Raw genomic sequence first — 144,179 nt, forward strand, 5'->3', positions numbered from 1 at the left:
TTTAAGGTTGGTTTGATGCAAGAGTTCAGTGATTTTATCAAAGACTTAATTTTTCCTCTCTCAGCTTTTCCTTCTACAGTGTCAGCTTATTCCAAGGTTTACAACCTTCATGATACCACAGTGGTTACAATGGTTCCAAGCTTACAGAGACGTATAAAAGTATACAGACAAGAGAGAACATGTCTTTCAGTTGTACTCTCAGAAAAGCCAAGAAACACTTTTCCCAAAAATCCCTTTATCCATAACTCACTGGCCTGTCTGGAGACAGGAGTCCATTTCTGACAGAGAAATGCTAACTTAACTGGTTAGATTAGGCAACCCAGGCCTCAACCAATCACTGCATCAAGGGAGATGGGCTTACTGAGATTGGCTTTGGTCAATCACAGTCCATTTCTGGTGATCAACTGCTTTCAAAGCGTATCAGCAAGGGAGACCCAGATGAAAATTTAAGTACTCTTAGGCAGGGGAAAGGAAGTAATAGATGCTGGAAAGACAAACAACATTCACTATAATTTTTCTGGCCTATAAATGAAAATATATCTAGTAAAGTAGATAAAGTGAAGTAGGAGGTACAGTAACAACTTCTTTTTTTTTTTTTTCTTTTCAGCAATGGAATGTTAGAGCTAAATGAAATCCTAAAATGTACCCAGTGGCTCAGTGGCTCACGCCTATAATTCCAGCATTTTCAGAGGCCGAGGCTGGCGGATCACGAGGTCAGGAGATCGAGACCATCTTGGCCAATATGGTGAAACCCCATCTCTACTAAAAATACAAAAAATTAGCTAAGCATGGTGGCAGGCGCTTGTAGTCCCAGCTACTCAGGAGGCTGAGGCAGGAGAATGGCGTGAACCCGGGAGATGGAGATTGCAGTGAGTCAAGATCATGCCACTGCACTCCAGCTTGGGCGACAGAGTGAGACTCTGTCTCAAACAAACAAACAAACAAAAAAAAGTGCCCAATTTGAACTCCTCATTTTATAGATGAAGAATCCGAGACTGTTTAATTGATTTGGCCATATTTACAAAGTCTAAATCACCTATTTCCTAATCATTCAGTCATTTATCAGCAATTGTTTATCAAGCACTTACTATTTGCCAAGTACCTCTCTAGTCACTGGAGATACAGGAGGGAATAAAACAAAGCAAAACTGTGCCTTCATGAAGTTCACATTTTAGTGGGGGCCTTTTCTCTAAGGTCGTTACTCCCACTCACTCCTTACAACAACCCCAGGCACCCTGTTTCCTCTCTTAGTGCTAGGCATCCACAACCTGTGCTCCTTCCTTTTGCTGCTACCCAGCTCTCAGATGCAGCTGATGCCATGGGTTTCAGAGACCTGAAAAGCCCCACTGGCCTCCAGGTGCACAATGGTTACCTGGCTGACCAGAGCTGCAACAAGGGGTACGTGCCATCACAAGCAGATGTGGCAGTAATTGAAGCAGTCTCCAGTCCATTGTCTGGTAATTTGTGTCATGCTCTACATCGGTATAATTACATCAAGTCTTACGAAAAGGAAAAAGCCAGCCTAGCAGGAGTGAAGAAAGCTTTGGGCAAGTATGGTCCTGCTAATGTGGAAGATAGTAGAGGAAGTGGAGCTACAGATAGTGAAGATGACAATGACATTTGTCTATTTGGATTTGATAAGGGGGAGGAAAGTAAAGAATCGAAGAGGCAAAGGGAAGAATACCCTGCATAGTATGAATCAAAGAAAGCCAAAAAAAAACCTGCCCCTGTTGCCATCTTTCATCTCACTAGATGTGAAACCTTGTGATAATGAGACAGATATGGCAAAATTAGAAGAGTGTCATTAAAAAGTCAAAAAGCAATAGATTTTGGCATGGATGTGGTGAAAAGGAAACACACATTGCTGGTGGGAATGCAAATAAGTACAACCTCTATGGAAAACAGTACAGAGATTCTTTAAAGAACTGAAAGTAAATTTACCATTTGGTCCAGTGATTCTACCTCTTGGTATCTACCCAAAGGAAAAGAAGTCATTATATGAAAAAAAAAAAAAAACTTGCACACATATTTTTATAGTAACACAATTACAATTCACAACTGCAAAGATGTGGAACCAACCTAAGTGCCCACTGACTAATGAGTGGATAAAGAAAATGTGATATATGTATATATATATATACACACACCATGGAATACTACTCAACCATCAAAAGGAATGAATGTCTTTTGCAGCAGCTTAGATGAAGCTGGTGGCCATTATTCTAAGTAAAGTAACTCAGGAGTGAAAAACCGAAAAACCATATGTTCTCACTTATAAGTGGAAGCTAAGCTATGAGTATGCAAAGGCATACAAAGTGATATAATGTACTTTGAGACTCAGAAGGGGCAGCGCTAGGAATAAAACTACATATTAAGTACAATATATGCTACTTGAGTGATGGGTACACTAAAATCTCAAAATTCACAACTATATAATTCATGCATGCAACAAAAACCACTTGTACCCCAAAAGCTATTTTTTTTTTTTTTTGAGACGGGGTCTCACTCTGTCGCCCAGGCTGGAGTGCAGTGGTGCAATCTCGGCTCACTGCAACCTCCACCTCCCAGGTTCAAGTGATTCTCCCACCTCAGCCTACCGAGTAGCTGGGGCTACAGGCTCATGCCACCACGCCCGGCTAATTTTTTGTATTTTTTTTAGTAGAGACGGGGTTTCACTGTGTTAGCCAGGATGGTCTCGATCTCCTGACCTCATGATCAGCCCACCTCAGCCTCCCAAAGTGCTGGGATCACAGACGTGAGCCACCGCCCCCAGCCCCAAAAGCTATTAAAATAAAAATTTTTTTAAAAAATTAGAGAAATGAGTCAGAAGAATTCAAGCAGACCGCTTAGTCTGGGGCTCCTCTCAACTAGTTACAGTGGGATATGGAATTTTAAAACTTCAAAGATCATGTTGAAGATGATAAAGTTGGAACAGATATGTGAGAGGAGCAGATCACTGCTTTGAGAACTATATGCAATCCATGGATGTGGCTGAGTTCAACAAGATCTCAAATCCATCCTGGATCATTGCACTTAAATAAAAGCTTGAAAGATTAATTAGTTAATTTAGTAAAAAAACAACCTCAGGCAAAGGAAGTGAAAGTTTTCATTATCTTCTATTTCTGATTGTCTACGAAATCTTTGTCTTCTGGCATGTTTATTCTGAATAATGGTCATTTAGTTCCTATAAGATATAGTAATTCAACAGAACTCCATCCTTTAAATTCTCAGCCTTCTTTTTCTCTCATTTTGCCTATTTACACTTGACATATTATTTCTTTTTTTTTATTTAAGTGTACATTTTCTCTCCCTGTCCCACACATACATATACACATGTTGGATGTAAGCTTCATGAGAACCTGAACTTTTAGTTCAAATTTCTATCTTCCCAACAGATCATAGAACAATTCCTGGCACATGGTAGGCAGCCAAAAAATATTTATTGAATAAGCAAATCAAGTCTTCCTTCCACCTGGATCCCTTCATTAGAGTAAAATACCCACTGAGTTTAATCTAATAATCTTGTTGCCTAAGGTTGAGGAACTGTAAGTACTATCCAAAAAGGTTTATGGGCCAGGCACAGTAGCTCACGCCTATAATCCCAACACTTTGGGAGGCCAAGGCGGGTGGATTGCTTCAGGCCAGGATTTTGAGATCAGCCTGGGCAGCATAGCAAGACTCCATCTCTACTAAAAATACAAAAATTAGCCAGGCATGGTGGTGCACGCCTGTGGTCCCAGCTTCTCAGGAGAAGGCACAAGAATTGCTTCAACCCAGGAGGCAGAGGTTGCAGTGAGCCGAAATCACACCACTGCACTCTAGCCTGGGTGACAGAGAAAGACCCTGTCTCAAAAAATAATAATAATAACTAATAAATATTTTTGAAGAGCAAAACAAAAAGATTAATGGACTAGAGTAAAACAAGAATGATAAGTTGTTATTACCTAAGGTATGACCCCTAAAGAGGTCTTACAACACTGGCAGAAGGAACATAAGCAAAGTTATTCTAATCTATGGGGAACCTGCCCTGAGAGCCCCCCAAAGAAAACAAAACATGTCAGTTTTCCAGGGCTGTTGCAACCAGGTACCATAGAGTAGGTGGCTTAAACAACAAATTGATTTTCTCACAGTTCTGAAGGTATGATCCTTAGGGTCTCATCTAAAATCCATTTACTCTATTCTTTCTTTTTTTGGACACAGGATCTCACTCTGTCACCCAGGCTGCAGCGCAGTGGCATGATCTTGGCTCACTGCAACCTCCACCTTCCAGGTTCAAGCGACTCTCCTGCCTCAGCCTTCCGAGTAGCTGGGACTATAGGCGTGCGCCACCATGCGCTGCTAACTTTTGTGTTTTTAGTAGAGACAGGGTTTCGCCATGTTGGCCAGGCTGGTCTCGAACTCCTGGCCTCAAGTGATCTGCCCACGTTGGCCTCCCAAAGTGCCGGGATTACAGGCGTGAGCCACCATGCCCGACCTATTCTTTCAACAAATAATCTTTGACCACTTACTGCATGTCAGGCACTGTTCTCGGTACTAAGACTAGAGAATTAAACAAGCCAGATATGTATCTGTATTGGGAATGCTTTCAGCAGCCACTAACAGAATAGGCAATTAAAAGTAGCTAAACCATAGGGACATTCAGTGTTTACCTAGCAGAAATTTAGAGAGAGGCAACCCCTAGTTCAGCTCCTCTAAAATGTAACCAAAGGTCCAGATTCTGTCTTCTCTGTGTCTTTAACATGCTGGCTTGTGTCTTATTCTTTTCATCTCATTGTTCCATGGCTGTCATAGCTCTAAATACCTCATGGATTTCAAACTAGGGAGAAGTGGAAAAGGAAGCTCTATTTTTTTTTTTTGAGACAGAGTCTCACTTTGTCACCCAGGCTGGAGTGCAGTGGCCTGATCTGGGCTCACTGCAACCTCTGCTGCCCAGGTTCAAGCAATTCTCCTGCCTCAGCCTCCCAAGTAGCTGGGATTACAGGCATGCACCACCACACCCGGCTAATTTTTTTGTGTGTTTTTAGTACAGATGGGATTTCACCATGTGCTGGGATTACAGGCATGAGCCACTGTGCCTGGCCAGAAGCTCTTCTCTTATTGTTTTCTGCATTAATCTTCTAGAGCTGCCATGACAAAATGCCACAGACTGGGTGGCATGTCAGCAGGGTTGGTTGATTCTAATGGCTTTCCCGTGGCTTATAGATGGCCATCTTCTCCCTATGTCTTTACATGGTCTTCCTTCTGTATCTCCGTCCAAATTTTCTCTTCTTTTTTTCCTTTTTTTCTTTTCTTTTTCTTTTTTTTTTTTTTTTTTTTTTAAGACAGGGTCTCACTCTGTCATCTACTCTGAGAATCTTTAAAGAAGTATCTCCAGTAGTCACATTCTGAGGTACTAGGGGTTAGCACTAATGAATTTGAGGGAGTACAGTTCAGCCCATAACATACAATCAACTAGGTTTCTGAGTTAAAAAATAAAACATAAAAAATTAGCCAGGCGTGTGGGCAAGCACCTGTAGTCCTAGCTACTCAGGAGGCTGAGGTGGGAGGATTGCTTGAGCCCAGGAGTTCGAGGTTACAGTGAGCTATGATGGCACCACTGCACTGCAGCCTAGGCAACAGAGCAAGACTTTGTCTCAAAACAAAACAGAAAACTAATTCATGCACCACCAACCCATCCTAAAATAAATAGGCATCAGAAATCTGGGCAAGCACTATGGCTCACGCCTGTAATCCCAGCACTTTAGGAGGCCAAGAAGGGCAGATCACCTGAGGTCAGGAGTTCAAGACCAGCCTGACCAACATGGCAAAACCTGTCAAAACCTCATTTCTACTAAAAATAAAAAATAATTTAAAAATAGCCGAGTGTGGTGCCACACACATCTATAGTCCCAGCTACTCAGGAGACTGAGGCAGGAGAATCACTTGAACCCGGGAGGTGGAGGTTGCAGTGAGCCAAGATAGTGCCACTACACTCCAGCCTAAGCAACAGAGCCAGACTCCGTCTCAAAAAAAAAAGAAAGAAAAAAATCCCAGAAGACTACCCAGATGTAAAGACCAATTGACAGCATTTAAGTAAAGATGTAGCAGACAAAAACACTAGAGAGCTTTACAAGAGTGCTTTGTCTTTTGCCAGTGGACAGGTTCAATCTAGTTTCAGATTGGCACTGCAGTTCTGCATTCTAGACCAAGGTACATATTAAAAGATGATTTACCACTCAAGAGAACATACCCAAAGCATTATACTGGCTCTGAGGTAAATAACTTCTGGACCAGTTGTGTCAGTAATACCTACTGTTATTGTGAGGAATCGTAGCAAGGTCCTTAGTAAGGAAGCCCTAAATTTGTTTCAGTATGTTAGAACCGAAGAGCTAAGTTAATGTGTCAGAATGTGGACACCCTGTATCTCCCCATTTTTCTCCCCAGTGAAACCTGCAAGTTTTGAAAGAAAGATTTAGATTTATTCTATGCATTTTATCCACTTTGTCTTGTTACTTAAAGACACTATTTGTTTTTTGTAATTGTGTTTCTTTTTTTTAACTTTTAAGTTCAGGGGTACATGCAGGTTTGTTACACAGGTAAACTTGTGTCATGGGGGGTTGTACAGATTATTTCATCACCCAGGTATTAAGCCTAGTACCCATTAGTTATTGTTCCTGATCCTCTCCCTCCTCCCACCCTCTACCCTCCAATAGGCCCCAGTGTGTGTTGTTCCCCTCCATGTGTTCATGTCTTCCCATCATTTAGCTCCCCCTTACAGGTGAGAACATGAGGCATTTGGTTTTCTGTTCCTGCATTAGTTTGCTAAGGATAATGGCCTTTAGCTCCATCCATGTCCCTGCAAAGGACATGATTGCATTCTTTTATATGGCTGCATAGTGTTCCATGGTAATATGTACCACATTCTCTTTATCCAGTCTATCTTCGATGGGCATTTAGATTGATTTCATGTCTTTGCTATTGTGAATAGTGTTGCAATGAATATATGCGTACAAGTGTCTTTATAATACAGCGATTTATATTCCTTTGAGCATATAGTCAGTAATGGTATTGCTGGACCAAATGGTATTTCTGGTTCTAGATTCTTGATGAATAGCCTCACTGTCTTCCACAATAGTTGAACTAATTTACACTCCCACCAACAGTATATAAGAATTCATTTTGCTCCATGACCTCTCCAGCATCTGTTATTTTCAGAATGTGGACAGATTAAAATTGTGTTTCTTTTTCTTTTTTTGAGATGGAGTCTCACTCTGTTGCCTAGGCTGGAGTGCAGTGGCATGATCTCGGCTCACTGCAACCTCTGCCTCCCGGGTTCAAGTGATTCTCCTGCCTCAGCCTCTCGAGTAGCTGGGACTGTGGGCATGCACCACCATGCCCAGCTAATTTTTTGTATTTTTAGTAGAGATGGGGTTTCACCATGTTGGCCCAGCTGCTCTCAAACTCCTGACCTCAGGTAATCCACCTGTTTCAGCCTCCCAAATTGCTGGGATTCTAGGTGTGAGCCACCACACCGGGCTGAACATTGTTTGTAGAAGTTAATCAGGATCTCCTAATCAAAATAGTAACTTTGGTGATGGATGGGTGAGAGGGAAATGCTCCTTAAGATAGCAGGAAGGTAATTATTGACAAAACTAATAAATTTGTACCTAAGACATTTATGAGTTTTAAAGTACTCATACACACATTAACCTAAATATCATTAATACTTTTACTAATATCTCTCACATGACTATGGACTCTCCTACAAAGTTGAAAGCATAGATAAGAATGGGAATTTGCCTTTCAGGTAAGGAACTCGTGATCAACATTTTTTTGGAGGTGAACATCCTACCTGTCAAGCAGCCAAACAGATCCTGAACAACAGTCACATGACAGCTGCTAGGTCAGTTTGCCAAACTTCCACAGATTCAGTCAGTAGGGAGACAATGAGCCCAAATGGATTTGTTCAGTTTATTACACATATTACACATGGCACAGCCAACAGCATGAGCTTCATGTGCACATTGATTCCCTCTTGCCCCCAGGTCCCAGGGCAAAGATGCAGAGGTAGGCCCAGGCAGATGCTGCACACACAGTGGGTTTGTGTAACAGCTAACCCGATCTTTCAAAGGAGCTGCAGTAATATCCACTCATCCACCTCTATAGCTAGAGACATTGCCTTTATTTTCTTCTTATTTTTTTTTCTGAGAGGGAGTCTCACTCCATTGCCGCAGCTGCAGTGCAGTGGTGTGATTATGGCTCACTGCAGCCTCAACCTCCCCAGGCTCTGGTGATCCTCCCACCTCAGTTTTTGTATGTTTATTTTATTAGTATTATTATTATTTGAGAAACAATCTTGCTGTGTTACCCAGGCTGGAGTGCAGTGGTGCAATCTTAGCTCACTGTAACCTCCACCTCCCGGGTTCCAGTGATTCTCCTACCTCAGCTTCCTGAGTAGCTGGGACTACAGGCATGAGCCACCACACCTGGCTAATTTTTATGTTTTTAGTAGAGATGGGGTTTCACCATGTCGGCCAGCTGGTCTCAAACTCCTGACTTCAAGTGATCCACCTGTCTCGGCCTCCCCAAGTGCTGGGATTACAGGTGTGAGCCACCATACCTGGCCTGTTTTTGTATTTTTAATAGAGATGGGGTTTCACCATATTGCCCAGATTGGTCTCGAACTCCTGGGCTCAAGCAACCCATTCGCCTTGGCCTCCCAAAGTGCTGGGATTACAGGCGTGAGCTACCACACCCGGCCTGTCTTTATTATCTTGATCAGGAAACAAATCTGCCTTCTGACACAGAAAGAGATATTATCTTTATCACCTGGACTATCTCTAAGGAGGGAAGGAAACTAGATTTATTAACCTGGAGTGTAAGTCAATTGGCTCCCTGCCCTACAGCAAACTTTGCAAATATTCTCTAACAAAGTTGTCAACGCTTTTTGCTTGGAAGACATCCGAAAATGCCAAAATTATCTTTCAACACTACTCTTTAATATTTTTTGCTTTGATAACTCAAAAGCTAACCTGAATGTTAAGAGAACTCAAACTTGTCTTCTTGCATTGGCTTCAGGAGACAGATCCTTCTATCCAATCCTATATGTAATAATGAACACAGACGTCAGAGTTTTTCCGTGGTGTAAATCCTCAAAATCCTGCATGGAGTCTCACAATAAATAAAACAGGGCTGAGCATGGTTGCTCACGCCTGTAATCCCAACACTTTGGGAGGCCAAGGTGGGTGGATCACCTGAGGCCAGGAGTTTGAGACCAGCCTGTCCAACATGGTGAAACCTCATCTCTACTAAAAATGCAAATATTAGCCCAGCGTGGTAGTGGGCACCTGTAATTCCAGCTACTCGGGAGGCTGAGGCAGGAGAATTGCTTGAACCAAAGAGGTGGAGGTTGCAGTGAGCCGAGATCACGCCACTGCACTCCAGCCTGGGCAACAGTGCAAGACTCCATCTCAAAAAAAAAAAAAAAAAATCTACTAGCTTTGAAGGCATTTAATTTTATAAACTCTAAACACTTTCATAATCCTAAAATTGTGTGATCAGCTAACCAATACTGCACATAAGGGAAGCTTTTCCATATTAATAATATCCAGCTGCTTTTCTGACAAGATAAACTCACAATCACAAATATCCCAAGCAGAAACTAATTTCTCCTTAGGGAAGGGTCTGGGAGCTTGATATTGAGAATATACACCTTTTATCACAAATGATAATACCTACTACTGTGTTAAGTGCTCTAGATATATTATGTCATTTAGCTTAATTTTCATAACTGCTTTATTAGTTAAGTACTATTCTCCCTTTGCAAGTGAGAAAAGAGAAGGTCAGGCTGCTAAGTAATTTGCCCAGCATCCCACAGGTAGTAAGAAGCAGAGCTCAGGTTGATCGATCCCCTTTCCTGGACTCCTCAAAACTCTGCTCCATACCTTGATGAGCAGGAAGCCATTGTCATCACCTTTTCCTGCCTTCCTTTCAGCCTTTTTCATGAAGGGAAATTCATCTCTTCATTTTCTTTGACCAATAAGCCCCCTACAGCTTTCTTTTCCCAATAATTGTCTGGAAGAATATGAGAATATATGGAATTAGAGGTGTGAATTTTCATTGTTATTACTCAAAAACAGTGTCTTCTGCAATTAAAAAAGGCAACTGATAGCTGGGCATGGTGGCAGGTGCCTGTAATTCCAGCTACTTGGGAGGCTGAGGCACAAGAATCACTTAAACTGAGGAGGTAGAGGTTGCAGTGAGCCGAGATCACGCCACTGCACTCCAGCCTGGGCAACAAAGCAAGACTCCATCTCAGAGAAAAATAAAATAAAGTTTACCAAAAAAATAGCAAGTGAATTGGTAGAAGAAATTCCAAGAGTATTAAATCTTAACAAAATTTTGAACATACCAAATAATGTTTATCTTAAATTGATCACAGAATCTTTTCGGAAAGTCACTTGAAAATCAATTCTGTCCTCCAATTTTAAACTGGCAATCCATAACAAATAAATATAGCAGATACCAAAGCAGGTAAAATAATATTGAATTTTTGCTAAGGATCATGAAAACAATTGATATACTACTGAGCAAAAATGCTTAATTTGTATTTTTTAAAAATATAACCATTTTAGATATGGGAAATGGGTCGTAAAAATCATAGAACACTTTAACTAAGCTAAATGAGTATTTTTGCTGTACAAAATTAGCTTTTCATGTAATTTATCCAATAAATACACAATGCTAAAGAGATAAGAGTAGCATTTATTATACAATTTAAATTTCTGCTGGAAGTATATCTAAATAGCCTGGAATAAGATTTCCTTTTAATTCAAAAGCTACTTAAGTCTGTATTTTATTTTATTTATTTATTTATTCTTTGGAGACAGGATCTCACTCTGTTACGCAGGCTGGAGTGCAGTGGCGCGATCTCAGCTCACCACAACCTTCACCTCCCAGGCTCAAGCAATTCTCATGCCTCAGCCTCCCAAGTAGCTGAGATTGCAGGTGTGCACCACCACTACCTGGCTAATTTTTGTATTTTTAGAAGAGATGGGTTTTTCCCTTGTTGGTCAGTCTGGTCTCAAACTCCTGACCTCAAATGATCCACACACCTTGGCCTCCCAAAGTGCTGGGATGGCAGGCGTAAGCCGCCACACCCGGCTTGGATTTTATTTGTTCATTTATTTATTTACTTATTTATTTATTTCTTTATTATTTTGAGATGGAGTCTCACTCTGTCACCCAGGCTGTAGTGCAATGGCACAATCTTGGCTCACTGCAACCTCCGTCTCCTGGGTTCAAGTGATTCTCCTGGCTCTGCCTCCTGAGGAGTAACTGAGATTACAGATGCATGCCACCATGACCAGCTAATTTATGTATTTTTAGTAGACACAGGGTTTTACCATGTTGGCCAGGCTGGTCTCGAATTCCTGACCTCAGGTGATTTACCTGCCTCAGCCTCCCAAAGTGCTGATTACAGATGTGAGCTACTGCACCTGGGGCCTGTGTTTTATTTTAGAAATATAGAAATAATTGAGAAAATGCTATCTATTTTAAATAAAATAACATTTCATTGAATTTACTCTATTACATAGGAAAAGAAAATACTCAAACACATGTGCAAAAGATTCAGTTAAAAGTAGACTATTTGGTTTGAAGTCTTTACACTGCTGCCAGAAGGGTACACTGCCTCTGTCCTTCTTCCAGTTAGATGACAATTGTATCTCTTCCTGCCTGTTTTCAGGTCATCTGTGTAAGGTTGAGAATAGATGGGTAACAGCAGAAACATTAAGAGGATTAGTTTCTAAATAAGAATGTATGATACCTACCTCCATAAGTGAGCGGATCCTCTCTTGGAGAGACTGCCAACAGATGATGCCAACCTTATGATGACCAATCAAGCAAAAAACACAAGGAAATAAATTTCTTCCCTCCAGTCATTGAGCCTAAACTTAACCTTACCCTAACCAGAATTAGGAATTTTGCCACATGACGTGGAGTGCATTAGCCAGAGTTCTCCAAAGAAACAGATCCAAAAGGTATCTATTTTATTTTATTTTTATTTATTATTTATTATTATTATTATTTTTGAGACAGAGTCTCATTCTGTTTCCCAGGCTGGAGTGTAGTGGTGCAATTTCAGCTCACTGCAACCTCTGTCTCCCAGGCTGTAGCGATTCTCCTGCTGCCTCAATCTCCCAAGTAGCTGGGATTACAGGCATGTGCCACCACGCCCGGCTACCAAAAGTATATCATGCTTATGGAGGCTGAGAAGTCTCATGATCTGTCTACAAGCTGGATGCACAGGAAAGCTGGTGCTGAAGTCCCATTCCAAGCCCAAAGGCCTGGGACCAACGGGAGCCAATGGTTTATTTAAGTCCCAGTTCAAGTACGAAAAAGTGCAGATATCCAAGGGCAGGAAAAGACAGACAGCCCACTCAAGAAAAGACAGTGAATTCATCCTTCCTCAACCTTTTTTTTTTTTTATTAGGGCCCTCAACGGGTTGGATGATGCCTGCCCACAGTGGTGAGGGTGGGTCTTCTTTACTCAGTCTACTGATTCCAATGCTCTTCTGAAACTACCCTCATAGACACATTCAGAAATAATGTTTTACCAACCATCTGGCCCTTTCCCAGGGTAGGGTTAACCAGCACCTTTCTCTTCTCTATGGTGACCATGCTGATGGGGTGCCCCTGACTGAAACCTGAGAGGTCACCAAGACCCCAGATCTTCCAGCACTTTAACCTGGAGTGTAAGTCAGTCTGCTCCCTGCCCTACAGCAATGCTTTTTGCTTGGAAGACATCCCAAAATGCCAAAATTGGCATTAATCACCACTTCAGGGCTGGGCACTTATGAGGTCAGCCATCCACTTCTAGCAATTCCTGCATAAGCTGGGAGACCCTAGGTCTTTTCCTCAAAACTCACCAAAGCCGAATTCTAAAGGAGATCCAAAGGTGATCAGTAAAATCCTTGAGAATCCTCCCAAACCCTCCATGGAAAAACAAACTGGAGAACTGTTTATCTTTTTCAGTCAAATTTGGGCCAGTTATAATGCAATACAAATGGGCAGAAGACACAAAAGATTAAAGAGTCTTTTAACATATAATAAATAATCAATAACTTCCTGATGGTACAGGGATGTCTTTCTAGTTGCAATAGATGAGTTTCTGATAAATTGCCTATAAACTGAATTTCTGCAAGTGCTGTGTGCTAGTGTGGATTCACTATAAATTCACATATGTGGCCAGGCACGGTGGCTCACGCCTGTAATCCCAGCACTCTGGGAGGCCAAGGAGGGTGGATCACCTGAGGTGAGAAGTTCAAGACCAGCCTGGCCATGGTGAAACCCCGTCTCTACTAAAAATACAAAAAATTAGCTGGTTTTGTGGTGCGTGCCTGTAATCCCAGCTATTCAGGAGGCTGAGGCAGGAGAATTGCTTGAACCTGGGAGGCCAAGGTTGCAGTGAGCCAAGATTACGCCATTGCACTCCAGCCTGGGCAACAACAGTGAAACTCCATCTCAAAAAAAAAAAAAAATTAACGTATGTTTTACTGTCATTCTAGTTCTACTTCAAATTATACAAGCATCATTTTCACAACTTTTTCCTTCTTCTTCATTCTACTTTGCATTCTTTCTCCTAACCAAGTATGTTCAAACTTCCTAAAACATCTATTTTGTGAATGCAGGCATGTGCATAATTTCCTTAAATCAGGACACACCTATCTATGCACTGAGTAGAAAGAGGATAATAAGTTCAAAGTGATCTCAATAAATGTGTTGCCGGCCATCCTGTCCTTCCTGCAGCTGTTATATGAGCTTATACTACCTTTAATTTATTAGTCTAGGACAAGTTAATTGCATGGTTTCCACAAAATAGGACATGTTGTTCATAGTAACTATATGCTAATTCCTTTGAAAACATCCGTAATTATACAGTGACTGCAACACTTGTGCACCTAACTGTTGTTACATGTTTAAAGCTATGAGTGAATTAAACATCAAGGCAGAGTTCTGACTGGGTTCATGCATAAAAGGACGCTTTTCTATCTTAACTCTGTTTCCTAAGACCTTACCTCTTTATTAAGGCTAGTGGGTGTGCACACGGCCCTGCTGAGGTAGGAGGGTTTCCAGCAGCAGCCTTGACATTTAAGGCAACCACACAAAGACAGCAAACCTTTTCCAGGCACAGAACAGCATGTACACTCAAGGAAGACAATATCAATGGTTGCCCAGTAAATACACATCTATATAAAGTTCAGTAAACAAAGGTGTAGGTGTAATGGCTTAACTTTTACATATAAATCCAACTTTAAAATCACACTTCAGGCTGAGTACTTTTGAGAAATGATTGCACTTTTAAAGATATTCGAAGTTATATGGCTTACAGGATTCTGTCTCATAAAGCTGAGAAAGAAATGTCATTTTTGCCTGAAGTGCTGATTTGGCTTTGAACTTCACAGTTTACAGACTATTCTGCTTTGGGTTATGTTTATAGATGTGAACACCATTGGTACTCTTTGTTAACATTTCTCCAATGTCTTATTGCCCCCTCTTTCCTCTCCCCAAACCTCTTCCTCAACCCTTCCAGGTCTGATAAGACAAAATATATTTTGTCATCACATTATTTTTTCCTGAATGTCTGCTTTGCTGAGCTGGTTCAACATGAAGGACTCTATCTGTTAGGAGAATTAGGTCACAAAGACCCCAGGTGGGTTTAAAACAAAACGAAAAGTGCTTTCATTGTAAAACTACAAGGAAGTAAAGGAAATGCAAATGTGTAAAAAGCAATGAATTTGCAGAGCACAGATTTCTTAACAAAATTTAATGAAATGTAATCAGCCGTCTGACTCAGCTTATAGGTGACAAAAGTCCATTTTCTTTCCCTTTTCCCAAACTCTTCAGGTCAGATGGAAGAAATGTTCGTTAGATTTCAACTCCAACAGTTTCAGGTTGGCATCTCAGCAGGACTGTCCAGATGTTCAGTTCAAAGAATTTAATTTTCTAGAATTTAATTCAGGTGTGGAAACTTTTAGGCTATCCTAGGAAACACTGAGTTATTGTGTCCATCGGATCTTGGGTGTCTCTTGTTGACAAAAGCAAAACCTGCGTGGAGAGGAGATATTCCTCCCTTGACCTTCCCAGTACCATGACTGTAGACTCCTCAACCATCTCTTCCTGGCCTGTTTATGTTAAGCCAAATCATGAGCCTATTTGTCTGAAACTTCTAAGCCCCATGATCACTCTCTGATTCAGGTATCAGTTCTTTGATGATTCATCCTCAAGCATCCCTTGGGAATGACTTCTGAAGCTTTATAAACTATGACTTTATAAAACCAAAATTGCTTTTCAAAAGTCGATTCAATTTTCAACAATGAAGAAGGTGAATCATTGTATCTCAGGTGCCCTTGGAACAGAAAGAAAGAAGAAATCATTTCTTTTTTTTTTGAGACGGAGTCTTGCTCTGTCACCCAGGCTGGAGTGCAGTGGCTCAATCCTGGCTCACTACAACCTCTGCCTCCCGGGTTCAAGTGATTCTCCTGCCTCAGCCTCCCAAGTAGCTGGGATTACAGGCATGAGCCACCGTGTCCGGCTAATTTTTGTATATTTAGTAGAGACGAGGTTTCACCATGTTTGCCAAGCTGGTCTCGAATTCCTGACCTCAGGTGATCCACCCGCCTCAGCTTCCTAAAGTGCTGAGATTACAGGCATGAACCACCGCGCCCGGCTAGAAGAAATCATTTCTGTTGCTCCTTGGATCCCCATATTTCCTCCAAAGCAGCAGCCTATAGCAGCTTATCATTATAAGTCTTATGTGTTCACTCTTAATATAAAATATATAAGCAGAATAGACACAAATTATATGTAATGTGTAATATGTATACATACACATATGCAATAGAGGAGTAAGAGTGTCAAAGAAATAAAGATAAATAATGAAACATGAGAAGAATATGTGTCCCTATAATTTTGTGGCTCAAATTTCTGATTTTAATTACAGATTCATATTTGAAGGTCTTTGAGAATTGGCATTGTACCAATTACTGAAAGGCACATTATCTACTTTCTAAAGAAGAATAGCATTTGAAAATTTTAAAGCACTCTATTCTACTTCTTTTTATTATTTTAGACACAGGGACTTGCTCTGTTGCCCAGGCTGGATTCAAACTCTTGAGCTCACACAATCCTCCCCCATGAACCAATCCTCCCCCATGAACCCAGCTATTCTGTTTCTAAAGAAACGGTATGCCATAGGCAAAACTTTTACCTTGCTATATCTCTATTGTATTTTCACAGTCTGTAGATTTTAAGTTTTATTATTTCATTTAGAGTGTTATGACAAATACTTGAGGTTCCACTAAATTAGATAATGTCAGTAGAACAATGTTCTGAAACAAGATACTTACTGGAAAGACATTGGCTAATATTTTCAGTGTTAATTCCTATATTTATAAGTTTAAATCTCTTGCTTTAGTAAATATTAAAATACCATGCCTTTTATGCCTTTGAGGGTGAGGGTAGAAAGTTTTCATGTCTATCTACAGAACTCTCCACCCCAAATCAACAGAATATACATTTTTTTAAGCACCGCACCACACCTATTCCAAAATTGACCACATACTTGGAAGTAAAGCTCTCCTCAATAAATGTAAAAGAACAGAAATTATAACAAACTATCTCTCAGATCACAGTGCAATCAAGCTAGAACTCAGGATTAAGAATCTCACTCAAAACCACTCAACTACATGGAAACTGAACAACCTGCTCCTGAATGACTACTGGGTACATAACGAAATGAAGGCAGAAATAAAGATGTTCTTTGAAACCAACGAGAACCAAGACACAACATACAAGAATCTCCAGGATGCATTCAAAGCAGTGTGTAGAGGGAAATTTATAGCACTAAATGCCCACAAGAGAAAGCAGGAAAGATCCAAAATTGACACCTTAACATCACAATGAAAAGAACTAGAAAAGCAAGAGCAAACACATTCAAAAGCTAGCAGAAGACAAGAAATAACTAAAATCAGAGCAGAACTGAAGGAAATAGAGACACAAAAAACCTTTCAAAAAATTAATGAATCCAGGAGCTGGTTTTTTGAAAGGATCAACAAAATTGATAAGACCGCTAGCAAGATTAATAAAGAAAAAAAGAGAGAAGAATCAAATAGATGCAATAAAAAATGATAAAGGGGATATCACCACCAATCCCACAGAAATACAAACTACCATCAGAGAATACTACAAACACCTCTACGCAAATAAACTAGAAAATCTAGAAGAAATGGATAAATTCCTCAACACATACACCCTCCCAAGACTAAACCAGGAAGAAGTTGGATCTCTGAATAGACCAATAACAGGCTCTGAAATTGTGGCAATAATCAATAGCTTACCCACCAAAAAGAGTCCAGGACCAGATGGGTTCACAGCTGAATTCTACCAGAGGTACAAGGAGGAACTGGTACCATTCCTTCTGAAACTATTCCAATCAATAGAAAAAGAGGGAATCCTCCCTAACTCATTTTTTGAGGACAGCATCATCCTGATACCAAAGCCAGGCAGAGACACAACAAAAAAAGAGAATTTTAGACCAATATCCTTGATGAACATTGATGCAAAAATCCTCAATAAAATACTAGCAAACAGAATCCAGCAGCACATCAAAAAGCTTATCCACCATGATCAAGTGGGCTTCATCCCTGGGATGCAAGGCTGGTTCAATATACGCAAATCAATAAATGTAATCCAGCATATAAACAGAACCAAAGACAAAAACCACATGATTATCTCAATAGATGCAGAAAAGGCCTTTGACAAAATTCAACAACCTTCATGCTAAAAACTCTCAATAAATTAGGTATTGATGGGACGTATCTCAAAATAATAAGAGCTATCTATGACAAACCCACAGCCAATATCATACTGAATGGGCAAAAACTGGAAGCATTCCCTTTGAAAACTGGCACAAGACAGGGATGCCCTCTCTCACCATTTCTATTCAACATAGTGTTGGAAGTTCTGGCCAGGGCAATTAGGCAGGAGAAGGAAATAAAGGGTATTCAACTAGGAAAAGAGGAAGTCAAATTGTCCCTGTTTGCAGATGACATGATTGTATATCTAGAAAACCCCATTGTCTCAGCCCAAAATCTCCTTAAGCTGATAAGCAACTTCAGCAAAGTCTCAGGATACAAAATCAATGTACAAAAATCACAAGCATTCTTATACATCAATAACAGACAAACAGAGAGTCAAATCATGAGTGAACTCCCATTCACAATTGCTTCAAAGAGAATAAAATACCTAGGAATCCAACTTACAAGGGATGTGAAGGACCTCTTCAAGGAGAAATACAAACCACTGCTCAAGGAAATAAAAGAGGATACAAACAAATGGAAGAACATTCCATGCTCATGGGTAGGAAGAATCAATATCGTGAAAATGGCCATCCTTCCCAAGGTAATTTACAGATTCAATGCCATCCCCATCAAGCTACCAATGACTTTCTTCACAGAATTGGAAAAAACTACTTTAAAGTTCATATGGAACCAAAAAAGAGCCCGCATCACCAAGTCAATCCTAAGCCAAAAGAACAAAGCTGGAGGCATCACACTACCTGACTTCAAACTATACTACAAGGCTACAGTAACCAAAACAGCATGGTACTGGTACCAAAACAGAGATATAGATCAATGGAACAGAACAGAGCCCTCAGAAATAATGCTGCATATCTACAACTATCTGATCTTTGACAAACCTGAGAAAAACAAGAAATGGGGAAAGAATTCCCTATTTAATAAATGGTGCTGGGAAAACTGGCTAGCCATATGTAGAAAGCTGAAACTGGATCCCTTCCTTACACCTTATACAAAAATCAATTCAGGATGGATTAAAGACTTAAATGTTAGAACTAAAACCATAAAAACCCTAGAAGAAAACCTAGGCATTACCATTCAGGACATAGGCATGGGCAAGGACTTCATGTCTAAAACACTAAAAGCAATGGCAACAAAAGCCAAAATTGACAAATGGGATCTAATTAAACTCAAGAGCTTCTGCACAGCAAAAGAAACTACCATCAGAGTGAACAGGCAACCTACAAAATGGGAGAAAATTTTCACAACCTACTCATCTGACAAAGGGCTAATATCCAGAATCTACAATGAACTCCAACAAATTTACAAGAAAAAAACAAACAACCCCATCAAAAAGTGGGCGAAGGACATGAACAGACACTTCTCAAAAGAAGACATTTATGCAGCCAAAAAACACATGAAAAAATGCTCACCATCACTGACCATCAGAGAAATGCAAATCAAAACCACAATGAGATACCATCTCACACCAGTTAGAATGGCAATCATTAAAAAGTCAGAAACAACAGGTGCTGGAGAGGATGTGGAGAAATAGGAACACTTTTACACTGTTGGTGGGACTGTGAACTAGTTCAACCATTGTGGAAGTCAGTGTGGCAATTCCTCAGGGATCTAGAACTAGAAATTTCATTCGACCCAGCCATCCCATTACTGGATATATACCCAAAGGACTATAAATCATGCTGCTATAAAGACACATGCACACGTATGTTTATTGTGGCATTATTCACAATAGCAAAGACTTGGAACCAACCCAAATGTCCAACAATGATAGACTGCATTAAGAAAATGTGGCACATATACACCATGGAATACTATGCAGCCATAAAAAATGATGAGTTCATGTCCTTTGTAGGGACATGGATGAAATTGGAAATCATCATTCTCAGTAAACTATCGCAAGAACAAAAAACCAAACACCGCATATTCTCACTCATAGGTGGGAATTGAACAATGAGAACACATGGACACAGGAAAGGGATCATCACACTTTGGGGACTGTTGTGGGGTGCGGGGAGGGGGGAGGGATAGCATTGGGAGATATACCTAATGCTAGATGACAAGTTAGTGGGTGCAGTGCACCAGCATGGCACATGTATACATATGTCACTTACCTGCACATTGCACACATGTACCATAAAACCTAAAGTATTATAATAATAATAATAATAATAATAATAAAAGGATAAAAAGGCAAGATTGGCAGAGCAAAAAAGAAAAGAAAGTTTTCTGTCTATTAACCTATATAATAACACATTTAATTCACTGTCCACTATTGACACAGCACTGTACTAGATACTTTATAAATTATAGATTTTATAGATTATTATAGATTTTTCACATACCAGAAGTTCTATAAAACACAGTTATTTTTATAATTTATGTTTATTGAGCACTTACAAATGCCAGATTTTGCATAAGGGTTCACTTGAATTATATCATTCAATCCCACATTAACCCAAAAAAGTATTATTTTATCCTCATTTTCTAGATGAGGAAATGAGGCTGAGAGAAGCTGAGCAACTTTTCCTCTCACAGTTAGCAAGTAGCAGAGAAGAGATCCTTCTGCCCCCAGAGCCTATGCACTAACACTCTGCTGTAGATCTAGTCCCTCTTCTCAAAGATACTTAAATCTTCTTTCTTTTTTTTGAGATGGAGTCTCAGTCTGCAGCACAGGCTGGAGTGCAGTAGTGAGATCTCAGCGTTCCGCCTCCCTGGTTCAAGCGATTCTCCTGCCTCAGCCTCCCTAGTACCTGAAATTACAGGCATGCACCACCATGCCTTGCTAATTTTTGTATTTTTAGTGGAGACGGGATTTTACCATGTTGACCAAGCTGGTCTTGAACTCCTGGCCTCAAGTGATCTGCCCGTCTTGGCCTACCAAAGTGCCGGGATTATAGGCGTGAGCCACCATGCCTGGTCTCAAAGATACTTAAATCTAATGAGGGGATTAGTATAAGGATCAAGAGAAAATTTAATAAATACTGCATAAGCCTGGAAAAAATGCATACTAATTCTTATAGCAATAAAGGATGACATGCATGTTTATAAATGGAACACTCACATGTAATGTCTTAGACTCCTCTTGTATTAATTATTTAATTAATTTTTTTTTAAAAAAGACAGGGTCTCGCTCTATCACTCAGGCTGGAGTGCAGTGGTGTGATCTTGGCTTACTGCAACCTCCGCCTCCCTGGTTCAAGCGATTCTCCTGCCTCAGCCTCCCTAGTAGCTGAGATGACAGGTGACTGCCACCACACCCGGCTAATTTTGTATTTTTAGTAAAGATGGGATTTTACATGTTGGCCAGGCTGGTCTCGAACTCCTGACAGGCGATCCACCCGTGTCGGCCTCCCAAAGTGCTGGGATTACAGGCGTGAGCCACAGTGTCCGGCCCTCTTGTGTTAATTTATGAGGCTATTTAACTCATATTGTTGTGTAGCATTTTCCATGTATATTAGTCCCTTCCTCAGCTAGATTTTGACCTTACTGATGGCAGACTATATTTTCTATTTTAAGAATTTGCCATAGCCACTAGTACAATGACACATACATAATAAGTGCTTTATAAATATTTGTAGAGTGCATGAATGACAGAATTATAGGCAATTAAGACAAGGTTGCATATAGCTGTGTGGCATCGCTATACACAAGGGAGTGGCAATAACTTAAGTGAGATAGCAAAGGTCTGGATAAGATAAAAAAGAAATAGATTCAGGAAGTGGGTTATAAAATAGGCAACAGTTATAAAGTGTTTATTATTTGAAGTAACTTTAGGGGTATTAAACCTTTTGCTCCTTTTTTTTTTTTTTTTTTTTTGAGACAGTGCAGTGGTGCAATTATAGATTACTATAACCTTGAACTTCTGAGCTCAGCCATCCTCCCATCTCAGCCTCCCAAAGTGCTGAGATTACAAGCATGAGTCACCATGCCCAGCCTACTCTTTACAACAACAATCCTATGAGGTAGGTACTACTATCATCCCTACTTTATAGATGAAATGCAAATAGATACATAATTTAACATCACCCAGCCAGGAAGCGGTTGTGTCAAAAGCTCATGCAGTTTTGTTCTGCCCTTGCCTGTATAGGATCCAAAGATAGTCTGAGCAACCACATGGATGTTAAGAGTACAAGAGAACAAAGATTTGAAGGTTACAACAAAAATCCTTGATTGAAATATGTTTTTATTTTTATTTTTTAGTGATAGGGTCTCACTCCATTGTCCTCACTACTTAATCTCAAACTCCTGGGCTCAAGCAATCCTCCTGCCTCAGCCTCCCAAGCAGCTAGGACTACAGGCACACATCACCACACCTGGCTAATTTTTTTTAAACTTTTTTTGTAGAGATGGGGTATTGTTATGTTGCACAGGCTGGTCTCAAACTCCTGGCCTCAAGCGAGGCCTCAGCCTCCCAAAGTGGTGGGATTATAGGCATGATTAAAATATTAGAAAGGGCCGGGTGCAGTAGCTCACTCCTGTAATCCCAGCACTTTGGGAGGCCAAGGCGGGCAGATCACCTGAGGCCAGGAGTTCGAGACCAGCCTGACCAACATGGTGAAACCCCGTCTCTACTAAAAATACAAAAATTAGCCAGGCTTGGTGGCAGGCGCCTGTAATCCCAGCTACTCAGGAGGCTGAGGCAGAAGAATCACTTGAACCCGCGAGGTGGAGGTTGCAGTGAGCTGAGATCATGCCACTGCACTCCAGCCTGGGTGACAGAGCGAGACTCCGTCTCACATAAAATAAAAGAAAATAATATTAGAAAGTTATAATATTGCCCAACACTAAGAGAAAGTTGGCATAGGAAAGGCATAGAGGGAAAATAAGTAGTTGCGCTATTTTTTCCACATTCAGCTTGAGTGGCCACAGGAGTCATTTTAGGAAAGGAGGACTACAGAAAACTGACCTGGGGAGAGTTGAATGACAACAACAATCCTTTTATAGCCCTTTATATTTTATGGGAATTATAATTAGTGAGATAGTTGACATTAATTCTATGTTCAATGGCTGACCTAGCATAGTTAATTCTCTTCCCACATACGAAGTTATCTGAGAAATTATTTCCTTGTTCTTCATGTTTCTTTTTTTCTTTTTTTTTTTTTTTTTTTGAGACAGAGTTTTGCTCTTGTTGCCAAGGCTGGAGTGCAATGGCACAACCTCAGCTCACTGCAATCTCCGCCTCCCGGGTTCAAGCGATTCTCTTGCCTCAGCCTCCCAAGTAGCTGGGATTACAGGCATGCACCACTACACCCGGCTAATTTTGTATTTTTAGTAGAGACAGGGTTTCTCCATGCTGGCCAGGCTGGTCTCGAACTCCTGACCTCGGGTGATCCACCCGTCTCGGCCTCCCAAAGTGCTGGGATTACAGACGTGAGCCACTGCGCCCCGCCTTGTCATGCTTCTTATTTGAGGAGGAAAACACAGACTGAAAGTTTTAATGACTTGCCAAAAGTATCTCACCTGATCAGATGTTCAAACAGGTCGAAGCCTGATTTTCTGGCTCCTTCTTGTGAGGCAGATTTCAGTTTAAAAAACCCTGGTCAGAGCAACCTTGCCTGCCCCAACCCATTATTCCCTATCTCATCTCTATTGTCATTTGTAACAGAGCACTCATGCCAGGAGCTTATCTCTACCTTCCATTTTCTATTGGCTCCCATTGGAACATAAGCTTTATGAAAGCAGAATCTGGGATCAGTCTCGTTCTCCGATCTTCACCTACACAATGTCTGGCAAGTAGTAGGCAGTCAAGGTTTGCTGTAGTCATGACAGAAACCCAAAACCCAAAGCTTGTCATGTTATCAAAGATAGTGGACACAATGCTTGAACAAGGACAGGACAGTGAAGCAATGTTTTCATGTGGTTTCTCCCTGTTACATTGTTCTGTCGGTGAGACAAGTGCTCATTTACAGGAGTTCATGTGGGTAGGGAATGAAAGAGAACAGGAATTAATTGAGGAACTTTATGGGAAACTCTTCCCAACAATGAAAAGTGGTATTGGGTTGATTAACGCAGGGAAGACTATAGGGTAACCCAAGAGATGTAGAAAGCAAACCCGATGGTGGAAGTATACCAAAAGGCCATTTGGTACTTACCCGAGCTTACGTGGAATTTATTAATGTATTATTAGCACCCACCTAAAGCACGTGCTTTTTAAAACTCTACATTGAATTATCATATTGATGGTTTCCCAAATCCTACATTCTTTAGGAATTTAGAAAAATGTATACAAGTCAAGTGAATCTGCTTTGTGTATACATTGTTTATGTGATGATTTTTACCAATTCCAAAGTAAATCAGTTCTGGTTTGCTTGCTTGCTTGGTGACCTGTTTAAGACTTGTATAGCATCTACAATACACAGAATTTTTCATTAAACACTCAACCCTAATCATTTTTACATTAATGTGTGGACATACATGGCCTCCCATTGGAAGAGAACCTTGGAAATTTTGATGAAAGCTGAACAGAGTGCAAGAAAAAGTATAGTACAGTCAGGGTTTCTGTGCCAGCTCTGCTAGTTCTACTACTGAGCAGCTGTGTTACCTCAAATAAGCAACACTGTGCTCAACTCTGTAAAATGGGAAGAGTAATCCCTAATTCATAGATTGTTATATATTAGATTCCTGAAAAGTTGTCCGGTTGCTATGGGTGGGGCTTTAAGAGTTTTTCAATCCCTTTTATTTCCTTATAGTAGGTTCTTTGGATAACAGAGAAGAAAACCTCTCTTTTTGTAGCATTTGAATAAGAGATAGTTCTTTCCTGCTTCAGGTGCATAAAAATCTTCATAACTGCAGCAGCAATTTCCAGTTCAGCACAATCTCCAAATACGGGTTTTTCTCTGTACATCACCTATGGAACACCTGATAATGTCTTTCATGTCGTTAAAAGCCTTCTGCTGTAGGACAGCTTTAGGCTCTATGCAGCCTGACCAATCCAACCCCTCTGGAGCTCAAGAGGTGAACAGAGTAGAGTGCAAAGTTGTATTTGGAATTAGCAGCAAGGTGGGATTTGGTTAGGTCTATATGTCCAATTTACATTAAGTCTAGGAGTAGAAATCAAATATCAGAGATTCATGCAACCATATGTCAAATTCCCCAGCCTTCTGAGCTCCTTATTTAACAATCCAGGTAATGATAACTCAAGTTTCCATAATTCCATACATTTCTGAGGGTGCTTCAAGTTCTTAGACATCTCTCTCTCTGAAAGAGGCATATTCCTTAAGCTCACACTGCTGTTATCATCCCCCCAGGTAGACATCCTGCTCCAATCCCCGCAGCTCACTTTAATAAGCTTCTCCTGGCCAGTATGGTCTGCCCAAATTTTTCTCATAAGTGTTAACAGAGGCCCCTCCCTTAACTCACAAAGCAGAGCTAAAGCCAAGCTATAGCATTTAACAGAACTTACTGAAAACTTGAGGTTATGAAGGAGAATTATTAAAAAAAAAAAAAAAAAAAAGATTGTAATCTCATAGAGTAGCCATCACTGCTCCAAAGAAGGCAATGGTCAAGAGCACTGGCTTAAGAACTGGACAGCTGGGGTGAGAATCCTTGCTTCTCTGCTTCATGTCTAAGTGACCTCTGACAGGTTTTTTTTTTATTTTTAATTAATTTTTTTTTTGAGACGGAGTTTCACTCTTGTTGCCCAGGCTGGAGTGCAATGACGTGATCTCAGCTCACTGCAACCTCTGCCTCCTGGGTTCAACTGATTCTCCTGCCTCAGCCTCCCAAGTAGCTGGGATTGCAGGCATGCACCACCACGCCTGGCTAATTTTGTATTTTTAGTAGAGATAGGGTTGCTCCATGTTGGTCAGGCTCGTTTCAAACTCCCGACCTCAGGTGATCCACCCGCCTCGGCCTCCCAAAATGCTGGGATTACAGGCGTGAGCCATCGCACCTGGCAATTAGTTTTTTTTTTTCTTTTTTGAGACAGAGTCTCACTCTGTCACCCAGGTTGGAGTGCAGTGATGTAATCTCCACTCACTGCAACTTCTGCTTCCTGGGCTCAAGTGATTCTCCTGCCTTAGCCTATTGAGTAACTGAGATTAGAGGCACGTGCCACCAGGCCTGGCTAATTTTTGTATTTTTAGTAGAGACAGGATTTTGCCATGTTGGCCAGGCTGGTCTCAAACTCCTGACCCCAAGTGATGTGGCCGGCCTCAGCCTCCCAAAGTGTTGGGATTACAGGCATGAGCCACTGTGCACGGCTGACAGGTTATTTCAAATCTGTGAGGGCTTTGCTTTTTTAAAAAAGGAAAAAATGAGAGGAAGACCGGGCCTGGTGGCTCATGCCTATAATCCCAGCACTTTGGGAGGCTGAGGCAGGTGGATCACCTGAGATCAGGAGTTTGAGACTACCCTGGCCAAAATGGTAAAACCCCATCTCTATTAAAAATATAAAAAATTAGCCAGGCGTAGTGTAGTCCCAGCTACTGGGGAGGCTGAGGCAGGGGAATTGCTTGAACCCAGAAGGTGGAGGTTGCAGTGAGCCGGATTGTACCATTGCACTCCAGCCTGGGCGACAAGAACAAAACTTCGTCTCAAAAAAAAAAATTAGAGGAGAAGCCATTGTCACTACCCCTTGCCTTTTCTTGTCTTCACTATAGAAGTGATGCATAGAGCTATGGCATCTATTTTGAGACTATAAAGCAACAAATAAATATGCTATGTATGGCTGAATATAAAAATAAAAACAAACTGCATCCTTGATGAACTTACAGAGTCATTAGACAACAGCCCTGAAACCAGCTGCTGTCTAATGTGAAAAAAAAAAAAAGCGCTTGTTGTTTAAGTAATTGTTGGATTTTTCCATTATTTGCAGCTAAAAACACTCCTAACAAATACAGCAAAGTAGTGACATGACCATATTTTTCAAGAAAATGCTTCTTAAGGGAGATCCTGCTGTTCTTGGATCTTTTAAGAAGATCCTAGGGCAATATGTAGAATTAGATCACTAACAGAACATTACTGTAAATATTCTTTCTTTTATAGAGATGGGGTCTCATTCTGTTGCCCAGGCTAGAGTGCAGTGGCACGATCACAGGTAACTGCATCCTCAACCTCTCAGTTTAAGCAATCCTCCCATCTCAGCCTCCCAAGTCGCTGGGACTATAGGCACACACCACCACATCCAGCTATTTTCTTTTTAATTTTGTATACAAGACAGGGTCTTGCTGTGTTGCCCAGGCTGGTCTTGAACTCCTGGGCTCAAGTGATTTTCCCACTTTGGCCTCCCAAAGTGTTGGGATTACAGGCACGAATCCCTGTGCCTGGCCCAGTGTAAGTTTTCTACGATGAGTACAGTTTGGGTTGCAAATTCATAATCACACAGACATCAGATTCAGAGGGAGCATTAACCACCTCAAGATAAGAGGAAATACTTTGGAAATACTTCAGAACCTTTTCTCCTTAGATTGAGTTAACTATCTATTAGAGAAGTGTTGGCTCTTCTGAGAAAAAGCAGAGGGTGAAGTCTAGGATAATCACCACATCATAATCCATTCAGTCTTTTCCTTATGCCAACTGCTTACCTGCTAGGGCAATAATTCTCAAAGTGCTTCTGTAATAAAGGTTATGATACCTGATATACTATGACTCATTCTATTTTACATAATTTCTGTGAGAATGAACAGGGAAAAAATGGCAGGGAAAAAATGAGCCTTCATTTTCACCACCAAAAAAATGCATTAAAAAGAAAGTTAATATAATATATTAAGTCTCTTGATAGAGGATTATACCTGATGATCGTTCAGGATAATGATACAGATGGAATATGACAAGCAATTAGGTCTTCACTTTTTCTTTCATATGATTTATCAAGATACTCTTCCCACATAAAAGTCATCAATGTTGCTGAACCTTCTAAAAGAGAAAAACGAGTAAATCCTGAAATTTGGATCCTATTAAATCTCATCTGACTAAGCTCTCTATACAATTCTCACTTCTGGGAGGATTCGAGTCAAACCGAGTTTTGTAGCTTTGAAATTTCATCCCTCTACATGCAATACTACAGACTTAGCCAGAAAAGTTCTGTGAGATCTGAATAATAAGGAGCAAGTAGTAATTAGAAAATAATTCCAGCTAGAAGACGATCTATGCTCTACTCTCAGTAAGAATCCATGAATTAATTAATCAATCAATGTCAGATTTTTTTTAAATACCTATCACCTAATTTATATTTTTTGCCATAAGAAAATTCTCAAAAATATATTTTCTAATTTTTTTGTTCAGTGTTATCTTCTTTTTTCCAGTTTCCATTTTTCTTCTCTATAAAATTGTTGTATTCATCATGAGTAAATTTTTTTCTGCAGGCTTTAAAAAAATGTTTAAATAATCAACTATGATGTTACTTCTAGCTATGGTCTCATACTGTTTACCTTGTAGCTATAAAGTCCATTTTTCTTTAAACTGCCTAATTTTTTTTTATTATTATACTTAAAGTTTTAGGGTACATGTGCACAATGTGCAGGTTTGTTACATATGTATACATGTGCCATGCTGGTGTGCTGCACCCATTAACTCGTCATTTAGCATTAGGTATATCTCCTAATGCTATCCCTCCCCCCTCCCCCCACCCCACAACAGTCGCCAGAGTGTGATTGATGTTCCCCTTCCTGTGTCCATGTGTTCTCATTGTTCAATTCCCACCTGTGAGTGAGAACATGCGTTGTTTGGTTTTTTGTTCTTGCGATAGTTTACTGAGAATGATGATTTCCAATTTCATCCATGTCCCTACAAAGGACATGAACTCATCATTTTTTATGGCTGCATAGTATTCCATGGTGTATATGTGCCACATTTTCTTAATCCAGTCTATCATTGTTGGACATTTGGGTTGGTTCCACGTCTTTGCTACTGTGAATAGTGCCGCAATAAACATATGTTAAACTGCCTAATTTGTAACATACAACTTATGAATGAGTCAGAGTTCTATAGATACAGACAACAGAAAGAGGCTCTAGTTCATTTATGGAAAGGAAACTTACTGAAATATATCAGACTTCATCGCCTGGAAGTAAGGCTAGAGAACCAGACTTTGAAATGTGCTAATCCAAGGTATTCACAGTGGTCCAGGATCTGGAGATCGCAAGAATGGCTTCATGTTGGCAAAATCCAGGACTCGCCCCTGGAATAGATTAATCCTCTCTTTAATCCTCTACCCAAGATTTAAATTCCAGAGAGTAGGTGTCTGATTGGCCTGGTTTCAACCATATATTCAAACTTTGGCTAAGAAAGTATAGGTCTGCTGAGTAAAAGTCCACCAGGCTGAATCCAAAATGGTAACAAGGCCAGGCAGAGCGGCTCATGCCTGTAATCCCAGAACTCTGGGAGGGCGAGGCTGGTGGATTGCTTGAGCCCAGGAGTTTGAGACCAGCCTGGGCAACATGGTGAAACCCCGCCTCTACTAAAAATACAAAAAGTTAGCCGGGGACAGTGGCACCTGCCTCTAGTCTCAGCTACTCAGGAGGCTGAGGTGGGAGAATCACCAGAGCCTGAGGAGTCAAGGCTGCAGTGAGCCGAGATCACCCCACTGCACTCCAGCCTGGAAAACCAGAGTGAGACCCTGTCTCAAAAAAACCAAAACAACAACAACGACAAACATATAAAAATATATATGCAAATAGCAACAACAATAATAATACAATTATAATTCCCTCTAAAAGAAATGTGGTGTTATTAGGAAAGAGAAATGAATGCTGAACAGTCACACATTAAAGATGCTCAATACACCATCCTTAACCATTTTTTTATAAATACCTCACCTATTTTCAACCCATATTTAATAAAAATAAAAATCTTTTTTTTTTTTTGAAACAGAGTTTTGCTCTTGTCACTCAGGCTGGAGTACAGTAGCGATCTCGTCTCACTGAAGCCTCTTCCTCCCTGGTTCAAGCGATTCTTTTTTTTTTTTTTTTTTTGAGACAGAGCCTCGCTCTGTTGCCCAGGCTGGAGTGCAGTGGTGCAATCTCGGCTCACTGCAAGCTCCGCCTCCCAGGTTCATGCCATTCTCCTGCCTCAGCCTCCCGAGTAACTGGGACTACAGGTGCCCACCACCATACCCAGCTAATTTTTTGTATTTTTAGTAGAGACAGGATTTCACCATGTTAGCCAGGTTGGTCTCAAACTCCTGACCTCGTGATCCACCAGCATTGGCCTCCCAAAGTGCTGGGATTACAGGCGTGAGCCACCGCACCCGGCCTCAAGTGATTCTTGTGCCTCAGCCTCCCGAGTAGCTGGGATTACAGGCGTGCACCACCGTGCCCATCTAATTTTTTGAATTTTTAGTAGAGACAGAGTTTTGCCACGTTGCTGAGGCTGAGCTCAAATTCCTGGCCTCAAGTGATCCACCCACCTCGGTGTCCCAAAGTGCTGGGATTACAGGTGTGAGCCACCACACTCAGCTGAAAATCATTTTTTATGACCATTCTGAAAACCCAAGAAGCTCCTTATCAATGCTTGATAATTGCAGTCACTGAAATACAGAAAGGACTAAGTGGATTTTATTCAAGCTAAGAGTTCAGAGTAGTGAAAAGCTCTTAGTGGTTCTTTAAGAATTGTCTCCCCATTTCTGAGTGGCAACACCATCAGCTGGCCTGATGAGAAAGTGGTTTGTCACACATTCTTTTGAGTCATAGTGAAAGGCATGGATGGCGTCACCTAAAATTATTAGATCAGCCATGCTTCATTTCTCATCTACACCAGGAATTGTTAAGGTTATCACCATGACCATGGCATTCCTTTTCTTCTTTATTGTCCTATATTGGCTAGAAAGCCCACCTCATCCTACATTTTGACCTTCCCTCTGCTTCCTCATTCCTGTTAGTAACTTGCTTTTTTTTTTTTAACGTTATTGATATCTCCTCATCCACCCCCATTTTCTATCAAGCATTATAAAGTGAGGCCGAGGAATTATATGCTTTTCCTCATCTCTTTAGTTAAGAAATTCTAACGTAAAGCTGGGCATAGTGTCTCACACCTGTAATCCCAGCACTTTGGCAGGCTGAGGTGGGTGGATCACCTTGAGGTCAGGAGTTCAAGGCCAGCCTGGTCAACATAGTGAAACCCCGTCTCTACTAAAAATACAAAAATTAGCCAGGTGTGGTGGCACATACCTGTAGTCCCAGCTACTCGGGAGGCTGAGGCAGGAAAATTGCTTGAACCCAGGAAGTGGAGGTTGCAGTGAGCCGGGAGCAGGACAGAGCAAGACTCTGTCTCAAAAAAAAAGAAAGAAAGAAAGAAAGAAATTCTGGCATTCTTTTTTGTTTTGTTTTGTTTTGTTTTTTGTTTCGCTCTGTCGCCCAGGCCAAAGTGCAATGGCACAGTCTCGGCTCACTGCAACCTCCACCTTCCAGGTTCAAGCAATTCTTCTGCCTCAGCCTCCCAAGTAGCTGAGACTACAGGTGTGCACCACCATGCCCAGCTAATTTTTGTATTTTTAGTTGAGACAGGGTTTCACCATATTGGCCAGGCTGGTCTCAAACTCCTGACCTAGTGATCCGTCCACCTCAGCCTCCCAAAGTGCTGGGATTACAGGCATGAGCCACCATGCCCAGCTGTCATATTTTATTTGTAATGGGACACAGGGTATCTTCGAAGTCCTTAAAAAGAGATGTGCCAAATGTTAAACTGAGGGAGGCAGTTTTCAGTTGTTTAACTTTAGACTCATCAGGAGTAGAGTGGAAGAAATACTTTGAAAGTTATTTACATTCTTTGCTTAGGTTTTTGACATAGTGAATGGTATCTAGAAAAAGTCAAATTCAACATTTTGGGTAGTTTTAAATAAAATAAAAATTTTGATTACATATTGATTTTTCTCATGGAAAGGAGATAAGTTCTTCTTGTTGGTGTTGTTGTTGCTGTTGCTGTTGTTGTTGTTGTTTGAGATGAAGTCTCGCACTGTCACCCAGGCTGGAGTGCAATGGTGGGATCTCGGCTCTCTGCAACCTCCACAGGTTCAAACGATTCTCCTGCCTCAGCCTCCCAAGTAGCTGGGAGGCTACTGTTTTTAGTAGAGACGAGGTTTCACTGTGTTGGCCAGGCTGGTCTCGAACTCCTGACCTCGTGATCCGCCCTCCTTCGCCTCCCAAAGTGCTGGGAATACAGGCATGAGCCACCGCGCCCAACTCTTCTTGTTTTGTTGATGACACAATTTCCTTATTCATTCTGTTCACAAACAGGTTTCTATCTCTGATTGCTAACCCAGTTATTTTATAAATGGTTAACCTAGTAGAAAGATTTTAAGAGAAAGGGCATACTTGAAAGTTATCAAAAATAATGTGAACAAGCTTCTCTTCATTTTCTTCCCAAAATAAGAAAAATGGTCATAAAAACAGCTTGAGCTACCACTGAACATATATCGTTGCTCCGGTAAAGCATGTGTAATTTGGTCAGGGAGTCTGGTTTGCCCACAAATATCTCACTGAACATCTCAGAGAAGTTGATTTCCCTCAAAACAGAGGCTGAGACAAAAGTTCACGTGACACTATCTTACTAGTATCCCTGCAATCCCAGGGAAGCAGGAGTGAGGGAGTAGAAGAATGAGGAAGGGAAGATGGGAGAGCCAATACGAGGATGCCTTACCCCTGACAAACCAGCCAAGACATTCCCACCTTCCCCAGGGACCCCATCTATCTATACAAAGTACGTTTCTCTCTCCATACCAAGTGAATAATCATTCGCGCTACTCATAACATTGCCTGCCTGGAGAGAGGATTTCTTTTCACAATTGTCCCTCCGTCCTTGAGTGGAACTATAATGTGGTGGCAATTTACTTTCCACTATCGCTAATGTACTGTGAGAATTCATGTGTAAACTGGGCCAAGTTATTTCTTATTCCATCACTTAGTCAGAAGGGGGGCACTTACTCCCCTCCCTTCATGAGGCCCAAGTGTGAGTTAAGTGAGGGTTATTAGTGCGACAGAGACAGATGAACTGAAAGTTTGAGATACATGTGCATATACTTCATTCATGCCTTTTGAATATGGTCAAGCTGGATGCATATGTTTCATTTGTATCATAAGTCTAATGATACACCCATCCAAACTTATCACTTACTGTATCTGATAACATCCTGATGAGTATATCTAGTTGCATAGCCACCTGGTGTTCCACAATCAGGAACAGTTTCTATTAGAATCTAGTAAAATATCCAAAGCCAGTTTTCATATGAGACCATTCTTGTTATCAGCAGTTCCTGGGCCTCATAAGTTGTATTGGCTCTGTTCATTTCAAAGCCTGATTCTTCATCCTTTCTGCCAAACAATGAGCACCTGAATTCTCCCAGTAAATTTCCTTTATTTAGGTTAAGCAGAGCCTGTTTTCGTTTCTTACAGCCAAAGAACCCTGCTTCATAAAAATGGTATACTGTTCAGACTGGTTAATGGTAGTTCTGTCATTAATGCAAACTGAATTATGCATTTTTGTATAACATGTTATCTTCATGATATTATTGATCTACTAGAGCAAAAACATAAGAAACTGTTGAGTTTTCCATCATGCCCAAGAGACAAAAAAAAGTAACTTGGGTCTCTCAGCTCCATAGTTAAGCAAAGTAAAATACCACCGCACTATTTATACCTGGTTGGATCCTAATTTTCCTTCTTTGGTTATTTCACAACCAATTCATGGTAACTGTTCAATGTTACACATTTAACTAGTTCAAGAGTAAAATCACATATCTTACTCCAGAAATTATGCCAACTTCATATAAAAGAAAAATCAACTTTTTGAATGCTTTTCTAAGAATTATATTTTTGTACCTACTTAGGAGGTTAGTTTAGGACGTTAAAGCTGAAAAAATATCAATACCATTCTTAGGTTCATTTTCCTCAAAAACAACTTCCTAAAAACTGGTTATAGAGATAGCCAGATGGCTGGAGGACAAAGTAGTAGTAAGACTTTTGATTGCCTTCCCTTTTGAACATTTAAAATTTTGCATTATGTAAACAGATACCTAGCCAAAAAATAAAATTTTTAAAAACCACCAAAAAATAAGCTAAAAAGTTGTACTTGTATGAATTTATGTATCTTTATATAGTAGAATAATAAACATACATTAAAAATTATACTCTTAGGAAACACTAAATGATAATGTATGGGGTGCACACAGCATAGCAAAACTATAAAGAAAAATAAATGATTAAAAGTCATTAGGGCAATTCACTTCAGTAGGGAGGGAGATGGTTATAAGAGTATTTCTGGCTGGGTACGGTGGCTCACGCCTGTAATCCCAGCACTTTGGGAGGCCGAGGCAGGTGGATCACGTGAGGTCAGGAGTTAGAGACCAGCCTGACCAACATGGCGAAATCCTGCCTCTACCAAAAAAACAAAAACATTAGGCGGGCGTGGTGGTGCATGCATGTAATCCCAGCTACTCGGGAGGCTGAGGCAGGAGAATCGCTTGAACCCAGGAGGTGGAGGTTGCAGTGAGCCGAGATTGGGCCATTGCACTCCAGCCTGGGCAACAAGAGCAAAACTCTGTCTCAAAAAAAAAAAAAAAAAGAGTATTTCTGGGGTGACTGAGTGAGGTGATAGTTACAGGTGTTCACCTTATAATAATTATTTATGTAGTTTATTTGTATTCATACTATATTTAACAATATAAAATTTTGTAATAAAGGAAAAAAATTTTCTTTTTTTTTTGAGGCAGTCTTGCTCTGTTGCCCAGGCTGGAGTACACTGGCACGATCTCAGCTCACGGCAACCTCCACCCCCTAGGTTCAAGTGATTCTTGAGGTTCAGCCTCCTGAGTAGCTGGGATTACAGGCGCACACCACCACTTCTGGCTAATTTTTGCAGTTTTAGTGGAGACAGGGTTTCACCATGTTGGCCAGGCTGGTCTCAAACTCCTGACCTCAGGTGATCCGCCTGCCTTGGCCTCTCAAAGTGCTAGGATTACAGGCATGAGCCACCACGCCTGGCCAAAAATATTATTTTTTAAGGATTTTTTTAATAAAATGGGAAAATGTTCACAATACAAAATTCAATGAAATCAAGGATACAAAGCTCTCTCTGCAGTATAATCCCAATTAGGTGTATGCATGTTGTATATTTGTAGAAATCAACATTAGAATAAATATATCAAATATTAATTATAGCTTTTATTTTTTGTATCATTTTATATAGCTGCCATAGTTTCTTAAATGTATGATATAATAATGTGTAAGATGAAAATTTTGTTATAAAGGATAAAGTGATAAACCTAGCTTATAGAGTAAATATTAACCTTTAACCAGTTACAGTTCCTATAAACATAGGCATTTAATACATTATAATAGTAAAATTTTAGAGCTAGGGGAAATCATAAGAGATTGTCTTCACACATGCCTCTGTTTTACAAATGCAGAAACTAAACAGTAGATAGGCTAGCTGACTTGGCCAAGGCCCCGGGTTAGTCGCAGACCTGGGATGGGGCCAGGTTTAGCACAGTGTTTTGCCCTTCCTCCCACACTGATAGTGCCTTGTATGGAGATAGAACAGAAAGCCCTGCTCTTTAGGGAAAGTTTCACTAACTTTTCAAAACATGAGTGTGTGATAATTATAATTAAGGACTATCACAAATGAAGTGTAAATTTGTAAATGTAACCATCTAATAAAGCTTCGGTTAAAATTAATATTGGGGCAAGTTTATTTTTGAATTTTTTAAAAAGAGAAAAAAACAACAAAAAACCCTTGAGTTTCCAGAAGAACTGCCTGTATTCATTCATTTAACATACTAAAAGCAGCTTGTGACTGCCATAAAGTATGTCATTGCCGCCTTCAGTACTAAAAAAGTGGTCCAGTATATGAGGCAACTGCTCTAAATCATGCTTGTTTGGACAGGCTATTTCTTAGTTCCACCTCATCTGCACTTTAGCCCCACTCTGTGCTGTGTAGACCCAAGCGATTTGCACAAACACCACATGATCCCAAAGGTACTTTCCCAGGGAGAAGGAAAAAAACATAAAAGTTAAACTAACCCTCGTAAGTTCTAGTTACCACTTAATCTTTCTATGGTTTGACTACCTTTCTTTTTTTTTTTTTTTTTTTAGTTTTTTAACCACTTCAAGCCATAACTCCTCAGTATTTAATATTTAGATTTTTTCCCCTTATTCTACTCCCCCAGAGATAATCTCTTCTCCCCACTTTCATTCAATATCTGTTATGTGCCAGGCACCATCTTCAGTGTCAGGAATACAGAAATAAGCAAAACATGTTCTCTTCCTTCAAGAAGCGAATTTTTTTTTGTTTGTTTTTTGAGACAGAGTCTCGCTCTGTCACCCAGGCTGGAGTGCAGTGACACAATCTCGGCTCACTGTAACCTCTGCCTCCTGGGTTCAAGTGATTCTCCTGCCTCAGCCTCTTGAGTAGCTAGGACTACAGGCGCATGTCACCATACCTGGCTAATTTTTGTATTTTTAGTAGAGACAGGATTTCACTATATTGGCCAGGGCTGGTCTTAAACTCTTGACTTCAGGTGATCGTCCTGCCTCAGCCTCTCAAAGTGCTGGGATTACAGGCATGAGCCACCGCTCCCAGTCAAGATGTGAATTATTTAGAGGAGCAGCTGGACAGATAAGCTAATGATGGCAATAAAATGTGCTTGGTAGAATAAGGAGATCAATGGTGCTGTGCTCATGGCACCTATTACTCTAGGAGTAACAATCGGGGCACTTAACACAAGTGCCTGGTTCTACATTCCCACCTCTTCCTGCAACATGCTATATCTGTAAGATGATAAGATGAGCCCAGTGGAAGCCCTACAAATCCTGTTCCCTACTCCAGGTCAAACTTATACAAGTAAATAGCTTTTGTTTGTTTGTTTGTTTGAGATGGAGTTTCACTCTTGTAGCCCAGGCTGAAGTGCAGCAGTGCAATCTCAGCTCACTGAAACCTCCGCCTCACATGTTCAAGCGATTCTTCTGCCTCAGCCTCCCGAGTAGCTGGGATTACAGGCATGCGCCATCACGCCCAGCTAATTTTTGTACTTCGTTAGTAAAGACAGGGTTTCACCATGCTGGTTAGGCTGGTCTTGAACTCCTGACCTCAGGTGATCTACCCACCTTGGCCTCCCAAAGTGCTGGGATTACAGGCATGAGCCACCGCACCCAGCCTCAAGTGAATTCTTAAAATGTAGCTTCGAGAATTTGAAATCATTACCTGGGCATTTTTAAAATTTTGACAGTTTGTAGTTTACCTAGATGTTTCAGATTATAGACCCCCAAATCTAACGTATTAAAATTTTTTCTGAAACAGAGTTTATTATTTTATGGTTTTGAATTGTCCCTCAGAATCAAAATTGGAAAATATTTTTACTATGTAATTTTTCTCATGCTTCTTACTGAGAAAATGACTCTCCAAATCTGAAGATGATGAAAAATACAATTGGGATTTGTTACTACTTATGTGTACACATTTGAAAAACAGCTTAAGTCCACATACTATTTATGATGTTCTTGGCTGCAAGTAATTTAAAAAATTAATAATTCCCTAGCAAGCAGATGCAGATTGAAAAAATTAAAAGTGGTGAAACTGTAAGGATATTTACTTTATTATATGGCAAGAAGTATGGAGGTACTTCTGCTCCTGGACTGGCTCAGTCGTCATTAAGGACTCAAGTTCTTTCCCTCGCTCCATGTTCTTTTTTTTTTTTTTCTTTTTGAGACAAAGCCTTGCTCTGTTGCCCAGGCTGGAGTGCAGTGGTGTGATCTTGGCTCACTGCAACCTCCGCCTCCTGGGTTCAAGCAATTCTCCTGCCTCAGCCTCCCGAGTAGCTGGGATTACAGTCATGTGCCACAGCTCCCAGCTAATTTTTGTATTTTTATTAGAGGCAGGGTTTCGCCATGTTGACCAGGCTGGTCTGGAACTCCTGGGCTTAAGTGATCCACCTGCCTCGGCCTCCCAAAGTGCTGGGATTACAGGCATGAGCCATGGCGCCAGCCTCATGCTCTCATTCTTTGCATGGTGGCTTAGTACTCAAGCCTTATCCTTCGTTGCTGCAAAGTGGCTGCTGCATATCCTGACATCACATGAAGACCTAGAATCATTATCTTCCATGCACCACTTTTTATTTAATGGTGAATATTTTTCCTGAAGTCCCCACAGAATTAGCCCCATTGGCCACAGTTGCCTCTCATACCCAGGCGTAAGTCATTCATTGTGCAAAGGGTATGAGACTACCATGATTAGCTTAGATCAATTAAGATAGGCTTTTCTGAGACTGCAGAGGGGTCTATCTTTCCTCAGATAACATGTTGAAGGATAAACAAATCTGAGATTTTGTTAGTAAGGAAAAAGCAGTGTAAGGCAAATAGTTTCAGGGAAATTATACTCAAACTAAAAATTCAGTGTAAAATAAATACAACAACTTTACTACCCACAAGTTTTGGTATGATGCTTAGAATCTGATCTAAAATCCACTCACTCTATTCTTTCAGCAAACATTCTTTGATCACTTATTACATGTTGGGCACTGTTCTCTGTACTAAAGCAGAGAACAAGACAGATATGTATTTGTATTGGGAATGTTTTCAGCAGCAACTGACAGAATAGGAAATTAAAAGTAGCCAAACCATATGGATATTCAGTGTTTACCCAGAGAAATTTAGAGGGAGGCAATCCCTAGTCCAGCTCCTCTGAAATATAACCAAGAGTCCAGGTTCTTTCTTCTCTGTGTCATTAATATGCTGTCTTTATTCTTTATTCTTTTCACCTCATTGTTCCATAGCTGCCATAGTTCTAAATACCTCATCTACTTTCAAACGAGAAAGAAATGGAAAAGGACACTTTTTTCTTATTATCGCCCCTTTTGCAAAGATTTAAAAACCTCCAGAAGCTTCCTATGCAGATTGCCATGAAATCTCATTGGCAGGATTGTGTGCCACACTGGTCTCCTCAAAAGCAAAGGAGTCTAGGAAGGTAATTATCCAACAAAGTGTTATGGAGCCGCACACACTGCTGCCCCAGATAAAATGGGGACTTTTTTTTTATAAGGGGAGCCATGGATAATGGTTACCCAATTACTATGTTTTCTGTAGTCCCCTTTTCCTGGAATTAATTCTCTGGTCACTTCATGGAAAGGTAATAATAAATTAGGAGTACTTTTCATACTCTACTTTTAAAACTATGTGTGAGGAATTTGTAGTGGTTCTTAATGTTGTTTTTGCACATTCAACTAGAAAAGCAATTTTCCAGGTGTGGTAGCTCACACCTGTAATCCCAGCACTTTGGGAGGCCGAGGCAGGTGGATCATCTGAGGTCAGGAATTGGAGACCAGCCTGACCAAGATGGTGAAACCCCATCTCTACTAAAAACACAAAAATTAGCTGGGTGTGGAGGCAGGCGCCTGTAATCCCAGCTGCTCGCGGGGCTGAGGCAGGAGAATTGCTTAAACCTAGGAGGCAGAGGTGTCCGTGAGCCGAGATCCTACCATTGCACTCCAGCCTGGGTGACAGAGCGAGACTTCGTCTCAAAAAAAAAAAAAAACACTGGAAAACAGACATTTTGCCTTTATTCCAATGTGGCTTTAGAATTTTTCATAAGGAATATGTATTAAGATATTACTTGTATAAATACAAATGAATAATATATAAAATAATTAGTGAAAAATCTGTTAAAGACTAATCATCTGTGTTCTTCTGCCCACATCTTTGGTCCCTGGTCCTGTTCTTGCTCAATGTTTGCAAAGAACCAAAGGCACACTACAAATAAGTAGAAATCTCTGTTGTGCTCTGACCCTTGATCTGTTCTGTGATCACTGTTCCCTTTGACTTTTTTTTTTTTTTTTTTTTTGAGACACAGACTCACTTTGTCACTCAGGCTGGAATACAGTGGCACAATCTTGGCTCACTGCAACCTCTGCCTCCCAGGTTCAAGTGATCCTCCTGCCTCAGATCCCTGAACAGCTGGGACTACAGGCATGCACCAACATGCCCAGCTAATTTTTGTATTTTTAGTAGAGATGGAGTTTCACCATGTTGGTCAGGTTGGTCTTGAACTCCTGACCCCAAGTGACCACCTACCTCGGCCTCCCAAAGTGCTGGAATTATGGGCATGAGCCACCGCACCTGGCCCTCTTTGACGTTTTATCATATATTTTTTCATTTGGAAGTGACTTTTCTGTAAGTTATCACAACAATGAAATGTCTATTGACTTCTAAGCAAACCCTCAAATCATTAAACCTTGTCATTAACCACTCTATGTCCCCAGTGTTGTTGTGGTTTGTTAAGTAAAGAACTTCTGTTGAACAACTGCTTTTTGTTTGTTTGTTTGTTTGGGTCTTGCTCAGTCACCTAGAGTACAGTGGTGCGATCACAGCTCACTGCAGCCTCAACCTCCTGGGCTCCAGTGATCCTCCCACTTCAGCCTTCCTAGTAGCTGGGACCCCAGGCACCAGCCACCACACCAAGCTAATTTTTTTTTATTTTATGTAGTGACAGTGTCTCACCATGTTGCCCAGGCTGGTCTCAAACTCCTGAATGAAAGGGTACCTTCTACCTTGACCTCCCAAAGTGATAGGATTACAGGCAAGAGCCACTGTGCTGAGCCTTGCTTGTTTGTTTTTTGAGACAGGGTATTACTCTGTCACCAAGGCTGGAGTACAGTGGCATGATCATAGCTTACTGCAACTTTGAACTCCTGGCCTCAAACCATCCTCCTGCCTCAGCCTCCTGAGTAGCTGGGACTACAGGCAAGTATCACCATGCCTGGCTTGAGCAACTGATATATACCATTTATCTTAATCACCTTTCTAAAAAGTTTTGTTTGTTTGTTTGTTTGTTTGTTTTGAGACAGAGTTTCGCTCTGTCACCCAGGCTAGCGTGCAATGGCGAGATCTCAGCTCACTGCAACCTCAGCCTCCCAGGCTCAAGCAATTCTCCTGCCTCAGCTTCCCGTGTAGCTGATTACAGGCACCCGCCACCATGTCCAACTAATTTTGTATTTTTAGTAGAGATGGGGTTTCACCATGTTGGCCAGATTGGTCTCAAAATCGTGACCTCAGGTGACCTGCACGCCTCAGCCTCTCAAAGTGCTGAGATTACAGGTGTGAGCCACCCAACCTGGCCTCTAAAAAGTATTGATAAATTTACAGAAGTTATTTAAAATGTTGAAAATTGTAAGCAACATAGCAATCTTGAGTTGACATGTATAAAGCATGGTATTTACTTTTTTATTGGTTTATTAATTCATATTCTCATTTTCTCCCTTGGTGCTAGAAAGCAAAGAGCTAGTCAGGCATGAGAATGATTAAAAACCCTTGTGAGCTAGGAAGAGAGAAGAATCTAAACAAAAACGAACCTAAGGAAAAGATTAACAAATTAGGCTTTGTGAAATGGAAGAAAGAAAGGAAACGGAAAGGAAGGGAGGCCTAGTTCATAATATGTTATATGATTTAGATTTTTACACAAGTAAGATATTAAAGAATCACAAGTTAACCATCTAAATGTAATACTTTCCAAATAACTTAGAAGTAACATAGTCTGATCTAGTCTAAGATGTGCATCATTTATCTTGAAAAATTTTTAGTAGAAAAATAATCATAATTTACTGTGATTTTTCCTACAGTAAATCATTTCTTTTTATTTATTCTTATTGGCTCTATTGAAAACTTTGTCCCTTTATTACCTTGTTGAAAATCCAAACCATCAATAAAACAGCAAAGCATATTTTAATGAAGTTAAAACCTGTTGCAACCCCAAGCAAGTAGAAGATTGAAAATAAGACTTTAATCTGTACACCAGGCAATTTTCTAAACCTGTCACTAAATTTTTTGAATCTACCTATCCAAAAGGTCAGCAAAAGTAAAGGCTTCATTGCACAAGTTGATACCAGTACTGTGCCCTTTGCCAAGAATGCTTGGTAAAATAAAGGATTCCATTGTTTCAATAGATTGACCTAGCAACTTAGTCCAGAAATGTTTTCTTTAGACTAATTCAGCAGAAGAGATGAATAAAGTCAAACAACTCTTTTACGGTAGAAGCCCTTCAAAGTAGTGCTTGAGAGCTCTGAAGTTTGAATGACCTAGCTTTGAATCTTGACTCCACCAGCTGTGAGCTCTTAGTAAGTCCATTTAACTTCTTATGACTCAATTTTTCCATTTGTAAGTTGGGCATGAGAGCACTCAAACATGGCATACTGCTGGCTGTCTCCTAATACTCATTCTTATCATCTTCCAAAGCAACAGAATCTTAGTTCTTAAAAGGACACACAGGTGAGTGGAAAAAAATCTCTTTTACAACTAGGTGTGGCCATCTGAGTTTGGGGATGTATGTGGCAATGGCTTGTGCTACTTCTGGGAAGTATTCTTAAAGAAAGCGGTAGGACTTCCCCTTCCTTCTTCCTACAGCTAGAATATGGACATGAAGGCTGAAGCTCCAACAGTCTCCTCTGTGGATGAGGTAACCTTGGAATTGGAAGCTATATGTGCCAGAGGTATTAGACAGAAAGAGATTGAGTCTCTGCCACTGTATCATATCAACCCCGAACTGCCTCTTCTGGATTTCTTGAACAGGAAAGAGAAATAAACCATTGACTGAAGCCATTGTTTTGGGATATTTATTTCTCTGTCTGCCAAACCTAACTCTAATTAATAATACTACCACAAAGAAAGGTTTTAAGAATTAAATGAGATTATGTGCTAGCTACATAGTAAGTGTGCAATACATCATGCTTATTATTACTATTATATTATTATTAAACAAGGATAATATTATGGTCTAAATATTCAGAAAAATAAAATATATCTGGAAAGTCTTACCTTTCAGACCAGTGGCATTAAAGAACTGTAAACGTGCCTATCAAAGAATAGAGTTTCTCCTGAGAAGCAATTTTTGATGTATTAGAATAAATTACCTGCAATAAAGAAAAGAGGTCAAACAGACCTGGAATAGCTCCTAATCCCCATGGTAACCACATATTTTCTTACACCAAGTGTTGCCTAATGTTCTTAGTCTGAAGGACTCTGAATTTTAAAAAGAAATTTAAAATGGAAAATAAAGGTATGCACACATGATGCCTTGTAAAGTGAAACCATTTAAATGGTGAAAGATCTCCTGATGATAACCTCAATTAACAACAATAGCACTATGAACAAAAGAAACAATTTTGTAAAGGGAAATACACTCTAAAAACTCAAAACAAGGACCATCACTATCTATCAACACACACACACATGCACACACACAATCACATACACACACGTATATGACTTTTATATCAGAAATTGTCAATGATGATCTATAATTCCACAATATGTATCACAGACACTGATGGAGAATTAAAAATTAAGGAGCAGCCTTCCTCTACCTCCAAACACAGACTATGTCCAAAGTCATGTCAAAAAAGGTCTCTACTAGTGCAACCCAATAGTTTTTAAAAGAATCCATTGACACTTATAAAATCTCAGTAGGGCCAAGCACGGTGGCTCACGTCTATAATCCCAACACTTTGGGAGTCCAGGCAAGTGGATCACCTGAGGTCAGGAGTTCGAGACCAGCCTGGCCAGCATGGTGAAACCCCATCTCTACTAAAAATACAAAATTAGCCGGGTGTGGTGGCAGGCGCCTGTAATCCCAGCTACTCAGGAAGCTGAGGCAAGAGAATTGCTTGAACGCGGGAGGCGGAGGTTGCTGTGAGCCCAGATAGTACCATATCGCACTCCAGCCTAGGCAACAGAGCGAGACTCCATCTCAAAAAAAAAAAAAAAAAAAAAAATCTCAGTAGGTTTCTAGACTATCCCTTTACTATGGAAAATATTTGTGCCACCTTTTCCATAACTTTATTGCTGCCAGAGCACATCTTAGATTGCTATTTTACTTTCCCTGATAAGCATAGCATCAATTCTCTTGCTTCTATTTACTTTTCTTGTTACTTGTACCTAAACTAACAGCTTAGGTATCTTGAGGTCCTGGCAGAAAAGGCAAGAATAAATTTTATAATTGATTAACTAAAAAATTATCATTTTGGACATCCCTAGGGCAAAGAAAGGAGTAGCAATGGAATCCAACAAAGGTAAAGGATAACAACTATAGTCCACCTAACCAGAATTCCTTCTTTGAGGTTGAGACTGAAAAAGAGGGTGGGGGCAATGTAGGTATCAGTCAGTATTTTACAGAAAAAGAAATGTAATGCTCAGAGATGTTAAATAGGTTGTCCAAGGTCACACATCTTATGAGCAGCCCAACCAGGATTTAACTCTAGGTTTCTTTACAGTACAGCTAAGGTTCTTTCTAGCAAGCCATTCAGCCTTCACAGTGTACTAACAACAGAGAGGATGAAAGCAGGATTTTGCCTTTAATACTTGCAATAATAATGCAATAATCATAATGTACCTGGGAAGTTGCTGAAAAGATAGAAAATGACTCAGTATTGAAAAAATGCACATTAGGAGATTTATATTCAAAGAAAAGGTACTCTTGAAGATTGTTTTGGAAGTCAGTATCTTTCAGATTTTAGAAAAAAAAGCAGGATACATATGCCATATATTATACTTTCAGCAGGATCTGGGTAGCACCCTCTTAACCATATTAATATCACTCTAGTAAAGCATGTGCATATTCACACTAAGTGAGATAAATAAAGACTACAGGCCGGGCACGGTGGCTCATGCCTGTAATCCCAACACTTTGGGAGGCCAAGGCAGGCACATCACCTGAAGTTCAAGACCAGCCTGGCCAACATGGTGAAACCCCATCTCTACTAAAATACAAAAATTAGCTGGGCATGATGGCGGGTGCCTGTAATCCCAGCTACTCAGAAGGCTGTGGCGGGAGAATCACTGAAACCTGGGAGGTGGAGGTTGCAGTGAGCCAAGATCACACCATTGCACTCCAGCCTGGGTGACAAAAGCGAAACTCTGTCTCAAAAAAAAAAAAAAAAAAAAAAAGACTACAAAGGTGCATATAAGTTCAGTACAGTTTCAGTGCTAAATGAGTTCAGGTCAAGTCAGGTCAGGTTTTGAATTTTGAAAACACTTCCTCTTTTCATAGCTTTTTGGATTTCATAATTGCAGGTAAGGGATGTGAAACTGTACTATGTCCTGTCTTACCAGGTGAGGGAAATACTAATGATAAACTGACTGATTGATTTACCAGAACTGACTTTCCACTAATAAGAGTAAAGACACCACATATGCCAAGTTTGTCCCATATACTTGGCACAAGCTTATTTCCTGTTTTGTGACTCAATTACAGCCCATTATGTGACTCAATTGAATTAAAAAGTAGGACATGAAAATGAAAGACAGGTCAGTCTACTAAAATACAGAAAAGGTATTAAGCAATTCATGTGTGACAGTTCTAATTCAATGTTAAAACTACAGTTAACTTCCTACTATTACACTTGACTTGCAAATAAACCAATAAGAAAATTAGAAAGCAATATAGATTTTTAGCTCCTGAAATTCAATCATCAATTTATCAATAAAAACCATTCTGTTCAGATTAAAGACATTTGCTACCATACTTTATTTTGACAAATGGACTTGAAATAGACATTCAACACATTAAGACTCAGTAGATAATCATTTCTACCCTGTAACTGTATAAACCTGTAGACTGATTTAACGTATCATCTACCTATAATTTTTCGAGGAGCCTCAATGTCTGAATCCAACATATTTTAAAACTACACATAAATTTGCAAGAACATAATTATCAAACAAAAACTAACCACTGGATCTCTTGCATATTACACACTGCTGTTGCATTGATACTTTTCTCTCCTCTGTATGCATTCTTTTTTTATCTTCAGTCTTCATTGATTCTACAATTGGGAATATTTTCCCATTAGACATTTATGTGATTCTTATCTTTAAATGTTGTGATATATTGTCCTTGGCCTTCAGGAGATTTATCAATTAACATTGCTAATGAATAGGAAAAATAGTAAAACACTAAAAATGAAAATAGGCTGGGTGCGGTGGCTCATGCCTGTAATCCCAGCACTTTGGGAGGCTGAGGAGGGCAGATCACTTGAGGCCAGGAGTTCAAGACCAGCCTGGCCAATGTGGCAAAACCCCATCTGTATCAAAAATACAAAAATTAGCCAGGCGTGATGGCACGTGCCTGTAATCCCAGCTACTAGGGAGACTGAGGTAGGAGAATCACTTGAACCAGGGAGGCAGACAGAGATTGCAGTGAGCCAAGACAATGCCACTTCACTCCAGCCTGGGTGACAGAGTGAGACTCCGTCTCAAATAAATAAATAAATAAATAAATAAAATGAAAATAGATATCTGAAAAAAAGACCTTGGCACAATTGCTCACCTTATAAATCTGTGGTTTGTGTTTATTATTTCCTTGTCAATATGATTAGTGCCAGAGTTACTGTTCTTTTTAATGTTTTGCCTTGTAAACAGGTGGTAAAGAGATCATTTAATTAGACCATGTGCTATAGGGAGTGCACTACATGAACAATCAGTTTATATACACCATGGAATACTATGCAGCCATAAAAAAGAATGAGTTCATGTCCTTTGCAGGGACATGGATGAAGCTAGAAACCATCATCCTCAGCAAACTAACACAGGAACAGGAAACCAAACACCGCATGGTCTCACTCATAAGTGGGAGTTGAACAATGAGAACAGATGGACACAGGGAGGTGAACATCATATACTGGGGCCTGTCACGGGGTGGGGGAAAAGGGGAGGGAGAGCATGCGGGGCTTAAAACCTAGATGAGGGGTTGATAGGTGCAACAAACCACCATGGCACATGTATACCTACGTAACAAACCTGAGCATTCAGCACATGTAGCCCAAAACTGAAAGTAAAATAAAAGAAAAAAAATAAAATGAAAATAAAACTGAGCAAGAAAAGAAAAAAACAGCAAATAATTTTTTAATGTTGCACAGAAAATAATATCTGGCTTGTCGTATTCTAGCAAAAAGTGAGTCAACATCATTGTTTAAAAGTCAGACAGATTTCAATTCAGCGTTTTTCTCCCCAATCTAATTATTTCAGAAGCTCAGGTAGGATAAGAGGCAGTATCCTTCCATGTAGGAATACACCAAAGGAGCTCATTACATAAAAACAGAAAATACATAAACAACACATGTAAAGTGGGTAAATGACAGATGGCTAAATGCCATAACTAAGTTTTATTATATTACCATTAACCACCAAAATTATGCATTTCCTAAAGGAGCATAGTTTGGAAACAAATAGCATATATTTTAGAAACTGTCCCCTTGAACTGTATAAATTGCAAAATAAACAGATATATTACCCTTTCTCTGCCTCCCCTACAGTAACGCATTAACAGATAGACTTAAGCTCCTGCACTTTCTGACCCTCCCAGGACTTGAGTTGCTTTGTCTGGTATCCTTATGCAGAATGAACTGAAATAATCATCAATCTGAAAAGCTAGTCTTAAACAGGTAATTCTAACTTACCTACCTGTATATTTTATGGAACATCTAGGGACAGACTGTTAGAACAATGGGAATCTTATAAAAATGTATTAATCTAATTCTCTCATTTTACAAATGGAATAATTCATAGAGAGTTCTGATCTGTTCAAGGGCACACACTCATTTAGTGGCAGAGCCCAGACTAGAACCCAAGTAATCTGTCTCCCTCTCCAGTGCTTTTTCCCACAGGCTTTGCCAGATACTGTTTCATGTCTTGAATTACATTGGTAGAACCTTTTGTTAATACATAGGTGAATCCTTGTCTTCCAGATTAGGCTCTTGAATTTCCTTATCCCAACTCTATATTTATGTTTTCTGATTTTATGGAATGTCATATTCCTTTTTCTCCAAAGCATTTTAAGGGCTACAATATATGGCAAATTTTAACTGTTTTTTCTTATTTGAATTTAGATGAATTATTTGTATAGTTATGAAGATAAGATGTCCAGAAACCATATTCATGATGTAAATGAGATCACCTTGTAGCTGCTAAAAACATTCTAGTTAAACAGAAGATAAACAATAAATAAGTAGTCCCTGCAGGAGATAATTTCATCAGGGGACCCTAGTTACAATTCAGGTGAAACAGACCAAATGCCAGAGCTCTTTATCACTCTCACCAAGACTGTATCCATGACAAGCTTTAGTAAGCCAAGAGAGCAATAGGAAGCACTTTCTTTTTGAGGTAGAAAAGGGCTCTATACGTTGAATATTCCCCGAATTACATTATTTGTATTAGTTAAAAAAACACAATAGTGTAGCAGCCAGAAAACAAATATTTGCTCATAAGTTTTTATCATTTTTTTCCAACTGGACCTGGGGACTCCTATTGCTCATATGTTTACTCACAGCTGATATTCTTTCAACAATAGGGGAGATATCATATTACTGTTTTCTACCATGGAAGATTCAGTGCAATGGGTTCATTTTAATTACCATGTAAAGTGACTCAGACTTTGAGGTCGTGAAATGATCCCCTTTATAAGACTGATTCACTTTTTTTTTTTTTTTTGAGACAGAGTCTCGCTCTGTCAACCAGGCTGGAGTGCAGTGGCAAGATCTCAGCTAACCGCAACCTCTGCCTCCCAGGTTCAAGCGATTCTCCTGCCACAGCCTCCGGAGTAGCTGGGACTACAGGCATGTGCCACCACGCTGATCTAATTTTTGTATTTTTAGCAGACATGGGGTTTCACCATTTTTGGCCAGGCTGGTCTCAAACTCCTGACCTCAAGTTACCTGCCCGCCTCAGCCTCCTAAAGTGTTGAAATTACAGGCATGAGCCATAGTACCCGGCCAAATCACTCTTTTATTTTTTTTTGCATCACTCTTACGAGTCATCAAAAACAACTATAAAGTAAGTGTCTAGGATGTTTATTCCACTATTATGTACTTTCTCAGGCACTATACACAATATGATGTCTATAAATGAAGGCGGGCAGATCACTTGAGGTCAGGAGTTCGAGACTAGCCGGGCCAAAATGTCGGAACCCTGTCTCTACTAAAAAACACAAAAATTAGCCAGGCATGATGGGGCATGCCTGTAGTCCCAGCTACTCGGGAGGCTGAGGCACAAGAATCGCTTGAACCCGGGAGGCTTGAACCCGGGAGGGTGCAGTGAGCCATGATCGTGCCACTGCACTCCAGCCTGGGCAACAGAGTGAGACGCCATCTCGAAAATAAATAAACAAATAAATAAGTAAAAGAAATTCTGCAAGGTGGTAAGTTATTGCAGAAAAATAAAACCAGTTCCATGTCAATCTACTATAAGCCCACTCAGAACTAAGACATCTTATTTGCCTAGAGCAAGCTTATCCATGCATGCAGCCCAGGACACTTTGAATATGGCCCAACACAAATTCATAAACTCCCTTAAAATTACAAGACTTTTTTTGCGATTTTTTAAAGCTCATCAGCTATCCTTAGCGTTAGTGTATTTCATGTGCGGCCCAGACAATTCTTCTTTCAGTGGGGCCCGGAGAAGCCAAAAGATTGGACACCCCTGGCCTATAGTATTCTGTGTCTGAATTTTTAACAGATTGCCTACTCCTAGCATAATAATGTTTTATTGTCATTTTCAAGTTTCTAAGGTATGACTATATAAACAGTAGAAATAAATTAAATATTAAAAAGGTAAAATTGTATCAATAGGCTTTTTTTTTTTTCTTTGGAGACAGTCTTGCTCTGTCGCCCAGGCTGGAATGCAATGGTGCCATCTTGGCTCACTACAACCTTTGCCTCCCAGGTTCAAGTGATTCTCCCCATGTCTCAGCCTTCTAAGTAGCTGGGACTACAGGCCCGCACCACCACACCCAGTTAATTTTTGTGTTTTGAGTAGAGATGGAGTTTTGCCATCTTGTCCAGGCTGGTCTCAAACTCCTGGCCTCAAATAATTCGACTGCCTTGGCCTCCCAAATTGCTGGGATTACAGACGTGAGCCCCCATGCCCAGCACTCAATACGCTTTTAATCTAGCTTATAAAGTGTAAAGAGTCCTAGAGGATATATTAATGACACATATTTGTATGAAAAAATTATTTCATATTGAAGACCAGTACCTTCTCAAAACTGCTACAGCAGATAAATTTCTTCTAAGAGGACATCAATTTGGGCCTTTATTATACCTTGAGTTTAATAAGTGAGAACTTCACAGTAGTATATGTAAAAGCATTTTGAAAAATATGTATAATTTTAATTCCTATATGAATTTATTGTTCAATATGTTTCAAGAAAAAACATGAAGCAACTCACAGTTTTTAAAAATGTAAAAATAAAATTATCCAAACAGAAGCCTTGGATGAGATTCTACTGAATGACTCTGAGCTTCCTGGCAGCCAAAGCAAAAGAGAAATGCAAAGTGTTATTTCTTTTCTTTTCTTTTGACTGACAAGAAAAAACATACAAGTTCATGTGAAAAACCTATCTTCTCACATGAAATTGTATATATTATCTCATTCAAGGTTTCTATTTTAATCATTTTCTTTTTATATGTTTTAGAATTGTAAACGTTATACGTGAATGCGAGATGTTGCATACCACAATGGACAAATCTTTAAATTGCAGTTTTTGAAGATACGTCAGAGGCATTCTTCATATAAGCATTTTTTATGAAAAAACTTAAAAAAGTAAAATTAATTATTGAGTTTAACTCCTAAATTAGTGGAGTTGAGCACGTCACCAACCTTGTTCTAACTTGATTCAGGGATTTAGCTTAGACAGACTAGAGCAGCATTTCTGAAAGGGTGTTTAGAAGATGTCCTGCATCAAATCATTCAAGGCTGTTTCAAAGGTGAAGATTTCTAAGCCCCACTCTAAAACTACTGAATCAGAACTCCGGTGTAGATTTCAAAATTCTCAATTGTAAATAAGTTCTCCTGGTGAATTGTGTGTCTGTAGTGCTAGTTATTAGTACTCTTTCAGGATCAAACCCGCTCTTCCATATTTGGCCTTGTGATGCTGAAGCCGGTTGTGGGTAACCACCAGTGTCATTTTTGCCACCCGGCTTCCGGTTAGGTTCTGCCAATGGGGGAGCTAGAGAGAGAACAGACGGGAGGAAGGAGGTGGAACACACTCCTTCCCATTTGCTTACTATTCTTGTCGGTATCACCTAGCTGTGGTTCTTCACCCCAGCAGTTCTAGCTTTTTCTAGTAGCAGTTGGTTCCAGTTTCCACTATTTCCCCATCTCCCAGAACCCAGTTCATGGCACTGTCTCAGAGCATCTTCTGAAATCTGGGTTCCAGCTCCACTGGACTCTCCTCTGCGTTCTGAAGCACCAGTGCCATCCAGGCAGCTTCTTCACCTCAGAGGTCTGGATTCCAGCTTCCACCTTCTCCAAGCTTGTAGTTTCCAACAACCCCAACCTTTTACCTTTCCCCCCAGGCCTAGTGGTAGCAGCTGCTTTCTGCAATTACTTTCCCTGTGTATTTGTTCCTTTTTCCCCTGTCAGTCCTCCAATATCTATATAACTAAATTTCCCTGTGTAAATTCTCTCTTAAAATAATTGGTGTGGTTTCTTTTTTCCTGACTAAACCCTGACTGATACAAATGTTAATATTTGAGTTCTAGTGAGTTGGGACATTAAGGAGACAACATATCTCTAAGACAGTCTCTTCCAATTGTCAATTGTTTAAGCCCTCTTTTGGTATCAGTATACAAAAGAGTGGTGCCAGGAGTTTCAACCACTATATTTTATTGCCTTAAGAAATTTCTAGGCCAGGCGCAGTGGCTCATGCCTGTAATCCCAACATTTTAGGAGGCCAAGGCGGGCAGATCACCTGAGGTCAGGAGTTCAAGACCAGCCTGGCCAACATAGTGAAATCCTGTCTCCACTAAAAATACAAAAATTAGCTGGGCATGGTGGTGGATGCCTGTAGTCCCAGCTACTCGGGAGGCTGAGTCAGGGGAATCACTTGAACGGGGGAGGCGGAGGTTGCAGTGAACCAAGATCTCACCACTGCACTCCAGCCTGGGTGACAAAGCAAGACTCCACCTCAAAATAAATAAATAAATAAAAGAAATTTCCAGAAGCTTTGGGTTCTAGAATAGCTGATAACAAAGTTGAAATTCTATTATCAAAAATGAAGAATTCTTACATAATCTTTCCCAGAATCAGAGCCAATCCAGTTCAACAGAGAGGAAGACCACGTATGATAATCCGCAAGCAGAACAAAAATATTTTTTTAAAAAGATTTTTAGGCCAGGTACGGTGGCTCATGCCTGTAATGCCAGCACTTTGGGAGGCCGAGGCAGGCGGATCGCAAGGTCAGGAGATCGATACCATCCTGGCCACCATGGTGAAACTCTGTCTTTACTAAAAATACAAAAATTAGCTGGACATGGTGGCGTGTGCCTATAGTCCCAGCTACTCCGGAGGCTGAAGCAGGAGAATTTCTTGAATCTGGAGGCAGAGGCTACGGTGGTCGTGATCACACCACTGCACTCCAGCCTGGTGACAGAGCAAGACTCTGTCTCAAAAAAAAAAAAAAATATATATATATATATATTCTTCTTAAGGACTTCCATAGGATGCATTACTTGCACTATCTACAGGACAAAAGACCAAATGTTGGATTTATATGTAAGGGCATCCATGATGTTATGCACTTCTTCAAAATGATTTCAAGTTTATCTTTCTTTATTAGGGCACTGCTTCCACATGAGCTCATTGTTGTTCCCTGCCGCACTTTATATATGTATTTCTACCTTCATGTCTTGACTCAGGCAGTTTCTTTTATCTGAGAGTCCTTATTGAATATACAAATACCTGAGCAGTCCTCATAATGGATACTCAACACATGTTGGAACTGGCTTGGATTGCCTTTCTTCTACAGTGAGTCTTCCTCAGAATTAGTCTGCTTTGAAGTGCTATAGCAGTTACTTTATGTGCACATTTCAAAAAGAGCACATGTTCTCTTCTGAATTGCTTGTGTCTATGTTCAATCTTTCCTCCTAGATTTATAAACTCTTTAAAGACACGCCATGTATCTTACAGATTCTCGTATCACCACAGTAAACCACAGACCTTGCACAGAATATTGACCAATAAGTGCTGAGTGAATAATGACCTAACAAATAGTCATCTACTATTTGATGGGTCTTTCCTTTCTCCTCTACTTATATTGTAGATATCTCAAAAACTTTTCAAAATGTAGAGGGTATAAATAATATCTAATGTGCTTTATACTGTGTCCACAGTATTATAAAATAATATTTTCACTTTTCTAGATCTGCATGATACTTCCCATACATTAACTATTTAAGTTTCGGTGACAACTCTTCCATTTTAACCAAAAAAACTGAGGCTCTGAGAACTTAAGTAACCATGTCCAAGGTCACGTAATGAGACAGTGATGTTTCTGGAATTCGAAAAGGGCTCTTTCACATACATTGCATGGTCTCTTGGGAAGTTAGAGCTTAGACAGTGACGATAACAGTGATGAGCTCACCTGATGGATTGCTCTTTTTCCTCTGCAGAGACTTGCTTCAACACCAGGAAGAACATGAAAGGGTGACTCATAATTCCCAGCAGCAGCGCCAGTTCATGTGCTGGGATTCTGACCACAAGTCTAACAATCAGGTCAGGGAGTCAGATTTCTGCTGGATTTAGAAAAGCATCTATGTGTTTATGAAAGAAACCCAATGGATTTTTAATAGTTCTGCAGCTCTTGGAGGCTCTACATCTACCCTTTCTCCCCAGCCAAGAGCATGGCTATGGGAGAAGGAAGGCAGGCAGCAGGCAGGTAAGTGTGACTTCCTCACTTCCCCTACCTTCTCATCTTAAAGCCTTAGAGTGGTTGCTGGGTAACCCACTCCCACATATGTTGGTTCATAAAGACTAGTGAGCCACTGAAATTCTTACTGATCCACAAAATTTCAAACACACTAGTAACACAGAGGGCCATGGTGTAGATGACTTGAGCACACATAGTATATTTTCTGCTCCCATTGGGCTGTTTGAAGAATAGCATTGGCTGGGCACAGTGGTGTGAACCTGTAGTCCCAGCTACTCTGGAGGCTGAGGTGGGAGAATCGCTTGATCCCAGCAATTAGAGATCAGCCTGGGAGACACAGTGAATCTCTGTCTTTTTTTTTTTTTTTTTTAAGGCCGGGTACAGTGGTTCATGCCTGTAATCCTAATATTTTGGGAGGCCAAGGTGGACAGATTGCCTGAGCCCAGGTGTTCAAGGCCAGCCTGGGCAACATGGTGAAACCTTGTCTCTACAAAAAATATAACAAAAAAAAAATTAGCCAGCCATGAAAAACTAGCCAGGCATGGTGGCATGCATGGTGGTGTGTGCCTGTCATCCCAGCTACTCAGGAGGCTGAAGTGGGAGGATTACCTGAGCACGGGGGAGGTCAAGGCTGCAGTGAGCCGAGATTGCACCACTGCACTCCAGCCTGGGTGACAGAGTGAGACTCTGTCTCAAAAAAAAGCAAGGTTTAATATCACCTTTGGTGGCACCCTCCAAAGAGTATTTATACTATAGAATATGTTTCATAAAAATATTTGTTTGGGAGGCCGAGGCCAGTGGATTACCTGAGGTCAGGAGTTCGAGACCAGCCTGACTAACATGGTGAAACCCCATCTCTACTAAAAATACAAAAATTAGCCGGGCGTGGTGGCACACGCCTGTAATCCCAGCTACTTGGGAGGCTGAGGCAAGAGAATCACTTGAACTGGGAGGCAGAAGTTGCAGTGAGCCGAGATTGCACCACTGCACTCCAGCCTGGGCAACAAGAGCGAAACTCTGTCTCAAAATATATATATATATATATATATATATTTGCTAATAACTTTACAGAACTTTCATACAATTTAGACAGGTGTCTAGGTTCTCTGGAGTCTCAAAAAAATAATATCTACTCTTTCTCTACAATAACATTTGATACATAAGATGGTCTTATTGCAAGACAAATATTAGAACAAAGATCAAACTGCTTAATTTCCTACATCAATTCAAGCAGATATCTCTCAAACTTTTAGGCAAAATAATTGACCAGATTACTTTGCTTCTCTCACTCCTGCTCCTCCTCCTTCACCCCTCCCTTGCCTCTCTTGCCTCTTTTTCTAACAACCTAGCCTTCCCTTTCTACCTCTCTCCCTTTTAATTCTCACCCCTTTCTTTCCTTTTGTAGAGGAGGGGCTTAACCTTTTAAGAAATTGCTTTGTTTGCTGTACTCTCTCAAAAGCTTGGTTTGAGCAGCCAACCCTGTTTGCATAAAATAAAAGTTAGAAAACTCAAAGTTTTGTGAACCAAGGGTGGAGGAAAATGTTATGCATTTTATCACACAGTTCATCATCCTATCAGCCAAGAATGAGGTTCCGTTTTTCTGAGTAATCCCTCAACTACCCACATCCTATACTGGCAAAATACGTGTGTAAGAGGAATTGGCAGGAGCTATCAGAGAACTAAAAATTATCAATTAGGTGTAAAAATATGTCTGCAGTTACCAGTAAGTTAGTATTTTCACTATTAAAGAAATAGGATATTTTGCCATTACAAATGGTTATGTAATTTGCCTTTTCACCATTATTTAGGTACCTTTATAGAGTTATGAGTAATATTTCATTTTTTGACAAAAAGAAAATTAGAATCATGAAGATTAACTGTTTCTCGAGATAGGGCAAGGATAATAACAGTATAGATTTCTGAAAATGAGCAGATAGAAAATCAATCCAAAGAAACTGACAGAAGCAAGTCAAATTGGAACCATCCAAAATGATATAACAATGAAATGTGATCATTAAAACAGCCATGAGGTTAATTTACTTAACACTTTTTTTCATCCACTGGAGTCAGCAGATTATTCCAAGGTGAAGAAAAGGCATAGTTGTAACCTTGTAAGAGGAGAGCTGTGAGACACAGCTACAGACAAAGCCAGCCTGAGAAAAAGGCACAAAGGCTGAATATTAAATTTATATGGTGGTACTGGAAGGCAGCCAGGAGAGGTTTGCCCTGCCTTTTACTCCCAAATCTGTAGTTGGGATGGTATCATAAGATGCTCTAGGTAAACATGAAGGCTCAGACGCCCAGATGTAAATGGCTGCCTCATACAGTCACACAGGCTATTTACTGCACAACTCTAGTGGACGCCATTCACATAGGCTACAATGTGAAAAAAGCCCCCTGAATTTGTGAACATGGAGGCCCTTCTGTGCTAAACTACTAGGGTCATAGGGAATAATAGAAAAAAAGAAGAAGATAAAATTGTATTAAACTATCATAAAGATTTTTTCAAATAAAACATATACATAGAAAAATGATCAGAAGGAAGTACATCAAAATGAAATTTCTAGAGATATACATGAATTCATTTTTTCTTATTCCTAGTCTTCTATATTTTCACATTGAATAAATCAGCAGTTTTAAAATAAATTAACATTTAATAAAGTAGTACCTTAAAACATCCAAACTGATACTTTCTTATAGCTTCAGTGCTATGAACTATCAGAGATATAATGATTAGAACGGTTTCTATACCAATGGAAAATCCTTTAGAAAAATGAGCACTATTTTTCTACATTTGTTTGCATTTTAACCTAGCTTTATAATTTCAACTGTTCAACTAAATATAAGAATGAGATTTGCTTGTGAAAATTCTGATATTATAAATACTAGAGAACTTCTATATTGTGTGCCCAAAGATAGATCAGGTTTCAAGCACAGTTCCCTCAGTCTCCAAAGTCCTCTCAGTTCTGCCTGCCTCTTGAGTTGGTGTCCATCAAGATAACTGCAAGCAATGAGGGCTACCTGCTTCCTGGTTCACAGCCAATGGGCAGAGACTGTCCACCTCTAAACTAATCACAGACTAAGAAGAGGATTGGTTTAATTAGTGGGGAATAGATGGATTCAAGGGCAAATACAGATTTGTGAGGCCTGGAACATATTCAGTCTGGGGGTTCTCTTTAACTAAAACAATAAAAAATTTATTCCAAAAATGAACATTTATTTGGAAAGAAAAAAACATAACAAATTATAATTTCTAATGCAAAATGCCTACATAGACATCACAAAATCCAGAAGAGATAATGTAATATTTGTATTAAGTTCCTGACCCATATCAATTATGCTTTTTTTTTTTTTTTTTTTTTTTTTGTAATGCAGTGGTGCCATCTTAGCTCACTGCAGCCTCAACCTCCTGGACTCAAGCAATCTTCCTCTCTCATCCTCCTGAGTAGGTGGGACTGTAGGCACGAGCCATCATACCTGATCAATTTTTCATACTTTTTTGTAGGGATGGGGTTTTACCATGTTGCCCAGGCTGGTCTTAACTACTGGACTCAAGTGATCCTCCTGTCTTGGCCTCCCAAAGTGCTGTGATTACAGGCATGAACCACCATGTCTAGCCTCCCATAACACTTTTATCTGCATGTTTATGGCCACATACACTTTTATTTTTTTTTTTGAGACAGAGTCTCGCTCTATCACCCAGGCTCACTGCAACCTTGCCTCCCGGGTTCAAGCAATTCTCTGCCTCAGCCTCCCGAGTAGCTGGGATTACAGGCACCCGCCACCATGGCTGGCTAATTTTTGTATTTTTAGTAGAGACGGGGTTTCACTGTCTTGGTCAGGCTGGTCTTGAACTCTTGACTGTGTGATCCACCCACCTCGGCCTCCCAAAGTGCTGGGATTACAGGTGTGAGCCACCACACCCAGTCAACCACACACTCTTTGATTGCCTCTTCTTATGACAACTTTATAATAGTTAATAAAGAAAAAATAGAAATAACAATTCAATCTTTCCTCTCACATATATAATTGAAATTGTTATTGAAATTTTGAAAACTTTCTTCTAGTGTCACAATTTATTATGAGTGAAGTCATACAAATTTTCAGGAATATTGTCAAATTTTGGTAAACCTCTATTCAGTTGTTTTTTGATCTTTTCCTATAAGATTTTCCACAGTTTAGCCTCTGGATTCATACCTCTCAAATCTTGAATCTCCTCTATGCCCACATACTACCAGTACCAGGCACCACAGGACCTGCTCATGGCTACATACATCCTATGTATGGGTCAGCACAGCACGGTGGATGGTAGGACTATTTCTGGAAGCCTTTTCTATACCAAGGCAGCTAGCTGTACATGGAGGTAGGTGCAAACCAGGTAAATAAATGCCACTAAATCCACACAAAAAAAATCTCCCCATTCACTATCCCCTTACTTAAATCTCAAAAATGTCCTATGCCACTGTACACCTTTCAACTGAAGAGCAAGTGTGATGGAGGGGAGGAAGTTGGAGAGTGAAACAAAAATCAATCATATTATAACTATGAGAGTTAAAATATTTTATTGTTAAAAATTTTCCAAAAACACATGAGGATGTTCAATCAGTATCTAGGCCCCAAAAGATTGAATTCTATTTGGGAATAAGCTACCAAAAAATATTGTCTGGAAAAAAAATAGTGCACAATATATTTTTGTTACACTGATCAAATTATATCTGCTTTTTAGCTAATCCATTAATAATTAATGTATTGCACTAAGGTATTACATACCCGACGTGAGCCTTCATCCTATGGCATGAGAAGGAGGGGTTAGTCACAGAAATATTATCACCAGACACTGCCTTTGAAGAGCTACTGACCTGACAGAGGCATCAAAATCTGTAAGCATTCATTTTCTCCTTTAAGAGACTTGATAGATTAAAAGAAAACAATAAGGCTGGGCGAGGTGGTAAAAGAAAACAATAAGGCTGGGCGAGGTGGCTCACGCCTATGATCCCAGCACTTTGGGAGGCTGAGGCAGGCGGATCACTTGAGGTCACAAGTTCAATACAAGCCTGGCCAACATGGTTAAACCTGGTATCTACTAAAAATACAAAAATTGGCCAGATGTGGTGGCGCACACCTCTTTTCTCAGCTACTTGGAAGAATGAGGCATGAGAATCACTTGAACCTGGGAGGCAGAGGTTACAGTGAGCCAAGATTATGACACTGCACTTCAGCCTGGGCCACAGAGCAAGACTCTTTCTCAAAAAAGAAAACAATAAGATGAATATATCTTGTCATTAAAAATATCTTAATTTTGTATTACACACAATAATTACATGAAAAAATAAAGGCTAGAGTAGAGCTCTTTAAAAAATAGTTTGGTTGGAGATTCACAGTGAGTTTGCTCAAGAAATGATGCTTACCAAATTATAGTATGCATTGTTTAATCTTGAATACAAAGCTATTTAACTTTTGCATCAGTTTTATGGTTGAGGGACTAGAGCACATGATTAAATTTACAGATAATAGCAAATTAGAATAAATGGTTATTACTTGGGAGGACAGGATTAGAATTCTAAATGACTTTGTAAAGCTGCAGAAGGAGGCATATAGACTAATGAGCAACAGCATTGAGAAATGTATGGGGAAGTATACTTAGGATTTTTTTTAAAGCTACACAAACAAAATATAGCAAATTCCTGAACAAACTTTTTTTTAATTAATTAATTTTTGAGGTAGGGTCTCACTCTGTCGTCCAAGCTGGAGTGCAGTGGTGTGACCTCAGCTCGTTGCAACCTCTGCCTCCTGGGTTCAAGTGATTCTCGTGCCTCAGCCTCCCGAGTAGCTGGAATAACAGGTGCACACCACCATGCCTGGCTAATCTCTGTATTTTTAGGAGAGACAGGGTTTCGCCATTATGGCAGGCTAGTCTAGAACTTCTGGCCTCAGGTGATCTGCCCACCTTGACCTATCAAAGTACTGGGATTACAGGCATGAGCCACAGTGCCCAGCTGAACAAACTTTTTTTTAATGTGGAAACTGCCATTCATCACAAATTGAACACACATCAGAATGTATGACAATTATGTTTAAAAAAAAGTTTTACTTTGGACATGGTTTAACAGTGTAATTGGAAGGAAACAGAAAGCAATATGTTTTTCTGCTACATCTGGTGCCATGCAATCTCTCTGGGATCCAGGTTCACTCTAAGTTAGGAGCAGTGGTTCTCTGAGGACATTTGAATACAGAACTAGTAAATCTGATACATTTCTCCACTGAGTGAAAGTAATGACACAGAAGCCATCACCACACACACAGAGAGAGACACACACACACACACACACATCTCTAAAACTGGGGTCTAAGTCAATGCAGTACTTACAAAACATTTATGCTGGGTGCAGTGGCTCAAGTCTATAATCGCAGCTATTCAGGAGGCTGAGGCTAGAGGATTGCTTGAGCCCGAGAGTTAGCCCAGGAAACGTAGCAAGACACCATGTCTATAAAAAATAATAATAAAAATTGTCACCAGGCACAGTGGCTCATGCCTGTAACCCCAGCACTTTGGGAGGCCGAGGCAGGTGGATCACCTGAGGTCAAGAGTTCGAGACCAGCCTGGCCAACATGGTGAAACCCCGTCTTTACTAAAAATACAAAAACTAGCTGGGTGTGGTGGCACACATCTGTAATCCCAGCTACTCTGGAGGCTGAGGCAGGAGAATTGCTTGAACTCAGGAGGCGGAGGTTGCAGTGAGCCAAGATCACATCATTGCACTCCAGCCTGGGCAGCAAGAGTGAAACTCCTTCACAAAATAATAATAATAATAATTGTAAGAATATTTACATATAAAACATTGCACCAAGTACAGTATTTTAGGTAATAAAATACATAGGGTGTGGTCCCTGTGGATGAAGAAAGATTTAGAAGGATTAAAAACACAGTAATAGGACAGGCACAGTGGCTCACGCCTGTAATTCCAGCATTTTGGGAGGCCAAGGAGGGCAAATCACTTGAGGCCAGGAGTTTGAGACTAGCCTGGCCAACATGGTGAAACCCCGTTTCTACTAAAAATACAAAAAATTAGCCAGGCATAGTGGCATGCTTGTAATCCCAGCTACTCGACTTGGGTGCCTGAGGCACGAGAATCACTTGAACAGGGAGGCAGAGGTTGCAGTGACCCGAGATTGCACCACTGCACTCCAGCCTAGGCAACAGAGCAAGACTCTGTCTTAAAAGAAAAAAAAAGCAATAATATGCATTTCCCTCCTTAATTAAATGGTGAATAAGCTTCATTTATTCTATAACTAAAATTAGTGGCATTTGCCAGTTGTACACATGTGTCATATGATTCTTTCAGGGATAATATGAGGTATTGAATGTTAATAAATGTAGAAATATTTATAAAAAGCAATGTAATACTTACAGCAACATCAAACACATTTATAGTAGTTTTGATGAGTTAGTCACAAGGATTGTGCCTTTGTGATATCAAAGGATCACAAAGCTGACAGCCTTCCAGAAGATTATGGCTAGTTAAAAATCAATAACTATATTTAGGCTGGCCACGATGGCTCATGACTATAAGTCCAGCACTTTTTTATTTTTTGAGACAGAGTCTCACTCTTGTCAACCAGGCTGCGATTCTCCTGCCTCAGTAGCTGGGATTACAGGCATGCGCCACCATGCACAGCTAATTTCTGTATTTTTTGTAGAGATGGTGTTTCACTATGTTGGCCAGGGTGGCCTCGAACTCGTGACATCAGCTGATCCACCCACCTTGGCCTCCCAAAGTACTGGGCTTACAGGCGTGAGCCACCACTCCCAGTCTGTAATCCTAGCACTTTGGGAGGCCGAGGCCGGTGCATCACCTGAGGCCAACAGTTCCAGACCAGCCTGGCCAACAAGATGAAACCACGTCTCTACCAAAATACAAAAATTAGCTGGTCGTGGTGGCAGGCGCCGGTAGTCCCAGCTACTCAGAGGCTGAGGCAGGAGAATCGCTCGAACCCGGGAGGCGGAGGTTGCAGTGAGCTGAAATCCTGCCACTGCACTCCAGCCTGGGCAACAAAAGCTAGATTCTGTCTCAAAAAAAAGGAAAAGGAAAAAGAAAAAACAATAGCGATATTTAATTTTGGCACCGGTCATTTTATCACTCTGCTTTACTGGTATTTGAAAACCAATCACAAAAGTTTAAGGATATCCCATTAATTTCCCTGAGACAGTGAATTATATAACAAGATTAGATTAAAACAGTGGTATTCAAAAACATCTGAACTCAGGAATTTTCACGGGGAACAAATCACCATTTATATTTTATCCATATAATTTTATCCTGTTTTAAAATTGATGTATGACTTTACAATATTTTTCCACTGTAACATTTGTGTCAGTTGTGATAACTGTGTTTTATCTGCAAGGATAATAAATACTCTAAAGAATTTCTTTATAGTATTTCCTACTTTACAGAAAATAAGTATCACTACAAGAAAACGCAGTCTTAATTTTTATTAGAAAAGGTTTTATTATATTATTTATGTAAATAATGATAAATACAACATTTAAACTATAACATATTTGATAGTCTTAGCAGCATAGAGTCTTTTTGTAACATAGGGTCCCCCTAAAGCATTCCGATTTAAAATTTTCCTCAAAGCAAAAAGCTCTATGACTTAATTCTGAGGACTGGCACTTCAACTGGGTAACATGTCAAATGAATTAGAGAAAGTGGGAAAAGAGAGAATAAGAGTAGTGATTGGGAATTAAGGTTAAATATTTTTAAAATTAAAATTAAATATTTGTTAAATTAAAATTACATTAAATATTTTTAAAAACTAAAATGAAAGGGGCGTCCATGGATTCATGATGATAATGTGAATGAATTAAAGAGAATAATGTTCTTAACCATTCTTAAGTTTACAAGTATTTTTAAGAGGGTGGGGAGAGTAGAAGTATTTCCTGGTCGAGGCAAAACTCATCTAACCATGGTTTTCAAGTTTTCACTAGAGCAGTGATTCTCAAAATGTGGTTCCTGGACCAATAGCATCAACGTCCCCTGGGAATCGTTAGAATGCAAATCATCAGGCCCTATTCCAGACCTAGTGAACCAGAAACTGTGCAGTGGAGCCAGGAATCCTGATTTAACAAGCTCTACAGGTGATTCTAAAGCAGGATAAAGATGAAGAACCATATTAGTAGCACCTGGGAGATTTCAACACTACCAATGCCCAGGCCCAGGCTCAGACCAATTAAATCAGAATTTCTGGAAACAGGGTTTTGGCATCAATATGGTTCTCAACGCTCCCAGTAGAGAACCATTGCCTTAGAGAGTAACTTTTCACCCCAGAGAAAAAAGCCAACTGGCTGAGTGCCAAAACTAACCCTCACTCAATGGATTAGTTAAATTCTGCATTTGTTTGTTTTACTTCTTTTTACAATGAAAGTTTTTCCTAAAAGAAGTGTGAAACCACAAGCTGAGTACAATCAGTCAAGGTTGATTAATTCCACTTAAACCATTAACACCCTTGTCAGCAGATCAGAACCCTGAGGAAACAGGGACCCTACAGTTTAATTTGTGTTTATATGGCAAGGGGGAAGGAGGGTGACTATCCTAACCCGTAGGGCACAATGAGGACACCTCAACCGCCAAGAATCTGGAGAAAGGGCCACGGCCCTAGTGAGAGAGAAGTTGGGGAGAATACTACCAGTGGAATATGGGCAGGCCCAGACAGGAGTTTAAAAGAACAAAAAAGCGGATGTGGTGTCACAGACAAATTTTACTTGCATCAGTCAGAGTTTACCTGAGGCCAGTCTTGTATAGCCAAATGGAGATTAGCAAGAAAGAAAGATAAATTATCTCTGAAATTATTTTGCAAAATAGTGGGAACATTTTTTAAATTTGCTGACATTAAATGTACATGCAAATTTTTAGAGGTTTATCTTAGCGAGGTTTATCTTAGCAAAGTTGTGCCTAATCACCACCATGAAAACTTCTTTGGAATATGAGCCTTGGTGTTTACCAGTAGGGAAATGACAGGTTGTTCAAAAGGAAATGTTTCCCAAGTTCTGGTTGGAAGCTGGCATCAGAGAAAGAGGGAAATCTAGAACTGTTCTTAGTTTCTCTAGCAACAAGATTTCAAAAAATTGTACTGAAAGTTCAGTACAATTTCCACTCTTCATAAAAAGAATAAACTTGCAAAAACTGAGACTGAATGATTTAGTAATTGAATTATAAAAGATCAATGTTGGATATTCTGTGTTTTAAAACATAATAAAAATTAGATTAGTTTAATTTGAATTCAAGACACTTAGTGATAAAGTTACATGTTCAGTATTTGAAGCTGTAGCTTTGCATAAGCAATAAATAATTAATAGGATTTTGAAACTTGGTCCAAGCATATAAAATAGTGCAAATACCAAGAAATTGCATGCAAAAAGAAAAAAAGAAGTTGAGATTGCAAAAGAGATTTTCTTATTTTTTAAGATAGCATGAAAATGTGCTTTAGTTTTTCCCTACAATAGTTCAAAACATTTAGCTGTCCCACAATCACACGGAAGGCTTGTTAAAACACAGATTGATGGGCCCCACCTCCAGAGTTCTGATTCCAGAGGTCTGAAGTCCAAGCCAATTTTGCATTTCTAACAAGTTCTCTGGTGATGCTGATGATACTAGGTGTGGGAACCGAATTTTGAGAAGTAATAATTTTTATTAATTTTTTTTATTTTTATTTTTATTTTTGAGATGGAGTCTCACTCTGTCACCCAGGCTGCAGTGCAGTGGTGCAATCTCAGCTCACTGTAACCTCCTCCTCTTTGGTTGAAGCAATTCTCCTGCCTCAGCCTACCACGTAGCTGGGATTACAGGTGTACACCACCATACTCGGCTAATTTGTGTTTTTTTAGTAGAGTAGAGGTTTCACCATGTTGGCCACGCTGATCTTGAACTCCTGACCTAAGGTGGTCCACCCACCTTGGCCTCCCAAAGTACTGGGATTACAGTCATGAGCCACCGTGCCTGGCCTGAAAAGTACTGATTTAGAATAATGAATACATTCTAACCTGTAGAATTTGTTTAAAATTACATAACATGTAATATTAACAAAGAGATAAAGAGTAATTCAATAAGTATACTTGACCTATCACCTAACCTGAAGGATTAAACATTACAATGCAGTTAAAATCCTCTGTATCTCCCTCCAGGATTCCATCCTACTTCCAACCTCAACCATAAGGGTAATCACTATGCTTCATGTTTAATCATTATTCTTTATGGTTTGCAAATCAACAAGGAACAGGAAATCTAAAAGAAAATAGGCAAAGGATGGCCAGGTGTGTTGGCTCACTCCTGTAATCTCAGCACTTTGGGAGGCTGAGGCGGGCAGACCACGAGGTCAGGAGTTTGAGACCATCCTGGCCAACATGGTGAAACCCCGTCTCTACTAAAATACAAAAAATATTAGCCAGGCTGTGCCTGTAGTCCCAGCTACTCGGGAGGCTGAGGCAGGGGAATTGCTTGAACCTGGGAGAGGGAGGTTGCAGTGAGCTGAGATCGTACCACTGCTCTCCAGCCTGGCAACAGAGCGAGACTCTGTCTCAAAAAAAAAAAAAAAAATTGGCAAAGGATATGAATAGGCAATCCTCAGAAAAAAAACTCAAAAGTTTGGCAAATGTATGAAGATATGTTTAAACTTAATAATCAGAGGTATACACATTTTAAAAAAAATAATACTATGACATAACCCTTTAGATCCATTGATGGACAAACATTGGAAAGTTGGATAATGCCAAGTGTTGGAGGGTTTGGGGGTGGGGGTAATAGGAATGTTCATGACTGTTGGTGGACACTGATACAGCCTTCCAGAAGACAATCTAGAGTTTCTTGGTCAAATCAATATACCTATGCACCATGCTTCTGCACTTTAGCTCCTGGGTATCCATCCCTAAGACATTTTGAACATCCAAAGGGAGACATGTTTGAGGATGATGATGGAATCTGGTGTACATGATTGGGGAGTGAATAAACAAAATGTGGTAGATGCACTTACTGCTTGAACAACCTACCACCCAGCCATTAGAAAAAGCAGGAGCCCAGATGTGTATAGAATCATAGTTAGATCTTAAAATCCAGTCCTTAAAATCCAGATGTGTATAGAATCATAGATTGATCTTAAAATCCAGGCACAATGGGTCACACCTGTAATCCCAGCACTTTGGGAGGCTGAGGCAGGCAGATTGCTTGAGGTCAGGAGTTTGAGACCAGCCTGACCAATATGGTGAAACCCCGTGTCTACTGAAAGTACAAAAATTAGCCGGGCATGGTGGTGCATGCCTATAATCCCAGCTACTCAAGAGGCTGAGGCAGGAGAATCACTTGAACCCAGGAGGCGGAGGTTGCAGTAAGCCAAGATTGCTCCATTCACTGCACTCCAGCCTGAGTGACAGATAGAGACCCTGTCTCACAAATGAAAAAAGAAAAGAAAAAAGAAAAAAGTCAGATGCAAATGAGATTTCTATCACAATACCATTTATGTAAGTTAAAATGCATGCACACAAAACAGGATGCACATTAAACACTTCAGAATGGTTATGAGGGTGGCAGGGAGATGTAGAAATAGCAAATAGGACCCCGTCTCTACTAGGACCAAAATGGTGAAACCCCATCTCTGCTAAAAATTCAAAAAAAATAGCAGGTCTTGGTGGCAGTCACCTATAATCCCAACTACTCGGGAGGCTGAGGTAGGAGAATCGCTAGAACCCTGGGGGTGGAGGTTGCAGTGAGCCAAGATCACGCCAGTGCACTCCAGCCTGGGTGACAGAGCGAGACTGTCAAAAAAAAGAAAGGAAGGAAGGAAGGAAGGAGAGAAAAAAGAAATCCTCACAGGATGAATAGTGTGCCATAAACTAAGGAGTATAATTAACTCAACATGAGTTCTATATAGTTTAAAAGAAATTTGCATCTCATCCTAGAAGAGAGAAAACAATCAAAGCAGGTTTTCTTCTTCCATTACTACTATCAGTATCTCCCATTGCCTCCCTCTTAGCCAGGTATCTTAGCTAGATTCCCATTCTCTTTGGATAATTTTGCTAAGGAAAGGTTTGGGAGGCCAAGGCGGGTGGATCATGAGGTCAGGAGTTCAAGACCAGCCTGGCCAACATAGTGAAACCCCTCTCTACTAAAAATACAAAAAAATAGCCAGGCATAGTGGCCAGTGCCTGTAATTCCAGCTACTTGGGAGGCTGAGACAGGAAAATCGCTTGAACCCGGGAGGCAGAGGTTGCAGTGAGCCAAGACCTCGCCATTGCACTCCAGCCTGGGCGACCTTGTCTCAAGAAAAACAATTTAAGTCTGAAAGGAATCTAGCACTAATAAAGGAATATCAGATTTTAGGACTGATATTTCCAATCTCTTTGCATTCATATATCACTCCTTGATTGATGAACTTACCATATATTTCACCAAGCAATTAGAAGCAATCAGAAGGGCAAGCCCCTACTGTCTCCATCCAACTCCATGAAAAAAGATGCATTTATTAATAGATTTACCATCTCTTCCTACTACTGTGAAATGTCACTACTGCCTTCTGAAAGCCAACCTCCTTACACCCTTAATGGCTTCACCCCTGTTTCTCTTTCACATCATCAATGTTTCCCTCTGTACTATGTCATTTCCATCAGCTTACAACCATTTCCTAGTGTCTCCCATCTTTTTTGCCATTTTAAAATATACTGGTAAATACACATAAATTTTTTACATAGAATTTCCTCCATGTTTTAAAAGCTCTCATTTGGTGGATAAAGAAACTGTGGGTGGTGTGTGTGTGTGTATATATATATATATATATACACACACACACACACACAATGGAATACTACTCAGCCAAAAAAGGTATAAATTAATGGCATTCACAGCAACCTGGATGACATTGGAGAATACTATTTTAAGTGAAGTAACTCAGGAATGGAAAACCAAACATTGTATGTTCTCACTCATAAGTGGGAGCTAAGCTATGAGGATGCAAAGGCGTAGGAATGACACAATGGACTTTGGGGGACTCAGGGGGAAAGGGTGGGAAGAGGGTGAGAAATGAAAGGCTACAAATTGAGTTCAGTGTATACTGCTCGGGTGATGGGCACACCAAAATCTCACAAATCACCACTAAAGAACTTACTCATGTAACCAAACACCACCTGTTCCCCAATAGCCTATGGAAATAAAAAAAACCTCTCTTTTGAACTCAAAAACTACTAAATCTGACTTAATAATCTACTGCCTTTCCAAGTCACAGTAAAACTTTTCAAGAGTCCAACCTCTCCGTATTCCTTCTTCCCATGTTGCCTCTCTCCAATCTCTCTTCAGTTCAGTTTTTGACCCAAGAATCAATGATCTAACCTTATTCCATGTAATTTCTCCTTGGCGCTTCACATGGTTGACCGGTTTTCTCCTTGACTGAGTTTTCACTGACCCGACACTCGCTGGTTTGACTTCCTTCACCGACTGCTTTTTTGAAATCTCCTTTGCCAACCTCTCTGCTGACCTCTACCTATTAAATCCACACTTCTTCACAAATCCTACATCCTTTCCTTTGCTCTATATACAAAATACATCCCATATTATCACCACCTCCACCCCTACCTGATTCATCCAAGCCATGATCATGTCTCCTAAACTACTGCTCTAGCCTCTTATCTCGTGTTCCTAACCCTTGCAAACCATTCTCCATAAAACAGCCAGAAGCATCCTTTTATTTTTATCTTCTTGAACTTGCAAACTACAAATTTAGGATAGTATAATGAGTTCCACTACCCATCACAACATTAATTAACATATGGCCAATATTTTTTCAACTACATCCCCCACTGCACCTTCTCTTGGCTGGATTATTTTAAAACAAAGCTGTGTCATCATTTCATTCACAAATTAGAGTGTTCCTTTGAAGCATAAGCCAGTCATGTGCTAGGGTGTCTCATGTCTCAGTTTGCCAGACTTGTCCCTGTTTTAAAACTGAAAGTTCCTTATCCCAGGAAACCTCTCAGTCCCAGGCATTTTGTGATCATTCAGACGTCAACCAAAATGAACCCTCCTCAGGGAAGATCTGAAAACTTATTTTTCTTTCTTTCAATTATATCATCCTGCAGGTTTCCTTCTTGGCACCTTTCAAAAGTTGCAATAGTCATATTGAAATATTTGGGTCTTGTTTACTGTCTAATCCTCCCACTAAAGTGTAAATATAAGCTCTTTATGAAAAGGGATCTTATCTAACTTATTCACCATTTTATCTTGTACTGAGAACAGTATCTGACAGGAAGAATAATAATTGTTCATTGAATAAATGCATCTATGCATTAATAAGGCAGAGTGTTGATGATTGAATGTGAGGAAGGATATATCACATGAACATGGAAAGAAGATTGTGACCTACACACTGTGCCCATTCACCCAATTGGTTCCCCAGTCAAGAGCCCAATATTTGAGAAATAAACCCTAATCTTTACTGAAAGACCTGGGGCAAATCATGTAATGCCTCCTAAGTCAAGTAAAACTTATAATGACATTCTCCTACCTATCTGCCTCTAGCTTAATTTCCAACAACTTTTTACCCAGCTCACAGTGTAATAAGAGTTTCTTTTAGATCCCCAAACAAAGTAGATTTCATTTTACTCTTCGTGTTTATTTGTACACAAAAGCATTGATAGTCCCTTGTTATTGTTTTTAAGAGTTGTTTATAAACTTTTTTACAAATGTAAAGAAATGGAGTAGTCCAGAGTTTAATGAACTTTCAGATTTCAACCATTCATTTCCTTCCCCACATTGTAATTCTCCACCCCCAACCCCGTATTTCATGTAGAGGAGTTTCCTTTTCTGCCTATGAGCTGGTATGCCCTAATTCTACTTACAATGGTGGGGAGTAAAGACTACCAGACACTGTGCCTCGGACAGTTGTCCAGAGGGCTTTACCACAAATCAACTTAGTTTTCTAAACATTCTTTGATGTAATTTGAGATATGAAGAAAAGATGCAAGAAAAATATAAGGAATTCCTACAAACTTTTCACTCAGATTCCCTGAATTTTAACATCTTGCCAACATGTTTCATCATCCTCTCTCTACGTATGTATATACACTATTTCTTTCCTATACTGTTTGCAAGCAAGTTGCAGACATGATATCCTTAACACTTTAGTGTCCTAAAACCCCAGGGTCCAAAAACAGGAATATATATTCTTTTATATAACTGCTGCACAATTATCAAAATCAGGGAATTAGCATCAATACAATAGTCTTAGCTCATCCACACTAGCTAGAATTTATCTAGTTGTCGAAGTAATATCCTTTATAGTAAAATAAAAACCTGGGTCACAGACTGGCTAGAGTTGTCATGTCATGTTTGCTTTGATCTTAATAGTGGGTCAGTTATTATTTATCTTCTATATGACCTTGACGTTTCTGATTAGTACAAGCCAATTATACCAAGAATGTTTCTCAGTTTGGGTTTTTCTGATGTTTCCTCATGATTAGATTCAGGATACACATATTTGGCAGGAATATCTCTGAAGTGATGTTATTTTCTTCTCCACGTATCCTATCAGGAAATGCTTGATGTTAATTTCTCCCATTACTGAAGATATTAACTTTGGTCACTTGGTCAAGGTGATGACTACCAGATTTCTAAAATAACTACTTTTCCCTTTACAATTAATGTCTCCGAAGAGGTACTTTAAAGTTATATAAATACCATATTACATATCAAACTTTCATCCACTAGTTTTATCATCCACTGATGATTCGATCCCAAATTATTACCATGATAATTTCCAAATGGTGATTTCTAATTCTGCCATTTCTTCAACATGGACCAATTGGCATTCTACTGTAAGGAGGTTTCCCTTCTTGCTCAAATACTTATTTAAGTATGTACTCATTGATTCTCCTTTTATTCAGTGAGTTATAATCTGTTTCTATCTTTTCTTATTTTGATACTCAAATCGTCCCAGATTTGGGGCAATTGGAAGTCTCTTCAAGCAGATTTTGGTGTCCTTTTCATGTCTTTTTCTTCTTCTGCCTTTGAGTACTTCCTTAATCTCTGGCTCAAGAAATTTCCGGGCTCGGAAATTTCTTAGGCTGGCTGTGGTGGCTCATGCCTGTAATCCCAGCACTTTGGGAGGCCAAGGCAGGTGGATCACCTGAGGTCAGGAGTTCGAGACCAGGCTGGCCAACAGGGTGAAACCTTGTCTCTACTAAAAATACAAAAAATTAGCTGGGCGTGGTGGCATACGCCTGTAATCCCAGCTATTTGGGAGGCTGAGGCAGGAGAATTGCTTGAACCTGGGAGGCAGAGGTTGCAGTGAGCCGAGATTGTGCCATTGCACCCCAGCTTGGGCAATAGAGCAAGACTCTGTCTCAAAAAAAAAAAAAAAAAAAGAAAGAAATTTCCAGTCTTACCTTGTACTTTTCCTGCCCCAGCCCTGGAACCAGACATTTCTCAATAAGGCCTGTTTCCTTTTAGAGGAAAACAGTATTTAGGAACCAAAATCTGAATATTATTAGACGTGCTCAAGATTCAATCCAATACACCAAGATTCATTCTAGCTTTCCCATGTTCCATATTTGTATCTACTTTTCTCTAGCAGTGAGAGACCTGGTTCTAAGAAGAAAGAAAAAAAAGAAAAGAAAGAAAAAGAAAAATAAAACTGGTTCTGTTATTCAAAATATATTTACTCATTTGCTTAAAACAAGAATATCCAGCAAGTAGTTTCAGAGTTTTACAAATATTAAAAATAGAACTATTATATGATCCAGCAATCCCACTTCCGGGTATATATCCAAAGGATATGAAATCAGTATGTTGAAGAGACATCTACACTCCCTTGATCCTTGCAGCATCATTCACAATAGCCAACAAATAAAGAAAACATAGATTTAAAATCATATACATAACATGTATATACAGTATATACACACACAGGAATACAATTTAGCCTTAGAAAAGAAAGAAATACTGTCCTTTGCTATGACATGAATGAACCTGGAGGACATTTTGCTAAGTGAAGTAAAACAGGCACAGAAAGACACATACTCTATGATCTCACATGTGAAATATAAAAAAGTCAAAATCACAGAAGCAGAGAGTAGAATGGTGGTTGCCAGGGGCTGAGGGTTGGAGGAAAATCAGGAGATGTTGTTTAAAGAGTACAACATTTGGCCGGGCGCAGTGGCTCATGCATGTAATCCTAGCACTTTGGGTAGCCAAGGCAAGTGGATCACTTGAGGCAAGGAGTTCAAGACCGGCCTGACCAATATGGTGAAACCCCGTCTCTACTAAATACATAAAAATTAGCCTAGCTTGGTGGTGCATGCCTGTAATCCCAGCTACTTGGGAGGCTGAGGCAGAAGAATCGCTCAAACCGGGGAGGCGGAGGTTGCAGTGAGCTGAGATCGTGCCATTGTACTCCAGCCTGGGCAATGAGAGCAAAACTCCATCTCAAAAAAAAAAATAGAGTACAACTTTTCAGTTAGGATGAATAAGTTCTGGAGATCTATTACCCACCATAGTGACTATAGTTAATAATAATGTGTTACACACATGAAAATTTTGAATAGATTAGATCTTAAATTTTCTCATCTCAAAAAAATATGTAAAGTGATGGATATGTTAAATAGCTTTATTTATTTTGCAATTTGTATGTGTATATATATAAACATCACACAGTACACCATAAATATATTTAATTTTTGTCAATTACTCTTTAAACCTTAATAAAGTTGAGAAAACATCCTTTTTTAAAAAGTTTTGGATTAAAGTAGTGATAGATGGTTTTCACTTATTTCCCATCAAAAGTTTATTTCAGCATTTCCCTTTCACAGGCACCATTTTGGCTCTGCCCTACTCGGATATAATAAGATTAATCACACTCAAGAGAATGCCTTTCAGGATTTCAGAAGTTTACAGGCTAGTAGGAGGGATTTTTTTTTTTTTTTTTTTTTTTTTTTTTGAGATGGAGTCTTGTTGTGTCACCAAGACTAGAGTGCAATGGTATGATCTCAGCTCACTGCAACCTGCACCTCCCAGGTTCAAGTGATTCTCCTGTCTCAACCTCCCGAGTAGCTGGGACTACAGGCATGTGCCACCATGCCTAGCTAATCTTTGTATTTTTAGTAGAGATAGGATTTCACCATGTTGGCCAGGCTCGTCTTGAACTCCTGACCTCAAGTGATCAATCTGCCTTGGCCTCCCAAAGTGCTGGGATTACAGGCGTCTGCCACCTTGCCCAGCCAGGAATTTTTTTTTTTTTTTTTGAGATGGAGTCTTGCTCTGTCGCCCAGGCTGGAGTGCAGTGGTACGATCTCGGCTCACTGCAAGCTCCGCCTCCCGGGTTCATGCCATTCTCCTGCCTCAGCCTCCCGAATAGCTGGGACTACAGGTGCCCGCCACCACACCTGGCTAATTTTTTGTATTTTTTTTTTAGTAGAGACGGGTTTCACCATGTTAGCCAGGATGGTCTCGATCTCCTGACCTCATGATCCGCCCTCCTTGGCCTCCCAAAATGCTGGAATTACAGGCGTGAGCCACCACGCCGGGCCCTGGGGGGGATTTGTTAATGCTACACAGACCCCAGATTTATTTCTCCACCTTTGTTCTTGCGCTCTCCAACACTTATTTATTTAAAAACCACAAATTTTATTTAAGGCTTTCTTGCTTAAAACCCTTAAAGTTCCCCATTATCTCACCATTTCATATTCCCTAGTATGGAATATAAATTCTTTCACAATCAGGAACTTGTTTAATTCCCTCTAGGGATTCCCTGTTTCTTTTCTGCCCACCTCCCCCATATTCCAAAACCCACTACTCTTCCACAACTCAGCTCCGAGGTCATAACCTCTTCATGAAAGCCTTTTTTGAATCCTAGGTCTCAGTTAGATGACCCTCTCTGATTTCCCTTAGCATTTTCTATTTCCCCTACTATAGCACTTTCTGCATTACTGTTATTTATCTGTTATAATCTGAAGCCAGGCTTTGAATCCAGATTCAAATTACTTGCTGTGTGACATAACTTTTCTGTACCTCAGTTTCCTCATCTGCAATGTAAAGAAAATCACAATATCTACCTCATGGGTTTGTTGTTAGGATGAAATGAATTTATACGTAGAACAGGCTTAGAATGGCACCAGGCAAGCACTTTAAAGTGTTTGCTACTCACAGCAGTATTTATATGTCCTTATGCCACATTCCTACATAGATGCTCTCAGTTTTCTTATTTGTCTCCATCGTAGCAGCCTGTGAGCTATGTAGAGCCTGTGACCATGTCCTGTTTTTCCTTCTATTCCTCTCTCCAAGCACAGCCCAGGGTACCAGGGTACATGGTAGAAGTTCAGAAAAGGTTTATCTAGTTAATGTAAACACAACCCTGATTTAATTTTTTAAGGAAAATTTGTATTATTATAATTATTTTTATGTACAGAAAACTCAACAGTGTACATTTAACCCAGCTTAGTTGCAAGTTCTTGAGCCTTTGCCTTTTCGAGCTTGCCAATGCAAGCCACAGACTTGGGACCCAGGACATTGCCTCCCCAGTGACGGTGGATCTCATCGTATCTGTCGTTGTAATCAGTCCTCATAGCTCCCACTAGCTTAGCCAAAGTGCCTTGGTCTTCCGAGTTAACTTGTGTGAAGGCGACAGCGGTGCAGGTCTTCCTGTGGACTAGACATCCCAGTCTTGCCTCCCCCGTGATAATGCAGTAAGGGACCCGCATTTTAGGACACAGGGCAGGCAAGAAGACAACCAACTCGATGGGATCCGCGTCGTGTGCAATCACCACCAGCTGAGCTTCCTTGTTCTCTAGCAAGGTGGTGATGGTGTTAACTCCTGCTCGAAGGACAGGTGGTCTCCTAGTGGGGATGTCCCCTTTGCCAGCAGCTTTCTTTTTGGCCAGGGCCAACAGCCTCTGTTTCTTCTCTTGCTTAGTCTCTGATCTGTACTTGTGGGCCAGCTGAAGTAGCAGAGCAGCTGTTTGGCGGTCCAGGGCCTGGGTGAACTGGTTAATCTCAGGAGACACTTTCAGCCACTTACAGAGGATGGCTCTCTGCCACTGCAACCTGATATAGTGGGGCCATTTCACAAAGCTGGTTAGGTCTCTTTTGGGCTGAATGTCCTGTCCAATGTCAAAATTCTTAGGCCGTTTCACAAACAGGGGATTCACCACTTTCTTAACCTCCTGCTTCTTCACGACAGCAGGGCTGGAGCCACCTTCTTCCCCTTGGCCTTCTTTCCTTTCGGCAGGAGGAGAGAGCCTGATTTAATTGTTTTTAAAGGTGATAAATGTTGACAAGATTTGAAGTGTTTTTTTTTTTTAAAGAAAACCTTTATGTGATATATATACACAATGGAATACTATTTACCCATACAAAAATGGAATCCTGTCATTGGCAGTAACATGGATAGAACTGGAGGACATTATGTTAAGTGAAATAAGGCAGGAACCGAAAGTTAAACACAGATTGTTCTCACTCATATGTGGAAGCAAAAAAAAAAAAAGTTGATCTTATAGAAGTAAAAAGTAGAACAGGGTATACTAGAGGGTTGGAAGGGTAGAGGGAAGAGAAAAATAGGGAGAGATTTGTTAAAGAATACAAAATTGCAACTACATAGAAATAAATTATAGTGTTCTGTAGCATTGTAAGATGCCTATAGTTAACAATAATATTCAGTTTCAAATTGCTAGAAGGAGGATATTGAATGTTCACAACATAAAGAAGTGATAAATGTTTGAGATTATGAATACACTAATTACTCTGATCTAATTAATCACTGTATGTTATAGGTGTCATATCACTATGTACTCCATAATATGTGCAATTATTATGTGTCAACTTGAAAACTTTAAACAAATAAAAAATTTTAAAAGAAAAACTTTAAAACTGAGAAATGTGAGCCAAACTAGGTAATCCTCAGTGATTGGTTTTTTAATCTACATAATAGATTCAAAACAAAATGCTTCATGAGCCCCTCCCTGGATTACAATTAACGGCAGTGTGAGAAAAAGATTATGTGATTAATCAGAGATAATGTAATCAACCAGGGCAGTGTGCCCGCCCTCTTTCTGGAGTATAAAAGGAGTTGTGAGAGGCTTGGGTCACCATTTGGTGAGCTGAGGGTGAAGCTACAAAGGTTGAAGCGTTCTTCAGACGACTCTACCTGAGGGTGAAGCTACAAAAGTTGAAACGTTCTTCAGACGACTCTACCTGAAGAAAGAACACTGCTACAGAGAGGGGTGAGTAGGCCACACCAACTTTCATGATAAAGGGCCTGTAAGAGCACCTCGAGCCTTGGTTGGGGTGCATATGTGAATAGGAGGTTCGTTTTTAAACATTTCTATAGTGATATTTGTTTTTGGTTGGTTGGTTTGTTTCATTTTGAATTGAGACAGGGTCTCCCTCTGTTGCCCAGGCTGGAGTGCAGTGGCGTGATCTCAGCTCACTGCAGGCTTCACCTCCTGGGTTCAAGCAATTCTCCCAGACCCAGCCTCTGAGTAGCTGGGATTATAGGCACCTACCACCATGCCCGTCTAATTTTTGTGTTTTTAGTAAAGACAGGGATTTCACCATGTTGGCCAGGCTGGTCTCAAACTACTGACCTCAGGTGATCAGCCTGCCTCGGCCTCCCAAAGTGTTTGGATTACATGGGTGAGCCACCGTGCCCAGCCCCATAATTTTTTTTAAATAAGCTTTATTTTTGCTTTGAGAATCTAATTGTACATACTTGACCATAATTACCTGGACCTCTTGGAAAATGTTGATAGGTTTTTTTTTTATTTATGAAAGTATTACAAGCCACTGTGGGTAATTTGTTGTTGTTGTTGTTTTGAGATGGAGTCTCCCTCTGTTGCCCAGGCTGGAGCACAGTTGCTCAATCTCTGCTCACTGCAACCTCTGCTTTCCAGGTTCAAGTGATTCTCCTGCCTCAGCCTCCCAAATACCTGGGACTACAGGTGCGCGCCACCACACCTGGCTAGTTTTTGTATTTTTAGTAGAGACGGAGTTTCACCATGTAGGCCAGGCTGGTCTCGAATTCCTGACCTCAGGTGATCCGCCTGTCTCGGCCTCCTAAAGTGCTGGAATTACAGGCATGAGCCACTGCACCCAGCCGCTGTGGGTAATTCGGACAACAACAACAAAAAATAGAAAATAGAAAATAAAACGTCCACAATTCATACTGATTCACAAATAGTCACTATATACATTTTCACGTATTTCTTTCCAGGCTTTTTTCCTATGTACAAATATTTTTCCTCAAAACTAGGATTCTGTCATATTAAGTTCATTTTTTGTTATTATACTTTAAGTTCTAGGGTACATGTGCACAATGTGCAGCTTTGTTACATATGTATACATGTGCCATGTTGGTGTGCTGCACCCATTAACTTGTCATTTACATTAGGTATATCTCCTAATGCTATCCCTCCCCCCTCTCCCCACCCCACAACAGTCCCCAGAGTGTGATGTTCCCCTTCCTATGTCCAAGTGTTCTCATTGTTCAATTCCCAATTCCCACCTATGGGTGAGAACATGCAGTGTTTGGTTTTTTGTCCTTGCAATAGTTTGCTGAGAATGATGGTTTCCAGCTTCATCCATGTCCCTACAAAGGACATGAACTCATCATTTTTCATGGCTGCATAGTATTCTATGGTGTATATGTGCCAGATTTTCTTAATCCAGTCTATCATTGATGGACATTTGGGTTGGTTCCAAGTCTTTGCTGTTGTGAATAGTGCCACAATAAACATAAGTGTGCATGTGTCTTTATAGCAGCATGATTTATAATCCTTTGGGTATATACCCAGTAATGAGATTGCTGGGTCAAATGGTATTTCTAGTTCTAGATCCCTGAGGAATCGCCACACTGACTTCCACAATGGTTGAACTAGTTTACAGTTCCACCAACAGTGTAAAAGTGTTCCTATTTCTCCACATCCTCTCCAGCACCTGTTGTTTCCTGACTTTTTAATGATTGCCCTTCTAACTGGTGTGAGATGGTATCTCATTGTGATTTTGATTTGCATTTCTCTGATGGCCAGTGACGATGAGCATTTTTTCATGTGTCTGTTGGCTGCATAAATGTCTTCTTTTGAGAAGTGTCTGTTCATATCCTTTGCCCACTTTTTCATGGGGTTGTTTGTTTTTTTCTTGTAAATTTGTTTGAGTTCTTTGTAGATTCTGGATATTGGCCCTTTCTCAGATGAGTAGGTTGCAAAAGTTTTCTCCCATTCTGTAGGTTGCCTGTTCACTCTGATGGTAGTTTCTTTTGCTGTGCAGAAGCTCTTTAGCTTAATTAGATCCCATTTGTTAATTTTGGCTTTTGTTGCCATTGTTTTTGGTGTTTTAGACATGAAGTCCTTGCCCATGCCTATGTCGTGAATGGTAATGCCTAGGTTTTCTTCTAGGATTTTTATGGTTTTAGTTCTAACATTTAAGTCTTTAATCCATCTTGAATTAATTTTTGTATAAGGTGTAAGGAAAGCATCCAGTTTCAGCTTTCTACATATGGCTAGCCAGTTTTCCCAGCACCATTTATTAAATAGGGAATCCTTTCCCCATTGCTTGTTTTTGTCAAGTTTGTCAAAGACCAGATGGTTGTAGATGTGTGGTATTATTTCTGAGGGCTCTGTTCTGTTCCATTGGTCTGTATCTCTGTTTTGGTACCAGTACCATGCTGTTTTTGGTACTGTAGCCTTGTAGTATAGTTTGAAGTCAGTTCATTATTTTTAACATTGTTTTATGAGCATAACCTTTTTTTAATGTATATTCTTGGGAACTATGATGTAGGTAGTTGCACAAGAGTCTTCATACAGATGTACCAAAACTGTATTTAACTAGTCACCAGTTGCAAAGTAGTAGAGAGAATGTATATCTGTGTATATTGATTATATTCAAACATTTTTTCCTCCAAAGTATACAATTCAAATTTGAACTACAAATTTTGCCTCATCAAATAAGTTCTCAGTAATTGTGTGATACAGCTTAGTTTAACATAATCTGTTGATGATGTCAAAGCTCTGCTTTTAACACAAGGCTGAAATTTTGTACCCAAAACCATGCTTCAGGACCATAAAGTAACAGGATGCTGTTAGTGACTCAGGTTCAGATAGAATCTCCTGTGGTCACTGAATGATTTTCACACACAATTTTGTTCTCCATTACTGTGTGTTCAGTAGTGAAAGCCAAAGGTCAATGTGCTTCCTCCTTATAAATAACCAGTTACATGGGTGGCCTAAAAATAAAGTTCTTCTTGGCCAAGACAGGTTAATGAAAGCCAGTTTGGTATCCTGTCATGCAGTATAGCTATTTTAGTGTCTCAGTGTAGCTAATTTGTCAGCCTTCCTGGACATTAGCACATATTTAGATCTTGATGTTCTAACTAATGAATGACAGCTAAGGAATGTGTAGCTTCCTGGTAAAGAATTGATTGCATTATCACTGATTAGTTTGGGGGAATTGGAATTTAGTGTCTTTGTGTATAGGAGCAGGAAAGGTAAATTAGGATTTAAAATTCACTGAAGGATTGTAGGAGAAGAGAAAGGAAGAGGAAATTGTGGCAGGAACATAACCAAACTAAACAAAAGCATTGCCCAGCCTGGGATTATAATTGTAATGGAGTACAATTAACGTATTTGAGTCAGGTTATTCAAAAGGTTATGGCTACAGTAGTTTAAAACAGAAAATACGAAAGAAAAATAGCAGGGCATCAAAGTTAGTGATATCAGTTGGCCTTATTTTAAGAGGCTTATAACCACACCTGAAAATTTCCAATTACTAGTCTAGAAATTTCCGTAGACATTGACTATATCTGAGGAGGGGAGGAGTAATTCAGTGCTTTAATTTAAATTTAAAAACATTCAGAAGACTGAAAGCACAAATATTCAAAGTAACAGATGGTAGCCTCCTCTCAGAGGCAATAAAAAGACTTTACAATCCTCACCAGAAGTGTATTTAGTTATAATTCAGTTTTGCAGTTTCTTTTTAAGTATATTCCATTACGGTAGGAATTTTCTCTATTCTTGTCAAGCTTCTGGTCTCTCTTAAACCTCAAAGCATATGAAAAGCATTCTATTCATGTTCTTTTATCATAATACTGGGAGTATCTTGTCCAGAACTTGACCAGAAATTCTTATACACTTTCTTCTAGACTGTAGTCCCAAATCCTTAGAAGACTGTTTCAAGGGCTTTACCTCCACTCCCACATTACAACCTTCCAGGCTGAATTAGGTATCTCTTCTCAGCCTTCCCATAGCACACAATAAGGAACATCTATTACATAATTTAGGCCGGGTGCAGTAGCTCACGCCTGTAATCCCAGAACTTTGGGAGGCCAAGGTGGGTAGATCACTTGAGGTCAGGAGTTCAAGACCAGCCTGGCCAACATGGTGAAACCTGTCTCTACTAAAAACACAAAAATTAGACAGGGTGGCCTGTAGTCCCAGCTACTGGAGAGGCTGAGGCATGAGAGTCCCTTGGACCAGGGAGGCAGAGGTTGCAGTGAGCTGAAATCACACCACTACACTCTAGCCCGGGTGACAGAGTGAAAGTCTATCTCAAAAAAAAGGAACAATTTATCAAGCTGTATTGGCACTGTTTACATATGGGTCACTTTTGGGGACAATCTTACTCTTATTTATGTTTGTATATCCACCTCTTAGCCAATGCTGGTGTATAGTAGATTTTCACAGAAATTATGTCAGAATCATACAAAGAGACAATTGTGTTTTTAGCAGCAATGTCAGAAGTTCTGAAGCACATGGTGTGGTTTCTGTTAACATGTGGTTGATATCAGAACACAGCCAAGCAAAGCAGCAATTATTCCATGTATTCCTGGAAGACTCATACCTCCATTTCTTTTCATCTTTCCACTCCCAAAACAATTGTTGTTCATTTCTGGTAATATAAGAATAGTGCTAACTGACCCTTTCTTCTTCAAAGAAGATCTAGTTGGCTCAGCAAAGAAAATGGGTTCTGTAGATCTTTAGAGGCTGCCCTGAGTAGAGGTACATGACTCTCCAGGGCAAACATTTCCATCATTAGAGGATTGAGTCAGATTTTTAGAATGAAACAAGGACCTTTGGAGAGTTCCCTGGAAATTAGAATATTTGATAATTCAATATTGTTGTCACAGCCATTAGATTAGGTCTAGACTAATAGGAAGGAAAATCCTTGAAATTGCTGAGGCCAAAAAGTATCTCCCTTTCTCCAGTGTCTTCAGTTATCCATTTGTATAAATGGCAGGAGGCCTGGGTTACCAGAAGTATTACTACTGCCAGTGTAGCTGCTGCTGCAATCATAGTTCCTGGCACCACAAAAAATCTCTGTGCCTATTGTAGTAATTATGAAGGATTTTGTCTCCCTGAATGACATATCAGCTTTGTATTACCAAAGGCATACATCCACTCTGTCTAGCAATGGTGAGTCAACAGAAAGTATGCAACTCACTTCTCAATTAAACTTTTTTTTTTTTTTTTTTTTTTTTGAGACGGAGTCTCGCTCTGTCACCCAGGCTGGAGTGCAATGGCGTGATCCCGGCTCACTGCAACTTCTGCCTCCCCAGTTCAAGCGATTCTCCTGCCTCAGTCTCCCAAGTAGCTGGAATTACAGGTGTGTACCAGAATACCCAGATAATTTTTGCATTTTTAGTAGAGACAGGGTTTCGCTATGTTGGCCAGGCTGGCAAACTCCTGGCCTCAAGTGATCTGCCTGCCTCAGCCTCCCAAAGTGGTGGGATTACAGGAGTGAGCCACCGTATCTGGCCTCAATTAAACTTTAATATTATTCAGCCTTTCTTTGGTATAACACAATAAAGAAAATAGAAATATTTTCCCTAAATTTCCAAAAAAATTACTCCAGTTTTCAAGTTCACATTTTGCAAATCTAAAAATCTAATCACTCTATACAAGAAAATAGTTTATTTTCTTAATTTTAAAAAAATTTTTACTGTGATTTATTTATTTTGAGACAGGCTCTTCCTTTGTTGCCCAGACTGGAGTGCAGTGCCACAATCACAGCTCACTGCAGCTCTTCCTCCAGGGCTCAAGGGTTCCTCCTGCCTCAGCCTCGAGTAGCTAGGAATACAGGTGTATAACATCAAACTTGTTTTTTTTTTTTTTTTCTTGCCTTTTTCTTTTTTTTTTCTTTTTTTGTAGAGACAAGTTCTCACTATGTTGCCCAGGCTGGTCTCAAGCTCCTGGGCTCAAGTGATCCTGCCATCTTGGCCTCCCAAAGTGCTGGGATTACAGGCATGAGCCACTATGCTCTGCCTAATAAAACAACTTAAAGATATTATGGCAAACTTGCCCTAGGTGTGCCTTGTTAGGTATTTTCTCAGGGTGTGGTTTCTGTATGCCTCATAATGCATAATGGGAGGATGATACCACAGGGGAAGTTAAGTCCAAAATTCTCTGAGCAAAGGCTTTGCCAAAAAGATCAGCATGTCACTATCGCTTTGGGTGAATCTGTATTACATCAATAATTTATTCCTGAGTCACTGATACTGCTTGTCAGTTCTTGTTATTCATTTCAAAGAATAAAAAGTATGATTATTCTAAACAGTAACGTAAAAGTGAGTTGTTAATCGACTTTTACAAGAAATGCCCAAATATAACAAGGAGAAATTAGTAAACAATCTGTAGCACTTAGGTGATACTATCCAAGATAAACCCATCTATTATCATCATCACTTCTTGATTTCATCCTCTAATCTCATTGTCTGCTGCCAGATCCTATTTCTCAGGGTTTCTATTTTCTACCAAACACTAGCACAGTCATCCAAACATCCTGAAATCAAGCATGAAACAATTATAGCATGAAATATGCTAGTTTCTTATTAAATACTTATTATGTGCCAAGTACTGTGTTAAGCACAAGGAAATTAATAGAACACAGCCTTTGCCTTGGAATTCTTCAAAGGGTATAAGGGAGATAGATGACATTTAAAAACTGATTATCATCATGGGATGAATGCTGCAATAGAGGTATTTGCAAGGTACAATGGAAGTACAGGGAATGGAATACCTGTGTTGATGAGGAAGTCAGGAAAATTTAATTTAAAAATTAATATTAGGTGTGGGCATGGTGGCTCATGCCTGTAATCCCAGAACTTTGGGAGGCCAATGCAGGTGGATCACCTGAGGTTAGGAGTTTGAGACCAGCCTGGCCAACATGGTGAAACCCTGTCTCTACTAAAAATACAAAAATTATCTGGTGTAGTGTCCGTGCCTGTAATCCCAGCTACTCAGGAGGCTGAGGCACGAGAACCACTCCATATATACATATATGGAGGTTGCAGTGAGTCGAGATCGCACCACTACACTCCAGCCTGGGCTACAGAGTGAAACTCCACTTCACAAAAATAAAAATATAAATTAATATTAGGTTTTAGGGGAAGCAGCAAGAGAAAATTCCAGGTAAAAGGAATTGCAGATACAAAGCCATGGAGGTCTGAGAAAGTGTGGCATCTATGTTAGAAATCACAATTGGTTTCAAACATCCAGAAAGCATAATGGAGTGGAACAGGAGGTAGGGCTATAAGGCAGTCATGATCTTGAAGGGTCTTAAATATCTTGCGAAAGAGTTTGGACTTTATCTAAAAGTCAGTGTAGGATCATTGGAGGATTTTGAGAAAAAGGATATCAAGATCAGATATGCATTTTTTAAAATGATACTGAACATATGCTTTTTTTTTTTTTTTGAGACAGAGTCTTGCTCTATCACGCAGGCTGGAGTGCAGGGGTGCAATCTCGGCTCACTGCAACCTCCGCCTCCTGGATTCAAGCAATTTTCCTGCTGGGACTACAGGCACCCGCCACCATGCCCAGCTAATTTTTGTATTTTTAATAGAGATGGGGTTTCACCATATTGGCCAGGCTGGTCTCGAACTCCTGACCTTGTGATCCACCCACCTCGGCCTCCCAAAGTGCTGGGATTACAGGCGTGAGCCACCGCGCCCGGCCACATATGCATTTTTTAAATGCAGGGTGGATTAGATGGGACAAGACAAGTCATTGAATTAAGTTATTGCAATACAACTCAGAAAATATTGTGGAAGGAAGTAAAAGGGGAAAGGAGGGAGGGATGGAGGAGAGAAGGAAGCAGGGAAGGAAAGAAGGAACAAATGAACAAATAAGGCTTTTGACAGTAAAAAATTAGAAGAAGGGGGACAATCTCTGAGCCACTGCTCTCCAGACTCAATAGAATGTGGTAGCCAGTCAGACAGAAAAGAAGAAAAGGGAGGAGTCTAGTAAGATTGCCACGTCTGTGGCTTGAGCACCTGAGGGACAAAGGTTCCAGTCATTGTCTCATGATAACAGTAAAATGAACAGGTCTCATGGGGGAAGAGAGATTATTGGCTCAGCCTATGCCATGTTGAATATGAGGTGCCTCAGTTCATCCCATGGAAATATAAATACATCCAGAGCTCAGAAGAGAAGACTTTACTGGAAGCACATCTTAGAGTCATCTTTGAATGTTTGGAAGTTGAGACCAAAGAAGTCCTCTAAGTAAGTCTGATATTGTAAAGTGTATAAGAATGGCAGAGAAAGAATAGGAAATATTCTTTAAAATACCAACACCTATAGGGCAGGGAGGCAGAGGAAGACAAGCCATCCCAGGGGCCCCCAAAAGAGAGTTTCAAGAAAGAAATAAAGATATGGAATGAGTCTCCTCATCTGTCAAGTAGGATTGTTGTAAGAGTTAGATAATGCTCCTAAAGTGTCTATTACAATGCCTGCACATAGTAAGCACTGAATAAATGTTGAAGGGTGGTTAGCTTTAAACAGGACATATCAAAGGCCATAAGGATGGCTTGACTGTATGGAGGCATGAAGGATAGATCATTTTGCTCACTCTGCTCCCCTTATCAGTCAAAAGAACACTGGAGAGATGAATCACTGATGTTCACCATGTCCATTAGCGGGAAATTAACAAGTTTAACTTCACCAAAATCAGTTCATATTTACAAATAACATGCTAATGAGGAAAAATATCTTATAAATACTCCCTTGTAACAAAGATTATTAAAGCTGTTCTACATTAATTAAAAGGATCATAATATAATGATACTTGTAAACAGCAGAGACTTAAGTGGAGTTATTTGGGGGAAGCGATAGTGTATAAAGCTATTTGACAGTTTCATTTCCACTCTTACTTGTAAAAACAGCAAATTTACTTTTCACAATGAACACTAAATAAGAGAAAAATGGCTTAAACGCAACAAAAAAAATCATTTGGTTTTAAAAATGAATTTCACGGCCAGGTGCGGTGGCTCACACCTGTAATCCCAGCACTTTGGGAGGCCAAGGCGGGCGGATCATGAGGTCAGGAGATGGAGACCATCCTGGCCAACATGGTGAAACCCTGTCTCTACTAAAAATACAAAAATTAGCCAGGCATGGCGGTGTATGCCTGTAATCCCAGCTACTCAGGAGGCTGAGGCAGGAGAATCACTGGAACCCAGGAAGCAGAGGTTGCAGTGAGCCAAGATCGTGCCACTGCACCCCAGCCTGGGTGACAGAATGAGACTCCATCTCAAGAGAGAAAAAAAAATGAATTTCACAGCCAGTTATGTCGCTCATGCTTATAATACTAGCACTTTGGGAGTCTGAGGCAGGTTTGCCCAGGCTGGTTTCGAACTCCTGGGCTCAAGCAATTCTCCTGCCTCAGCCTCCCAAAGTGCTGGAATTACAGGGGTGATCCACCGTGCCTGGCCAGAATGGTGTTTTTTCTTGACAACAGCAACCCAGGATGGACATACCAGGAATATATAATATTGTGAAAGATCACGGAATGGCCTCATTCATGAAAGACTAAGGAAGGTACCCCATAGTAATGCATTTCATAACATATCTAACCAATTTCCACAGTTTTCATCATTTACAATAGTGCCTCTCAATAAAAATGAATTACTTGAAAAGTGAAAAGTACCAGCCTGGCAAACATGGGGAAACTGTGTCTCTACTAAAAATAAAAAAATTAGCAGGGTGTGGTGGCAAGCGCCTGTAATCCCAGCTACTTGGGAGGCTGAGGCAGGAGAATCACTTGAACCCAGGCAGCAGAGGTTAAAGTGAGCTGAGATCACGCCATTGCACTCCAGCCTGGGTGACAAGAGCAAGACTCCATCTCAAAAAAAAAAAAAGAAAGAAAAAAAATGAAAAGTAAAAAACAGAACACAAAGCCTTTTTTTTTCTCTCGAGACAGAGTCTCATTTTGTTGCCCAGGCTGGAAGGCAGTGCACACGATCTAGACTCACTGCAACCTCTGCCTCCCGAGTTCAAGTGATTCTCCTGCCTCAGCCACCCTAGCTGGCATTACAGGCGTGTGCCACCATGGCCCACTAATTTGTGTATTTTTTTTAAGTAAAGATGGGTTTTCGCCATGTTGGCCAGGCTGGTCTCGAACTCCTGACCTCAGGTGATCTGCCCACCTCAGCCTCCCAAAGTGCTGGGATTACAGGTGTGAGCCACCGCACCCAGCCACAAAGCCTAATTTTTGAAATTAAGTTCAATAGAAATAAAGTTACCCTGTCAAATCGCTGTAAAAGTTTTTAAATGCTTGTTCTCAATTTCTATGCTTATCTCCTCTCAGACCAGTAACAGTTCGTAGATTGGCACCAGTTCACAGACTACACTTAGAGTAGCATTAGTCTAGGGAACAACTTCTCTTGAAGTAGCCATCAGAATGAAAAGGAAGGGCAGATTTTCAGTAAAGCATTGCATAATCATATTTTATGATTCACTTTTACTAAACTCATGGAAGGATGAAATATAAGCCCAAATGCCAGTGCATTTGTAATGGAATAATTCCTTTAAAGGATCTGAACACGTAGGAAGCCAAATTAATAATTGAAAGCTTGTTTGTTTAGCAAAGAACCAGAGCATAAGAAAGTAAATAACCTTAAGGGATATTTCAAGGCCATGAGCACAGCCTAACAGAGTGATGGAAGCAGGGACTCTTGCAGTTAAGCCACTGGGATTTGAATTCCAGCTGCATCACATAATACTTGTATGACCCTAAGCTCTCTGAGGCTGCATGTCCTGATTTTTATAATGGGAGTAATATCAATCTGGAGAGATTTATGAAAGGATTAATATAGTGCTTAATACAATACCCAACACATAGTAAGCACTCAATAAATGTCAGTCAATGTTATTAATACTATCCTATAATAAGGTATATTTCTACAACAACCAGCATGTTCAGTACAGATTCGATGCCTCTTCCCTAGACAGTGCCTGATAAACACTGACAACCTCATATCTTTAGACGTTTCTATTCTGTGTACCCAGTCATCATCTTCCTTCTGTTCTCACAATCTTCCTCTGGGCAGATAAAATAAAATTGATTTTGTTTCCGCTTACAATCACATTCCAGGGCAGCTTCCCTTAGGTTATTCCCAAGTCACCTTGGGTTTTAGATGTTTCCAAACGTTTAGAGGTGATTTCTTGGTTTATAGCCACAAACATGATATATAAACAACTTTAATTTTCCAGGGAGCTTCTCACTGGTTGGGCATTATATTCTCACATTTGATGGCAAATAAATACACATTGAAAGTAAATTATAATCAGATTAATTATCCAAGAACATGGGATCAGAACGAAAGTGATTATAAAGTTTTTGACAGCTGCTGTCAGGTTAGGATAACCTGGTGCTTCTATCTCTGCTGCAGAGAGTACAATAAGGCTACAGACCTATCGGTGCAACCTCTTTGAGCATTTATCTGAAATGATTTTTCCCCAACTGTAAGAATATCATTTTTGGAAAAAATATACAAAATATAGGAAGTTATAAACAAAAAATGGTTTATCATCACATCACCCAGTGACACCCATAAAGTATTTAAATGTCAGTTATTACCTTTTAACATTTTAGTTTATTTCTTTCTATTTTTTATAACGTTTCTTTTTATTTAACATTACAATTATTTATTTATGTTAAAGACATTAAGATATTTTCTTTTTCTTTTTTTTTTTTTTTGAGACAGAGTTTCACTCTTGTTTCCCAGGCTGGAGTGCAATGGCGTGGTCTCGGCTCACCACAACCTCCGTCTCCTGGGTTCAAGTGATTCTTCTGCCTCAGCCTCCCGAGTAGCTGGGATTACAGGCGCCTGCCACCACACCCAGCTAATTTTGTATTTTTAGTAGAGACAGCGTTCCTCCATGTTGGTCAGGCTGGTCTTGAACTCCCGACCTCAAGTGATCCAACTGACTTGGCCTCCCGAAGTGCTGGGATTACAGGCGTGAGCCACTGTGCCTGGCAAGATACTTTTAATATCCGAAAAGTATTTCATTATATAGATACTTCAAGTGATATCACCCACTATGAGTTGATTTTTTAACTAGTTTCTATCTCAAAGTCTGAGTATTCTAATAAATTCAACAAAACAGTGCAAATATGTGTTTAGCACGCAGCTTGGAAAACAATAAAAGCACAATAAATTTTAGCTATTCTTGCTGTTATTGTCATCTATCAAGAGTTTAATTGTTCTCTTAATACCTAAATATACAATTTTTAGGAGTCCCACTGCTATATTCTCAAAACCCTCAGAAATAGTGTCTTTCTCTAAGCATACTTTGAGTGCCTTTATTTATTTTAAGTTTCTGGTTTATTCCTTACAAACATATTGCTAATGAAAATGTGAAATTATGGAACTTTTCATCAGTGTGCCTATACATTCAGCACCACAGCATAAAATAGGCTCAAAACCATGGCCTTATATCTCTGTTTGGCCTTTGACAATTTTTGGAGGCAGTGTTGCATTTTGTGATGTAAATCTTCTCCATTTTATTTCCATATTTCTAATCTCTCCACTTTTCTCTGCCTCCACTGTCCTGATCATAGTCAACACCAACATTGTCTTCCATTTGACAAGACAGGAAATCTCAAGTGTTTCACCCTGTTAAAATAATTCTACTCTAGGGCCTTCTCCAATCCATTCTCCACAGAACAGAAAAACAATTTTCTTAAAACACATTTCCTGATATGTGGTGTGATTCACTGTCAGCAAAATAAATCCAAATTTTTTCCATGGCCTACAAGGTCCCACGTGATCCAGTCCCTGCTAGATGTTCAGGCTTATTTCCTTCCCTTGTATTGCTGCAGTCCCTCAGGTCTTCCAACTCCTTGAGTACCAACCAAACTCCCACCTGAAATTCTGTGTTGTCATTTCCTCTACCAAAAATATCTCTCTTTCTCCCCCTCTTTTTGTGATTCATTCTCATCATTTAGATCTGGATCTCCTGGGAGACACCACCCCTGACTTCACTGTCTAAAGTAAGTCACCCCAGCCATTCTGTTGACCTCCTTCACAGCACAGATTATAAATATATTCTATGCTTATTTACTTGTTATTTTCTCTCTTTTCTCACCTGTATATAAATTTCATTGGGGCAGAAAACATGTTTATGTTGTTCATAAGATAGCAGAGTGCCTGGCGTATGCTAGGCATTTAACACATATGTGTTGGGGAAGGAGGGAAGGTTGACAGCCACAGCTATGGATGTAGGTGAAAACCCCAAGGAAAGTGGAAAGTGAGTCCAGGAGGCCCTAGGACAAAACTCCAGTGAACACCATTGTTAATAGGATTGGGAGACTAAGAACCCTGCAAGGAAAACTTAGAAAAACTGGGAATAGGACGCCCTAATAGAATTTTATGTGGGAAAGTAATATGATAGTACCCAAATAAATAGTGGTTGAGTATTTACTATGTGCATTAATATGTCTGAGGATTAAAGAAATACATTATAGGACAACTATATTTAATGGTGGCTCACGCCTGTAATCCCAGCACTTTGGGAGGCCAAGGCAGGCGGATCATTTGAGGTCAGGAGTTCGAGACCAGCCTGGCCAACATGGAGAAACCCCATCTCTACTAAAAATACAAAAATTAGCCGGGTGTGGTGGCAGGTGCCTGGTAATCCTAGCTGCTTGGGAGGCTGAGGCAGGGGAATCACTTGAACCCGGGAGACGGAGGTTGCAGTTAGCCAAGATTGCGCCATTGCACTCCAGCCTGGGTAACAGAGTGAGACTCCGTCTCAAAAAAAAGAGAGAGAGAAATTTCAAAAGGCTTCTATACTCATTTTCTCTTATGTTCAGTATCTTCCAACCATGAATGGAACTATAGAAATACACGAAGATAGCAACGTTTGTTGAACATCCCTAGTTAAAAAGCAACTGTGTTAGGATAAGAAAAAAGCATAACTATTGTAGCTTTTGTTAAATAAATGTTATTATGCTTGCAGGAAATTGTTCAACAACATTTCTCCTTATGTAAGGCCTGCCCTAGTAATGCTGCTTAGGTCAGTGTCTGTCTGGATTATCTGCAGCCTAAATGCCAACTCTGTAAATTAAACCTGTCAAGTGACAGCTTTGCCATAGCATGCATATCCAACCTTTAAAATTTATTTATACTCCATTCCCTTTCTCTAGCCAGATTAAATTCTCCTTTCCTAAGCTATTTTTGCCTCAGTTCAGACTGTGGCATAATTCAACATGTTCTAAACAATCACATGGAGACTGTGGCCTTCCTGATTTTCAATTCCCCAAATGATTTTTATTCAGGCTATACAACGGCAACAGAAATTTCACCAAATTTACTAAAATAAGAAGAGTCTTCTCAAACTAGATTCCTCCAGGTACCAGTAGGCAAAGCAGTCATGAGTTATTGATAGATTCATAATAAGTCCTTTATTCAGTGCCCCAAGGAAATGGTGCCTTTCAGCATGCAAATGAAAAGTATTCTCTTCTAATCTATCTGTCCATCATTTCTTTTTTGTTTTTCCTTGAGAGAGAGGGTCTTTGGTCTGTTGCCCCAGATGGAGTGCAGTGGCAAGATCACAGCTCACTGCAGCCCTAAACTCCTGGGCTCAAGCAATCCTCCCACCTCAACCTCCCAGGGAGCTACAACTACAGGAATGCACCATCATGCTCAGATAATTTTTTTTTTTTTTTTTTTGTAGAGACAGGGTCTGACTGTGTTGCCCAGGCTGTGTCTGTCACATCTGAATACGCACACTAAGCTCCTACAGAAGTAAACACTATATTAAGCAGCAGAATTACTAATGTGAATACACATTCTCATTTGATTTGGAGACTACCTAGGCAACTTTCAGGTTTATATTTAAATTGATCGCAATTAGACATGAAAAAGGGACAGAGAATGGGCATAATAGAGATCGATTCAAGAGAACTGTTTCTTAAAATAGACTTTAAAAAAAAAAGTTGTTCAAAACTGCCTTAATCAATTTTACAGAGAAAATATTACCTCAAATGGTTTGATATGATGACTTGATAAGATGTTACTTCTGATCCAGCAGGATTCATTTATTAATATAAATATTTACATCTGTAGTACCCTCCTAGGTGGGTGACTGTTTCTATATGTCTGACTCAACAAAACACCGTAGCCCACAGGCAGCTATTGGCCTTTGGACTTTGTCCTTAGGCCAGATTCCTTAAAAGGCTTGTTGTGACAAGCTTATTTGCTCATTGGAAATTTCTGTGTCTAAATTTCCCACAGAAATTAGGATGTAGCACTGCTACAGCATTTTGATTTTTCATCAAAACTTATTCAAAAGACTTTTGATAAAACTTTAAATCAATGTCTTAAGGAAGAAAATTAAGTCACTTTTTAACATAGAGCATGTTTTAGTTTTGAACAATATTTAAGCTCTGCAAATTATATGTTCATAGAGATTTAAGCATAGGTATACCTTGGAGATATTGCAAGTTCAGCTCCAGACCACCACAATAAAACAGATATTACAATAAAGGAAGCTACATGCATTTTTTGTTTCCCATTTACACTATATTGTTGTCTGTTAAATGTGCATAGCACTATGTCTAAAAAATGTACATACCTGTTTTGTCCCACTGAACCCATAGCTGGAGTTGCCTTAAAAGCAGCAGCAGGAGAATTCCTACAGGAGAGTATCCCAAACCATTTGGAGACAGGGCTGGTTTGAGATTTCAAAGAAAGAAGCTCTAAATGCCAGAGTGATCAGTCCAAGACCTTTATTAAAGGAACCTGCAGGGTGTTGCAATGTATCATTGTGATGGACAGCAAAAGAAAAGGGACGTTTTACCCACATTAGTCTGTAGCCAGGGGGTGAGGGGATGGAGTTTACATGAAAATTTAAGGAATTCGGCTCAGGGTCGAGGTCAGTTTCTTTCCAGTAAACCAAGACACTATTATCAGTGCCTGGGAATGTTCATACTGGTTTGGGTTCAAGCCAGCTGAGGAAAACCTATGGCTACAGCTGGCTGGGTCACTGTGATTTTGGTCAGGACACAGAAAGGAAGTGGGGAAAACGGGTACCCTAGAATACCTTAATTTAAAAATACTTTTGCTAAAAAATGCTACCAATCATCTGAGCCTTCAGCAAGTCATAATCTTTGCTGTTGGAGACTCCTGCCTCAATGATGATGGCGGCTGACTGACCAGGGAGGTAGTTGCTGGTAAGGTGGCTGTGGCAATTTCTTAAAATAAGACAATGGAGTTTGCTGCACTGATGACTCCACAAAAAATTTCTCTGTAGCAGGCAGTGCTGTTTGATAGTATTTTTACACACAAGAGAACTCCTTTCAAAGTTGTAGTCAGTCCTCTTAAAACTCACCCACTGCTTTATCAGCTAAGTTTATGTGATATTCTAAATCCTTTATCATTTCAACAATGCTCACGGCATCTTCACCAGCAGTAGATTCTATCTCAAGAAACCACTCTCTTTTCTCCTTCATAAGAAGCAACTCCTCATTCATTCAAGTTTGATCATAAGATTGCAGTGATTTAGTCAACTCTTCAGACTCTGTTTCTAACTCAAATTATCTTGCTATTTTCACCATAGCTGTAGTGATTTCCTCCACTGAAGTCTTGAATGCCCTTAAGGTCATCCATGAGAGTTGGAGTTAACTTCTTTCAAACTCCTGTTCATGCTGATACTTTTACCTCCTCTCATGAATGTTTTTAATGGCATCTAGAATCCTTTCCAGAATGTTTTTGGTTTACTTTGCTTAGATCCATCAGAGGAATCACCATCTATGGCAACTTATAACCTTATGAAATGTACTTCTTAAATATTAAAATCTGAAAGTCAAAATTATTCCTTGATCCATGGGTTGCAGAATGGATGCTGTGTTAGAAGGCATGAAAACAATATTAACCTCCTTGTACATCTCCATCAGAGCCTTTCAGTGACCGTGTGCATTGTCAACGAGCAATAGTATTTTTAAATAAATCATGTTTTATCAGTAGGTCTCAACAGTGGACTTAAAATATTTAGTGAGCCATGCTAAACAGATGTGCTATCAACCGGCTTTTGTTCTTCCACTTATAGAGCACAGCAGAGTAGATTTAGCATAATTTTTAAGGGTCCCAGGATTTTCAGAATGGTAAATGAACATCTGCTTCAACTTAAAGTCACCAGCCACATCAGCCCCTAACAAGAGAATTGCCTGTCCTTCGAAGCTTTGAAGCCAAGCATTGACTTCTATAGCTATGAAAGTCTTGGATAGCATCTTCTTCCAGTATAAGACTGTTTTGTCTACATTGAAAATCTGTTATTTAGTGTAGCCACCTTCATCAATGTTCTTGGGTAAATCTTCTCAATAACTTTCTGCAGCTTCTCCATTAGCACTTACTGCTTCACCTTTCATTTTTATGTTAGGGAGAAGGCTTCTACTCTTAAACCTCATGAATTCACCTCTGCTATCTTCAAACTTTTCTTCTACAACTTCCTCACCTCTCTCAGCCTTCATAAAAATGAAGAGAGTTAAGGCCTTGCTCTGAATTAGGCTTTGACTTAAGAGAATGCTGTGGCTGGTTTTCTATCCAGAACTCTAAAACTTTCTCCTTATCAACAACGCGGCTGTTTCACTTTCTTACCATTCCTGTGTTCACCGGAGTGGCACTTTTAATTTCCTTCAAGAGCTTTTCCTTGGCATTCACAACTTGACTGTTTTGGGTATGAGGCCTAGTTTTTAGCCTATCTCTGCTTTTAACTTGCCTTACTCAGCTTAATCATTTTTAGCTTTGATTTAAAGTGAGAGATGAATGACACTTCCTTTCACTTGAACACTTAGAGGCCACTGTAGGGTTATTAATTGGCCTAATTTCAGTATTGCTGTGTCTCACTGAGGGATTGGCTGATCAGCGGAGCAGTCAGAATATATACAACATTTATCAAATAAGTTTGCTATCTTAAATGGGTACAGTTTGTGGTGGTCCAAAACAATTCCACTAGAAACATCAAAGATCACTGTTCACAAATTGCCATAACAAATGCAATAATAATTTAAATTTTGAAATATTAGGAGAATTACCAAGATGTAACACAGAGACATGAAATGAGCACATGCTATTGGAAAAATGGCTCTGATAGACTTGCTTGACAAAAAGCTGTCACAAACCATCATTTTGTTAAAAAAAAAAAAACAATATTTGCAAAGCACAATAAATGAAGGTATGCCTGTATACTACATATTTATTTTTAATAATCATATAAGAAAATTAATTGGATATAAAATAGGCTGTTCTAAAACAGCAAGAGGAAAATAAACTTTAACAATGCTGACAGGAGCCACGGCATACTTGAATTTTTAGGACTCTTGTTAAATATGGGTATGGGAACTTACCCTCTGCACTAGTATCTAGACACTTACTAGATTATGGCCCATTGGGGTATTTGCCTCTATTAAGTATATTTGCTAGACTGTCATTATACCTTGCAATCTAGTGTCTTTTTCTAGGTTGATATTGTCACATTTAATCTATTATTTCAATGATATTACTCTTGCTATGTTAAATGTTTTTATCAGACTTCCTTGTAGCCCCAACCAATCTGAGAAGATTGAAAATCAGGGAATCCTTTACTCCTTTTGTAAACTTGGTAAAATGGAATCAATGTTTACTAGATCTGCTTGCTGTTCTTGTGAAGATTTCTCTGTTCTTCTTCATCAAGATTTGCCAATCTTCCTCTGCACTCTTGCCCTCTGCAGTCTTTCATCTTCCATAAAAATATCGCTTATAATATTCTTTTTTGAAATGAAGTCTCATCACTCTGTCTCCCAGGCTGGAGTGCAGTGCCACGATCTCGGCTCACTGCAGCCTCTGCCTCCCGGCTTTCCAGTGATTCTCCCTCCTCAGCCTCCCAAGTAACTGGGATTAGAGGTGCCTGCCACCATGCCCAGCTAATTTTTTGTATTTTTAGTAGAGATGGGTTTCACCATGTTGACCAGGCTGGTCTTGAACTCCTAACTCCTAACCTCAGGTGATCCACCCACCTTGGTCTCCCAAAGTACTGGAATTGCAGGCATGAGCCTGTATGCCACCACACTCAACCTCCTTATAATACTCTTCTAGTCTTATTTCCCAACTGCTGGCTTTTATATTTTGAATTGTCAATAGAAAGCCCTGCCTATCGTGATGAGGTTAAGGACACATGTTTTGCTGAGAGAAGTAACTTCCAGCTGAGAATCTTGTTTAGCAGGAGGGAAAATCCTTTATTTTAGAGCTTCTCCTGGAGCTTAGAGTAAGCATTGGCTTTTAGAGGTGTTTTCTCCCTTTTTGATGTCTGGAAGCACTATTTTCAAGTCTGCTAGAGACCCGCTTTAAATAAGTACAGGTGCTAATGCTCTGAGTGCAAGTCTGTAAGGGTTAGTGAGTCCTCAAATCACAGGAGTCTCCTGACCAATGCTGGGATGTTCTACTGTTCTTCAAGAATCTGCAGCTTAAAAGTATTAAACTAAATACAGCAGACACCCTCAGCATAGCAGTGAACCACAATGGCAGCTGACAAGCAGGAACATTTAATGGATTGGTCAGCAAGACCACACTTATATCTTGTTTAAAATGTGTCCTTTCCTTTGGGAGGCTGAGGCAGGCAGATCTCTTGAGGTCAGGAGTTCAAAACCAGCCTAGTCAACATGGAGTTTTCTAAAAGTACAAAAAAATTAGCCAGGTGTGGTGGCAGGTGGCTGTAATCCCAGCTACTTGGGAGGCTGAGGCAGGAGAATCGCTGGAACCCAGGAGGCTGAGGTTGCATTGAGCCAAGATTGCACCACTGTGCTCCAACCTGGGCAACAGAGCAAGACTCCATCTCAAATAAATACATAAAATAAAATGCATCATTTCTCTCAACAGCAAAAGCCTTATTTTTTTCATCCTTTAAATATGTTACTTTCATAAGTAGGATAAGATGGTACCTTGTCTGAGAGGCTAAGACCCCCAGGCCACTTGAGAATTTGAGAGCTTTTAGAACTTGATGAGCATAGCTGACTGAATACTTCGTGTCAGCACTGCTTGTGGTAATTACAGGATCTGTGGATCACAAGGCTCACAACTTGTATCACAAGTTCTACAAGAAAATTGGCTAACACATATTTGGCTCTGTTAATCATTTGCTGAGTTTATATCTTGTCCCACCAAATGTATTTTTTGAAATGTCATTACATGAAAAGGTTCACTATTCCAATTATCTGTGTTTACCAACTTTTGGAGTAAGAGTGGCTGATTGATTGAATATGTGCTTTTTAACTACACTATTATATACATTGGCCAAGCTTTTTATATTAACCCTACCCATGAAGTATCACCAATATGTCCCCCAGTGTGAACTTGACATTTGTCAAAAGCCTTTTGCCATATAAAAGTTGTTAGTTCTTATATATGAAATCTGTCCCTTTTTTTCGACTTGAGTTCCCCAGCCTGCTTAGCTTTGCCCCTACCACCCAAGATTTTTAAGCTTCCTATATTTTCTTAGAATTTAAGATTTTAAAGTCTTTACTTTTTAAAATCATTTATTTGTAAAGGGACATATTTCTCAAGTGTGCTAGTTTTCCTTGATTTTAATGGATTAAAATGTGTCATAGGTGAGCCATTTTCTTCAAAATGACGATGAGTTTTTGTTCCTTTGAAAGCCTGGCCCAGGATTTTGTTTTTGTTTTTTGAAAGTTCTTATTTTACTTACAGAGTTAAGAAAGTTGAATTAACTATACAACCAGTCTCTAAATAGAAGTTCTAATAAATCCTAAGATGCTGCAGGGCACTGAAAGAGGACAAAATTTGATCCCTAAAGCCCTCTCCAATCTCATACTCGGTGAAAATAACAAACAAAAAGCTTCAGTGTTAGTGGAAAACTGAGTTCTTAAAAAGCAGGTAAAGGTCTTGTTTACTCCTTCCCCAGAGCTGAGGAGAAAGGGTTTTCAGATTATAAATAACAGAGTTGCCCTTGTATGGCACAGAATTGCGATAAGACTTTACTTCTTAGGGGCTTAAATAATGAAGTCAGTAAAAGAGGACTGAAAACGAACATAAAGAAGAGCTTTAGCTTTGACGCAAAGAATTACATCAGTGCTTGACAAAACTGAGGATTCTTAATTTCTAAAAACGCTTTCTTTAAGCACTTCCTAACCTTTCATTATCTGAGACAACATATCAAGTGAGCAGCAGTATAAAGGATGCATGTGATTTCGAAATGCCACAATTGAGCCAACTGCAGTTGCACGCGTACGTAGTATAGAGAGGCGTGATCAAAAAAAGAATATAGGGAGCATAGGGCTTCGTCTGCATCAAAAGATACTCTCCCCATCTTCTATAGCCTTAAGTTTTGCGAAGGTAAGTTTCTCCCCGCTTGAAAGCGCCCCCAGGGACAAGAATTCATCTTGACCAAGCCTAAGGCCGTGGCATGCAAGGTGTTGAGTCACCGGGTACAGCGGTCTTGCGACATAAATATTATTTGATGACGAAGGTGCTCGGGGCCCAGGTGCCAAGGTAAACCACTGGCAAAGATGACCGTGGTTAAGGCAGTAGAAAGGGTCGAGACGCGGTTCCAGCCCTAGAAGGATTGCATTTTACGATTCAGGCAAACTTCGAGTCTCCTCATGTGACATGTGTGCACTCCTGGATGGTTTTAATTATGAGAAACGTGGTTTGCAGCATGATTCCTTCCAATCGATAAATCGGAATCTCTCTCGCTCCCACCCCTTCTTAACTTCAGGCTTCCTGCATCCCGGAGACCCCCCCCGGCAGCCCCTTCCCTCCCCCGCCCCGGGGATGCTACGGCTGGGCGCTTAGCCATTCATCAACCGGTTCACACCGGCGGCGGCCGCCGCGAAGTGACGTCCGGAGGGGGCGGGCCTCCGCCCCCGCCTGTCGTCTTCTGGCCCGCGGTTCCAGGCCGCGATTGGTGGCTGGAGGGGTGCACGTAGCGCCGGCTATAAAGGGGAGGGCTTGTGACGCAAGGGCGCCTCGGCGCGTGTATTGGCTCCTTCGGCTGCGGGCCGGCTCGGCTACGCGCTCTGCTCGGAGCCGCTCACTGCATGGTAGAGTCTGGTGCCCCCGCCGCCGCCTGCATCGTCGCCACCGCCGCTCCGCCACGACCACCGCCGCCTCCTGCCCTGCAGCCACCGCCACCGCCTGTGTCGCCGCCGCCTCGGGACCGGCTGTATGATTAGGCCACAATCTTCAATGAGTAAACATATTCCTGTGAGTAGCCGTCGCATCGTCGCCTCTCGGGCTGGAAATCCACGACCGGCCCCCCTATCCCCGCTGTCGCCTTTGTTCGGAGCCCGGCGTCTCCTCTAGATTGCCCCGGGTTGCGGTTCCGGTGGGTCCCGGGTGGGAGCCGGCGGGTTATGTATGGCCCTGTGGCCGGCCGATTGCGGCCGGCTGTGCGGAGGCAGATGCCGGGCCCCTCGGGGCTGCAGGGTGGCGGTTGGCCGCCGGAGGCACCGGCTTTTGAGTCCCTCCCGAGCCCGGAGCGACGGGGGCGGCGCGGTCCGGCTTGTGCGGCGGCCGGGGACAGTTTCGGCTTCCGCAGCGGGCCGGGTGGGTGGCACAAAAGCCGCTTTGTGACCGCCGCCTCCGCCCTTGGCCCTTTGGTCTGGCGCGACCCGTCCGGGCATGGCAGGCTCCGCGGCGTCCCGGGGCCTCTTTGTTCGGCCGGTGGAGAGTGGCTGCACTGGGAGCGGGAGACGTGGCCCGGGGTGGGGCGAGGGCTGCGCGTGTCACTGCGGAGCCGGATACGGGGAGGGCGCGGCGGTGGCGGGTTCGCCTCCAGATCCGGGCGGGCGTGGGGTAGGCGGGACAGCCAGGCACGGGTGGTAACGATCTGGTTCCAGAGCTTCTCGGAGCTCTGGGGTGGGCGTGGGACAGCCACTGGGTGCAGCTAGACTCTTGTGCTCGACGGCCGGGACCCGAGTCTCAGACAAAATGGCCTCGGCGCCCGCGCCTGACTGAAGGCGCGGCGCGAACCCGTGATTGCGGCGCGGAGAAGGGGCGCAGCGAGCGTGCTCGGGCGCACACAGCCGCGTGCGCGGGGCGGCGGCCCTCGGGGGCATTCCGCGAGCTGCACCCCTGCCCGGGCCAGAGTGGGGTTCTGCTAGGTGAGAACTTCGGCCCTCCGCCCCGCCCTCCTCCCAGGCTCCACCTGGTAATTCGAGCTGTTCCGGATTTATCGCCCCACCTCGGGCTCGTGATAATGGGAACAAGTCTAGTCTTGTCCTTTCTCTGGGCCAATCGTCGAGAAATGGCCTGGGTTGGAGCGTCTTGGAAACTGACAGGGCTACTGTTAGTTACACTGATGCGAAGGACTTCCCGTCCGGGCACCAGCATACATTTCCCCTGCCAATTTTGGAAGGGCCCTGGATGGCGCCTTTTAATCGGGGACTGTTTAGAACTATTCCTGAACTCTGGTGTAATATGTTGTTGCCTCCTGTTGGTTTGTGGCAGCAGTAGCCAACCAGAGCCAGAATTCTGAGGGTTTTTTATCTTCTGTCCGCGGAGCCCCCTACCAGTCCACGAGTATTAAGTTACTTACGCTACGATTGGAACTGTTGACCTGCTCGACATCCAGATCCTGAGGCAGTGCTTCCTGTTACTCAGTCAGTTGAAAACTAGAAAACTAAATCATTCCCAAGAGTGAGCAGCATTTTACACATACTTTCTTAGGTGCCCTAAGACCTAAATAGATGTGGAACAGACTATACAACGAATTATTTGACAAAAGAGTTACACACATTAATTGGTTTGACTCTGCAGTATAATAGTGATTTAAGCTTCTGCACAGAGATTACTCTTTCCTCCTCTCCCTTCTTGTATATGATTGTGATTCTAATGCAACTGATATGTGGGAGGGAAAAAAATTCCCCATTATGGATAGTTTTTCCTGTGGGTAGGAGATTGGGAAGGGAGGAGTGTCTTGGGCAGAACAGAAAGCTATCGGTGGTCACCACTGCTTTAACAGACGAGTCCCCCCATCCACTAGGTGGCTCCACTCAGTAAAAATAACCAGTTCAGGAAAGGAATTCTTAATATAGTGCTTTCTCTGCTTCCTGATGAAAGTGCTTACTTACATGAAGGGATATGGCCAGACTAGGTTGTAGCCGACAGGAGTTTTAGTTATTAAATATGGAAATAGTGGTGTGAAATACTGTCTCAAATTAGCTTTTAATTGAAAAAAAAGGTAATACCTAGAAATTAGAATACTGTGATGAGTCATTATAAAGCTTTTAAAGATCATTGTATGTCGTTGGGAAAGTGTCAGAATACACTTTTTATTCTACGGAGGTAGTATTTAGAATTTGGGGTGAAAGTATAATGAAATTATTTTCAGATTACTACAATCTCTATTCACTGTAACTGTGATGTCTTTGTAATTTAGACACTTAATTTTTTAACCCAGCTGACCAACTAGGTGAAGTAACCTCTGAGGGCTTGTTTGAACAAACTTGTGGTAATGAAAGTTACCTTTCTTATGGGACCTTTTGATAAATGACTGTTAATGCTAGTTCTGTGTTTTACCAGAAAAGTAGACTGGGTTTTTGACTTGATGTTTTCTGCAGTAATCATCAGAATTATTCTTCAAAGTTTAGCAAAGTTCTAGAAACTATAACTAGCATGGGACTATTTAAAGGTGTAAAATGGAAATGGGAGCAGATCGTTTGAATTTTAAGACTTCAAATGCTTAAATTTAAGCATGGAAACTAATGGAACCTTTTGTTAAAACATTTTTGGTAATGCGAGTACACATGAAGTGCTTGAGGCAGTGGCTATGAATTACTGCTCTTGTTAACCTGTTATTAATACTTTCCTTAGTGCCCTCTTTACTCCCAAGTACACAGATACCTTATAAACTATTTGGAAGACTAATTATTAACATCAGTGTCTTCCATGGACATATTTTAAAACTATGCTGTGACTATTGGTTTAATGTTTGATATTGGCATAAAAATGGTTTAGTTCTTAAGGGGGAACTTAGAGAAAATATAAATACATTCATATTTGTTTATATTTATTGGTTACAGTAGTTACCTTGCTTTTGAAAACTACCACTTCCACCTTCAACATCCCTTTGTCCGCCTTCTCTGAGTTGGATTTCAGTGTTGAGTTGTATATGTGAAATTTTGGTTTTAAAATACAAAAGAACATTATTAAAATTATGAATATTTTCTTTACAGTTATAAATGAGAGTTCTTTCCTTTTTAGATTCCTAAGCATACATTCTTATGATATTTCATATAACAAGTTGATTTTCAGAGACTTATTTTCCTCGTCTTCAGTTTAATGGGAATGATAACAGATTGTTAAGGATAAAATCAGATTCTAAATATAGAAGGACTTAAATTAGTCTAAGAAAAGGATATAAAAGCATAAAGTTGGAAAGGAACTTAGATGTTTCAGTTTATGAGTTAAGTAAATTATGCAAGACTAATAACTTCAGAGTTATCTGGAGTTTGTATTAATGTGTAAAAATGTTTTTGTTGGAAAAATCAACATAAAGTGTATGTAATTACAATGTAAAGAAAACAACTATCGAAAGGGATAATTATTAGAATCATATAATTATATATTGTATATAGATAGTATATATAGAGAGAATATAACTGTATAGATAGAATATATATGAATATATATATGAATTTCACAAAAATGTAACAATGGGTTTGGTTTTTTTTTCCTGAGGAATCTTGGTAATAGATCATGGATTTCAGTTTAATCTATCTGACTGCTTGTTTTATACTGATTGATTTAATCTGTACTCAACCCCTTGAGTTTTGCAATTCAAGTAAAAATTGATGAAGCGGCTCAGGCCCTGCTTTAGAAAAATAGTTGTGTACTTAAATACTGTAAAACCCTAATGTATTTCTTTTGAATTGGAAAATAACTTATTCTCTCTTTCTTTCTGTCTTTTTCTTTTAAACAGCAATTCTGTGGTGTTCTTGGTCACACATTTATGGAGTTTCTGAAGGGCAGTGGAGATTACTGCCAGGCACAGCACGACCTCTATGCAGACAAGTGAACTGTAGAAACTGATTACTGCTCCACCAAGAAGCCCCTATAAGAGTGGTTATCCTGGACACAGAAGTGTTGAATTGAAATCCACAGAGCATTTTACAAGAGTTCTGACCTGGATGGGGTAAACCTCAGTGCACTTCTTTTCTGTTGGCCTCAGTATTACTGGATTGAAGAATTGCTGCTTCTTGTTAGGAGGTTCATTTCATTTATCATTACTTACAACTTCATACTCAAAGCACTGAGAATTTCAAGTGGAGTATATTGAAGTAGACTTCAGTTTCTTTGCATCATTTCTGTATTCAATTTTTTTAATTATTTCATAACCCTATTGAGTGTTTTTTAACTAAATTAACATGGCTCGAATGAACCGCCCAGCTCCTGTGGAAGTCACATACAAGAACATGAGATTTCTTATTACACACAATCCAACCAATGCGACCTTAAACAAATTTATAGAGGTAAGATTTGATATGTTTTAGTAGCTTAAATTGATTGCAATATAATAGTGGAACTTATAGCTAACAAAATAAATACTACTTTGGAAAAAATGAGATGGTATACCTACAATTCCAGTTCCCAGAAATAAATGTCAGTGTCTTCTATAGGTTAGAGGTATATTTATACATTTTGAGAAGGGCATGTGCTTGAGTTAATAGTTCTTGCACCTGAGTTTGCTTGAATTGGTATGTGGATAGTAAAACAGTATAGCTCTTACTTATCTTGTAAGAAATTTACATGGGAAAGGTTGCCATTTATGGATTTTTTATATATCTGCTTAACCTAATGACTTAATACCATAAACCAAAATTGGTTTGTCTTGAACCCCATCTGATGCTTAGAATCCAATTTTCAACTACAAATTCTATTCCTTCCTAATGGTAGCTATGTAGCCAAAACTCTACCTGCCTCTTTTTAGTAGGAGAAAGGAATTGAATGCCGGGTAATATATTGGGATGTGCATATGTTTTATTTTATAAATACCTACAGTTGTTAAGAAATAGCAAATAGGCCTCTCAGAACATATGGAAATACTTTTTTTTTTCTTTTTTTTGAGACGGAGTCTCGTTCTGTCACCCAGGCTGGAGTGCAGTGGCATGATCTCGGCCCACTGCAACCTCTGCGTCCCGGGTTCAAGCAATTCTCCTGCCTCAGCCTCCCAAGTAGCTGAGACTACAGGCGTACGCCACATTGCCCAGCTAATTTTTTGTATTTTTAGACAGAGTTTCACCATATTGGCCAGGCTGGTCTCAAACTCCTGACCTCAGGTGATCCACCCACCTCGTCCTCTCAAAAGTGCTGGGATTACAGGCGTGAGCCACCACGCCTAGCTGGGAAATACTTTAATGGTACTTTAATTTTTATTACTGTATAGTATATATAGACTAACAGTATATATAGTATATATAGACTAACAGTATATATAGTATATATAGACTAACAGTATGTATAGTATATAGACTAACAGTATATATAGTATATATAGACTAACAGTATATATAGTATATATAGACTAATATATATATACTAACAGTATATATAGTGTATATAGACTAATATATATATACTAACAGTATATATAGTGTATATAGACTAATATATATATATTAACAGTATAGTGTATATATACTAATATATAATATATATAGTATATATATACTAATATATAATATATATAGTGTATATATACTAATATATAATATATAGTGTATATATACTAATATATAATATATAGTATGTATTATATAGTATATATATTAGCACATATACTATTAGTATATATTATATACTATTAGTGTATATATATTAGTATATATACTATATATAGTATATAATATATACTAAATATATATAATTTATATATATTTGTATATAAATTATATAGAATATATAATTTTTATTACCATATATATAAAAAATAAATGTCAGGAGAGTTATAATTAGTAATAATGCATTTTGAAGCCTGTAGTTTTAAATGGTATGTGGGCTTTTTTACTGTAGTTAAGACTTCATTCGATGTATTTTAAATGAGTAAAGTTTAAGGAGTGAGTATAATTGAGTGAAGTCAGATTACCCGATTAGTTATAAATAATGCCTTTAGTTACATTTGCTTTTGTCTGCATTGCTGCTAGCCCCTTTTGGTTAATGTTTCATCCCAATCTGGTATTACCATGACTGTAAACAACTTCAGTGTATGAAGGGGGCACACGATTTAAAAAAAAGAAGGAAAACTTTCCCAGTTTATTAAAAATATGTATGGTATTTAATATTCACTTTTCTTTTTATATTCTAGCATTGTCACTTAAAACAAAATTTGCTTTTGTGTTAAACATAAATAGATTCTGGCATTCTTTAAATGATTTAACCAGCATACTTACTGATCAGAGATTATCAGAATATAAAATGTTGAGTTATAGTGATGTGGTTAAACATTAAGATTGTTTTAATGTACGTTTTATCCAGGAACTTAAGAAGTATGGAGTTACCACAATAGTAAGAGTATGTGAAGCAACTTATGACACTGCTCTTGTGGAGAAAGAAGGTATCCATGTTCTTGTAAGTATTTAACAGTTCTTATGTGTTTATGGTGCTATGCTACAAAAGTTTATTCAAATAGTAAATTCAAATAAATATCTATTTAAGTCATAAATAGACCTCAAAAAGCTAAAAACAAATTTTATATTATTGTGCAGAATCTTAATTTCTAAATAAAGGTGAAAAGCTAAGCAAGGATTTGAAGTTGTGAAACATTTTTGTAAAGATTGAGCATTTAGTCACATTTGGTAGACAACAGGGTTTAATAAGATGTGATTAAACATTAAAATGGGAATGCTTTTGAAAACATTTGCATGTTAGAAATTTAGAATGATTACTACGGTGATGTTGAAATATTCTTTTGACTTAGGATTGGCCTTTTGATGATGGCGCACCACCATCCAACCAGATTGTTGATGACTGGTTAAGTCTTGTGAAAATCAAGTTTCGTGAAGAACCTGGTTGTTGTATTGCTGTTCATTGCGTTGCAGGCCTTGGGAGGTAAATGAATTTATCAATTTGATTCTAGGTAAAAATCTGTGTTGATAATGAAAATATGGAAACTTGAAAAATTCTTATAATTTTTTAATATAAAGTCAACATCTGTCATAGGTATTACTTAAATAGGAAGCGTGGTAGATAATACTTCTGAGTTGGGGAATGTTTGGAGAAATAAATTTACAAAGATCTGATTTTGAAAAAACTATTTATCAAAATTCTTACCTCACCAGAGCTCCAGTACTTGTTGCCCTAGCATTAATTGAAGGTGGAATGAAATATGAAGATGCAGTACAATTCATAAGACAGTAAGTAATGGATTCTCTTTTCATTTGCACTCTCTTTCATTTCCTTGTTGAGTGTCAGTGAGTTTAATAGCCTAATAGTCCATCTAATCATTATGATTATTTTTTGAGATAGTAGTAAAACCAGGAAATCAAGATCTTACATTCTTTTTTGCATTTCATGCAGATGCTCATATTACTAAGATTCTAATCCAACAAGAGTTTTTGAATTATTATTTTGCTTTAATTACTTGATTGAATATGTTGGTTATTTTGTATTTTTATTGAGGTATAATTAAGATACATTTAAAGATACAATAAAATGCACAGGTCTCCAAAGGAGACCAGTTGACAATAACAGCCAAATTAACCATCCAGTACAACACATAGAATATTTTGAGTGCTGTAGAATATGCCTTTGTGGCTTTTGTAGTCATCTTCCCTGATACCAGAGTCAACTTCTGACTTCACTATAAATTAGTTTTGTCTTTTCTTGAACTTACGTGTAAATGGATTTGTGAGTCGACTGTTGTAACCAATACTCAAACGAAGATATATAGAAAATTAACTTTTTATGATTTTTTCCATTTACACTGATGTGCCTGTTCATATTCCTTTCTGCATCAGGTCACAGCCTAATTAATCAAAAGATAAATTGCCACAAGAGAGGTGATGGTTGTCTATAAGACAGTAAATATTACTGTAGGGGGCTTTTGCCTTGTTTCATTTTTTTTTTTTTTTTTCCTCCCAGAAAGCGGCGTGGAGCTTTTAACAGCAAGCAACTTTTGTATTTGGAGAAGTATCGTCCTAAAATGCGGCTGCGTTTCAAAGATTCCAACGGTCACAGAAACAACTGTTGCATTCAATAAAATTGGGGTGCCTAATGCTATTGGAAGTGGAACTTGAGATAGGGCCTAATTTGTTATACATATTAGCCAACATGTTGGCTTAGTAAGTCTAATGAAGCTTCCATAGGAGTATTGAAAGGCAGTTTTACCAGGCCGCAAGCTAGACAGATTTGGCAACCTCTGTATTTGGGTTACAGTCAACCTATTTGGATACTTGGCAAAAGATTCTTGCTGTCAGCATATAAAATGTGCTTGTCATTTGTATCAATTGACCTTTCCCCAAATCATGCAGTATTGAGTTATGACTTGTTTAAATCTATTCCCATGCCAGAATCTTATCAATACATAAGAAATTTAGGAAGATTAGGTGCCAAAATACCCAGCACAATACTTGTATATTTTTAGTACCATACAGAACTAAAATCCCAGGAACTATGAACACTAGACCTTATGTGGTTTATTCATTCAGTCATTTCAAACATTGAAAGTAGGGCCTACATGGTTATTTGCCTGCTCACTTTATGTTTACATCTCCCATATTCATACCAGTATACGTCAGGTTTGCTTAACCATCGATTTTTTTTTTTTTTTTTTTTTTTACCAAGTCTTACAGTGATTAATGTGTTTCCATAAATCTCACTTTGTGCTGTATTAAAAAAACCTCCATTTTGAAAATCTACATTGTATAGAAGCACATGTCTTTAATGTCTTCAGACAAAAAAGCCTTACATTAATTTAATGTTTGCACTCTGAGGTGCAACTTAACAGGGAGGGCCTGAGAAAAGAATGGGAGGGGGCTATTAATTATTTTTAGCAAAATGTTGCCTTTGTCTTGTGCAAACATGTAGAATATGCTCTTTAATTTAGTAAAATATTTTTTTAAAAGGTAGAGATGCTTTGTTATTGTAATCATAAACTTCTTGAAATTCTTGTAATTTTTTTCCCATACTTATCAGAAGTGTGTTTACCAACTTATTTTTGTTTGAAAGTGTGATTTTTTTTTTTCCTTCCCAACCTCTCTTGCAAAAAAAAGAAGTGGGTTTCTGCTAATGAATTGAGCAGACATCTAATATTTTATATGCCTTTTGAGCTGTGTAACTTAATATTTGGATACTTGACAATTTGTTTTATTATGTAATTGATAAAATGGTGATGTGTATTAATGTTAGTTCAGCCATATATTTATACTGTCTGGGGATGTGTGGTTATAGTTCTGTGGGAGAAATAATTTTGTCAGTGTTCACCAGCTTGTAAAAACTTAGTGCGAGAGCTGAAACATCTAAATAAATAATGACATGCATTTATCAGCATTGAGATTGTTTTGCTTAAAATTAACTTATTTTATAGAAAACAAAATGAATTGTACTTAATGTGTGTCCTCATCTTTTTACAAATAAATGAAGGATTATAAATGATGTCAGCATTTTTAGTAAACTTTTAGACAAAATTTGTTAGGGTCATTCATGAAAACTTTAATACTAAAAGCACTTTCCATTATATACTTGTTAAAGGTCTAGATAATTTTGAACCAATTATTGTGTACTGAGGAGAAATAATGTATAGTAGAGGACAGCCTTGGTTTGTAAAGCTCAGTTCCACTAGTTCATGGTTTTGTGCAACTTCTGAGCCTCGGTTTTCTCCTTTGCAAATTAATAATTACATACCTTTATATGTTTTGAAATTAATTTAAATATTAGTATTTGGTACATGAAGGCTTAATGTTAAGTTTCCTTTAATGATCCACAATAATCCCTTTGATAGTTCATGTTAATCTAAATCTAGATGTCTTTATCTAATTTTTTTTGAATAGCAGTTATAAATGTAAAGGACTCAAAGTTTAAGTAAAAAGTAATACTCCACCTTGTGTTTCAAAGAATTTAGTTCCACCTCTTCATACCAGTTTAACACTTAATATATTCCATTGGATTTTAGACGGCAAAAGGAAGAACAGGGGCCTTTGGAGGCCCTTGGTTATTTAAATCTTGGATTATTTGTGATAATAATCACAAATTTTTGGCTAATTGTTTAACCTGAGCTGTTTTTTGTTTTTTGTTTTTGTTTTTTTTTTTTTTTTTGGAAATACAGCCTAGTCTTGAGAACATAATTTTATATAATCAATTACTAAATGTTAAACTATTACCACACAGCCCATAAAACAGCATTTGCGTTTATTGAGAGAGAGGATGTGCCATCACGATTAATGAAAAATATCTTTTGAGTTTGAAAAGAAATTAATTTGCAGTGTTTGGATTGTATATATGGTGCTAAAAATAAATTAATTTACTTTATAAACCTTATCTGTACATTATACGATGTGATGAAATTTGCTTTTTATCCAAATATTTTGTATCTTGTAAATATGGCTAATTATAGGAATGCCTATAATACATCTTAGATTCCTTATATCTAATAAGAGTTCAAAGAGTTATGAGTTGAATTCTTGAATGCAAGAAACTATCTGATGGTGTTCTAAAATTTGGTTACTTGGGTTTGGATACCCTTAATGGGATGATGTAAATAGAGGCTAGTTACCTAGGCTTGTCTATAGAAACCATAATGTTGTTGATGTAAGTAATGCAGTTACTGAATCATAAGAAAATGCCATCTCTTTTTAGTTGAAGGAAAACTCTGGAAGTAGGTGCCATTGGTCATTCTGCAGTGCACTGCAACCATTGTTTCCCCTAGTGCCCTCTTTTCCCTAGGGCATTGCTCTCCTATTCCCATGCCTTAACACAGCTCTATACCTAGAAGCAGCCAGCCCAGGCATGCAGTCACATTTAATCACATCCCCCTTCTAGAGTGCTTCAAAATGATGTAGTCCCTCAACTTGGCTAAAGAATCTCAATCTCTTGAAATTTATTTTTTTAATGTCATATTCATCTGGTAAATATCTACTGTTTGCCAGGCATTTAAGAGTATGGCAAAGAACATAAAAGATGGTGTCACCAGATTTTGGTCACCAATGAGTACCCGACCCGTTGCCATGATTAAGAGAGAATGCTTTCTATTGGAGTTTCAGGAAATATAATTTGAGAATACTTTAAAGGGAAGTGGAAGTATAAGTGAATGATATTTTTCTTTTACATGTAAACAAGTTATTTCAAAGTAAGTTTTAAACAAAATACATGAAGTAGTGTCTGCCATACATGTTAATATTCTACATTCTTGCTTCCTTAAATTAATATGTTTGTGTGTATATATGTGCCTCACACCTGAATTGAAAATTAAAGACTGGTTTAAAAGTGACATTTAATGTTTCTCCATTACATTTGGGGTAACCAGCCTAAGTGGAATCTTGGAAGGAAAGTAAGGGAAAACTTGTATTTGCCTTCAATGAATTAAACCAGTGATGTTAACGTATGAATGAAAGGATTGATGGTGATTTTATAATTATATATATTGCTGCAGTAACCAGTTAATATACTTAAATTGATAGCTACCATTTATGAATGATTTTATTTTCAGGTAATTTTTATAATTTGATTCCCTTCCAACAGTCTTGTCCCAATTTTATAGTAAGAGAGTTGAGCCTCCAGATAGGGGACTAGCTAATAAGTGGTAGAAGTCAGGGATTCAAACCTGTGTTTGAGCCGGTCCACTACACGACACAGTTATGTAAATAAATATGCATGACTTTTTTTGTTTTTTGTTTTGAGATGGAGTTTTGCTCTTGTTTCCCAGGCTGCAGTGCAATGGCCTGATCTTGGCTCACTGCAGCCTCCACCTCCTGGGTTCAAGTGATTCTCCTGCCTCAGCCTCCCAAGTAGCTGGGATTACAGGCATGTGCTACCACACTTGACCAATTTTGTATTTTTAATACAGGAATTTTGTATTTTTAGGAGAAACCTAGCTGTCATAGAAGGCAAAAAGGGATTTAGAGTGTCTCATGGTGATTAAAAGCTTGACTAAGAAATCATACATGTCACTTAACTCAGAAATGCAATTCTATCACGTGCTGAAAGGCCAGAACTACACAGAATTAATCACCTCCACCTCACAGTTTAAAAGAGTACATCCACAGCAACATTTTACATAACTGAAATGCCCAACATAAGGGGTTAAAGTTTCCAGGCAGCCAAAATAGATGTCATGAAATTCAGGCACTAAAGTTGAGAAGCACATGGGTAGCAATTAAGATACACTTGTAAACCTGATACCGAGACAAATTTGGAATCAAAAACTAAACAATATAAAAAGTACAGCCACTTGGGACAAGTCAATGCTATGACTAATAGCTTTAAGCTTATACACCTCAATTGACCATAAGGAAATCAATATTTCATACACAGCACAGAACAGTTAGATGCTTAAAATGATTGACAATAGTCATCAAGAATATAAACCATTAAGTTTGGTTTTGTGCGTGTGTGTGTGTGTGTGTGTGTGTGTGTTTAGGTTAGTACTGCATTTACTTTTTTTCTTTTTTGAGACAGGGTCTCACTTGTCACCCAGGCTGGAGTGCAGTGGTACAATCTTGGCTCACTGCAGCTTCAACCACCTGGGTTCAAGCAATACTCCTACCTCAACCTCCTGAGTAGCTGGGACTACAGGTGTGCACCGGCACACCTGGCCAGCTTTTGTATTTCTAGTAGAAAAGGGGTTATGCCATGTTGCCCAGGCTGGTCTCAAATTCCTGAGCTCAAGTGATCTGCCTGCCTTGGCCTCCCAAAGCGCTACAATTACAGGAGTGAGCCACTGCACTCGGCCAAGTTTGGTTTTGTGGGGGTTTTGTTTGTTTGTTTTTAATAGAGACGGGGTTTCAACGTGTTAGCCAGGGTGGTCTCATTTCCTGACCTCGTGATCCACCCGCCTCGGCCTCCCAAAGTGCTGGGATTACAGGTGTGAGCCACCGTGCCTGGCCGGTTTTGTGGTTTTTAAGGCAAGAAATTTTATAATCAAATATTTTCAAGGGATATTCTTAGATATATTAGAGAAATGGTCTCATGAATAAGTTTGGCAAACACTGGGCTAACTTAGACATTATTTACTGCAATATTAGAGCCTTTAATATGCTGGTGTGAATTTTTAATCTTTCCAAGAGAACAATATTGTATTTATCCATTGTATCAATCAGTGTCCCAGAAGAAGACAGATTGTTCACTCACAGTGGATAATTAAGCATTTAATAGAGAAACAAGAAAAAAAGAATTTCAGGCCAATATCCCTGACGAACATTGGTGTAAAAATCCTCAATAAAATACTGGCAAACTGAATCCAGCAACACATCAAAAAGCTTATCCTCCAAAAAAAAAAGTTTATCCTCCACGATCTAGTTGGCTTTATCCCTGGGACGCAAAGCTGGTTTAACATATGCAAATCAATAAATGTATTATAATGCATCACATAAAGAGAACTAAAGACAAAAACCACACGATTATCTCAATAGATGCAGAAAAGGCCTTCGATAAAATTCAATAGCTCATCATATTAAAAACTCTCAATAAACTAGGTATTAATGGAACATACCTCAAAATAGTAAGAGCCATTTATGCCAACTCCTAGCCAATATCATACCGAATGGGCAAAAACCAGAACCATTCCCTTTGAAAACCGGCACAAGACAAGGATGGCCTCTCTCACCACTCCTATTCAACATAGCATTGGAAGTTCTGGCCAGGGCAATGAGGCAAGAGAAAGAAATAAAGGGTAATCAAATAGGAAGAGAGCAAATCAAACTGTCTCTCTTTGCAGATGATATGATCCTATATCTAGAAAACCCCATCATCTCAGCCCAAAAGTTTCTTAAGCTGATAAGCAACTTCAGCAAAGTCTCAGGATACAAAGTCAATGTGCAAAAAGCACGAGCATTCGTATACACTAACAATAGACATGTTGAGAGCCAAATCATGAGTGATCTCCCATTCACAACTGCTACAAAGAGAATAAAATAACTAGGAAAACAACTAACAAGGGATGTGAAGGACTTCTTCAAGGAGAACTACAAACCACTGCTCAAGGAAATCAGAGGACACAAGCAAATGGGAAAACATTCCATCCTCGTGGATAGGAAGAATCAATATCATGAAAATAGCCATACTGCCCCAAGTAATTTATAGATTCAATGCTATTCTCATTAAACTGCCACTGATATTCTTCATAGAAATAGAAAAAACTACCTTAAAATTCATATGGAACCAAAAATGAGAGCTTCTAAAGCCAAGACAACCCTAAGCAAAATGAAGAAAGCTGGAGGCATCGCACTACCTGACTTCAAACTATACTACAAGGCTGCCTAAACAGCATGGTACTGGTACAAAAACAGACACACAGACCAATGGAACAGAATAGAGATCTCAGAAATAAGACTGCCCATCTACAACCATCGGATCTTTGACAAACCTGGCAAAAGCAATGGGGAAAGGATTCCCTATTTAATAAATGGCGTTGGGAAAGCTGGCTAGCCATACGCAGAAAATTGAAACTAGACCCCTTCCTTAAAAACTTGAGTGTAAAACCCGAAACTATAAGAACCCTAGAAGAAAATCTAGGCAATGCCATTCAGGACATAGGCACAGGCAAATATTTCATAATGAAAATGTCAAAAGCGATTGTAACAAAAGCAAACATTGACAAATGGGATCTAATTAAAGAGTTTCTGCACAGCAAAAGAAACTATCATCAGAGTGAACAAACAACCTACAGAATGGGAGGAAATTTTTGCAGTCTATCCATCTGACAAAGGTCTAATATCCAGAATCTACAAGGAACTTAAACACATTTACAAGAAAAAACACAACCCCATCAAAAAGTGGGCAAGGGACATGAATGGACACTCTCAAAAGATGACATTTATGCAGCCAACAAACATGAAAAAATGCTCATCATCACTGGTCATTAGAGAAATGCAAATCAAAACCACAAAGAGATACCATCTCACACCAGTCAGAATGACAATTATTAAAAAGTCAAGAAACAACAGCTTCTGGCAAAGCTGTGGAGAAATAGGAACACTTTTACACTGTTGGTGGGAATGTAAATTAGTTCATTGTGGAAGACAGTGTGGCAATTCCTCAAAGACCTAGAACCAGAAATACCATTTGATCCAGCAATCTCATTACTGGGTGTATACCCAAAGGAACATAAATCATTCTATTACAAAGATATATGCATGCATATGTTCATTGCAGCACTATTCACAATGGCAAAGACATGGTATCAACCCAGATGCCCATCAGTGATAGACTGGATAAAGAAAATGTGGTACATATACACCATGGGATACTACGCAGCCATAAAAAGGAATAAGCTCATGTCCTTTGCAGGGACATGGATGAAGCTGGAAGCCATTATTCTCAGCAAACTAACACAAGAACAGATAACCAAACACTGCATCTTCTCATAAGTGGGTGGGAACTAAACAATGAGAGCACATGGACACAGGGAGGGGAACAGCACACCCTGGGGCCTGTTGGGGGGTGGGGGGAAGGAGCGTATCAGGATAAACAGCTAATGCATGCTGGGCTTAATATCTAGGTGATGAGTTAATAGGCAGCAAACCACCATGGCACATGTTTGCCTATGTAACAAACCTGCACATTCTGCACGTGTATCCCAGAACTTAAAATTAAATTTATAAAAAGGAAAAAAGCATTTATTTATTTATCTATTTATTGAGATGGAGTCTCTCTCTGTCACCAGGCTGGAGTGCAGTGGCACTGTCTCAGCTCACTGCAACCTCTGCCTCCTGGGTTTAAGTGATTCTCCTGCCTCAGCCTCCCAGGTCGCTGGGATTACAGGCATGCGCCACCACACCCAGCAAATTTTGTTTTTTAGTAGAGATGGGGTTTCACCATTTTGGTCAGGCTTGCTCAAACTCCTGACCTCAGGTGATCCACCCGCCTCAGCCTCCCAAAGTGCTGGGATTATAGGTGTGAGCCACTGCGCCCGGCAACTAAGAAGCATTTAATAAAGGGAAGCCAACAGGAATGTTGTGATACAGTTGCCACCTCCCAGCCTAAAGAGGCAAGGGAGGGGCACCAGTTACTGGGACTGAAGAGAAGAGCTAAATGGATAGGACTTCCTCAAAGAAGCTGTGACCTTAGTTGGAAGATACAGCCAACAAACAGCAATCCAGGTGGAGACCGATAAAAGACCAAGAAATATTCAGCCTCATTTCTGCATCCCCTTTGATGTCCTACTAGTCTCTCTCTTCCGCTGTCTCCCCAGGCAGAGAGCAAATGAACCTGCTGTCTATACAGATCAGCCTTTTGGGGACAGAGCAGAATAGAGAATAGCATGTGGGAAACAGAAAACATCCTGTACCACTGCAGATGCCTTTTTTTTCAGATGACTGCTTGGGATTAGTGTTCTACAGAACACACTGGGAAAAGCTGACATTATTCATTTTTTAAAGATATCCAAACTGACACACACATATACACACATGTTCCATTTTTTTAGAGGTGGCAATACACACATTTTTTGGAAGTGATAATACGGTAATGTGAAATAGCTCATTCATTCAATTTCAATTTAATTATTTTATTTTATTTTATTTTATTTTTTTGAGATGGAGTCTCACTCTGTCACCCAGGCTGAAGTGCAGTGGTTGTGATCATGGCTCACTGCAACCTCTGCCTCCTGGGTTCAAGCAACTCTCCTGCCTCAGCCTCCTGAGTAGCTGGGACTACAGGCATACGCCACCACGCCCAGCTAATTTTTATGGTTTTTTTTTTTTTATAGTAGAAATGAGGTTTCACCATGTTGGCCAGGCTGGTCTTGAACTCCTGATCTCAGGTGATCCTCCTGCCTTGGCCTCCCAAACTGCTGGGATTACTTTTAAAGAGTTTCTGCACAGCAAAAGAAACTATCATCAGAGTGAACAAACAACCTACAGAATGGGAGGAAATTTTTGCAGTCTATCTATCTGACAAAGGTCTAATATCCAGAATCTACAAGGAACTTAAACACATTTACAAGAAAAAACACAACCCCATCAAAAAGTGGGCAAGGGACATGAATAGACACTCTCAAAAGATGACATTTGGCCAGGCACGGTGGCTCATGCCTGTAATCCCAGCACTTTGGGAGGCCGAGGCCGGTGGATCACAAGGTCAGGAGATCGAGACCATCCTGGCTAACATGGTGAAACCCCGTCTCTACTAAAAATATAAAAAATTAGCCAGGCGTGGTGGTGGGCACCCGTAGTCCCAGCTACTCGGGAGGCTGAGGCAGGAGAATGGCGTGAACGCGGGAGGGGGAGGTTGCAGTGACCCGAGATCACGCCACTGCACTCCAGCCTGGGAGACAGAGCAAGACTCCGTCTCAAAAAAAAAAAGATGACATTTACGCAGCCACCGCACCTGGCCATTACTTTCCAATCATGAAAAAAAAAATAAAGATTTTATAGTGAAATGATAAAAAGAATTGCCCTTGGGATCTTCTTTAGTTACAGGCATGAGCCTCTGCACCTGGCTGTCAAGTGTTGATTTTTGGGGGAGTGACAATATAATGTCCATTTCACTTCTGACTTGCAGAATATGACCACAAACTTGGTCATTTTTTGCAAAAATATTTCAGGACTTTAATTTTTCCAAAGGCCAGCCTTAGCCAGTTATTATTTAGATAATTTTGTCTTGAAGCATCTAATACAGCATCCATATAAATTTTCATTTGTTTCCATTTTTAATTGACTTAACTCTGCCAGATCCTTATCTGACAATAACTTTTGTTGTTATTTGAGCAGTTCTCAAACATCACTTTCATTGACTTTGTCAGTCTAAACAACAGAGAGAGGCTCTCTAAAAGAAAAGGTACTTATTTGGGAATAGGGCATTGCAGTGAGATTATTCATGCCAGAGTAAACTATGTGCATATTCAGGGAGGTAAAGGAATACAAAGGTTTTTAAGAAAAGAATAAGGATGACATAATTGTTTTCAAATAATTATCTTTGGCTGCAAAGATCAATAACAAGGGTGACGTCAGTCCAGGATTGGATAGGCAGTTGCTGGGCAGATGTCCTTGCAAAAGAATTTGTTGTGTAAGGTTGCAATGGCCTTTGTGCAAGGTTGGTTTTTGTAGAGTCTTTGTGATAGTCTTTGTTATCAAGCATACAAGCATGAGAACCCTCTCTTCATGGCCTTTCCTGGCTCTAGAGTTTTGTTGCTGTTGTTGTTGTTTTAACATTAATGATTGCATTTTGATTCTGACAACTTTCACAACTTCATAAAATTCAGCAACTTAAATTCCAGTTTCACTTGTTTACATTGTGTTATTGGCTACATTCATTGGCAAGACCAATAAATAGGTTTAGATATACTGGACACTGCTAGTGCTAAAATAAAGACCATTTTACAAGTGGACGTTCACTAGAACTTCATTAACATAGGAACTCAAAACAATGAATATACAGCTAAAAGCCCCTACATTGAAGGAATAAGCAACAGAGTTCAACTAGATCAAATGGGACTTGGATAGGTGTGATTCATTATAATTCTTTTATTCAGTTACCTGTTTATTAGAGACGTGCCCACACTAGAGGCCAACAAATAGTGTTGATAAGATGATGCCACAGAACTTCACCAGTAACTTCCACTTCTTGTCAATGAAGAATCCATCCTGAGAGAACTAACTGAACAGCAAGTTTCTTTAATTATCATCATAATGCAAAATCTGTAACATGATAAAATCTGCAACCAGGCTTGCCCCCAGTTTCAGCATACTGTATCTAAATATCTGTTTCCTTTGCAAGGAAACTGTTTCAGAAAAATCTCTACTGAGGTATTTCCCCTAACTTGAATGCAATCATAAGAAAAACAGACAGTTAGCTGGGCGCAGTGGCTCATGCCTGTAACTTTGGGAGTGGCTCATGCCTCAGCACTTTGGGAGGCTGAGACAGGTGGATCACCTGAGGTCAGAAGTTCGAGACCAGCCTGGCCAACATGGTGAAACTCTGTTTCTACTAAAAATACAAAAATCGGCCGGGTGTGGTAGCACATGCCTGTAGTCCCAGCTACTCAGGAGGCTGAGGCAGGAGAATCACTTGAACCTGGGAGGCGGAGGCTGCAGTGAGCCAAGATCATGCCACTGTACTCCAGCCTGGGTGAGACAGAGCAAGACTCCATCTCAAAAAAAAAAAAAAAAATCAGTTACCAGGCGCGATGGCTCACGCCTGTAATCCCAGCACTTTGGGAAGCTGAGGCAGGCAGATCACAAGGTCAGGAGATCGAGGCCATCCTGGCTAACATGGTGAAACTCCGCCTCTACTAAAAATACAAAAAATAATAATAATAATAACCAGGTGTGGTGGCACGTGCCTGTAGTCTTAGCTACTCGGGAGGCTGAGGCAGGAAAATTGCTTGAACCCAGGAAGCAGAGGTTTCAGTGAGCCGAGATCATGCCACTGCACTTCAGAGCGAGACTCCGTCTCAAAAAAAAAAAAGAAAAGGAAAAGAAAAAACAAAATCGGACAGACTGCTAAGAAAACAGCTCTGTAAATGTTTGTTCTTTTCTGTTTTTACTAGTTAGTATTTTACATCTATGACTTAATTTTTATCATGTATGCTAGGATTTTAAATTTTCAGTCTTGAGGGAGCTATTCAGTTTTTCAACTTGCTAGAATCCAGAAATCATGCATTAAATCCATAGACACTCATTGCATGAACATTACATCCTATGTATCAGGCAATGAAGACAAAGTGGTGAGGACAAACCCGGTCATTGCCTTCGTGGAATTTAGACTAGCAGGTCGAAATTTAAACATGAACTACTGGCTATAGTATAATAAAAACAAGTAATCTAAACCAAAACAACTTCTCCTTAAAGGTTCTGGATTGCAAAAGAAACATATTAAAATGCCTCTGCTGCAAAAGTATATTCAAATAATTTTCATGGGTAGCTAGCTATCAGCTGGATGCTATTAAGACACAGATTTAAAGAAAGCAAATATTCCTCTCCTTCTCTCCCCTTTCTTCAGTCTTCCTCTCCTTCTCTCCCCTTTCTTCGGTCTCCCTCTCCTTCTTTTTTCGGTCTCCCTCTGTTGCCAAAGCTGGACTGTACTGCCGTGATCTCGACTTGCTGCAACCTCCCTGCCTCGGGCCTCTGTGATTCTCCTGCCTCGGCCTGCCGAGTGCCTGGGATTGCAGGCGCGCTCCGCCAGGCCTGTCTGGTTTTGGTATTTTTGGTGGAGACGGGGTTTCGCCGTGTTGACCGGGCTGGTCTCCAGCTCCTGGCCTCGAGTGATCTGCCCGCCTCAGCCTCCCAAGGTGCTGGAATTGCAGACGGAGTCTCGCTCACTCAATGCTCAATGTTGCTCAGGCTGGAGTGCAGTGGCATGATCTCGGCTCGCTACAACCTCCACCTCCCAGCCGCCTGCCTTGGCCTCCCAAAGTGCTAAGATTACAGCCTCTGCCCCGCCGCCACCCCGTCTAGGAAGTGAGGAGCGTCTCTGCCTGGCCGCCCATCGTCTGGGATGTGAGGAGCCCCTCTGCCCGCTCGCCCCGTCTGGGAAGTGAGGAGCGCCTCTGCCCGGTCGCCCCTTCTGGGAAGTGAGGAGCGCCTCTGCCCGGTCGCCCCGTTTGGGAGGTGAGGAGCGCCTCTGCCCAGCCGCCACCCCATCTGGGAGGAAGTGAGGAGCGCCTCTGCCCGGCCGCCCCGTCTGGGAGATGAGGAGCACCTCTACCCGGCCGCCCCGTCTGGACAGTGAGGAGCGCCTCTGCCCGGCTGCCCCGTCTGGGACGTGAGGAGCGCCTCTGCCCGGCTGCCGCCTCTGGGAGATGAGGAGCGCCTCTGCCCGGCCGCCCCGTCTGGGAGATGAGGAGCGCCTCTGCCTGGCCGCCCCGTCTGGGAGATGAGGAGCGCCTCTGCCCGGCCGCCCCGTCTGGGACGTGAGGAGCGCCTCTGCCCGGCCGCCCCCTCTGGGAGATGAGGAGCGCCTCTGCCCGGCCGCCCCGTCTGGGACGTGAGGAGCGCCTCTGCCCGGCCGCCCCGCCTGGGAGGTGAGGAGCGCCTCTGCCTGGCCGCCCCGTCTGGGAGGTGAGGAGCGCCTCTGCCTGGCTGCCACCCAGTCTGGGAGGAAGTGAGGAGCGCCTCTGCCTGGCTGCCACCCAGTCTGGGAGGAAGTGAGGAGCGCCTCTGCCCGGCCGCACCATCTGGGAGGTGAGGAGCGCCTCTGCCTGGCTGCCCTGTCTGGGAGGTGAGGAGCGCCTCTGCCTGGCTGCCCTGTCTGGGAGGTGTACCGAACAGCTCCGAAGAGACAGCGACCAACGGGAGCGGGCCATGAGGACGATGGCGGTTTTGTTGAAAAGAAGGGGGGGGGGGAAGTGTGGGGAAAGGAAGGAGAGATCAGATTGTTGCTGTGTCTGTGTAGAAAGAGGTGGGCATAGGAGACTCCATTTTGTTCTGACTAGGAGAAATTCTTCTGCCTTGGGATGCTGTTGATCTATGGCCTTTCCCCCAGCCCCCTGCTCTCTGAAACATGTGCTGTGTCAACTCAGGGTTAAATGGATTAAGGGCGGTGCAAGATGTGCTTTGTTAAACAGATGCTTGAAGGCAGCATGCTCTTTAAGAGTCATCACCACTCCCTAATCTCAAGTACCCAGGGACACAAACACTGCAGAAGGCCGCAGGGACCTCTGCCTAGGAAAACCAGAGACCTTTGTTCATGTGTTTATCTCCTGACCTTCTCTCCACTATTATCCTATGACCCTGCCATATCCCCCTCTCCGAGAAACACCCAAGAATCATCATTAAATACTTAATTAAAAAAAAAGAAAAAAGAAAAAAAAAAAAAAGAAAGCAAATATTGGCCAGGCATAGTGGCTCATGCCTGTAATCCCACCATTTTGGGAGGCTGAGGGGGTTGGATCAGCTGAGGGTCAGGAGTTTGAGAATAGCCTGGCCAATATGGTGAAACCCTGTCTCTACTAAAAATACAAAAATTAGCTGGGCATGGTGGCAGGCATCTGTAATTCCAGCTACTTGGGAGGCTGAGGTAGGAGAATCGCTTGAACCCAAGAGGCAGAGGTTGCAGTGAGCCAAGGCCTCACCATTGCACTCCAGCCTGGGGCAACAAGAGTGAAACCCCATCTCAAAAAAAGAAAAAAGAAAAGAAAAACAAAGCAAATATTTAGACATTAATTAAATAATACTTGTAGTTATGCTAGTTAAATATGCTATGTATAAAAATAAATACAGCCAGGTTTGATAGTGCTCTTTGGTGCATCTGAATATTCAAACCCATCACAGAAATGCAGCTTGAAAAGTAAAAACTTGACAGGATAAACTTTCAAGTATAAATATTGGCATTAAGTTGCTTGCCTGGCTGCACATATAAATCAGGCTGTTCCTTGTAGAAGATCTAAAATTTACCAACAATTTCTATTTGAAAAATGAAACCAAAGACTAGAAATACTACTATGGTCCACCAGTCAGGTTTGGGTTTATGGTCAGGGGAAGGATGAAGGCTTGACCTAAGTCCATAAAACATTGGGTCAATGTGGTAGCTAGTTCCTAAGATGGCCCCTAACAGTCCTTGCCTCATTGTATTTATACCCATCAGAGGTCCCTTTTTCGTGTTGTATAAGAGTTAGTCTGTGTGACCATCAGAATATGGCAGAAGCGATGGTGTGTCTTTTCTGAGATTAGGTTATAAAAGACTGAAGCTTCTATCTTAGGCTCTCATTTTGCGGGAAGTTAGCTGCCACATCTTGCTGTTAACTAAGCAGCCTATGGAAAGGCCCATGTGGAAAGAAAATGAGATTTCTAGCTTCAGCCAGTGAGGAATGAGCTCAGCCAAACACCGGTAAACTTGGAAGCAGACCCTCTAGACTTCAGATAATTGCAGCGACCTTCAGCCAGAAACATGCAACTAAGCTGCTTCTGGATTCCTGACCCACAGAAACTTTTTTTTTTTGAGGCAGGATCTCGCTCTATGGCCCAGGATAGAGCGCAGTGGTGCGATCTCAGCTCACTGCAACCTCCGCCCCGAGTTCAAACAGTTAATTCCAGGCGCACGCCACCATGCTCAGCAAATAATTTTTGTACTTTTAGGTGAGACAGGGTTTCACCATGTTGACCAGGTTGGTCTCAAACTCCTGAACTCAAGTGATCTGCCCGCCTCAGCCTCCCAAAGTGTTGGGATTACAGGCATGAGCCACGGCTCCAGGCCTGGATTCTTGATGCACAGAAACTTTGAGATAAATGTTTGTTGTTATAAGTTGCAAAATGTAGGAGTAATTTGTTATGCATCAATAGATACCTAATACAACACCCCCCACCATACTAGATTATTTGAAGCAAACCCTAGAAGAAATATCATTTCATCTGAATATATTTCATTGTGGATTTCTAAAAAATAATTTCTTTTTTCTAAACATACCATCATATTATCACACTTAGAAATGAACAATAACTGCTTAATATAATCAAGTGTCCAATGTATCTAATCACTGCTCAAGTTTATCTCATTTTTTTTAAGTTTATTCAATTTAGGATTCAAATAATTTCCATACATTGCAACTGGTTGGTATATTTCTTTTATAGGTTCTTTCTCGATTTTTTTTTGCAATTTATTTGTTGAAAAAATTGGGTTGTTTGTCCTATAGATATCCTATATTCTAGATTTTGCCGACTGCATTCACAGGGTGCATTTTTTTATGTATATATTTTTAAAAACTTTTTTCTCAAATGGATTCTGACAGTTCAATGGTGCTATTGAACATGCTCCTCTCTCTTGTATTTTCTGTAAATTGGTAATGACAGAGACTTGTTCAGATTAAGAGTTTTTTGTCTGCTTGATAATATTGCATTGTAGGTGGCACTTTTATTAGGAGGCACATAGTGTTAGATAGCTCCTTTTTGGGAATTTTTTTTTTCCAAGACGGAGTTTTGCTCTTGTTGCCCAGGTTGGAGTGCATTGGTGTGATCTCAGCTCACTGCAACCTCTGCCTCCCGGGTTCAAGTGATTTTCCTGTCTCAGCCTCCTGAGTAGCTGGGATTACAGGTGCCCATCACCACGCCCAGCTAATTTTGTATTTTTAGTGGGGGTTTCATCATATTGGTCAGGCTGGTCTCGAACTCCTGACCTCAGGTGATCCACCCACCTCGGCCTCCCAAAATGCTGGGATTACAGGCGTAAGCCACCACGCCTGGCTTCCCCTCATTATCTATATGCATATAAGAAAGGCAGAATAAATGTATGATATGTGTTCTTTATCAGATTTCAAAATAATGAGTTGGTTTCCTCCTGTGCCCTGAAGATGATCAGTAGGGTTTTTTAAAACATCATTATGAATTTATGGCTTTAAACATATTTGTTGCACTTTAATCTATTGCAATAGATTAATCCATTATTCATATTAGTGGTCAAATCATCCCGTCTTTGAACAGTGGCAGCTTCTTCAAGTTGGCACCATGTGTGTTTGATATGATCCCAGTAGAATTGATCATTTCTTTGCTTTTTATTATGACATGATGTTTTAGCCTCATCATATACATTTTCTGGTCCATATCTAGAATCAGCCATTCCTCCAAGAAGCATCAATTCCATTTATTTGGAAATGGTATTTATAACACAGTCTGCATAATACGTGTTATTTTTACTGGGTTGGTCATTATCTCCAGGTCTTTTCAGTGGACAAAGGAAAAAAAAAGTACTATTTTAAAAGAAGCATAACCACAAAAAAAGAATGAAATCATATCCTTTGCAGCAACGTGGGTGGAGCTAGAGGTCATTATCATAAGTGAACTAACTCAGAAACAGAAAACCAAACACTACATGTTCTCACATATAAGCGGGAGTTAAACAGTGGGTACATATGGACATAAAGATGAAAATTATAGACACTGAGGACTCCAGAAGAGGGGAGGGTGGGAAGGGAGCAAGGGCTGAAAAATTACCTTTTGGGTACAATGTTCACTATTTGGGTAATGGGTAAACTAGAAGCCCAATATCCACCAATATACCCATGTAGCAAGCTCTGAATCTAAAATACATATCCTCTGAATCTAAAATACAATTTTTTTTTTTTTTTTGAGACAGAGTTTTGCTCTTGTTGCCCAGGCTGGAGTGCAATGGCGTGATCTCGGCTCACTGCAACTTCTGCCTCCCGGGTTCAAGCAATTCTCTGCCTCAGCCTACCGAGTAGCTGGGATTATGGGCATGCGCCACCATGCCTGGCTAATTTTGTATTTGCAGGAGAGATAGGGTTTCTCCATGTTGGTCAGGCTGGTCTTGAACTCCCGACCTCAGGTGATCCACCTGCCTTGGCCTCAAAGTGCTGGGATTACAGGCGTGAGCCACCTCGCCCGGCCAATAAAATACAATTTTAAAAAAGAAAACTACATTTTGTATGACTTTATGTATATGAAATGTCCAGAACAGACAAATCTATGGACACAAAAAGTAGATGGTGTTTGCCTAGGAATGGTGAAAGTGAAGGGACATGGAAGGGGGCGGCCGTGATGGCTAAGGGATGCAGAATTTCTTTTTGGGGTGATGAAAATGTTCTAATATTGATTGTGGTGATGGTTACACAACTTTGTGAATATTGTGGAAGACATTGAGTTGTACACTGTAAATGGACGAACCATACAGTATGTGAATTATATCTTAGTAAAGTTGTTTTAAAAATTCCAATGGCAGAATCAAGATAATTTTAAAAATTATCTATTTTGGATGTACATACTCCACATGATCTGAATATTTCTATGCTTTTACAATAATTTTAAATGAAAGGAGAATGAAGGAAATGCCTAACTTTTCAAATAGTTTGTAAATTAACCTAACACATTTGCATTTTAGAGAACAGCATAATGACTTTTCTGTACAAGTTAATCTGAAATTCATGAAATAGACACAAATTCTGTATCCATTCACAAAAGTGAAGATAAGAAATAAGACAATTTTCAGGAACATTCCCTTAAACATTCTCCTCTGATTTAACCTGGCTTGCCTTACCATGGCAATAGAGAAATCACTAAAATATGCTGTTTAACAGGAAAAAAGTCTCTCAATTTCTGTGAGGAGTGATGTATGATTCTGATCTCTCCTAAGGGTAAATATTATAATATTATATCAAAAAATTATGTAATTATAAGCAAAAGTGGCAGAAAGAAATTCAGAGTTTAAGAAGTAAGTGCATTATACTGGCCAGGCATGGTATCTCACTCCTGTAATCCCAGCACTTTGGGAGGCTGATGCAGGCAGATGGCTTGAGACCAGGAGTCCAAGACCAGCCTGGGCAACATGGCAAAACCCCTCTCTACAAAAAATACAAAACTTAGGTGGGCATGGTGGTCTGCGCCTATAGTCCCAGCTATTATGGAGGCTAAAGTGGGAGGATAGCCTGAGCCTGGGAGGCAGAAGTTGCAGTGAGCCGAGATTACACCACTGCCTCCAGGCTGGGCAATAGAGGGAGACCCAGTCTCAAAAAATAAGTGGAACAAAATAAGTGCATTATAAAGATAATTAAATTGTAGTATAAAATTAACTATACTGAGACTGGGTGCTGTGGCTCATGCCTGTAATCCCAACAATTTGGGAGGTCAAGGCAGGCAGATCACTTGAGGTCAGGAGTTCGAGACCAGCCTGGCCAACATGATAAAACCCCATCTCTACTAAATATACAAAAATTAGCTGAGCATGGTGATGTGCACCTGTAATCCCAGCTACTCAGAGAGCTGAGCCTTGAGAATCGCTTGAACACAGGCGGGGGTGGTTGCAGTGAGCCGAGATCCTTGCCACTGCACTCCAGCCTGGGTGACAAAGTGAGACCCTCTCTCAAAAAAAAAAAAAAAAATTAATTATAATGCAAAAACAAAAAAAAGATAATGTTACAATATCATACTGATACTTCCAACTCAAATTCAGAACTACAGGGATTTTTTAAAAATTTTTAATTATTTTTAATTGACAATTATATATATTTGTGGGGTACAATGTGAAGTTTTGATATATCTACGTATTGTAAAATGATTAAATTAAGCTAATTAAATCCATCACCTCACATACTTACCATTTTTTGTGGTATATTTAAAATTTGCCCTGTTAGCAATTTTGAAATATACATTACATTATTAACTGTAGTCACCATGCTGTGCAATATATCTCAAAAACATGTTTTCTAACTGAAACTTTGTACCCTTTGACCATCTCTCCATGTTCCCACCCCATAATTAATTATATTAATCATGCAATTAATTATATAATTAATTAAATAAGGCTAATTCATTAGGTGCCCCACAAAGGAATAGTTATTTCTTGAGCTCTGTGTCACGTGGTTTAGTAGCTCATTCAGAAAGGCTTTACTTCCAGTAACTAAGGAATAGAGAATAGCTGTTGTATTATTATTCCTAGATTTAGTCAAATAACTTGTTTAGACTCTGGTAACTCTTAGTGATGTTAGATGATGAAAATCAAGTGGGAAATTTAGTCATATTTCCATTTATTCCATAGGTCATACTTGAATGAGATAATTTGGATGAGTAAATCTTGATTGCCAATCCCTCAGCATTTCTACCTTCTTCCTTATACAGAACCCTGATTTGCTCAGGCATTGTGAAATATTAAGAGAATGAATCATGTTTGATCCAAGCAGTGGTTCTCAACCCTGGCTGCACATTATAATCTCTGCGAAAGCATTTTACACATATTGAGCTACAGCACCACCCCAAAACAATTCGATCAGAATCGTTGCAAGTTGGGTGCGGGTGAAAATACGTTTTAAAATTTTCCCTGATGTGCAGCCAAGGACAGGACCACGAGTCTGAGACAATCATGGCAATTTAGCTCCTTTATCAGTGGCCAGGGGAAGGTGCCTGATCTGACCTAGGAGACTTGGAGGGGAATTCTGTTAGAGGCTTCTGGTAAAAACAATATTCCTTCCTGAAACAAGAGAAGATTGTAAGGAGAAAGACTTGTAAGTACCCGTGCGCTTGCTTGCTGCTTGGAGCAACGTCAGGTGAGTAGAGAACGCTCGGTTGTGGTGGCCATTTTGCCACTATCAGGGAAGACACCTGAAGCAATAAAGACAGCCGAGCACGAAGATCGAAGGGTTCCAAGAGCCACTGTAATGATAATGAGAATAACTAATTTACTATAGGAATTAGGACTTACACGAATATGAAAAGAGTTGCAAAAGTGAAGGTCTGGAAGGGAGAGTCAGAGAATCAGAGAAATAGGCTGAAGAGTCCACTGAAACACTGATGTGAGTAACAAACTGCAGCTGGCCGAGAAATCCAGGAAATCAAGCATGACCAGTTGCCAAAGTGGGACTGCAAAGAGCGTATTCATGGAGGGTCTCGAAATTGCCATCTCTGGGGAAAGGTTTGTCTTTGTGTAGCTATCGCCTACACCCTGGGTCAGGGGCTGTTATTGATCAGCCGAACCAGCAGGTGGCAAGAGAGGCAAAACACAGAACGGAGAATAGAAGGACAAGCTGGGACTCGCTGCATCTGTCTCTACCTGTCGCCCGGTTTCACAGCAATGACCTTTTGAGCACAGTCGCTTCAGTTTCATTCACTTTCCGAATCTCATACACATTCCTCTTTTGTTCAATTCTAACCTAGAACCATATAGGGAAGAGGATTCTGGGAAATGTAGTTCCCATCCTTAGCCAAGAAATGGGATAAACAAGCAAGTTATAATCCTTATGGAAAGTCTAAATTTCGTGGTTAAAAATCATCAATAAAATCAAATTTGAGATAATACCAGCTGACTACTTCTCAGAACCTTGCCGTCTCCATTATTTATAAATGCAAATCAATTTCTTTACATTTGTAGGCCCATGCTTCTTTTTAAGTTCTGGTACTTTCCTCTTATAGAGATAAATTGGTAATAAGCACACACTATCGACAAAGAGTAAAGGTTAGGGACAAAAATTCAAAGGCTAAGAAGGATTTAAAAAATTAAAATTTGAAGAAGCAGATTGATGTTAAAAATAAAGATTGATGGGAATTAAAACATTCAATAGATAGGAAAAACAGACTGAAGTAGGAATTAAAAACAGGAAACTTCTACTTTTAAATGTGTTGAGATTAAAAAGTAGAGAGACGCAAACCAAAAAACGGGGAAAGAGAGAAAAAAGCAGGAAGAGACGGTACAAGGGAGAAAGACCGCCATACGTTTGAGTTCCTGGTTCCAGATACCTTTGATGCTAACTGTACTGCTGATCTTAATAGGGTTTTTTGGTTTTGTTTGGTTTGGTTTTTGAGACAGGGTCTCACTCTGTTGCCCAGGCTGGAGTGCAATGGTGACATCTTGGCTCACTGCCACCTCTGCCTCCCAGGTTCAAGCAATTATCCTGCCTCAGCCTCCTGAGTAGCTGGGATTACAGGCACCTACCACAACGCTCAGCTAATTTTTGTATTTTTAGTAGAGACAGGGTTTCACCATGTTGGTCAGGCTAGTCTTGAACTCCCGACCTCTGGTGATCTGCCCTCCTCGGCCTCCCAAAGTGCTAGGATTACAGGCATGAGCCGCTGTGCTCAGCCAGGGTTTGTTTAAATGAGCCAACAAATCCCCATTTTTTGCCCAAACTAGTTCCCAAAACTGGGGTTTTTTGATTTACAAACAAGAGTAATAATAGATTTTATTAGACAAATACTCTTGGAAATTTACCCAGTTATTTATTGCACTAATTTTAGTTAAATGAATGTTTTAATTTTTTTTAATGTTTGATTTGGTTATTTTCCAATTGATTTTTAATCCTTCCTCCTTGGAAATCTTGCTTTCTATTCTTCCTTTAAAGGTGGTAATTCCAAGATTTGAAGAATGGTAATAATACTATATAGAAGTGATTCCTAGGACTATATGATATGCAATACCTCAAAACTAAACACACTTGGTCTTCAACTATACAGTGGATAAAAAATTCAGAGACGTAGTCTAGTATTTTGAAGACAGCACATTATCATTTATACCAAGAAGAAAACATCATGACTCAAAAAGTGAAACTAGTAAAGCTTTTAGGCAAAGCTCTAAGGGGAAGAGTAGTCTGTACTGCCTTGCAAAGTAAGTATACTTCCTGTTTGTGGGAAGAACAATGAAGAGAATACAAGGGCGTGCAATGTTGGTTCACTTTATGAAAACCCAATATTTTTAAAAATTGTGTTATTATTATTACTATTATTTTGAGACGGAGTCTAACTCTGTCGAGCTCTGTCGCCCAGGCTGGAGTGCAGTGGTATGATCTAGGCTCACTGCAATCTCCGCCTCCCGGGTTCAAGCGATTCTCCTGCCTCAGCCTCCAGAGTAGTTGGGACTACAGGCACCCACCACCATGCCTAGCTAATTTTTGTATTTTTAGTAGAGACGGGGGTTTCACCGTGTTGCCCAGGATGGTCTCGATCTCTTGACCTCGTGATCCGTCTGCCTCAGCCTCCCAAAGTGCTGGGATTACAGGCATGAGCCACCATGCCTGGCCTTTTTTTTTTTTGTAACACAGAGTCTCACTCTGTCTGCCAGGCTGGAGTGCAGTGGTGTGACCTCGGCTCACCGAAACCTCCACCTCCCGGCTTGAAGCAATTCTCCTGCCTCAGCCTCCTGAGTAGCTGGGATTACAGGTGTGTGCAACCACGCCCAGTAAATGTTTATATTTTTAGTAGAGACAGGGTTTCACCATGTTGGCCAGGCTGGTCTTGAATTCTTGACCTTAGGTGATTCACCCACCTCGGCCTCCCAAACTGCTGGGATTACAGGCCTGAGCCACTGCGCCTGGCCATTACTTTTCAATCATGAAAAAAAAAAAGTGAAATAATAAAAGGAATAATAAAATAGTGAAATAATAAAAAGAATTGCCCTTGGGACCTTCTTTAGTTACTTTTCTTTTTATCTTTTTACATTATGAAACACTATTCACGTAGCAAAAAGTATGAAAATAAAAAGGGTACATTATGAAACACTATTCATGTAGCAAAAAGTATGAAAATAAAAAGGGCTAGGCGCGGTGGCTCACACCTGTAATCCCAGCAATTTGGGAGGCCGAGGCGGGTAGATCACGAGGTCAGGAGTTCAAGACCAGCCTGGCCAATATGGTGAAACCCTGTCTCTACTAAAAATACAAAAATTAGCTGGGTGTGGTGGTACGTGCCTGTAGTCCCAGCTACTCAGGAGGCTGAGGCAGGCAAATCGCTTGAACTTGGGAGGCAGAGGTTGCAGTGAGCCGAGATCGCACCACTGCACTCCAGCCTGGGCAACAGAGCAAGACTCTGTCTCAAAAAAAAAAAAAAAAAGGCATCTACTAATGAACTACAAGATTAAACAAAAGTCAACATTTGACAATATCAGATTCTTCTCTTTCTCTTTCTCTTTGTCATTTAAAATAAATTACAGATACAATTAAAGTTAAAATATGATTAAAATAGCCGGGCATGGTGGCTCATGCTTATAATCCCAGCACTTTGGGAGGCTGAGGTAGGCGGATCACAAGGTCAGGAGTTCAAGACCAGCCTGACCAACATGGTGAAACCCCGTCTCTACTAAAAATGCAAAAATTAGCTGGGCATGGTGGCGCGTGCCTGTAATGGTCGCAGGTGCCTGTAATCCCAGCTACTGGGGAGGCTGAGCCAGGAGAATCGTTTGAACCCGGGAGGCGGAGGTTGTAGTGAGCTGAGATCACGCCACTGCACTCCAGCCTGGGTGACAGAGTGAGACTGCCTCAAAAATAAATAAATAAATGATTTAAAAAATCATGCCCATCTTTCTACCTTTCCTTCCTATGTCTATCATAGAAGACTGAATACTGCATAAACATTCATGTAGTTTACATGAATGGTGCCCACGACACAATTATACATGACCGACCCAGAATTCCTATACTGAATTAGTGATTTTCATTATAATTCTCATTTCTGTACTGATTATAAGTGTTCCCCATATGCTGATCTTTAAATATTTACATAGATGGCATATTATAGTTATTTTGCAATTTGCTTTTTTTTTTTTAAGACGAAGTCTCGCTCTGTTGCCCAGGCTGGAGTGCAGTGGTAGCATCTCGGCTCACTGCAACCTGTGTCTCCCGGGTTCAAGCGATTCTCCTGACTCAGCCTCCTGCGTAGCTGGGATTATGGGCATGCACCATCAGACGTGGCTAATTTTTGTATTTTTCGTAGAGCCAGTGTTTCGCCATGTTGCTCAGGCTGCTTTTGAACTTCTGGCCTCAAGTGATCCACTCATCTTGGCCTCCCAAAGTGCTGGCATTACAAGTGTGAGCCACCATGCCTGGCCACAATTTGCTTTTTAATGTTATCCATGTTAATAAGTGTGTGTCTAAATTATTAATAAGTACTGGTCTATAGTATTCCATTTTATAAACAAGTCACAATTTATCCTTTCCTCTATGAAGGTAGTTAGTTTTCCCCTATTACCATTAGTACTGCAATGAACTCTTTTTTTTTTTTTGAGATGGAGTCTCACTCTGTCACCCAGGCTTGAGTGCAATGGCACTATCTTGGCTCACTGCAACCTTCGCCTCTCGGGTTCAACCGATTCTCCTGCCTCAGCCTCCAGAGTAGCCGGGACTACAGGAGCCTGCCACTACACCAGGCTAATTTTTGTATTTTTAGTAGATACAGAGTTTCACGATATTGGCCAGGCTGGTCTCTAACTCCTGACCTTGTGATCCGCCTGCCTTGGCCTCCCAAAGTGCTAGGATTACAGGCGCGAGCCACCTCTCCTGGCCAATGAACATTCTTATACATGTCTCCCTCTTCATATAACTATTAGTTTCTCTAGGGAATGTAGGTAAAAACAGAATTGCTGGCTACAGGTGTAGATCTTGTATATTGCCAAATGCATCTCTGTAGTGAGCTCAGATTCAAACAGACCCTCCCCCACCCCAAAATAATGCAGCAAATACAGTAACAGTCTATTTCTCATTCACCTAAAAACCTAGAGCAGCATGTGCCAAGACCCTCATAGTGACTTTAATGAACACCAGGTAACTTGTAGAATGGGTTGAGGGGAGGGATACTCTGCTCTACACAGCTATTCAGTAACCAGGCTGTAAGGGATGCTGCCATTTTTAACATGTGACTTTCAAGTTTCCCTTGGCATGGCCATTCCAGTCAGTCAGAAGGGGGAAAGGACATGGAGAAACACATCATTTTTAATCCCATTCCACTGGTAACATTCTGTTAGATAACCACACCCAACTGCAAGGGAACCTGGGAAAGACAGTCTAGCTGCGTGCCCTGGAAAAAGAAGAAAATGAATTTGATAAAGAATAAGCAGTCTCTGCCTCGCTGTCCAAAGTATTGAGAGTCATTTATATTTCTAGCAGTGTACAAGAATTTCTATTTCTCTACACTTTTACCAACACATAATATGAATTTTCAATTTTTCTCAAGCCAGTAGGTATAAAACAGCCTAGCATTGTGCCTTTCATTTGCATTCCTCTGATTCATAGCAAGGTTGAACATCTTTACATATTTTTCTTTGCCATCCGTTTTTTCCTCTCCTGTTTAAATCAATTGCTTTATTTTTCCTTTTTGCTTTGCCTTATTTATCTAGTGGCAGTTCTTCGTAAATTCTATTATAAGTATTTTGCTATATGAATTGCAAAATTCTTCCAATTTGTGCATGCTTTTTTACTTTGTTTATGGTGTCTTTTGTCATACAAAATTTCAAATGTTATTATACACAAAAATGTTATTATATGCAAATTTATTAGTTTTCCTTTATGAGTTGTGGTCTTTGTGCCTTATTAAAGAAATCTGTCCTGGCCCAGGTATTATGAAGATATTTTCCTGTGTTTTCTTAAGTTTTATAGTTTTGTTTTTCATGTTTAGTGTCTATTTTACCTTAATTTTTTGGTGGGTGGCAAAATTTTCCTTCTTACCCCATGTGGAGAATCATTTGTTCCAGCATCATTTATTGAATAGTTTACCATTTCCCAACTGATTTATAAATAGATAAAAATTCTGCCTTAAATAAAAAAATCCATATATGCGTGGGTCTGCTTCTAGACTTGTATTTTGTTTTAATGGTCTATTTGATGATCTGTTTAATTGTAAAAAAAGCATGTTTTAATTATTATAGATTTATTATAAGCTTGATATCTGGTAAAGATAATCCTTCCTCTTCTTCAAAATTGTCCTGGCTCTTCTTGGCCTTTTCCATTTGAGTTTTGCATGGGTTTTTCAAATTTAATGAAGATCCTTTGGATGTATGATAGGAATTGCACTAACGTCATAGATTAATTTGGAAGAGTTGCCATCTTCATGATGAGATCTCAGAATTCATTCAAACATCCTTTTAATGATTCCAGAGCATCTTTTTATTGTGACATGGGGTTACAATTTTAAGCTATGTATGTATTTGTCAATGCCCATATAACTGTACAACACAAAATAAGGACCATAAACTATGGACTTTAGTTAATAATAATATATTGTTATTGGTTTATTAATTATAACACACCCATTAATGCAAGATTTTAATTATAAGGGAAACTATAAGCTAAAGAGTAAGGAGTTATATGGGAGCTCTCTTAATATTGGCTTAATTTTCCACAAACCTAAAGCTGCTATAAAAAATAAATTAATTAATTAAAAAAAACTCTTAAGCTATGGTATCCAATTCCTACTAGTTGTGAGACTCAGGGCCACGTTTTGTTGGGGGTTTTTTTGTAATTTTATTTTATTTATTTTCCTTATCTGTATCATATACTTATCTGTACCATGATACTTATGATGGTACTTACCTCAAAAGGTTGTGTGAGGATTATATGATACATGAAAAATGTTTAACATGGTGGTTGGCATATTGGCAAATTTCAATGGTAGCTACAGTAACAACTAAGGCGCCATCACTTCTCTCTCTCTCTCTCTTTTTTGAGACAAAGTCTTCCTCTGTCACCTAGGCTTCAGTGCGGTGGTGCAATCATAATGCACCAATCTCTAACTCCTGGCCTCAAGTGATCCTCCTGCCTCAGCCTCCCAAGTAGCCGGGACTACAGGCTTGTGTTATCACACATGGCTAATTTTTAAATTTTTTGTAGAGACAGGGGTCTTGCTATGTTGTCCAGGCTTATCTTTAATACGTGGTCTCAACAATGCTCCCACCTCAGCCTCCCAAAGCACTGGCATTACAGGTGTGAGCCACCGTGTTCCGCCTGGAACCTCTCTCTTCTGATAGACTAACATTCCAGCTTTAGATTTCCCCTCTGATTTAGTCCTTAGCTGCTTAATCCATTCATTCATTGTAAAAATATTTATTCTTTCTCAGATATTGTGCAAGCCACTTTAGATACAAAAATATTTAAGTTTTCTTGACTCAAATAATTTATAGTCTGTTGGAAGAGACAGAGAGTTAGAAAATAATAGTGTGATGCTATGGTGCCATGAAAAGAAATGCCTGACTTTCATTCCATGTTTGGCTGCAAGGATGGTTGCAACAAGTATTCAACATTTTCAAGGATTTTCCCAACCTCTAAGTCGAGCTGGACTTGGGACACAACCTTCCTTGGTTTGACTAAAGAGCCATTGACCAAACCTAGGTTCTGAAAGAACAATGAGTTCTGAAAGGTTTGAGGCCCCATTAACTCTACCTAGACCCGTCACCATTAGCAATTGGTGTTCTGGGTTGATTGGCTGCTTTGCTATCAAGTAAAATGTACTGTTAGTATTAATAGTGGCATGTATTATACCACTCTTGAAAGTAACAAACCCTTCCATGACTCTTAGAAGCCAAGCCTTGCCTATCACACTGCTTCTGTTTCCCTAATCAGGCCACTCATTTCACATAAATGTGTTGCCACCAACACCCAGCAACATTGCCCAGAACACCAACTGCTCCACCTTTCAGAGTCACCTGAATCCTTTGTGTCAGTTTGTATAAAATCTCCACAACTTCCTTACTCGGCCCCTGCTGTGTCCTGAATGCTTATGAGCTGGGAGATCAGAAAACTTCTTCCAAAAGACAATGACTCTTGAACAAAGCCAAAGTATGATCAGATGCCAAGAATTTATAAAGTCTTCTAAAAGATCTCTGATTCTCATGATCCTCTGGAAAGTTTTGCTTTGTGGTTTTCATTCCTTTTGAGTATTATGGCATACAATGACCTCGCTTATGAAGGAAAGTTAGCTTCCATTCTGACCGTATATGAGAAGAAATTAAATTGGTTAGTGGCTCAGTGGTTATTTGTCCATAATCATATTCTTTTTATTTTTACAGGCTGAACTAAGCTTTTTTCTAAAATTTTAAAAAATTTATTTGTTCTTTTTTTTTAAAAAAGTATTTATTTTATTTTTTCAGTTGTAGTCTCGCTCTGTCACCCAGGCTGGAGTGCAGTGGCGTGATCTCGGCTCACTGCAACCTTTGCCTCCCAGGTTCAAGCGATTCTCCTGCATCAGCCTACAGAGTATCTGGGATTACAGGCCCCTGCCACCATGCCAGGCTAATTTTTGTATTTTTAGTAGAGATGGGGCCTCACCATTTTGGCCAGGCTGGTCTTGAGCTCCCGACCTCAGGTGATCTGCCCGCTTCAGCCTCCCAAAGTGCTGGGATTACAGGCATGAGCCACTGTGCCCGGCCTACTAGATGTAATTTTGAAGCCAATACCCACAAAGTTATCCTAACAATACTGAAAAGAACCTGAATAATAAGCATAAATTAAACATTAGCTATTTATTGTTTTAAAGTTAATAGCCATAAAGGGGCTCAAACAACTCTATAATCCAATTAAAAAATGGGCAAAAGGTTTGAATAGACATTTTTTCAATAGAAGACATAAGACAAGATGCTCAACATCATTGATCATCAGAGAAGTGCAAATCGAAACTACAATGAGATGTCATCTCACCCTCATAACTAATCTCACCCCCAGTTATTGCCTATCTTTTGGATATAAGCTAAGAAAAAAGGGAACTCTCATACTGTTGATGGGAATGTAAATTAGTGCAACCACTATGGAGAACAATTTGGAGCTTCCTCAAAAAACTAAAAATAGAAGTACTGTACAGCAATCCCACTGCTGCATATATACTCCAAAGAAAGAGAATAAGTATGTTGCAGAGATATCTGCACTCCCATGTTTATTGCAGCACTGTTCACAATAGCTAAGATTTGGAAGCAACGTAAGTGTTCATCAACAGATAAATGAATAAAGGAAATGTCATACTTATATACAATGGAGTACTATTTAGTCATAAAAAATAACGAGATTCAGTCATTTGCAATAACATGGATGGAACTGAGGGTCATTATGTTAAGTTAAATAAGCTAGGCACAGAAAGACAAACATTGCATGTTCTCACTTGTTTGTGGGATCTAAAAATCAAAACAATTGAACCCTTGGAGATAGACAGTAGAAGGATGGCTACCAGAAGCTGGGAAGGGTAATGGGAGAGTGAGAGGGAGGTGAGGATAGTTAATGGATACAAACAATAGTTAGAAAGAATGAATAAGTCCTAGTATTTGATAGCACAACAGGGTGACTACAGTCAATAATAATTTAATTGTACATTTAAAAATAACTAAAAGGGTCTAACTGGATTGTTCGTAACACAAAGGATAAATGCTTGAGGAGATGGATATCCATTTTCCATGATGTGATTATTACACATTGCATGCCTATATCAAAACATCTAATATATCCCATAAATATATATACCTACTATGTACCCAAAAACATTAAAAATAAAAAATTATAAAACTAGACAAAATAAAATAAGTTAATAGTCATAATGCACTAGGTTTTCCTTACATGTTAACTTTTATACAGCAATATGAGTTATAAAAAAACCAAAATGAAATTGTAATAGAAATGTACTTCAACTTTTTCTTTTTTTTTTGAGACAGAGTCTCCCTCTGTTACCCAGGCTGGAGTGCAGTGGCACAATTTCAGCTCAGTGCAACCTCTGCCTCCCGAGTTCAAGCAGTTCTCATGCCTCAGCCTCCCGAGTAGCTGTAACTACTGGTGCGTGCCACCATGCCCTGGCTAATTTTTATACTTTTAGTAGAGATGGGGTTTCACCATGTTGGCCAGGCTGGTCTCAAACTCCTGACCTCAAGTGATCCTCTTGCCTTAGCCTCCCAAAGTGCTGGGATTATAGATGTGAGCCACCGCACCTGGCCTATTTTCACTTTTGACTTGATTCATCCTAATCATATAAAACATCAGCATTTTTATGAGGAGAAAAAGTAAACCCCAGCCGGGCACGGTGGCTCACACCTGTAATCCCAGCACTTTGGTAGGCAGAGGCTGGTGGGCCACGAGGTCAGGAGTTCGAGACCAGCCTGACCAACATGGTGAAACCACATCTCTACTAAAAATACAAAAATTAGCCAGGCATGGTGGCACATGCCTGTACTCAGCTACTCAGGAGGCTGAGGCAGGAGAATAGCTTGAACCCTGGAGGCAGAGGTTGCAGTGAGCTGAGATTGCGCCACTGCACTCCAGCCTGGGTGACAGAGCGAGATTCCATCTCAAAAAATATAAATAAATAAAGCAAACCTCAGCCCTAGAAATGATGGTTTTTGTTCCAAGATAGTGCTAAAAGTACTTTGATTGTTGAGATCTTAGCAGCAGGTAGCACAACAGTTCATTTACACATTAATCATTTTTAAACCTGACATTTGGTTTCTTGTAATGTTATGACTACTAAGCAGAAGCTAATTACTCTAGAGCACATTATGAGTTCTGAATGCCTTTTTTTTTCCTCTGTAAAGAATGTTCAATCATGTCTCCTGCCTCTTCTTGTTCACTGGATTTCAGTATTACCCACAATGCTTCTTTAAAGTAACCCTTGGTTTCTTAGAAAGTTAACATAGAAAGCAATCAATTACAACTATGTGCATATACAACAGAAATAAATCTGATCCTAAGTAAAGCTAATATTTGGCAATGTTTCCACTGATAAGGAAGCCAGGTCATAGAATCTGAATATAGAACAAATTTTCTCTTCATTGAGTGCTTTCAACAGAGGCCAAAGTAAAGCATTTTCTGAGGTTCAAGTATTATATATATATACATATATATAAAAATACACACATATGGATATGTAAAATGTAATATAAATATATGTGTATTTATATATGTGTATTGTATATATAAATTATGTATATATAAATTTAGTATAAAAGTAAATATATTTTTATGGAAATATATGTTGTACTCACATTGTAATCAGAAGAGTCGTTCATATATTTGTGTTTGTCTTCAGAAACAAATAAAAACCCAACAGATGAACATAATTTTGCTGACTTAACATTTTTTGCAAATGTTGTTTAAAGGTTTCTACTTTCATGATGCACTATTTTCAAATACAATTTTAAAAAGCTGTTGTGAATGCTTCCTTATTTTGGACTCATAAAAACTTCTCTGCCCAAAATATTAGGGTTAAGCGCATGAAGCATAAAATGACTTCAGCCTAGTAAATCTTTTGTCCTATTGTATAGGTAGTTCATTACTTTTTAAAACTGTGAATTTTCTCTGTGCTATCACTAAATTCAATTCTAGGATAAAAAATGTAAGGAGAACTAGGTAAAGAATCACCTTTTTTGGAATTTGAGCAGCTATTTGCTGCTGTACTCTGTTAGAGTATTTATTAGTCATCTTACATTAATTTATAAAAATTTGGTCTTACAAGCTTCTACTTAAAATTAAATAGACTCACAATGAATGAAAACAATGACATAATGAATAACAAAATGAAGGCTTATTTTAATGAAGGGATTCTTCCTTAGTATTTTTTGGCATTTGGGGGAACATTTTACTACATTTATTGAAAAAGAAAGAAGAAAAGGGGAAAAGAAAGAAAAGCAGTCTATATAAAACAAAGTAACACTACTAGAAAAATGAATAAGACATGAATCTAATGCTGTTGGAAGTCATTGTCTAGTGAGAGATATAGTTAACCCTTCACAATAAAAAGTGATGAATGTGTTTTTCACTGCTATGGGAACCATAGACCTAGAACCCAACCTCCAGAGAAAGTTCAGGAGAGCACACTTCTGATGTCAATATTTTGGAAACTCTGGGTGAGCAGGGGCAGATCATTTTAACATACCTCATCTGTGTTTGAATTTCTAAGACATAAGACTAATGAACATTTGGGTTCCACTCAGCATTTTCCAATTAAATGCACACTTCCCAAAATCTTTTCATGTCCGCTAAAACTAGTACTAGATCTGATTGAATTCAATGTTTAAATGTGTTAAAGACGAGTCTTTTTTTTTTTTTTTTTTTACTATAAATATACTTTAGTTATTTTTGTTTACAACTGAAACTCTGGGAATTCAAAATTAACATCCTTTCCAATGAGCTTCTTATAGATACCAGAAAAAGTTGCAACCTTGTATTCCACATTGTCCTGCTGTGCTTTGTCCAATGAACCTTTATGAGCTGGCTGCCATCCAGTTTCTCTCCCCTCCCTGTCCTTACCATCCCACCTTTTCCTCTTTACTCTCTGGCTCAGGCTCTCTCTGTATCTGATTAACAAGGAGCCCAAGCTAGAGAGGGACAAGGATGTGTGTGTGTGTGTGTGTGTGTGTGTGTGTGTGTGTGTGTGTGTGTGTGTGTGTGTTGGTGGGTATGGAGAGATAAGGGAGGGGCACTGGGGGAGTACTGCAGCCTCTCAGACCCTCCCCACAGTGCAGAAGTTGAAAAATAAGCCACCTGGTTCAGTCTCAAAGTCAAAATCACCAAACCACACAAACCTAATACTGAACATTGAATCTAGTGTGCAATTTTGCTAAAAGATATTGTATTTTTTTCTTCTATCATGTTCTCCTTGTATTATTCTGGCTTCGGGTAGGCTGAGTGCCCAGCAGAGGTATGGGTAACTGTCCTATTCCAGAAAGAATTGGTAAAGGTAGTTCTCTTAACAAAAATATATGGCTACTTTTACATACGATTAGTTCAGTAGCAACATCACATGATGTTTCCTTATCTTCTGACCTATATTTATCAACCCCAGTGACAGGACTACAACTTAGTTTGCATCCGCCTGTCACTGAGAACATGATACAATTAAAAATTGCTCTATTTTTTATAATTTCCCTGGAGCGTTTCTCCCTTACTTTTGTTACCATATCACATTTTTATCACATGATGTTACTTACAAATTTCTATCATATACTAAAGGTATTTATATGCACCCTTTGTATTATCTGCTAAACTGTAAACTAAGAGCAAGTTGCATGTCCAACTTTTTTATAAGCTCAGCATTTAACATGTGATATACATTAAGACTATACAGATGCCCAGTAAATATTGGTTAAATAAGAGAATGAATAAATTAACATTCTCTTCCTTTCTATAATCCCATGATGACTCTGCTTTTGGTTGCTCTTTAATTTGGCATCATTAACTCTTCAGTATTTCTACTGTATGCTCTCACTGTAACACTTTCATCATCTTTACTCTCCCAGGCCATGGGATTTTTCTTCACTACATTACTTTAGTAAGCACTGTGCTAAGATGACACAAACATTGTAACAGCTTTGTAAGATGTTTCTAATGTCACCTTTTATGAACACAAAATGAATTGTATACAGACACATGGCAGATGAGGCACTTTTAACCAAAATGAGCTGAAGACACTTTTTGTATTTTGGTAATATTATCTGCAATCTCCCCAAGTATGACTGTACTGATATCTAAAATCAAGAGGAAGCTATCTTGAGAGATGTTTCATTATGTGTGAGTGAGTAAGATGTTTGGAAGGAGGTGATCAGTTTAATTTTAATTGTAATTTTCATTCTGTCACCCAGGTGGGAGTGGGAGTGCAGTGGTGTGATCATGGCTCATTGCAGCCTCATCCTCGTGGGCTCAAGTGACACTCCTTGAATAAGTAGGACCAAAGGTGCATGCCACCATGCTTGACTAAGTTTTTAATTTTTTCAGAGCTGGGTTTTCGTCATCTTGCCCAGGCTGGTCTTGAACTCCTGGGCTCAAGTGATCCTTCCACTTCAGCCTGCCAAATTGTTGAGATTATAGACATGAGTCACCACACCTGGCCCAGTTTAATTTTTTTTTTTTTTTTTTTTTTTTTGAGATGGAGTTTCGCTCTTGTTGCCCAGGCTGGAGTGCAGCAGCGTGATCTCAGCTCACCGCCACCTCCGCCTCCTGGGTTCAAGTGATTCTTCTGCCTCAGCCTCCTGAGTAGCTGGGATTACAGCCATGCCCCACCACGGCCGGCTAATTTTTTATTTTTAATAGAGATGGGGGTTTCTCTACGTTGGTCAGGCTGGTCTCGAACTCCCAACCTCAGGTGATCCGCCCACCTCAGCCTCCCAAAGTGCCAGGATTACAGGCATGAGCCACCGCTCCCAGCCTAAATTTTTTTTTCTAATAAAAAAAGAGTTAAAATTTTTAAAAAATATATACACATTAAATAACTATGTAAAATGGCTTAAAATGGAAAGTAAAATATAAAGTACTCTGCTGCCCAGCTTCTAGTTCTTCTAGTAATTACAGTTGTAACTCCACAGCTCTAAATAGCTTATTACTCTAGATTTATCAACTTGGGATAATATATAATGTATATTGCTTCCTAATACAAATCATTTTTCATACTTATCAGTTTTCCCATCCATACCTCTTAATTAAATCGTTATTTTATTTCCATTTGTGAGCCACCATTACTAGGTATGTAAACCTGGGCAAGTTACTTAACCCTCTATGACTCAGTTTTTTTTGTTTTTCGTTTTCTGTTTTTGTTTTTGTTTTTGAGATGGAGTTTCACTCTCGTTGCCCAGGCTGGAGTGCAATGGCGCGATCTCGGCTCACCGCAACCTCCGCCTCCTGTGTTCAAGCGATTCTCCTGTCTCAGCCTCCCGAATAGCTGGGATTACAGGCATGCTACCACCATGTCTGGCTAATTTTGTATTTTTAGTAGAGACAGGGTTTCTCCATGTTAGCCAGCCTGGTCTCAAACTCCCGACCTCAGGTGATCCTCCCGCCTCGGCCTCCCAAGTGCTGGGATTACAGGCGTGAGCCACTGCACCCGGTGACTCAGTTTTACTGTCTCTCAAGTGGACAAAAGTCTTTGAATACTTAGAGGGATTATTGTGAGGATTAAATGACTTAATATATGTAAAATGCTTAGAACTGTGCCTGGCACATAGTAAATACTGTGTAAGTAATTACAGTCACTACTCTTTCTTTTCTTTTAATGGCTACATTGATAAATTCACATATTCTTAAACATTAGTCTCTTACTCAGTTTATTTTTTATTTTTATTTTCCCAAATCAATAGGTCTTTTATTGCATCATTTAAATATCACAAATAGGTCTTAGGAGTCATCTGGCATCTTCTTTCTGTAGCTGGATAACTCTTAGATCTTATTCATCAGCCTGCTGAACAGTTCCTTTTTCAGAGACATAGATACCATCCAAAAATTTCCTGATATCTTTGTTTTTAACTGTTGTGGCTTGCTGAATCAAAGACGCTGAATTTGAAACAAGCTCAATGTCATTTCCTTCAAGGATTAATTCATCTTTCTGGGCTTGAGATACTGAACAAACAACACCTGGTCTCATCCAAACCCTGCGGATGTATTTTTCACCCAAGAAATTTCGGATTTCAACAAGAGACCCATTCTCCTGGATAACGACGTTGATGGGGAAGTGAGCATACACAGACCTCATCTTGTAATGGAAGCCTAGTGTAACACCCTTGATCATGTTCTGTACATGACTACAAATAGTCTGAACGGTAGCCAGTTTCTTTCTGTTCCCCCACCATTTGTCAACCTGGAGCCTCTTCTTTTTCTTTCCAAGAAGATTGAGTTCTACTGATGTGATTGAAGTCCCTCCGCAGGGTTCCTCTGGGGCCATTCACAATAACTGTGCGTCCGTCCCTTCAGAGTAATGTCGACATTTTCTGGAATGTCGACAGTATGATTGCTGAGAATGGTCTTCATTTTTGCAGTAGACACAGCAAAAAAAGCTCTTATTCAGTTTAAGTAGAATATATTGGCTCCCTGTTTTGTAAGCTACTCTTGCATTATCCTTCATCTCTCCTCCTGACCTTGCACCTCCCAATTGATAAGAAGTAATTAATGTAATTAAATGAAATCATTTAATTCAGTCATTTATTCGGTTCTGTGACAAAAATTAAGATTTCTTTGTTTTGTGTAGAATAATTTTGAAACTTGAAACCCCCTTAAAAGATAGCATTTACATTTTTATGACGTTAATATTGTTTACTACAGAGTAAAGCAGAATAAGGTTATACTTTGTTGTAAGTCCAACATCTTTCCCCTGTACCAATCAAAAAATAATGTTCCAAACATCAAGATAAAATATTTCTCTTCTTACATTCAATTACCTATTCAATCATTCCATATTTTAGTTTGCTTTATATCTAACTCATCAGTTTTTTTAATTTACAACAGTATTAGTTTATACAAGTTCCTACTTTATACGATTTTTTGTTTAGGCAGCTTTTCAGTAACATTTCTATTACAAGTTATTCATGAAGCGTCCCAGGAGAAAGTTGAGAAGCTTCAAAGAGCCACATGTAAGGGACGGGTGACAGAAGGGCAAAGGGGGCAAAGCAATCACTCCGTAAACCACCATTTCTTATAAAACCTTTATTGCTTAGTGGTACTTCTGATTGCTTTTCTTTCGCCTCGCTGACAAAAGAAATCCTTTACTCTATGTGAAGATTATCCAGCCTGTAGAAATTACTATCTGTTGCAGGACTGTTCCAGGATCCCTCTAATTTCCTGCTTCCCTCTGGACAAACTTTGTCCTAATTTTCCCCTGGCTTAGCTTCATTGTTTCCATACTTTCCTCTTTTTCACATTTATTCCTTGCTCTGCTAAACTGTATATTCAAATAGTATCCTCAAAAAAGATGATTGGGAGGTCAACTTTCTGAATTCTTGCATGTCTAAAAATGTATTTCTTTGTACTCAACAATTATCTGATAATTTGGGCATAAAATACGAAGTCCAAAATCACTTATTTGAGAAGTTTATAAACACTTTTCTTCATTATCTTCTCATATCCAGTGTTGCTATTTAGAAGTTGACAGTTGGATACTCCTTACTCTGTAAGTGAACTTGGCTTTTCTTTCTGGAAGCTTTTACAATTTTATCTTTTTCCTTGGTAATCTGAAATATAATGAAGATGTGGGAACGTAATATTTTATTTTAGTTTTCATATAGCCTACTTGACTCTTTATAGGTATTTTTAGTTTAAAAACTTATTTGTTTTCAGTCCTAAGAATTTTCTTCCTTTAATAATTCCCTCTCCTCTATTTCTTCAATTCCTTTTTTCTGAAATACACTTTAGATCAAGTGCTGGAGTTCCTAGATTAAGCCTCTATATATCACCTTTTCTTTCATGCTTCCCATCTTCATTTTTGCTCTTCATTCTGGAGACTTCCTTGCAGCACTTCTATTGATTTTTTGTTTGTTTGTTTTTTGAGATGGTGTCTCACTCTGTTGCCCAGGCTGGAATGCAGTGGAATGATCTCGGCTCACTGCTACCTCCGCCTCCTGGGTTCAAGCGATTCTCCTGTCTCAGCCACCACACCCGACTAATTTTTGTATTTTTAGTAGAGACAGGTTTTCACCATGTTGGCCAGGCTGTTCTCTAACTCCTGACCCCAAATGATCCTCCTGCCTCAGCCTCCCAAAGTGCTAGGATTGCAGGCGTGGGCCACCACACCTAGCTCTATTGATTTTTTTTTTAACATTTGTTTTTGGTTTCCAAAAGCTTTTTTGTGTTTCCTAATGGTTCATTTTTCATAGTTTTCAGCATAGGTTTTCTCAAGCAGAGTATCTAGCATAGTAATGTGGATACAATATGACTTCTAACTTTCCAGAGGATACTAATAAGAATTTGTCTTATCAATGTTGTAAGTTCTCTTCTCTTTCTCAAATTGGCTCTGTTTCTGCCCATTTTTGGTTTGTTCATCCTGGTCTTTTACATTAAAATTGTAAATTTTCTTCCTCTTTCTGGGGATATATATATATATTTGTCCATTTATACTTACAAAATAAAAGATAGGCTAGTCAGTATCAATGCTGGCATGAGTTTCTCCAGCTGTGTGTTGTTTCTCCAGCAGGTCTCTTCCCTAGCTAGCAGCAGTATGTGTGTAGATGAGTGAGGGGTATTTCTTGGCCAAATTTATTTATTTGGTCTTTTTAGGTAGAAAGCAAGAGGACAGGCCAGGCATGGTGGCTCACTCCTGTAATTCCAGCACTTTGGGAGGCCAAGGCGGGTGGATGTCAGGAGTTTGAGACCAGCCTGGCAAACATGGTGAAATCCTGTCACTACTAAAGAAACAAAGTTAGCCAGGCGTGGTGGCAGGTGCCTGTAATCCCAGCTACTTGGGAGGCTGAGGC

At 39.8% G+C, this 144,179-nt stretch overlaps 1 protein-coding gene, 1 long non-coding RNA gene and 3 pseudogenes across 3 annotated transcripts; 2 read left to right on the plus strand and 3 right to left on the minus strand.

Moving 5' to 3' along the window:
* The first annotated feature begins 1,318 nt into the window (after positions 1 to 1,318).
* On the plus strand, positions 1,319 to 3,041 carry LOC100441431 (elongation factor 1-beta-like; annotated as a pseudogene).
* Positions 3,042 to 9,793: 6,752 nt separating this feature from the next.
* LOC129059966 (uncharacterized) lies at positions 9,794 to 53,381 on the minus strand. The gene is made up of 4 exons (XR_008526230.1): positions 53,187 to 53,381; positions 42,590 to 42,684; positions 11,811 to 11,864; positions 9,794 to 10,053 (listed from the first exon to the last, which is right to left on the minus strand). It is a non-coding gene; the product is annotated as an uncharacterized LOC129059966 (long non-coding RNA).
* A 20,548-nt stretch (positions 53,382 to 73,929) lies between these two features.
* LOC112133813 (large ribosomal subunit protein eL8-like) lies at positions 73,930 to 80,375 on the minus strand (annotated as a pseudogene).
* Positions 80,376 to 97,793: 17,418 nt separating this feature from the next.
* Positions 97,794 to 108,228, plus strand: PTP4A1 (protein tyrosine phosphatase 4A1). Of its 2 annotated transcripts, NM_001132852.1 has the most exon segments (6): positions 97,794 to 97,964; positions 101,683 to 102,232; positions 104,235 to 104,327; positions 104,677 to 104,807; positions 105,038 to 105,112; positions 105,840 to 108,228. In NM_001132852.1, coding segments are annotated over 5 exon segments (522 nt in total). In that variant the 5' UTR covers positions 97,794 to 97,964; positions 101,683 to 102,127; the 3' UTR covers positions 105,958 to 108,228.
* A 32,898-nt stretch (positions 108,229 to 141,126) lies between these two features.
* LOC100440691 (large ribosomal subunit protein uL6-like) lies at positions 141,127 to 141,744 on the minus strand (annotated as a pseudogene).
* Positions 141,745 to 144,179: the final 2,435 nt, after the last annotated feature.

Source organism: Pongo abelii, chromosome 5 (assembly GCF_028885655.2).
Source record: "Pongo abelii isolate AG06213 chromosome 5, NHGRI_mPonAbe1-v2.0_pri, whole genome shotgun sequence".
Lineage (NCBI taxonomy): Eukaryota > Metazoa > Chordata > Mammalia > Primates > Hominidae > Pongo > Pongo abelii.

What these genes read in the sequence shown, in the direction of transcription:
- PTP4A1 (XM_054556879.2), top strand. Translation starts at nt 102,128, where the DNA reads ATGGCTCGAATGAACCGCCCAGCTCCTGTGGAAGTCACATACAAGAAC. An exon ending in CCTTAAACAAATTTATAGAG is followed by an intron (nt 102,233 to 104,234) that starts GTAAGATTTGAT and finishes CGTTTTATCCAG; the next exon opens with GAACTTAAGAAGTATGGAGT. An exon ending in AAGAAGGTATCCATGTTCTT is followed by an intron (nt 104,328 to 104,676) that starts GTAAGTATTTAA and finishes CTTTTGACTTAG; the next exon opens with GATTGGCCTTTTGATGATGG.